The sequence below is a fragment of the Spermophilus citellus genome (assembly GCF_964194105.1).
Source record: "Spermophilus citellus genome assembly, chromosome: 5".
Lineage (NCBI taxonomy): Eukaryota > Metazoa > Chordata > Mammalia > Rodentia > Sciuridae > Spermophilus > Spermophilus citellus.
In genome coordinates, this window is record NC_138186.1 from 118,360,602 (window position 1) to 118,485,024 (window position 124,423).

At 36.8% G+C, this 124,423-nt stretch overlaps 1 protein-coding gene across 2 annotated transcripts; it reads left to right on the forward strand.

Annotated features, from left to right (window-relative positions):
* Positions 1 to 3,838: 3,838 nt before the first annotated feature.
* On the forward strand, positions 3,839 to 120,932 carry SLC16A10 (solute carrier family 16 member 10). Of its 2 annotated transcripts, XM_081293983.1 has the most exons (6): positions 3,839 to 4,422; positions 77,333 to 77,477; positions 81,392 to 81,845; positions 108,946 to 109,089; positions 116,034 to 116,262; positions 118,074 to 120,932. In XM_081293983.1, the coding sequence occupies exons 1-6, from the start codon at positions 4,104 to 4,106 to the stop codon at positions 118,304 to 118,306; spliced, it is 1,524 nt and encodes a 507-aa protein (XP_081150109.1). In that variant the 5' UTR covers positions 3,839 to 4,103; the 3' UTR covers positions 118,307 to 120,932. The 2 variants fall into 2 exon arrangements, with proteins under 2 accessions (XP_081150109.1, XP_081150110.1); XM_081293984.1 differs by lacking the exons at positions 116,034 to 116,262; positions 118,074 to 120,932 and adding an exon at positions 97,490 to 97,521 and having other exon boundaries at positions 108,946 to 109,049.
* The last annotated feature ends 3,491 nt before the right edge of the window (positions 120,933 to 124,423 follow it).

Genomic DNA, 124,423 nt, shown 5'->3' on the forward strand with positions numbered 1-124,423 from the left:
CACTAAGAAATGACAAAATCATAGAATTTGCAGGGAAATGGATGGCATTAGAGCAGATTATGCTAAGTGAAGCCCTAAAAAACAAATGCCAAATGTCTTCTTTGATATAAAGAGAGCAACTAAGAACAGAACAGGAAGGAAGAGCATGAGGAAAAGACTAACAGTAAACAAAGACGAATGGGGGGAGAGAAAGGGAGAGAGAAGGGAAAGCATATGGAAATGGTAGGAGACCTTCAATGATACACAAAATTATAAGAGGTTATGAGGGGCAAGGGGGAGGGGGGAAAAAGGGGAGAGAATTGAACAACAGCAGAGGAGGTAGAGAGGGAAGATGGGAAGGGAGGGGAGGGGAGGGGGGATAGTAGGGGATAGGAAAGGTAGCAGAATACAACAGTCACTAATATGCCATTATGTAATAATGTGAGTATGTAACAGCTGTGATTCTGCAATCTGTATTTGGGGTAAAAATGGGAGTTCAAAACCCAATTGAGTCTAATGTATGAAAGATGATATATCATGAGCTCTGTAATGTTTTGAACAATCAATAAAAAAAAGAAATAATGTTGACAAATAGAAAAAAATTTTGAGAATAAGCTATAAATAAAAACCATTTTCATAGTCTCAGTGTATAAATACTATATATAACAATTTTATATAAGGTGAAACTTTCAAAATAAACCATGTCATATTTCATACATTGTTATGTACACATAAATAAACATGTTTACAATAATAGAACTGTGCTCTGTATACTCTTTTAAAATAAGCTTTACTTTTTAGCCAGGTATGCCTGTAATACAATCTAGCTATTCAGGTGGTTGAGGCAGGAGGATCTCAAGTTCAAGGCTACCCTGGGCAATGTAGTGAAACTATATCTCAAAATAAAAAGGGCTGGGAATATAGCTCAGTGGTAGAACACCATTCCCTCCCTACCTCACCCAGTTTTAATCCCCAGTATTGTAAAACAACAACAAAAAAAACCCCAAATAAACAAAAAACTGACTTTACTTTTCAGAACAGTTTTATATTTATAGAAATATTGCAGAGTAAGTATTCATATTCCCTCATTCAGTTCCTCTTATTAATATCTTACATTAAAATGCTACATTTGTTATAATTAGTGAACCAGTATTGATACATTGTTAACTGAAGTCCATATTTAATTCAGATTTCCTTAGTTTTTGCATATTATTATTTTTTTTGTTCCAGGATTTTTCTGATCCAGGATATGTTATGTCTCCTTAGACTACTTTTAGTTGTTTTTGATGACTTTGGCAGTTTTGAAGAGTATTTATCAGGTGTTTTGTAGAATGTCACTCAGTTGGAATTTGTTGTTAAATTAGGTTAAATCAAACCTATGAAACCATAGGGGAAAGCCAAAAAAAGAAAGAAAAAATAAAAAAAGTAAAGTTCCATCTTCATATTGTATCACAGATCACACACAGATCCATACTTTATCACCTGGTTGAGGTAGTAGTGTCTGTCAGTTTCCACAGTCTAAAGGTACCGATTCCCCCCTCTTCATACTGCACTCTTTAAAAGGAAGTCATGAAGCATACCCACATCCTTTTTTTGGTACTGGGGATTGAACCCTGGGTGCTTTACCACTGAGCTACATCCTCAGTCCTTTTAATTTTTTATTTGAGACAAGGAAGGGTCTTGCTAAGTTGCTAAGATTTGTGCTAAATTGCTGAGGCTGGCCTTGAACTTGAGACCCTGTTGCCACAGCCTCCCAAATTGCTGGGATTATAGGTATACACCACCAAGCCCAGCTGTCATACATTTTTGGGAATTCTTCCACAGGAAAGATATGTCTGCCTTCCTTCACCCATTTATTTTATTATTATTAATTTTTTTTAGTTGTAGATGGACACAATACCTTTATGTTTAAAAAAACTTTTTAAAAAAAGTTTTTAGTTGTAGATGTACACATATCTTTATTTTATTTACTCATTTTTAATGTGGTGCTGAGGATAGAACCAAATGCCTTACATGGGCTAGGCAAGTGCCCTATCATTGAGCTACAACCTCAGCTCCCCTCCCCATTTATTTATTTAATAAATAAATTGACTCATGGGTATTTATTTGGGTTATGAAATATATATATGGGCTTTTTTGCACAATAATATGTTGTGAACAACTTTCAAAGTCAATAAATAGAGGTTAACATAAAAAATTTTAGAGTTTATATAGTTTATATTTGATTAAACCTCTACATTTTTGCTTTTGACTTTGCCTTATTTCTGACAAGGCTGGGATAACAGCTTTACTCATTTGTGCACTTGTGAGACTACTTCTTAGTTTACTATTTATGTTAGTTAGCTTTCCCTAACTGCAGCAAATATCTGAGGTGAGTTATAAAGAGGAAGGCCTACTTTGACTCATAGTTTTGGAGGTTTCAGTCCATGGTTGATTGGACTCATTGCTCATGGACCTGAAAGAAGAGACCAGGATCCCCCAATCTTCTTTGAGGTCATGATTTTTTTTTTTTTTTTTTTGGTGGTGCTGGGGATTGAACCCAGGGTCTTGTGCATGGGAGCCAAGCACTCTATCAACCAAGTTATGTCCCCACCTGAAGTCATGAATCTTATGACCTAAGAATCTCTAGTAGGCACCACCTCTTAAAGGTTTCACCACTTCCTAATAGTGCTGAAGGCTAGGGGACCAATCCTTTAATGCATGGGCCTTTGGGGGCCATTCCAGATTCAACCTATGGCTCTATTTTAACTTTATCTCTAAATCCAATCGTACTTGAGCTATGTTCCCTGTTTCTAAGGCATACCCTGCTTTCCTTGGTTTATACTGTTTTCTCTAGCAGAAATGCTCTTTGCTTATCTTGGTCTACTGAAGTCCTGTGTACCATTCAGGGTTCAGCTCAAAGACTACTTGCCAAAGCTCTTCTTTAGAGTTCTGAAGAATATTTAATAGTTTTATTATCATAGAATTTAATGGCTCACATCTTTGAGACTCCTGTTCTATCCCAGGACTCTGTTTTCTTCCTACTACTTTAGCTTCAAGAGGCAGATATGTGACTAATTGCAGTCATCTGTATACTCCTCCACAATGGTGGGCACATAAGCACATAAGTGGTTGGCATATTTTGACTTTGGTTGAAGTGAAGAATCTGAGTAAATGAGAAATTAAAAAACGTCCTCAATATTGCACACCAAGTTGGCTACTTTTTAGGCATGCACATTGACAATTCATGCTCAGGAAGACAAAGTTGAATAAAGATTTTAGTAAATGTTTAAAGTAAAAACAACTGTACATATTTGAAAATTAATGTTTTCTAGCTGTCTCAAAAATATTTTGTTGGTTGAAGTTTTTAGAATTTTAGTCTGTCTTCCAAAATGAGCATCTTCAATGTGCCAAGTATTCAAAGGAAACTGTACACGAATGCAGAAGGAATGAAGTATATAAGGCCTCTTTTTCTTCTGATTTCCTAAGTAGGCAAGTGGCATAATGTATTTTATAATTAGCATGAAGAAGTGAACGCCAAAAAATAAACAAAAAAACCCAAGAGATGTTAGTTTGGTTGTGACGCTGACAATGAGTTGGGGGTAAAGACCCAGTGCTACTGACCGGATGACCCAACCTGTACCTAGGAGTAGACGCACCCCTCTTGTTAACACTCCCGAGGAGGGGTGACCTGCACCTTTGTGACCCTGGCGCCCTCCAGTTAGCAGGCCCCAAGGCAGACGCGCGCACAGCCACAGACACCAGCGGGCTCCCGGGGCCCTGCGCCACGGGGCGTCCCGCCTCCGCCTTTCGAGGCCCAATCATCTGTGGGCTCTGGGGGCACGTCCCACTGCCGGCCACGCCCCCTGCCGGCCGGGCGGGGGGCGCCTTTAAGAACCGGCCGCTGGCCGCGGGCTCCGTCGGGAGTGCGGGGTTGTGGACTGTGAGGCTCGAGTCCTGAGTCCAGAGGCGCTCGCGCGCCGCTGCAGTCTTCGCGGCGGTCTCTGCGCCGCTGGCCGCCCGCCTGCTTCCCAGTCAAGGGCTCTACCGTCCTCGCCTCGGCCTCCTGATCCGCCCGCGCGGCTTTCCCTGTTCCTTCGAGAGCGGGCCGGGAACCCGCGCCTTCGCGCTCTCCGCCCCGGGCCATGGTGCCCTCCCAGGAGGAACCCGCCGCCGTGCGGGGGACGAGCGAGGAGCAGCCGCCCGGCCCCGCACCGGTGGGGGAAACTCCTCTGTCTGACGCGGGACCCTCGGAAGGCTCTGAGGCGGCCGCTGAGAAGGTGGAGGTGGAGCCCCGGGAGCCCCGGGAGCCCCCCGAGGGCGGCTGGGGCTGGCTAGTGATGCTGGCGGCTATGTGGTGCAATGGGTCGGTGTTCGGCATCCAGAATGCCTGTGGGGTGCTCTTCGTGTCCATGCTGAAGACTTTCGGGTCCAAGGACGGTGACAAGATGGTCTTTAAGACAGGTGAGGCGCAGCAACCAGCCCTGGGGGACGCGGGGTCCCCAAGCACATTTCATGTGTTGGGTGTATGTCCGTGCCCCAGTGTCAATCATGGTGGTTCCCCAGGTGCCAGCAGGGGAGAGCGCTGTGTCTCTCCTGTTACCTATGGAGCCTGCGGCTCGGTGTGCCAGTCTTTGTGTGGAAACAAGTTGCAGAACTTCTTGCAAATAAGCCCAGGTTTCCACTTCTCCCCTCCGCAGAGTGGGCGCTAAAAGTCCACATTACTTTCCCTCTTAGTGTTAGAAAACAAACAGAATCTTCCAACACCAACAACATCTCATTGTCATTTTTTACAGTCTCTTTCTTGTCCTGGACGATTGGGTTATTCAGCCTGCTCGGCTGCAGAGGGAGGGTGTATGTTGGGGCCGGGGTGGCTTGGTAGATGGCGAGATGAAAAATGTATCCCAAGGTCAGGAAAAGCCTGTGGAAAGCCAGTCTCACATCGCTCTTTCCCGTGCTAAATTTAGAAAGCATAGGAGGCATCTGCATCTGGGACTAGGAAGAGAAAGGTGAGGGCAATATTGCCCCTTCCTTCTGTGTTCTTGGACACTGTCTACAATATACTAAACGTGTAAAAGGCACACAGACTCAGCTGTTTTCGTTATTACCTTACCTCTTCACTGACCACAACAACAACAACAACCCCCCCCAAAACAACAACAAAAAACTAACGTCTAAAATCTTCAGTGAAACATTTCCCCATTAATTATTTTTCTCAGCTTGCAAGGCAAGAGTTATCAACCCATTTAGGTGAGGAAAACTGAAGCTCAGTGAAATAGAGTTTCTTGATGAGTAGCAGAATGCAGAGAACACATGTTACCTAATCTTAAGGGCTAAGAAATTTTCATTACTAAATCAGGATCCCTCTCTGCCATTTGGGGAACTTTATATGATTAGTAATCTTTAGTGTGCATACCTAGAATAAGCAGGACTATAGTAACAAATTCTAAGGCAAAGATAATGTTGAAGATTTAAAAATCTTATATAAATAGTATTATAATATTTGTATCACTCCACAACCTGATTTTCTTTTGTTTTGTATCATGTTTAGGATTTATCCATATAGTAACCTCAATTTCAGCTGGTAGCTCAAAGTTTTTCCCTTTTACCTTATGTGATTTTCATTATGGGTATATTGTACTTTATGCATTCTCCCTTTCTTCAATGGACATTTATATTGCTTCCCAAACTTATTATAAACAAAGCTGCAATAAATATTCTTGTACATTGTCTTCTTGTGCATGTGAATAATACTTAACCTGAAATTTCTGTTTCTTAAATAACTATTGAAGCAGCTGTGTTGTGCAGGTCAAAGAGATACAGAAGTGTTTGAAATATAATAATATGTTCTTACTATTTATGAAAAGCAATCTTTGTAAATTTCAGTAGAATACATGTGTGTATTTAATAGTTAACAAAATTTTGTATTTTCTATATGAGTATTTTGGAGTGAAAAGTTCAAAAGGAGAAAGAATTGAGGGAGTTAGCATTTTCAGACTGGTTCCTGCAGCATTTAGTATATTCTTGCCTTGGATTATAGATTTTTGATAGAGTAAAAACAACTGCAATCTTGTTTACCATTGTTTTTGCAACTCTGGTGAATAGATGCCATTGGTGTCTGAGTTTTCATCTTCCTTTTTTTTGAGAGAGGGAGGAAGAGAGAGACTGACTGTGACCCCAACTGATCACATGATTGACTGACAAATGGACAGACTGAGATGATAGCTTTTCTAGGGATTGAAATTTTACAGTGTGAAAGTTTCTACCTACTATGCATTCCCAAAGTACCAGTTGGCTACAATATCCCAGTACTGGGTAGCTCAAGGTTAGTGCATTAGCAGCTTTCTAATCTGTAACGGATACCTGAGATAATCAACTTATAAAGAAGAAAAGTTTGTTTTGGCTCACAGTTTTGGAGATTTCAGTCTATGATTGGTTGGCCCCATTGCTTTTTGGTTCTAGTGCTGTGGGGCAAAACCATTTATCTCATGACCAGAACTGAAAGAGAATGTTGAAGTGGTCAGGGTCCCACAGTCTCCTTCAAGGTTGTGCCCCCATGATCTTAGACCTCCCACTAGGCTTCTCTTAAAGGTTTCACTATCTCCCAGCAGTACCAAGTTGGAGACCAAGTCTTAATACAGGGTTTTTGGTAGACATTCTAGATCCAAGGGAAAGGAAGGAACCTGGTTTGCCTCTTGCACTCTCTTTGAAACTCTTGTAGGGTTTTTTTTTTTTTTTTTTTTTTTTTTTTGTGTGTGTGTGTGTGTGTGTGTGTGTGTGGTGTTGAGGATTGAATCCAGGGTCTGGCACATGCTAGATGTGAACTATACCTACAGCCCATAAGATAGTATTTAAGCCAATATTGTTAAGGTTCTCTACCCAGCCCCCACCAGTAGTTTCATAAAGTTCACCATCTATAGCAGCAGTGTATATTTGAGAATATCAGATATTAATTTATCTATCTATCTATCTATCTATCTATTTATTTATTTATAGATAGGGGCCTTGCTCATGGAGATAAGTGCTTGGCCTCTGAGCTATACCCCCAGCTGCTTTGAAATTTGGCTGTTTAAGCTTTTTCATTTTGATTATCTAATGCTGAGTCTTCAGTAATCAAACATATACAAACAAGCTTCAAGTACAATACAAATTATTTGGAATTTGTTTAAGGCTTTTCTTTGGTACTGAGGTGCTTTTTTGGTACAGGGGTGATTAACCACTGAGCCAGATCCCCAGCCCTTTTTTATATTTTATTTAGAGACAGAATCTCCCTAAGTTGCTTAGGGCCTTTCTAAGTTGCTGAGACTGGCTTTGAACTTGTGATCCTCCTGCTTCAGCCTCCTGAGCCACTGGGATTACAGGCGTGTGCTACTATGCCCGGCCTGTTTGAAGTTTTGGTGTGTTTTCCGGTTACCTTATTCATGATTGATAATGCTGGCCTTAGAGGGCAGTTAGTTCTGTCTCCTAGTTTTCATTAGCTTTACAATGAATGATTATCTTGAGGATACACAGGGAGGTGGTGATAGAATGGGTACCTAGGTCTCCAAGTGATGGTGCACATTTCTTTCTTTCTTTTAATATTTATTTTTTAGCTTTAGGTGGACACACTATCTTTATTTGATTTTTATGTGGTGCTGAGAATCGAACGCAGTGCTTCACGTATGCTAGGTGAGCACGCTACCACATCCTCAGCCCCACATTTCTTGAGTACTACCTAATGGTAAGCATTTTATATTGGGTCCTATTTAAACATTACTGTAACTCCATCAGATAGGCCTTGTTAATTCTTTTCAGATGTGAAAACTCAGGCCCACAGAGTTTTCAAGTAAGTAGTGGAAACAGATTTTAACCTCAAGTTTATCTGACTCCAGGAACTGGATTTTTAACCTTTGATCATATTGCACTGGCTTGATAAAATTCTGCAAATTTGACTTTTTTTTTAATGTTGACTAATGATTGCTTGAATACTGGAGAAGGCATTCAGGGGTTAGAAAAAAGTCTGAAAGATTAGAAGGTTAGGATCTCTGTAACTACTGCTTTTTTTTTTTTTTTTTTTTTTTTTGCTGTGTTAGGAATTGATCCTAGAGATGTTTTACCACTGTGATGCATTCCTAATCCATTTTACTTTTTGAGAAAGGGTCTCCCTAAATTGCTCACGCTGGCCCTCCAACTTGTAGCTGGGATTTATAGGTGTGGCTACCCTACCAGCGATTCTCTGCTTTTAAAATTACCTTACATTCAGCAACAATTGCCAATTATTCATATCTTGTTGAAATAGATTTTTGAAGTGTGGTGAGACTTCCACAGAAAAACATTGTACTTTTTATATGGCTTTCAAGCAAGAGTCTGGGGCTTTCTTTGGAGAACATGCTTCTTTAATTCAATCCAGGGCAATCCTTCATGGCAGAATGAAGAGGAGCTTCCCTTAGGCTTGCTTCTCTGCAGGGCTTTCTTAATTCTTCCTACATAATGGATGATACAGCCAAACTTTCTTAGGAAAGGGCCAGAAGAAATTCATATGCACTAAAGTTTAAGTGACTTTATGTATCTTCCTGTTTATCCTCCTTATTTTACAAATGCTTAACCACAGTGTAACCCTATTTTGGGCTCTGTGTTGGGGGCATTGGAGATAGTGACTGAGAGAGATATGTCTTTCCCAAGGAGTCTATAGAATCTGTTGAGATACAGATGAGGCTAGCAAAGATAGTGGAATATGATGGACATCATTATCCAACGTACATGTATGAAGACACGAATTGGTGTCAACATACTTTATATACAACCAGAGATATGAAAAACTGGGCTGTATATGTGTAATAAGAATTATAATGCATTCCACTGTCATTTATTTTTAAAAAATAAATTAAAAATTAAAAAAAGAAAGAGATTCAAATGAGTAACAGGAAGTGATAGAATACTTGAAAGGCATTTGCAATATAAGGACTCCCTCTTATTCTAAAAGGCAGAAATTCTGTGGATATTTCAGTAGGTAGTGTATGCTGGGAAAGGCATCTGATGGCTTCTTTCTCTGTGGTTATAAATCTTACTGTGAAATTCAGGGAAAGTCAGCTGAACTCCAAGTTGGGCAGTAGAACAAAAGAAAAATACTCATGGCAACACAGTCTCATTACGGGGCATAGCTGTGGGAACATGGAACTCTTTGTGCCTCACACATCTTGCTGTGTTGGTAGTAGTTGTAGATGAGAAGGGAGTAAGGTGAGCTTGAGTTGTTTCTTCAGTTTTTTCTTGTTCACATGTGAATGCTTCTTGTCAGAGTGAAAGGGTATCTATACTTTTTGAAAAACTAAAACAAATTCTACAATTAACTGGAACATTGTTTTCACATAGAAATTAGAACTTTGTTTAATTCTGTTATTGGAAAATCCGTGGACTGATGAAGTATATAGTTCCTGTTTATCTTCCTGATACAGTGTCATGGGACACATTCTGGGATCTTGCTAGGGCATTAATCTCATTTACTTACATACTACTTTCTTCCTAGAGAAAACAAATGTTGTAGTTGTGTATTTGAGTTTTTAAAAAATATCAGTGGTGAATGTCCCTAATTCCAGTGACTCAGGAGGCTGAGACAGGAGGATCACAAGTTCCAGTAGGTTTTGTGATATTACTGTACAGGGTTGAATTAATGATAGTGGGTAAAGAACCTCCCTTTCAGGACTTTGATAGTCAACTTTTAAAAACTATTTAACTTTTTTGGGGGGGGCGTGGTACTGGTAACACAGGGCTACTTTATCAATGATCTACATCCCTAACACTTTTTTTTTTAAAATTTTTAAATTTTGAGGTAGTGTTTCTAAGTTGCTTATGGCCTTACTAAGTTGCTGAAGCTGGCCTTAAATTTGTAATCCTCCTGCCTCAACCTTCCAGGTTGTTGGGATTACAGCTGTGCCCCACCTTACGGAGCATGAAGTAGGATTTTTGATACCATTCAGGAATGAAAGCATTTTGCAACACCTATCAATATCTCCCTCCCTCTCTCTTTCTCTCTTTTGTGCTGAGTATTGAACCCAGGGGTGCTATATCATTGAGCCACCCCAAGACCTTTTTATTTTTTATTTTGAGACAGCATTTTACTAAGTTGCTCAGGTTGGCCTTGAATTTGTGACAATTTTGCTTCAGTCTTCTGAGTGGCTGAGATTACAGATACAATAGGCATGTGCATCACTTCACCCAGCCAGCTTAGTTAGGATGTCATTTATAGATAAAGAAGTTGTAACTTTCACAGTTTAGGGTTGGGTTACAAAAATTAAATTGAATTTAAGAACATCTTTTTAACTGGGGGGAAATTTGTACTTATATAAAGAATTATCCTGAAAGTAGAACCCTTCTTTTTTTTTCTTTCCTTTGGAACAGTTTCCTGAATGTTTACTTGTATATTCTCCCGAACCTCAATGATGTTGTCTATACAAGTCATCAGAAAACTGTGAAATCATTTTTGGAAAAGAATTCCATTTAGAGCTGGGCTCAGTGGATTGTGCCTATAATATATTGAATCTGGAGGCTGAACAGGAGGATTGCAAATTTGAGTCCAGCCTGGGCAATTTAGCAAGACCCTGTCTCAAAATAAAAATAAAAAGGACTGTGGTTGTAGCTTAGTAGTAGAGTGTTCCTGGGTTCAACTTCCAGTACCTCGGTGTGGGGGGGAATTTTATTTAGGGTTGTCATTACCAAAAATCTGACCTCATATTCAAATTAAACAAACAAACCTCAAAATAAAACAAAACAGAACAAAACAAAAAACTTAACCCCAAACATAACTGGAATAATCTGCTCTCCACAGTTCTGACCACCTGCTTAGCCTGGTGCCACCCACTTAGGAACTGTGGGTGTTTTCATTGGCAGAGATTCAGAATGGGCAGCTCCAACTGCACAGACCCATCACACAAGATAGACTCTCAGAGTCCGCAGTGTTGGAGGAAAGCAGTGCTCTCAGATGTACCTGGACTCAATGTGTGTGCCATGCCTTCTTTGCTAAAGTGTCTTCATTAATGGCAAACTTACTTTCATACCTTTCAAATTGAAACTAGAATAAAGAGCTGAGAAGATGACTTGCTTATTCCCAAGTCAGAGTCATTTTTCATTTCTCTAATTTTTAATTAAAGGGCAAATGTGAAATATAGATTTGAAAATGTGTATGGATCAAACCATTGTTTCTAACTTTCTTATTCCCTCATGATAAACATAAAAATATCATGGTCTTTGAATAATTTGATACCTTCAAGGATAGTTTACCTTTTCTTGTAAGTAAGCATCCCTAATATTAAGAACATAAAGCCATGCTTCTGTTCTAATCCCTAGCCAAAGTTTTGTCAGGTTTACTTTTAGTTGTGTTACAGAAACAATTAGGACTCCTTTTTAAAAAAAATATAAAATTATAAAAAAGTATATATATACACACACGATTGACTTCATGTTGTAATTTCAAGTGACAGAATCCCAGAGGATTCACATTTGTTAATGGTTGTTTAAACAATGACATTCCATAAAGTTAATTGATGTTTTAGTGCAAATGGAGGCAGAAAGTGCAGATGTCCATATACAGGGATGTAACATTTGATATTTGATAGCAGTATTCCCATCCCTGTATTAATGACATAATAGTAAACTTGTCTCTTTAAACTTGTTTTATAGAAATGAATAAGTAAATACTAATTGTATGGAGTTTTAGTTGCAGCTGTTAATTTGTCTTTTTGTATTTGGAGAAAGTGTTCATTGTCTGAAACTGATAAGAGGATTTTTAAATAAGATCAAAGGATTTGGACATGTTTTAATTTTGGATCAAAAGAGAGATATTTAATATCAGGTGTACAGGTATTAAGAGCTAGATTGCAATTAGGTGTGGTGATGCATGCCTGTAATCCTAGCAGCTCAGGAGACTGAGACAGGAGGATTGTAAGTTCAATGCCAGCCTCAGCAATTTAGCAAGGCCCTAAGTAATTTAGCAAGACCCTGTCTCAAAATAAAAAATTGATTTATTTTGAGAAAGGCTGGGGATGTGTCCCTGGGTTCGATCCCTGGTACCAAAACAACAATAATAAAAACAAACTAGTAGATTGTTTTGGTGCTAACACATGACCCAGTCAGAGATTACACATTGAATTCTTTTTTTTTTTTTTTTTGGTACCAGGAATTGAACCCAGGAGTTCTTAACCACTGAGCCACATCCCCACCCCCTTTTTATATTTTATTTAGAGACAGGATCTCACTGAGTTGCTTAGGGCCTCACTAAATTAATTAGGCTGGCTTTGAACTTGTGATCCTTTTGTCTTAGCCTCCTGAACCACTGGGATTATAGACATGTGTTACCTTGCCCAGTTTACACATTACATTCTTGCTGATTTTTTTTTCCTTTTTGATGGAAGGGTGATGGTGGAAAAGGATAAGATAGAAGAGATAATAGTCCCATATTTGTGTTTTTATTCATGATTATGCAGGAAATATTAAACCCATGTTGATAAATAATTTACTTCATTCCTTTCTCTTTCCTTCTCATCACCCCCAACCACAAAGTTGAATCCAGGGGTGCTCAACCACTGAGTTATTTCTCCAGCCCCTCCTCTGTCCTTTAAAATTTTTTTTTTTTTTTTTTTGAGACAGGGTCTTACTAAGTTGCTGAGGCCTCGAACTATCAATCTTCCTGCCTCAGCCTCCTGAAGTACTGGGATTACAGGCGTGTGCCCAACCAGTGTTGATAAATAATTTCTAATCTAACATTTATTTGGCAGTTTTCATGTGTTTCTGCTACATAGGCTACTTAAATGGGGAGCAAAGGCAAATAAACTATTTTTCCCGTATTTTATTGTTGGCAAGCAGGAAAATATTGAAAGGGTCTTTGCCTGGATGTTAAAAAAAAAAGGTTTTAAATGTTTATTTAAACTAAAAGATTTAAAGTAATTTTAAAATTGAAATTTTTGATCAGACTAGTTATGAGTCACTTGGAAGATTCTTTATAAAACATGAGCATCTATCATTGTTTTTATATAAACTTGGGTCTATGAATGATGCTGGGTAGGACTGACAACTAAACCTGACCCAGAAATGTTGTGAAATCTTCTGTAGAAGTCTACTTGAATTTTAAAAGAAATTAGAATAAGTACCATTTTATTGGTTTGGAAACTAATTACTCAGAGAGGGATTTTGTTTATCTGCAGTTTTTTGTCTTTTTTACTCACCTGGAGCATTTTAAGGTTAGCCTCCTTGGAAGAATATACTCACTCTTTCCAAGCAGTAAAACCAGGGAACACTGAGGCTGGGCTGTGGTTCAGCGGTAGTGCACTTGCTTGGCATGTATGAGGCACTGGGTTTAATTCTCAGTACTGCATATAAATAAATAAAAAAAACTACCAACAACTAAAAGAAATATATTAAAACAAAGAGGGAACACTGAACCTGACTCCTACTTGAAATTTACAACTGATGCATGTGTTTATTTATATATATATAAGCATATGTATAAATATAAAATTCAGATTTTTTGAATTGTAAAACAGTGGTCTTGTACCTACACACATTTTTTTAACATCTCTAAACAAGTCTAAGATACCTTGTAAACCAATTACTTGGAGAGGGATTTGGTTTATCTGCAGTTTTTTTGTCTTTTTTACTCACCTGGAGAGTAGTAGCATTTTAAGGTGTAAGCATTCGGTGTAAGTGGGACAAAGACCATGAACAGCCTCATGTCAGTTCAAGTCCAGTTTTGTTTTAAGTGTTGATACCATCTTAAAAACCTTTTTTTTTCAGAATTGCAAATAAGGAATTGTATATTTATCTATATTTACTTTTGTATGCTGTTTCTCAGTGACACTTTTTAGGTATGTTTTTTCTCTATCCCATGGGGGCCCAACATAATAGTTTCACTAAGTGTTACATTTACCATACTGGTCTACCCTAAGTTACTCAGCCAGACCTCCTTTGTTGGCTGTTCGAGTAGCAGATAGTGTTATGAAATGGAAGTAGCATATCTGTATACATCTTTGGACAAATTATTTTCTTATCCTCTTGGATTGCTTCCTTGGGATATACGTTCAAAAGTGAGATTATTGGTTCAAAGGGTATGAATAATTTTATAACACTTGTTACACATTGCCAGATTATTCTTTAGAATACTGGAAAGTTTACAGTGTCACCAGCAATGTAATGGCTCCTTGAAAGCCCTACCATTGTTATGTTTTATTTATTTATTTTTAAATATTTGCTAATTTGGGAAGTTCCGGTAGCATTTAAAAAAACAATTTAGGTTATATTTTACTGCTTATAGACTATGTGCTTTCTCAGTTATTGTGTCCTTTAGGATCAACAAATGGCTTGGTAATTATTTATAAGAAGATCTAGAAATACAAGAGGATGTAAAACAGTGAATATATTATAATCAAACTTTGTTACTATAGGTAGGAATACTAGGAAGGCTTGAGATTATCCTAGGCCTTAGATTCTCACCTGACACACCTCAGCAAGTAGGGCACACCCTTGTTCCCTTTCTTTTGCTTTCTCAGCACAGGTGTTGGTCAAGGTCTTTCCTGTAGTTGAGGCTGAGGAGGGAAATTAACCATTATTTTTAAAAGAGGACATAGAAATCATTTAATTTGTTTTGTTTTGGCAGTACTAGGGATCAAACTCAGGGGTACTGTACCACTGAGCTATATCCCCAGCACTCCCGATTTTTTTTCAAATTAAAAAAAAATCATTTATTTATTTATTTGTTTTGTTTTGGTGGTGAGGCTCAAACCCAGGGCCTTGCACATGTGAGGTAGGTGCTCTACCACTGACCCATGTCCCTAGCCCATTAAAAAAAAATTTTTTTTTTGAGACAGGATCTTGCTAAGTTGTATAGACTGGCTTTGAATTTGAGATCCTCCTGCCTCAGCTTCCTAAGTGACTGGAATAATAGGTAGGTATAGGCCCCTGGCAGGAATCATTTGATTTTTTGATTACAAACTGTATATCAAGAGCCATTCAAGAAGCAGAAGTGAATTTGACTTACTCCATGCTCTTGAGAGGAGGCAAAATGGAGTGTACATAAATAAACCTAGGCAATATGCTATACATGCTAAATGCAGTGCAGACAAGATATAGTATTTTAGAGAAGATAAAAAGAAGACTGAGCTGATTAAGGAAGGTTTCATGAAGGTAACTTTTGTAAAAGGTGAATAATTTGTGTGATCTGAAGGGAAACATGAGTGTAAAAGTAGCTTTTGAGTTAGACATTAAAGGCATTCCAGGTGAAGGTGCAAGTTCTGGGAAAGGACCCAGGAGCAGTTCTAACACTGAATGTCTCTTTTGTGTTTTGCTGTATATTTTATGTTACCCTGTTTTATCTGCCTAGCAATGCTAGTGTGTAACTATTATGTCTCCGCTCTACTAAAGCCCATAAATAGCGGGGCTAGATTTGAACATAAGTCTGGCTTCAGGACCCAGGTTCTTTATTCTTAACTACTTACAGGTCTTATTCAAGTGGATGTCAAGGAGTTTGGTTTGGCTAGAACTCAGGGTATGTAGTGGAAAGTTGTAGAAGGTAAGGCTGGAAAATAACGGTAGAGCTGGGGTCTGAAGATCTGAATGCCAACTGAAGGAGTTTGGACATTATTTGATAGATAGGCCATGGGAAGAAATCGAGAGTTTCTGAAGAAGTGCTTTAAAAGGTTGACTGATTTGCAGAAGAAAGAAGTAGGATGGACACTAAGGTTACTAAGTCCCTGACTGAAAGCTGGATGAGATTTGAGGTACAACAAGGAAATGGGAATGATGGAATAGCGGTGAGGCATTACAAAGGATAGACTGAGGGCTTTTGGCTAATGATGGGTGTGGACACTGATGGAGAACACTGAAAGAGGGGATGACTACATATGGAGCCTGTGTCTGAGTAAGTTTTGATCAGAGAGCCCCACCTTTTTATTTTGTACTGGGCTCCCAAGATGATGTCAATAATCCTGAATGGAGCTGTCGACCAGACCAGGGGCATGAGGAGGAGTTGCCAGGGAAAGGCTGTCTTAGATTTTAGGCATGCAGAGTGTTCCAGGCCAGCAGGACCTCAAGGGGTAATGCCAAACAGATAACTAGAAATGCAACCTGGAAGCCCGAGAGTGAAGCTGTCAGAGGTAGAGCTTTGCAAAGAACATGTGTCTCTGAGGGGAATATGACATAATCATAAAAATCCAGACGTTCTGTCTTGAGCAGACCTCCAGGTGCTCCTGGGTAATTAAGTTTGTTTCAATTGATATCATCATTTTTCTTTTTTCTTTCTTTTTTAAATTTTGAGACAGGACCTCACTAGGTTACTGAGGCTGGTTTTGAACTTGAGATTCTCCTGCCTAAGCTTCCTGAGCTGCTGGGATTACAGGTGTGCATCACCATGCCTAGCAACCTCTTAGACTTTTTTTTTTTTTTTTTTTTAAAGAGAGAGTGATAGAGGGAGAGGGAGGGAGGGAGAGAGAGAGAGAGAGAGAGAGAGAGAGAGAGAGAATTTTTAATATTTATTTTTTAGTTATCGGTAGACACAACATCTTTGTTGGTATGTGGTGCTGAGGATCGAACCCGGGCCACACGCATGCAAGACGAGCGCGCTACTGCTTGAGCCACATCCCCAGCCCCCCTCTTAGACTTTTGACAGGCTGACTTTTCTTTTACTCATGATGTATTTAAGCCAGTCTGTAAGTCTTATTTTCAAGATATCCTAGACAGAGAAACTGTGAGAATAGCTTAGAATTATTTCAACTAATTTTTATATTTCAAATACAAATGTAATTTATTGACAGTGGTAGAAAACCCATTCAACAAGCAGATGATGTTATTTTGTAGATCAGCTTTCACAGAATTTAGAAACTAGGCCAGTTATTTGACTCAGTTCAAAATAAAAACGGTTCTTTCAAATACAGATTCTATTCGTGTGTGTGTGTGTGTGTGTGTGTGTGTGTGTGTGTTTGTGTGTGTGTGTGCCCGCGCGCGCTGGGGATTGAACCCAGGGGTGCTTTACCATTGAGCTATACGCCAGTTCTTTTTAATTTTGAGGCAGAGTCTTACAGAGTTGCTGAGGGTCTTGCCAAGATGCCTTGGCTGGCTTAGAATTTGTGATCCTCCTCCCTCCCTATTGGAATTTTAGGCGTTTGCCACTATGTCCTGACTAGGTTCTGCTCTTTAAAAAATTGTCTAGGAAAACTAGAAGAAATGAAATTAAGTTCTGTATGGACTAGGACTAGGTGAAATAGCTTATATCTTGTGAAAAACAGAATTTTTTTTTGTACACTCATCTTAGACATCTGAGATTTATAGGGAAGGTGGTGTCCTCATGAATCACACATTGACCAGGAACGGAGTCAGGAGTGTATTTTGCCTTAGTTTTCTGTCACTCAGTGAGTAGGGATATTTGAGTAAGAAAATAGAATATTAAAGCACTTTTAGATGTATGAAGCACCACAAATATGTTGAATGATATTATTATTAATCATGTTGGCCTGTGCCTGTTAGAGGGCATGTATGTTGACTCACTTGCTGATCTGTAAACTCTCAGGACTCAGGTCCTGAATTGCACTTTTGTGATTGAAGCTCTGCTGGAAGTGCTGGAAGTTCAGTGATCCTGGAAGAAAAACCAGTAAAAAGCAAGGGGTGGTGGGGTGTAGGGTGTCGGGGGGAAGCGATTGTTTCCTTTTTTTGTACATGAAGATACCTTTACCGTTCCAGTAACTGTGTCTTGGAGATTCTGGGGATTGAACCCAGGGCCTTGTGCCTGTGAGTCAAGCACTGTAGTACCAACTGAGCTGTATCCCCAGCCTAACTGTGTGTCTTTTAATACCATATTGCTTCATTTATAAGGTCTGTATTAAAATTAACATCAGGGCATAAGGCAATATTTTAACCATGCTTATTTGTTGTTTTGCTTGCTGGGAGGAACTGAAGTACTGGTTTGCTGACTAAAAAATTTGACTTCTAATGACTGTGGTCAAAGGAAGAAAAGGAAAGTTCATCTAAACCATTTTTCCTCTTTAAGAATTTGAGAAACAGAAGCCCTATGATTTTTTAAGTCCTATGCCAACATACCAGACATAGAGAAACTTGATAACAGCAAAGGTCAGGAATTGCAAAAGAGCAATGTAAGTTTTTGGTATTCACTTCAAAACACAGTTGTTTATATCTTAGTGTTCATTTGTTATGTGAATGCTTTTAAAATTAGTTTTATATGTGTGGTAGTTACTTTTTTGTATCTTTGATTAGGAAACAAATATCAAGCCACTTAAAAGGTAGACTCTTAGTGGAAAAAAAATCTGGTAAAAATAATACTTAATCCAATTAATCTGTCTTCTTCTAATTCGTCATGATGACTTTGGGTGTCTGGTGGCAACTGAGAATGGATAATGGAAAAATGTCAAGGCTATGTAATCCCCATAATTCATGGTCACTTAAGAGGATAAATTAATCATTGGTCACTAATCTTTGGATAATTACTCTATTGAGCTGGAAATATCCCTAGTTTTTTTGGGAAGCGAGTCAGTGAGTCAGTAGAACTGTCAAAATTGATCAGCTTTTCTAAGTCTAATAGTAAGTGAATGGAAACAAGTTTCCATTAACCTTTTCCTCCCTGCATTGTAGCATGGTCATTCTATAACTCTGGAAACTGTATGGAACAATAGGGAAAATACATTAATATACTATCTTGTGGTAGATTTTTAGGTTGGCCTTAGACACAATTCAGAGCCTTACCTCTAGCTAAGGATGAACACAGGGGAAGGCTCGCAAACTGTGTACGCATCTTTGATCAGAATTAGGCAAGTTAGCAATATTATAAAACTGGTTTGAATACAGATTGTTTAGGAAGTGAGTCTCATGTAGCTACAATTCTATTTATATATTAAAACCTGAGCTAATTTATACATCAAATTTTGAAGAAGTCCGTATTATTTAAGTACTGCTTTTTTGGTTTTTTTGGATGCTATGGGTGGGGTGGGAATAAAAAAAAGTATACATTTCAATACTAAGGGAATGAAAAAAGGAGAAAGTCTCTCCTTGCCCTAGATTTTCCACCTGGGTAGAGTATCTCCAAAGAAGATGAGTATTTACTTTTGGAGTTTGAGATATCCATTGTGGAAGTTTCCAAAGAATCTTAACATTTGAGAGTAAATGAGATTGCTATGTAGGACCATCAGAGATATACTGTTTATTTATTTATTTATTTTTAATAAAGCCATTTTTTTAATAACAAAATTTACCTGTCTACTTAAGTTGTAAATTGTTGCCTTGATAAGGTTTTTTAGAAATAAAACAGAATTCAGCCAAGTATTATTTATAATCAGTCAAGAAGTTTATGTATGATAAAATACTAGTATTATATGGTACTGACTTACCTTAGAATTGAAATATAAGTTAGGTTTTTAGAAAAGAAGTGTAAATTTAAAAATCTTAACTAAGATACATTTTAGAAGGCTCAATTCAATTATTTTTATTTTTTAGTTTAAGAAATTTTATCACTCAGCCCCCCCCCCCCACCCCGGCAATGGCAGAAATCAGCCTTGGGGGCAGAGATGAGGCACATTTTGGTCCATTTTCCTTCATGTAGCTGCAGAGGGAGTGAGGTGAAGGATGCAGGGCTTTCTAGGACAGATATGTGACCCTTTTAGGCAAAGCTCATGTGCCACAGCAAAGCAGATGAGGTCAGCCTGGCTTGGGTCAGGCCTCATTGCTCTTGCCCCTGGCTTCCTAGACCTCCCAGAAACTAAGAAACAACAGGCCAATGTTGGTAGTGTAGATGGTGCTACAAATAATGTACAAATTATAGAACATGAAGAACAGGAGCCAGGCCAAGTAGATAGAACCAGGGGGGGACACCCATCGGCTCGAGGCCCAGCATCCCTGCAGGTAACCTGGAGGAGAAGGCGCACAAACAGTGAATGGGGTGCCAACATTGTTACAGAGCTGCTGAGCAGGTAATCCCGGTCGTGGGCGTGCAGCACCTTCATGTGCAGCACCTAAAGAGAAAGCACTAAACCCAGGAGGCAGAGTGCAAACCACACCCATACAGGCTTCCTCCAAGTGACCTGTAGTCATGGGCCCCACCTAAAGTACGGGGTGGAAGAGAACCAGGTGCATTTAATTAATTTTTAAAAGCTAGCTTTTTTGAAGGATATTTTACATATAATAAAATTCACCAATTTTAAGTGTACAATTTGATGAGTCCTGACAACTGTATAAGTCATGTAGCTGTCATCACAATCATAATAAAGAACATTTTTTTTTTCACTCTAGAATGTTCACTTGGGCCCCTCTGCAGAAGATCTTCTTCCCTTATACTCTGGCTCATGGACAAAATTAATCTGCTTTCTGTCACTATAATTTAAATTATAAATTTTTATACATGTATAAGTGGAATCATACAGTGCATTCTCTTTTGTGTCTTGTTTGTATTCAGCATGACACTTTTGAGATTCATCCATGTTGTTGCATGTAGGTAGTTTCTTTTTATTACTGAGTAATATTCCATTGTATACCTATACCACAATTTTTTATGCATTCACACAATGATAAACAACTGAGTTGTTTCTGGTTTTTCCCATCTTGAAAAGTATTGCTACAAACATTGGTATGGAAGTGTTTGGACATATGTTTTCATTTCTCTTGTAAACCCTATTTTAATTTTATTCTATATTGTTTATCCACATTATAAATTTAGTAAGAGGATAACACTGTGTGTGTGTGTGTATTTATGCATGTTTATGAGTGTGTTTTAATTAAAAGAAATTGTATAGACTGGGGATGTAGCTCAGTAGTAGAGTGCTTGCTTTGGGAACACCTATTGAAGACCTGGAGAGAAAGGAGGAATGGGAGCAAAAGTAGCATTAGTGAGAACCAGAAAGCTAAGGGTAAGAGGTCTCTAAATGTGGCTGTGGGATTGAGTGCCAAATTTAAGAGAATGGCAAAGTTTTGGGAACTGATTAAGGACAAGGGTTGAAAATTCAACCAAGATTAGAAACTATGTATTTGTGGTGAAACCAGTTTCCAAGATTGTAGCCTCCCAAGCTGTGCTCTGATAGGTGAGCAAAGGATGTGGACTGTACAATTGATGGAAGGTTAGAATCAAAGCCAAACAGTTTTTGTCCATTTTTACCTCTGTACTGTATCGCTTCTTCTCTCTACCGGTATATTACCATTGGAGACTCAGAAGTACTCCTGGTTTAAGTATTTGTTGATTATACATGTAAAAACTTATTTTTTTATTGTGGAAAAAATAGCATAGAAATGTATTATTTTAACCATTTTAAGTGTACAGTTAAGTGGCATTAATTACATTCACAATGAGGTCCACCCACCACCACCACTATTTCGCAGTTTTAACTTTTGACCTGACTTTGTCACGCTCTTCCACATTTGGTATCACTCCTGATCTATGAACTCAACAAAGTTCTTTATTAAGTATAGTATTTATATTTTTAAAGCAGAGGTGTTGGTAATAGTAGGTACTAAGCTTAACTTTGTTAGGCTTTGTGCAAGGTACCAATTGTGGCATCGGTTTTTTACCTATTTATTGGTAATTATTTGTTAATGTTTGACTTCTTCCCTATTCAGGGAAGGTTTACAAGTGCAGGAGCTGTGTTGATCTTGTTTAGTTATGTCTGTATTGCCCAGCACAGTGCTGGGCACATGTAGACTTTTAGTGATGTTTTCAAACCAATGAAAGTCCTGAAAGAATTTATTTCAGTCTAACAAGTATTTTTTTGAATGCGTCTTATGAAGCAGGCAAACTTGTATTCACACATTAATACAGATTATAGGGTATGGCACATTCCAATGTTTAGTTAATTAATAGAAATTAAAAAGGGTTTTTATTTGTAATTTTTCCTAAGGTATTAGAGCAGACTGTGCATTAAACAAATGGCTGTACAGAATTGGCAGCAATAACCCCAAAATTTGAAGGCTGTAGGTTAATTAGGATAACTGGACAGAAAGTGAGTTAATCAAATTTGAGAGTTGAAAGAATGTTCCAATAATTTTATGTTCAAACACACTTCAAAAATGTCAGCAGGTAACAGGAACTTTAGTTGCAAAACAGCAGAACACAGTGAATTTTGTGGCTTACAGTAATATTTTGGAGGAAGAAAAACCGATAAAATGGTTTGGGTCATTTGATTGTATTTCTCTATATTAAATAAAATATATTAGAATTTGAAATATTAGTTTCATAAAAAAGACAGTTTATCTGTTACTAAATTAAATATTTTAGGAATTCTATATTTCTTTAGTTATCTTTATTAAAGAGGTTAGTAATACTTTTACTTGACAAATGTGAATAAATGTGGGCATTTCTCTATTAGCTGGTATTAAAGTATTACCATTTTTTTCCCTCAAAAAAGCTAGCTTTTTTGAAGGATATTTTACATATAATAAAATTCACCAATTTTAAGTGTACAATTTGATGAGTCCTGACAACTATATAAGTCATGTAGCTGTCATCACAATCATAATAAAGAACATTTTTTTTTTCACTCTAGAATGTTTACTTGGGCCCCTCTGCAGAAGATCTTCTTCCCTTATACTCTGGTTAAATGGAGACAAAGGGGAAAATACACAGTAAGAATTAAATAGGAATATATTGAATACCCTAAGAATTATCACAATATGTCCTCTGATCCTGAAAGCTAAGTACTCTGTGTATTTGTAGAAAAGCTTACTGAGGCTCTTAATCTGCCTCTAGTAAGGTGCTTTAAAATCAAATAGAAATATGAAAGAGGTTTTAGGATCTCTTGTTCCGTTTTCTTGTCCCTTTTAACACTCAATAGACTAAAACTTTGTGGTATGTGTGTAGCCCAGGCAGACAATGGGTCTTTGAATTGGATTTCTTTGAATTGGACTTCTTGACTAAAGTAATATCAAGACCAAGGAATATAAAAAAGGGAGAGGGGGGTGTGAAAGAGACAAGAAAGAACAGAGCTGGAGGGAACAATGAATGAGGTGCATCCTTGGTTGCAAAAATGCCTCTTCCTTGTACCTGCACTTTGTGGTCTGCCTTATCATGATGCTGGTGAGTTAGAGGAGTTAGAGGAGTCCATTGTTAAGGGCAGGGTCTGGGTCTTAGTGCTCTCCTGGCTGACATGGGCATTTGGGCTCTTAGTAACAATAGCTACTGGCCAGCAGCAATAGCACAGATTTCAGCAAACAGTTCCCTCTATTGTCATTGTAATTTCTCAGTTATCAAGTTTAGTTATTCTGATGTCTCCTGTGTTAGCTTTCTGGTACTATGATAGAATACCTATGGTATCAACTTAGAAAGAGGACATGTTTATTTTGGTTTACAGGTTTGGAGGTTTTAGTCCATGACCAATTGGCCCTGTAGGGGCAGCACATCATAGCAGGGAGTGGGTGGTAGAGCAAACCATTTCCTCATGGCCTGGATGTGAAAGAGAGAGGAAGAGACCACAATCCCCTCCTAGAACACAACCCCAGTACCTAAGACCTCCCACTAGGTCTCACTTCTTAGAGGTTCTACCACTTCCTAATAACACCACTTTAGGGATCAGGCCTTTTATACATTGGCCTTTGTGACATATTCCAGATCTAAACTATAACATCTTTGACCCTAGCTACTATCAAATCAAACACACAGGGAACCTCTGTTCTGTTTCTCTTCTCTCCTTCCTTATTTTTCTTCTATTTTGTTTGTTACATCTCTTCTTTTAGTCAAGCACACACATTTGACCCGTGAACAGTTACCATTTCCATCAACAAACATAGAACTTGGCCCTTACCTAGATGTCTCCTAATGCTTTGGTGTGTTTTGGTAAATTAAGACATTAAAGATGTTGCATATATGTTTTAGCTTTGGTAAATCTCAAAAACAATTCTGAGTGAAAATATGAAAGAATGTCTGATGATATTGTTTACATTTTCTAAAAAATCATGTTAAACTGTTTTGCCCCATTTCATTGACTCTAAAATGTGATGCTAATATTTTGTGCACACCAAAAAAGGAGAAAAACTGCCAATTAAACTATGATGTAGTGATTCATTATGGATTGTAAGATGCCTCAACATTTTAGAGATGTTTTAATGTGAAAAAATATGCATCTTAGTCATAGAAATAAATAATTAATTTTAAAAAAGAATATGGAAAAGAAAAAGAATATTGAAATGAACTTCAGTGAACTCTCTCTCCAGTTTGCAGGCTCTTTGCTGATCTTAACATCTGTAATTCTCTGAAAGTGTTACCTAATACTTGCTCCCATTTCTAAGAACCTCTAATCATATATTAGGATTTTATATTTTCCTTTTGTAAAAGATTAAGAATATAAACCAAATGGATGGGACAATAATTTAATGAGTAATGGAAAATTATACCATTTATTAAACTGATATGCAGCAGTATCATTAACTTTTAAATCTTATATATTATATTTTCCTGTATATGAACAATAAGTATAGAGTATTGTGTATGCACAGACACCCATAGAAACTTGGTGATGTTAAGATAAAAAAGACATACTCATTATAAAACAAAAACAAAAACAAAAAAACCCCGGCAATCTTCCATAACTTACATGTAGTGGGTTCTTTTCCTTTTTTGGCACTTGGGAATGAACTTGGGGACACTTTACTACTGAACTACATCCCTGGTATCCATTTTACTTTTTATTATGAAGCAGGATCTTGATAAATTGCCATGGTTGACCTGGAATTTGTCATCCTCTTGCCTCAGCCTCCCGAGTTATTGAGATTACAGGTATGTGCTACCATGCTTGGCTCTATTTTTTTTCCTAATGGTATTTTATTTTATGTTTTTCAAGACTTTTTCTTATGTCCATCATACCTCAGCAGTGGAATTTTTTTCTTTCTTCTTTTTTTTTTTTTGTGGAAGCATGGACAGATTGCTTTTACATCTCCATTTTGAAGTGTAAATTAAAAGATGTATCATGTATATAGTTTTGCAATGATTGACCAAGGGAAAAGTTTGATGATGAATATGGCATAGAATGAATAGGATTGCCTGCGCTTTTAATAACTAGTAAGAAATGTTTCTGTTTTTGTTTTTTTAAGTCAGTGTTCTGATTGCTCCCTTATTTTTCAGGCATTTTGGTGTCTAGAGAAGGTCAGATCATGGAGTACCTTGATAAAAAGCATTATTGTATAAGTTGAAGAAAACTCATAGTATCATCCCTAGAAATCTGATAAGACCCTTTAAAAATAGGGTTGTGAACGGGCTGGGGTTTTGGCTCAGCGGTGGAGCGTTCGCCTAGCACGTGCAAGGCCCTGAGTTCAATCCTCAGCACCACATAAAAATAAATAAAATAAAGGTATTGTATCCAACTACAACTGAAAAATAAATATTAAAAAAAATAGAGTCGTGAAGCTGACAAACCCTTTTTTTACCCCTTTGTTGAAATCTAAAAAGAGATTTGCAGTTTTGTCTTCCTATCTCCAGATCAAAGGGCTATATGGAGTGTTTATTTATTTCTCCAAGCAATGAGGAATCAAGGGACTGAAAGATGATGTTTTATCATACTATTTTAGGAACTTCTTACCTCCTACACCCATGACACAGGACAATTCCTCATATTTACATAATATATTTTTAGTATCACACATAGATGCTTAATATTTCTTATTGTCAAAATTATTTTGGAAAGAGCTATTTTAAAATACCAAATATTGTCAGATCACTTGACCCAGAATCTTTTCCCTAATATCTTGCCTAATGACTTGTAAGAAAGAAAAAACTTAACCGCATGAAGATGTTCACTGTATTATTACTATAAAAATCTAAACTCTGGATTCAACTTAAATGCCCCCAGATACAGAAATGGTTAAATAAATGATGATCATCTGCTTTGTGGACTATGTTGCTATGTAAATTATAATGGTTGCTATGTAGCACCATGGAAATGCCTGATAGGGAAAGAGCAGAATGGTTTACTTGATTTAAGCTTTCAAAGTGGTCATGCTTGTGAACAAAAAGGTACTATGGAAAAATGAAAAATAGTTGCATTGGGATGGAGGAATTTTAAATGGATTACTTTTCCTACTATTTGTAAAAAAGTTATGTTTGGGGCAGAGGATGTAACTTATTGGTAAAGCACTTGCTTAGCACGTATGAGGCCTTCCCTCCCCAGTATTTGCAGATTTCAATGTTTTTTTTTTTTTTTTTTTTTTTTTGAATCAGATCTTTTTAAGACAAGCTTGAATTTCTTTTTTAAGAAAATGATAGTTGGCCTGGGTATGGTGGCATATGCCTATAATCCCAGGGACTGGGGAGGCTGACAACAGGAGAATGGAAAGTTCAAGTTCAGCCTCAGTAATTTAGTGAGGGCCTAAGCAATTTAGCAAACCCCTGTCTCAAAATAAAAAATAAAAAGGGTTGGGGTTTTAGCTCCGTGATAAAGTGCTCCTGGGTAAATAAATCCCTTGTACAAAATAAAAATAAAAATAAAAAAGGTAGTTGAGTGTACTGGTGTACCCCTATAATCTCAGCTACTCTGGAGGCTGAGGAGGAAAGAAGAAGTACCCTAAAAAGGATAGGGCAGGAGAAGCAAGCATATATTGGTAGAATGGAAGATACTGTAAAACTAAAAGTATGGGTTCCCCTACTTTTTTTTTTTATTTTGTGGTATTAGAAATAGAACCTAGGGCCTCATACATGCTAGACAAGCACCCTACCACTGAGCTGCTTCCCAGTGATTTATTAGATTTTTTATTTTGAGGTCCTCAAAGTTGCTAGTCTCCTGCCTTAGCCTCCTGATTAGGTGTGATTACAGTTGTGAGACATCACACTGGACAAGTACTGGCCCTTTTTAGGATAAAACTGAAACATTTAAAATCAGGATTACTTTTTTTGCAGTACACACATTGACTTTTAAATTTTGTCCTTTAGAAGAAAAAGTTAACCTGGCACAGTTGCATGGAAGTTGGAATATTTAAGAGGATTGGTAAAAGAAGTGGGAGGATCAAAACAAATATGACCGGCTTATTCTTTTGTACTACCAAATAAGCCAACTTTTTGAACTGTATCTGTTTTAGTAAATATTTGATTATTTACTTTGAAGTTATTTATTTGTAATAATGCCATTAACATTCTCAACAGGGCTGGGTTTGTACCTTAGTGGTTGAGTGCTTGCCTAGCATGCATGGGGCACTGGGTTTGATCCTCAGCACCACATAAAATGGGTGAATAAAACAAGAATATTACGTCTACCTACAACTAAAAAAAAAAAAAAAAAAAATCTCAGCGGAACCAAAGTCTGACCCTGAGATGGTAGTATCTTAATTAACTTTGTCATTTATATAGAAACTGAACCCTTTCAGGACGTGAAGTCCTCCAACACTGACTTATGACTACTAACCCCCCACAAATTTTATACTTAACTCACAGTTACTATCTTCCCATCATTGATGCCCTAGATTCAATCCCATCATCGATAGTGGGAGGGAATAGGAAAAGACAAATAGACAAAAGAATTTTAGACCTTTGGGGCCTTGCTGAACAATTAATCCAGCTTCCTTGCTTTATGGTTAGTAAATAACTACCAGGGTCTCATCAGTGAACCTGTGTCATAGGACTCCAAATCTAGTGCCCTTTCTGTTGCATTATAAGAAGAGAAGGAAGAAAAAGGGAAACTGAACCAAATTATTGACACTTTAAAGGTCTCTCTCTCTTTCTCTTGCTCTCTCTTTTTGTTGTCCAGGAAGAATAGGGCGTTGGACTTGGTGCCATTGTCATGTTAAGTTGTGAAGAATTTTTACAAACACCATTATCCCCAAACAAGAATAGGTAAAAGACATGAACAGTTCACCAAAGAAGAAATCTAATAAACATGAAAGAGTAAAATTAATAAAATAATTGGTTATTGTAAGCTTTACTATTGCATGTAAGCTTTACTATTCAGACAATTGGCCTTATAAGGCTTCTTGTTGACAGTCTCGAAAATTGATGCAAAATGCAAATGGTAAGAAAAAATGGTAAAAGACAAAGTAAACCTGATCAATAAATTTCATGAACGTTGTGGTAGCTTTAAGCCTCTTTTTAATTCAGTTACTCTACTTTTACCTAGCAAGTTTAAGATGGATGATCTCAGGTGATATATGCAACAATAGACCACTGGGAAGGAAACTAGGAAGGGTGGTATTGAGAATAAGTATAAAAACCTAATTTTACTTCCCTTTTTTGCTTTACCCAACCAGAGAAGCTGGGTAAAGTCTAATGAAATGTCTTTACTCCTGTTCAGAATATACTGCAGGGTCCCCAGGAAGAAAAAGCCAAGGAATGAGCAAAATGAAAACAGGAGTAGGACCCAACTTGTATGCACAGCTGCTGGAGGGTGTCTTGCTGATGAAGACAGAATAGGACTTTTACATGAAGCCTTATGCAGTTCAGTGAAGCCAAGATTAAGGGGACTGAGTGGCCTATTTGTCTTTGGCAACTGCTATAGTTTGGATCTTAAGTGTCCCCAACAGTCCCATGTGGTCAAGGCTTGCTCCCCAGGGAGGTGCTACTGGGAGGTGGTGGCCTCATGAGAGGTCTTTAGATCATTGGGGGCATGCCCCGGAAGGGGATCCTGGCCACATCTTCTTCCTGTCTTTGTCACTTCCCTGCTATGAGTGTCGGTTTTGCTCTGCCAAATCCTTGTATCATCATGTGCTACCTTAGCACAGTCCCAAAAGCAGTGGGGCCAATTGACCATAGCTTGAAACCTCCAACAGCATGAACAAAAACTCCAACAGCATGAACAAAAGCAAACCTTTTCTCTTTGTAAGTTGGTTAGCTCAGATTTTTTTTTATAGTAATGACTAATACAGAAACCATGTACCTCATCTTCTGAATAGACCACATCACCTTCTGATGGGCTTAACAGTTCTGAGAATTTCTTTTTCTTTTTCATCTTGCTGGAGATTGAACATGGGACCTTACATATAGGCAGCAAGTACACTACCATCTACCACTGAGCTATATCCCCACCCTGATAATATTGCTGACACAGAAATAGGCTCGCTCAGCTCCTGTTTGGAAGTAAGTAGGGTGAAAATAGTAAATCTCCAATGTTCTTGTTAATGATGATTATGTATTTTAATTAAAAAAATATTTTTCACAGTGCTAGGAATTGAACCCAGGGCATCAGACATGCTAGGCAAGCATTCTATCACTGAACTATACCTGCTGGCCCTAAAAATTATATATTTTAGAAGTTGGCCCAGTGACAGTGGGTGTAGTGGTGAATGCTTTTCAATCTCAGCTACTTGGGAGGCTGAGGCAGAAGGATAGTGAGATCAAGGCCATCTGGGAAACATCGTAAGACCCTGTCTTAAAATAACAACAACAACAGCAACAAAAACCTGGGCCCTATCAGACCATATAGAGAAACCTCATTCTTTTTAATCCTGTGTAGTAAGAGTTGACAAATACACTGTCCTTTGATTTTTTTTTTTCAACCTTTTAAAAACGATAAAACTGTTTTTAGATTGTGGGTTGTACAAAATGGGCAGTAGGCCATATTTGGCTTGCAGGTTAATATTTTGATGACCCTCTGCTCTATAGCGGCATTGCCAAAAAATTTTTGATGCAACCTATATGTTATTTACTAAATGTTTGTGACTCCAAATTCATATCTTGAAGCTCTAGCTCCCAGAGTGGTTGTGTTTGGAGATGGGACTGCTAAAGAAGTAATTAAGGCTGAATGTGGTCAAAAGGGTGTAACTATATAAAAAGTTACTGAGATAGTTTGTATTATTCTTTTCTTTTTCTGTACTGTTTATTTTTTTTACATTATTTAATTTATTTCTTATTTTTTGGAGTGTTGGATTGAACCCAGGACCTTGCACACACTAGGCGAGCACTCTACCATTAAGCTACATATATTACCAGCCAGTTTAAATTTTATTTTAGGACAAAGTCTTGCTGACTTATTCAGCACAGTATCAACACTTTTTTTTGGGGGGGGGTGCTGGGTATTGAAACCAGGGTTGCTCAACCACTGAGCCACATCCCAGCCCTTTTTATATTTAGAGACAGGGTCTTGGAATTTTGGAATCTAAACAACAGTGCAGAAGAGCACTGTAACATCACTGTTTTGGGAATCATAGTAGTAGCAGGATTGCTGGTCTTTATATTTTGAATAACTTTCTTCAGGTATTTTTTTGTATTCAAACTCATAATTTTTATGATAAAAGAATTTTAAAATTGATTAAGTGCAGTCATTTTTTTTTTCTTTTGTTGCTAGGGTTATCACTGACCTCCATCCACAGCCCTTTTTATTTTTTATTTTGAGACAGGGTCTCACTAAGTAGCTTAGGGCCTTGGACTTTTGATCCTCCTGACTCAGCCTCCCAAGCTGTTGGGATTACAAGTGTATGCCACTATGCCCCACTAAGTTCAGTTTTTAATTAGGAAGTTTGCTTAAACTATTTAGTAGTACTCATGGGATGTTAGTCACAGAAATTAACATGACATGTATACCAGCAATATTGTGAGTTCAAAGCTAGCCTCAGCAACTTAATGAGGCCTTAACCAATTTAGGGGAGGCCCTGTCTTAAGATGAAATATAAAAAAGGATTGGGGATATGGCTCAGTGGTTAAAGTGCCCCTAGATTTGATCCCTGGTACCAAAAAGAAAAAAAGAAAACACACACACACACACACACACACACACACACACACAAATGGGTCTTGACTGTAGAGCCTGTACCATTTCCATAAAAAGTGATTTGCACTCGTTATCATAATCACACTGGTACTCAGGGAAATAAGTTGACATTCTTCCAACATCCCTATTTTGGGTCTCATAAAACCTTTTTTTTTTTTAATTTCCTGTGTGTAATACTTTCTCAAATTCTTGGAAAAATAATTAGACATTTTCCTCTGAGTATATTTATGATCATAGGCATATATCCCGTATGGAAGTGCTCATAAGTATTATTTTAAAATATATATAAGCAGGAAAAAATGAGCCCTCAAATCAGAGGTATGTGTTAAAGTTGATAAATGGCAGTTTTCCCACATCACTGTTTTAGAATTTTAGTTCATGGACAAGTTTAAGCTTAGATAGCTCTGGAAGTTCAATTTTCAAAATATTTTTTCTATAGTTAAGAGTTTCTTCAAAACATAAATTTTATACTTAAAAATATTTTTTGGGGGGTGCTCAGGATTGAATCCAGGGCATCAAACGTGCAAAGCATGTACTGTCCACTGAGATATATCCTTATCCCCCTAAATTTTATAGTTTAAATTGAAGTAAAGTACAGTGCCAGAATGCCTGTTGAATCTTTTATTGTTTACATACGTCTAGTCCAGAATTACTCTTAAAAAAGGTAGACAAAATTACTTTATGTGGATCTTATATTATTAGATTTGTCATATATAAAATTGCCCTTTCAAATTACTATTTCTAACCACTCTCAGTTTCTTTAGTTATCTTGTGCACTGGCAATAGTTAGCAGACTGCCATGCATCCAAGAACCATTAAGCATTGGTCTGGGTGACTTTAACTTATACCGTGAGCTGATAGATACTATGGATTATTTGGCAGTTTTTTCAAAAGAGGTTGAACATCATGTCATCATGTTGATTATTATATTTAAACAAGATACTGGGTTTGACTCAATCACTGCAGAGTACTTTGTATGTGTGTTCAAGAATTGATTTGAAAATATTTGTCTTAAGGTGCCAGGAAAAGTTTTACTATTCAATGCTTATTATAGTTTGGATTTTTAATTGTCCCCAGAGGCCATGTGTTGAAGGCTTGGTCACAAGGCCTCTGGCACTGCTGGGAAGTGGTAGAACTTGGTTTTGATCCTCAGCAATGCAAAACAAAAACAAAAACAAAATCCAAAGACAAAGGTAGAACTACTTTCTCCACAGTGGAGCGGGTTAGGAGAAATGCTGGTCTTTAAAGAACCCTGTGCTCTTTACTTTTATTTCATTTATTTATTTATTTATTTTTGTAGCTTATAGGAACTTTTTAAAAAAATTCTGATTTGTTATGTTTGACAGCAGAATGTATTACAATTCATATTACACATTAAGAGCACAATTTTTCACATCTCTGGTTGTACACAAAGTAGAGTCACACCATTCTTGTCTCCATACTTTTTAAAAATTTTTACCTGGTACTGGGGTTTGAACCCATGGGTACTCTTACCATTGAGCCACATCCCCAGCCCTTTTTATTTTGAGCCCAGGTTTCTCTAAGTTGCAGAGCCTGACTTTGAAGTTGTAGTCCTCTTTCCTCAGGCTTCTGAGTTGCTGGGATTAATTACAGATATGTGTCAGTGGGTCCAATTTCTTCTTCTTTGTTTAAAATATTTTTTGAGGGGGTGCTGGGAATTAAGTCCCAGGGCCTCACACATGCTAGGCAAGAGCTTTCCCAGTGAGCTATTTCCCCTGCCCACCCTTCCCTCTTTCAAACTCAGGGTACAATTGACATCTTTCAGGTGCAGCCCTTTCATGGAAATCAGCAGCTGGTTTAGGTAGGGACTCTTGTTACTGGGTTCTTATCAAGTTCTGTGCTCAGCACAGCTCCCACTTCCTGCTTCCCTAGAGAGAACTTCTGAGTTCTGTTTCAGACTGTTCTGCATGGTAGGAGTTCACCCTCAAATGCTAACACTCATCCATCTGCTGGGAAAGAGAAGTGCTGAGCATAGTTACTAGATACTGCTGTTAATATTTTATTTACTACCAGTTCTTTGTCATTACTGAGAATCATTCCATGTGGAGAATAAACATTGCCTCACCTGTTCACTCTATATTATTTTTACACTTGTCTATCATTCACATGTTGCATATTAACTTTCCTTCTGAAAAGATCAACATGATCTTGGAACCTAGTGCTGTCTGGATCTTATTACTCCCCACATATGTTTTTATCATCAGTCACTTCTTGTACTCCAGCCCATCCCTCCTACCTGTTATTATCCTGTCAGGTTTATCTCTGCCTAGTTCTGTCCTAACTATGCTTTTGGAGTTTTATTTCTTCTCCTTACATACTCCCGTTTCTCCTATCAAGTATGATTTTCTTCTCAGCAACTGAGTCTGATAATCCCAACATAAAGGCCACAGTGATGCTATTTTAATGCTTGCAAGGATGTTTCTTCAGATTACTACAGTGTAAAAGAATCCTTTCCTTTTCAACCTCTCATTGCTTACCGGATCAATTATTTATTTGTGTAATTCATGTCTATTCTCAAGTATGTGTGAGTGTAGCTCTGAGACTGTGGCTTCCTCTGGAGAAGAGACTTTGGTATTAGCTTCCTTTCTCAGTCTTAATTTATTGAGTGAGGACTGAAACTTCTGACTGGTACCTAAGTTATTTGGTTCACTTTTGAACCAGGAGGTGATAGTAATCTTTGTCCAATTCTGTTGGGTTCCATTTGTTTCTTAGTATTCTGATGTAGGCTGAAGGGATGTTAGGGGTCTGAATCTGAGCCCTGTGGCAGAAATAGTTTCCCTAGGGTGCTAGACTTGAACGAACTAACTTCTGTGACTCTCAGCTTGCAGAGAACTTCTTAATCTAGATATTCTCCTGAAGGAAATGCTGATATGCATCAAAAAAAGAAAGCAGTTTGTGTGATGATATTAACATTAGGGAGACATCGGCTTTAACACTCTGCCCCACTTTTTCTTGTTAAGAATCTTCAAGAAGTCCAGAGTGAAGGACTAGGAAAGCCAGCTGGTCAGAGGTAGGAAAGGGGATAGGGGTTCTGGTGCTGTATTTGGGGGTCTTGAGAGGCTACATTGAGAGCAAATCAAGCACTCTGAAGTCCTAAGAAAAAATGGCTCAGGATTCAGGATGATTCTCATATAAGATGAAGAGGTTCTTCTGGGCATGGTGGTACATACATGCCTGTAATCCCAGTGGCTCAGAGGGCTGACACAAGCAGATTTGCGAGTTCAAAGCCAGCCTCAGCAATGGTGAGGTGCTGAGCAACTCAGTGAGACCCTGTCTCTATGTAAAATACAAAAAATAGGGTTGGGGATATGGCTCAGTGGTTGAGTGCCCCTGAGTTCAGTCCTCAGTAACTGCCCCTCACAACTAAAAAAAAAAAAAAAAAAAAAAAAAAAGGATTCTTGATTAGTAGTAGGCTTTTTAGTTGGCAAAAAGTAACTAAACATTAAGTGATGGGATTGATTGGTCATAGAAATGTTGAGGACCCCATGCTTTTACCTCTTGTTAAATTGGGTCTGTTCATGGGCTTAATTTGAACCACATTATTTGGTTTTGGTTGGTGGCTGAAAAATGGATTTTTGTACCTTTTTTTTTTTTTTTTTGATACTGGGTATTGAACCCAAGGGCATTTAACTCCTGAGCAACATCCGTAGCCCTTTCTATTTTTTATTTTGAGACAGGGTCTTGCTAAGTTTCTTATAGCTTCTCTAAGTTACTGAGGCTGAATTCAAATCTGTGATCCTCCTGCCTTAGCCTCCCTAGCCACCGGGATTATAGATGTATGTATGCCACACAGTTGACTGGACTTTTGTACTTACAGCACCCAGTAAAGTGCCTTTTTTTGTTGTTGAATCTTACAAGTTTATTCTGGCTTAGTTTATTTACCGTGAGTAGCAGAAAATAGTGTAATCTGTAGTCTGATATAAAAATTCAAAGTAGAAAATGTTCTTTCAGGATTTTTCTATAGGAAAAACAAATGTTTATAAATTCTGCCTATCAACTGTTTGTTCTTCCCACATCCATTAATATCTGTCAGAGTTCAAGTTCTGTTCATTGCAGAGTATGGGAATTTTCCTCGCTGTTACGCCAAATGGCACAGTTGATTAAAGATAGTCATACCTCAACCTTAGCATAACTATAATGGGAAGGTGAAATACAAATAGGAACACATTTTAAATAAAGAGAGTCTCAGTGAGACCCTGTCTCTAAATAAAATACAAAAAATAGGGCTGGGGATATGGCTCAGTGGTTGAGTGTCCCTCAGTTCAATTCCCAGTACTTTACCCCCCCCAAAAAAAAAATCTTAAATTTTATTAATAAAATTCATTGTAACGCTAAGTTTTTAGATTACAAATTCCTCATGATATCTCAGAAGGTGAAATCTGCAAGGAGACTTCTTTAATCCTGAGATATTTCTGCTTCTGTAACTAAAAGCTCTCAAGCATTGTCAACTTTAAAAGCAGTGTTAACATTGAATTGTAGATAATTTATCTCCAGGACTAATGGGAGTGGTTTGTGGAAAAACTTTTTAGAAATGGTAGTATGTTTTGATAAATGTATGTTTGTGAAGTGATTAGCACTTACCTCTTGTGAAATTTCTGGAAGGCCAGGATACATTTATAGTAAGATGTTACGATTAAGACAAATTGAAAAACACATCTGATTTGATGAATTCACCAAAAAGCTACTCTAGCTATGTCTCATCAAACTGCCCTTAAATTCCCTTTGCCTTGTTAAGTTAATTAGGGAATGAATATAACTTCTTGGATATTTCTTTGGTTAAATAAGTGTATCTTATAACTTTTCTTTATATTTAAATATCAATAAAAATTTCAACTTATACTGAATATTTGCTTTTAGAATTGCTGTCACTTGCTATATAAAAAATGTAAAGTCTGTGTTGCTTTACACCTGCTGGTTTACTTTTATATAAATAAAGCTTTTAATCTTAATTTGGCTAACAGGTAGAATGATATTATAATTATTATAATTATACAGATGAGGAAACAGGCTCAGGTTGACTAGATCAAACAAGACTATCTGTAAAGTTTAGGATGTAAACCTAGGTCTTTGGATTCTACATGGTCCTTTTGTTTCTCTTTGCTGAATACTGTTATATACTGATTTACAGTATAAATAGAGAAGACAGAGCAATGAGTCCATTGAATCAGTAGTGGCTTTGCTCAGATGCAGGCACATTTTGTTTATTGTATGTGATATTTGTCATAAATGTCAAAATTATACTTAGTGCCTCATTTTTAGATTTACAGTTGAGAACTTTCTACTAGTTCACTATTTTAGTAGGAATTATCTTAAAGTCCTAGAATCAGAGATATTAACATTTTGAAGGCTGTTCAAAATAGCATTCCAAACTAGGTATTATCTCAGTTCTTTTTTTATGTGATGAATGAAGAACAAGTGGGCTGGTGTTTGGTTGTACAGGTGAAGTTAACTGAAGGAGTAGTTTCTTGGAATTTATGGGTCTTCTTTTTGGTGAATGCTAATTCTTCGGCTAGCTTCTTCTCATACTTCAGACTTTGGCAGTTGCAGCTCAAGGATAGGTGGGTAGAATGTGCATTGACTTCTGTTGAAATATATCTAGGAGTGTCAGATTCATGCTACTACTGACGGCTGTGCAAGAGATGAAGCATGAGATTAAATAATTTTATTGCTTACTGCGTTTCTTTTTGACCTAGTTAGATTCATGTTAGACAGATCATGGCTATTTTAAAATGTTGCAATACAGCTGCATAGAATATTATAATTTCCAATTTTGTTTTTACATATTTACTCTCTCAATAAACCTGTTGAAGTGAGGCTACATGGTCATTATCATAAGTGAAAAAATCTGACTTGGAGGTTGTATAGCATCACAGTTAATATATATTTGCTGGGTGCCATGGTACATGCCTGTAATTCCAGCAGTTTGGGAGGGTGAGGCAGGAGGATTGCAAGTTCAAAGCCAGCCTCAGCAACTTAGTGAGGCACCCTAAGCAACTCAGCAAGACCCTGTCTCTAAATAAAATATAAAAAAGAGCTGGGGAATGTGCTCAGTGGTCAAGTACCCCTGAGTTCTGTCCCTGGTACAAAAAAACAAAAACAAAAAAAAAAAAACCAAAAAAACCACTCCAATTGTTGTAGGATTGTTGCGCTGTTTTATATGAGATAATGAGTAGAATGTGTTTAGATTGGTGGGGGTCATACAGTAGGCACTCAATACATATTAGATTGATACTGTCATCTTCAGAGGCTATTACTCATTTCACTGATTTAACTCAACAAAAATTGAGAGTCTCTTCTATGTCACTGTGCTAGGCACCAGGAGCTCAGTGGTGAACAAGATGGGGTCCTTTACTCTAATGAAACTACACTTTAGTGGTAGAAATGGTAAATGAATTGATAAGATTTATGGATCTGGAAGATCCATGAGGAAAGTAAAATGGGACAATGCTCGAGAAGGGTATTGTTGTTTGGGAAGTTATATCACAAATGCTTTTGACCTGAGAACTGAGTGAACACAGCCATATGAAGATCTGGGGTAATAACCTCCCAGGAGGAAATAAACCCTGAGGCTGAGAGGTGGGATCTCAGTTTTATCAGTTCATCAATAGAAAGTTGTGCAGTGAGGAGAGGTGCAGGGGTAGGACTGGATGATGTAGGGCTTGCAGACCAGGGTGAAGAGCTTGGTTTCTTCTAAATTTTGAGCAGGGGACTGATGTGCCCTATTTTGGGCAGATACTAACTAGGCCAGGTGCTGTGAAGAAAGGTATAGAAGACATGTCTTTCTTGTAATTTAGACTCCTCTGTGTCATATAACTTGTTCATGGCAGGTCAGCAATTAAAACACTGTACAGTGTTCTTGCTTGTGTACTTCTGATCTGATAATGAATGATGTTTATCTAGCATTCTTGTAACAGTCATTTCTGAAATGACTTATGGTTCTTGTTATTTCTGGATGAATTTGTTTGCACGAACAGTGTAAAGGAGCATGGAGATGAGTGACCTCCATAGTGGGGGAAATGATGGAGGCTGTTTCTGAACACTGGCTAGAAAACAGGGATTAAGTAGTAGGTGTGTGAAGGGAAATGCAAAAGAGGGGCCCTGTTGAAACTATGGCGTGTGGTGAGCCTGCGTGGGCTTAGCCACGTCTCTCCCTGATTCACTGAACTGAATCCAGGCAGGACAACCCTGGTGCTGTCCCTCTTTTCTGAGGCCCTGTACTGTTAATAGCTTTTCTTATCTCCTTGAGTTACAGGGTTCTGGTTTCTTAGAAATTTGTTTATTTGGATCATTCTGTCAATTCAACTATTAGAATTGATCAGTTAACATTATAATCATATATATCAGTACTATAGAGCAAACATTTCTTTAGTCCTGAGAGCCAGTTTCAAGCTCCTTTACTCCCATTATTCTACTGCTATCTTACCTATTTTATCAGTGATAAAAAGGAGACACAGAGAGGTTAAATAATCTATTTGAGGTCCCACAGCAGGTTAGTCAGTGATACCAGGGTTCAAACCCACACCTAACTTTACATTATAGACTGTGCTATTAAATGCTATTTCACAATCACATGTTTAATAATTACTGATTGGTTATTTAGTGGTCTGATAAAAAGGAATATTGCTCTTCCTTGTGGAGAATGAAGCCTAGCTGATCAAGTCACATTGGTTGGTTTAAGGAAAAAATACAGAAGTGAATTCCATATGACGATACTATAAGCCTTTCTATTCTGAGGAGTTCCAGCTGTGTACCACTTGAAGTAAAATGCATTAAAGAAGGCTATTTATTGAGCAGACTACTAATACCTTTATGTTTCTTCAAAAGAGGTTTGTTGGCCAGGGGTGGTAGGGCATTACTGTTAATCTTAGAGACTGGGGAGGCTGAAGCAGGAGGATTACAAGTTTGAGGCCAGCTTCAGTAGTTTTGCAAGAACCTCAGCAACTTAGCGAGACCCTATCTCAAGATTAAAATAAGAAAGGACTGGGCTTGTTGTCTCTTATAGAATGGGACTTACCAGTAACATATTTTTATTATTACCTCTTTGGTAGATTTTTTAAAAATTACCAAACAATATGATGATTAAAAATTGTAAGAATTAGAAAAATCTTTGCCTTAATAATTAAAAAAAATTTAGCCACATTCACATGCAGTGCTTGTGTTTATGCACAAATCTGAGTATCTACTCATTTCTCATTTAACTTTTTGTTAATAACAGATTTTAGAGTTAAGAAATAAGTCTAGTGAAAAGGAAAAGATTGGAATATGAAAAGATTACAAGGCATTAAAAAATTGATTGATGCCTACCAGGCAGCCCATGTCAATTTTGGAGCTGGCCTTGGAAGGAGCAGCTGTGTGTTTGGACCTTGGAAAGTTCATCTTTCCAGACCGTCTGTCAGGCTTCCCAGAAAGCCGGAGGGGGAAATGGAAAAATACAGTGATTTGGAACCCAACTAACAAGCTGGTTGAGGTCAGCGTTAGAAAAGAGGAAAAACAGTCCCTACCTGAAACAGTACTTTAATTGAAGCAAAAGCTTTAGTGAACAGGCAGTGCATTAATTTGTAAGAATTATCAATATTTTGTTAGTTTTAGTTGTCTTTTATTTAATAGTTACTTATTGGTTACAAAACCAGTTTTATCAGAGTGGGAGAACAAAGTACTTAAAAATTCTTTTTGAGTGATAAAGCTGTTATTCCATATTTAAATTTAGTTTAACTCAAAGTGGTTTTTAAGCTGAAGATTTGTGTAAGTGTAGACTAGCCATCTGGCATGCAAAGGCTTCAGTGATGTTAACTCCCAGCACACCCATTCGGAATCCCTTTTTCAGGATCATAACGCTTAGCTCCCCTGTCCAAAATGTTGTTTTTTTTACTTTTTGGCCTCTGGATGTAACAAGAGATAACTTGTGAAAGGCAATAAGACAAAATAGAAATCCTGTTAAACCTTTATGGAGAAGACCTGAGACAACAGAGACAATTATTTCCTCTTTTCTCCTCTAAAATGTGAGTACAATCCAAAGTAATTTCCTCCATTTGACACATTGTATTTCATCTCATTGAGGTTATTGAGGTTACAACTAACCTTGAGAAAATAATTTATATAACTAGAAATACAAAATCTAGTCTTGTATTAAGTTAAAGCCGTTACACTTCTTTAAAATGAGAAAGCCTATAATGGAGTTATGAACTGTAACATTTAATTTTGAGGCACAACTCTTAAAATATGTGGTTTGCTCTCTTTATTTATTTATTTATTTGTTTAAGTATTGGGGATTGAACCCAGAGGTGCTGTACCCCTGAGCTATATCCCCAGTCCTTTTTATTTTTTGAGATAGGGTCTTGCTGTGTTGTTGAGGGTCTTGCTAAATTCCTAAGGCTGGCCTTGAACTTGTGATCCTCCTGGCTTAGTCTCCCCCATTACTGGGATTACAGGTGTGTGCCACCATGCCTGGCCATTGTAGTTCACTTTAAAACACTTCATATGCTCTAAAATTCCCTCGCCCTTTATCATAACAAGAATGTGAGCCAAATGTTAGTACTATAGCATATGACAGATCAGAGGGAATGTGTTCTAAATGAAATGCCACGACAGTGAAGTCACACAGAGAAAAGGTCTTCCTGTTAAATTCACATAAAGGCTTTCTTCTCTATGAGGGAACTTGTTTATGTGGCCTCTAGAAGACAGTTGAGACAGTCTTCAGTGAACTTGTTCACTGACATGTTGCCATTTCCTTTGGGTTTACACATAAAAGTGCTCAGAGGCATTTCCCCCCAGCTTTTCTCCTTTTTGCATAGCCTCTGCTCTCTTCCTTTTGGGAGCTCCAGTTGAATGACCACTGTTGTGCTCTCAGCACCTGACACATCCTGTTGTGCATATGTAGAGCTGCCTTGTGGTCCGGTAGGTATTAAATCTGCCCTCAGGGAGGCTGTGCCCTTACTAGGCAAAAAGGCCACTCACTTTGGCTGCTGATTACCAGGTACCTCTATCTATATCTTTGGGTGCATTCACCTCCACTCTAGGCCTGAGACCTGGGTTCCATTTAGCTGTCATCCAAGCTCCCACCTGCCCATTTTTGCTCAGATTCGTCTTTTTATGATGGTTGAGTAGCCTTTGCACATCAGGATTGTGTTTTTAATAGAAAGGCAGGAATGTAATCATGATTAACAGGGTTCAAATTGTGCCTACCTTTGAATTCTGGCTGTGTCATTTACTAGTTATGCTATCTAGCGCAAGTTACTTAATCTCTGTGTGTTTTGGTTTCCTCAGGTAAAAAGGAAATACTGATAGTGTCTCACAGGGTTGTTATGAGGATTAAATGAATTTATTTTTGTAAAACAAAATAGTGCTTGGCCTATGGTAAACATTGTATAAGTAAACCAAATATGTGGGTTGCAGTGGCACATGCCTATAATCCCAGTGGCTCAGGAGGCTGAGGCAGGAGGATCATGAGTTCAAAGCCAGCCTCAGCAACTTAGTGAGACCCTAAGCAACTCAATGAAACCCTGTCTCTAAATAAAATATAAAAAAGAGCTGGGGATGTGGCTTAGTTGTTAAGCATTTCTGAGTTCAAACCCCGGTTACCTCCCCCCAACTCCAAACGAAAAGGTAAACTAAATACTTTTTAATAATAAAAGTAATAAACTAACATTGTAGAATACTTGGAGAATGCAGAACATTTGCATTACTTAGTAAGAGCTGGGATACATAAATGGGGAAGTGAGGATGGCAGGAGTGTCATGCAAGGAGGTTTGTGATATCGAGGAACCGAGTGTAGCGTCTGTTCTTTGAACTCCTCACGTTTTTTGTTTTTTACTCATCGTGATAGTTTGCTTGATTTTCTTATTCCTAGATTATTCCTCTGCCATTGATAAATCAATAACTTTGATATATTTGATGAATGAATCTTCAGAGAATTGGGCTTGACCCAGCTCAACTATTAACCATCACTGTTAATAGTGGCCACTTGGAGAACTATTTAATCTTTGTGAATCTCAGCTTTCCTACCAGTGAATTGGAATTAGTGCTCCCTGTCTTTCAGGGTTTCTGCAAGAATATAATGATGCGTGCAAAGTACTTGGCCATGTGCCTGGCCCTTTTGGGGTGCTCTTTAGATGTTCTTTTCTCTTGGTTCATTTCCAGTTTATCTGACAGTTTTGGAATTTTGGAGAAGATCTCTAGTTGCCTCGGGGAGAGAGCATCTAGGAGAATCACTTATCTCCAAAAGCTGAATCCACATGTAAACAAAGCTCACTTTACACCAAGTTCAGATTTATGGTGTCCATCAGACTCACGTACTATGACATTCTGAGGTGCTTTTCCCTCTCCCCACTTTTTACTTTGAAATGTAATTTACATATAGAAAAGCACAAAACATCGGTTACACATCCACTGATTTACATATTGCCATACTAGTGTCTGTTGTATTCTGCTGCCTTTCCTATCCTCTACTATCCCCTCTCCCCTCCCCTCCCCTCCCCTCTTCTCTCTCTACCCCATCTACTGTAATTCATTTCTCCCTCTTGTTTTTTTTTCCCTTTCCCCTCACTTCCTCTTGTATGTAATTGTAACCGATGTGATTCTGCAATCTGTATATGGGGTAAAAATGGGAGTTCATAACCCACTTGAATCAAAATGTGAAATATGATATATCAAGAACTATGTAATGTTTTGAACAACCAACAATAAAAATTAAAAAAAAAGAAAAGCACAAAACATATAGTTGAAAGAATAATTATGAATTCCCTTATTAAGAAAAAGAACATTGACAGCTCAATCCACTTTTAAAGTACTCACATACCTTAGGTCTATGAAGGGACATCAGTGGAAACTAGGTCTGCCAATAGAGGCTTACATGCCTTATGTCTAAATATTTAAAATTATTAATCAAGCTGTAAAACTGTTAAAATATGCTTTCTACCTTGCAAATAAATTTCCTTAACAAATTGGAAAATATGTAACATTATTGTTTGAAATATTGAAAGCCAGTAAAATGTCAAAGAATTATTTTTTCATGTACTTTACTATTCTTTTGATAGGCCTGTGATGTTTGAATGAGTAATAAAGGTTTATTCATAAGTTTATTATGTAATTACCCTTTAACATATAATTTTTTCTTTCAGAAAAATCATTATTTTACTATAACTGAGGCATTTTGGTGTTCTTTTTTTATTTTATTATTTTTTATTTATTTTTTAATTTTATTTTTTTTATTGGTTGTTCACAACATTACAAAGCTCTTGACATATCATATTTCATACATTAGATTGAAGTGGGTTATGAACTCCCAATTTTACCTCAAATGCAGATTGCAGAATCACGTCGGTTACACATCCACATTTTTACATACTGCCATATTAGTGACTGTTGTATTCTGCTACCTTTCCTATCCCCTACTATCCCCCCTCCCCTTCCCTCACATCTTCTCTCTCTACCCCATCTACTGTAATTCATTTCTCTCTTTGTTAATTTTCCCATTCCCCTCACAACCTCTTATATGTAATTTTGTATAGCAATGAGGGTCTCCCTTCATTTCCATGCAATTTCCCTTTTCTCTCTCTTTCCCTCCCATCTCATGTCTCTGTTTAAAGTTAATCTTTTCTTCCTGCTCTTCCTCCCTACTCTGTTCATAGTTGCTCTCATTATATCAAAGAAGACATTTGGTATTTGTTTTTTAGGGATTGGCTAGCTTCACTAAGCATAATCTGCTCTAGTGCCATCCATTTCCCTCCAAATTCTATGATTTTGTCATTTTTTATTGCTGTATAGTACTCCATTGTGTATACATGCCACATTTTTTTATCCATTCATCTATTGAAGGGCATCTGGGTTGGTTCCACAGTCTAGCTATTGTGAATTGTGCTGCTATGAACATCAATGTGGCAGTGTCCCTGTAGCATGCTCTTTTAAGGTCTTCAGGGAATAGTCCAAGAAGGGCAATAGCAGGGTCAAATGGTGGTTCCATTTCCAGCTTTCCCAGGAATCTCCATACTGCTTTCCAAATTGGCCGCACCAATTTGCAGTCCCACCAACAATGTACAAGTGTACCCTTTTCTCCATATCCTCGCCAGCACTTGTTGTTGTTTGACTTCATAGTGGCTGCCAATCTTACTGGAGTGAGATGGTATCTTAGGGTAGTTTTGATTTGCATTTCTCTGACTGCTAGAGATGGAGAGCATTTTTTCATGTACTTGTTGATTGATTGTATATCCTCCTCTGAGAAGTGTCTGTTCAGGTCCTTGGCCCATTTGTTGATTGGGTTATTTGTTATCTTATTGTCTAATTTTTTGAGTTCTTTGTATACTCTGGATATTAGGGCTCTATCTGAAGTGTGAGGAGTAAAAATTTGTTCCCAGGATGTAGTCTCCCTATTTACCTCTCTTATTGTTTTTCTTGCTGAGAAAAAACTTTTTAGTTTAAGTAAGTCCCATTTGTTGATTCTTGTTATTAACTCTTGTGCTATGGGTGTCCTATTAAGGAATTTGGAGCCCGACCCCACAACATGTAGATCGGAGCCAACTTTTTCTTCTATCAGACGCAGAGTCTCTGATTTGATATCAAGCTCCTTGATCCATTTTGAGTTAACTTTTGTGCATGGCGAGAGAAAGGGATTCAGTTTCATTTTGTTGCATATGGATTTCCAGTTTTCCCAACACCATTTGTTGAAGATGCTATCCTTCCTCCATTGCATACTTTTAGCCCCTTTATCAAATATAAGATAGTTGTAACTTTGTGGATTAGTCTCTGTGTCCTCTATTCTATACCATTGGTCCACCCGCCTGTTTTGGTACCAGTACCATGCTGTTTTTGTCACTATTGCTCTGTAATATAGTTTGAAATCTGGTATCGCTATACCGCCTGATTCACACTTCCTGCTTAGAATTGCTTTTGCTATTCTGGGTCTTTTATTTTTCCATATGAATTTCATGATTGCTTTATCTATTTCTACAAGAAATGCCGTTGGGATTTTGATTGGCATTGCATTAAACCTATAGAGAACTTTTGGTAATATCGCCATTTTGATAATGTTAGTTCTGCCTATCCATGAACAGGGTATATTTTTCCATCTTCTAAGATCTTCTTCTACTTCTCTCTTTAGGGTTCTGTAGTTTTCATTGTATAAATCTTTCACCTCTTTTGTTAGGTTGATTCCCAAGTATTTTATTTGTTTTTGAGGATATTGTGAATGGAGTGTTTTTCCTCATTTCCGTTTCAGAAGTTTTGTCGCTGATATACAGAAAAGCCTTTGATTTATGCGTGTTGATTTTATATCCTGCCACTTTGCTGAATTCATTTATTAGTTCTAGTAGTTTCTTTGTAGATCCTTTTGGGTCTTCTAGGTATAGAATCATGTCGTCCGCAAATAGTGATAATTTAAGTTCTTCTTTTCGTATTTTTATGCCTTTAATTTCTTTTGTCTGTCTAATTGCTCTGGCTAGTATTTCAAGGACTAAATTAAATAGAAGTGGTGAGAGAGGGCATCCCTATCTTGTTCCAGATTTTAGAGGGAATGCCTTCAACTTTTGTCCATTCAGAATGATGCTAGCCTGAGGCTTAGCATAGATAGCTTTTACAATGTCAAGGTAAGTTCCTGTTATCCCTAGTTTTTCTAATATTTTGAACATAAAGGGATGCTGTACTTTGTCGAATGCTTTCTCTGTGTCTATCGAGATGATCATATGGTTCTTATCTTTAAGTCTATTGATGTGGTGAATAACATTTATTGATTTCCGTATATTGAACCATCCTTGCATCCCAGGGATGAATCCTACTTGATCATGGTGCACAATTTTTTTGATGTGTTTTTGTATTTGATTCGCCAGAATTTTATTGAGGATTTTTGCATCTAGGTTCATTAGAGATATTGGTCTGTAGTTTTCTTTCTTTGAGGTGTCTTTGTCTGGTTTCGGAATCCGGGTGATGTTGGCCTCATAGAATGAATTTGGTAGAGCTCCCTCTTTTTCTATTTCCTGAAATAACTTGAAAAGTATTGGTATTAATTCTTCTTTAAAGGTTTTGTAAAACTCTGCTGTATACCCATCCGGTCCTGGGCTTTTCTTGGTTGGTAGTCTTTTGATGGCTTCTTCAATTTCATCCATTGATATTGGTCTGTTCAAATTGTGTGTATCCTCCTGACCCAGTCTGGGCAAATCATATGACTTAAGAAATTTGTCGATGTCTTCACTATCTTCTATTTTATTGGAATATAGGTTTTCAAAATAATTTCTAATTGTCTTCTGTATTTCTGTAGCATCTGTTGTGATATTGCCTTTTTCATCCCGTATGTTAGTAATTTGAGTTCTCTCTCTCCTTCTTTTCGTTAGCATGGCTAAAGGTCTGTCGATCTTATTTATTTTTTCGAAGAACCAACTTTTAGTTTTGTTAATTTTTTCAATAGTTTCTTTTCTTTCAATTTCATTGATTTCTGCTCTGATTTTAATTATTTCTTGCCTTCTGCTACATTTGCTGTTGTTTTGCTCTTCCTTTTCTAGGGCTTTGAGATGAAGTGTGAGCTCATTTATTTGTTGGTTTTTTCTTTTTTTGAGGAATGACCACCAGGCGATGAATTTTCCTCTTAAAACTGCTTTCATTGTGTCCCATAGATTCCGATATGTTGTGTCTGTATTTTTGTTTATCTCTAAGAATTTTTTGATTTCCTCCTTTATGTCTTCTGTAACCCATTGATCATTCAGTAACATATTGTTCATTTTCCATGTGATGTAGGATTTTTCCTTCCTTCTTTTATCATTGATTTCCAGTTTCATTCCATTATGATCAGATAAAATGCATGGTATTATCTCCACCCCTTTATATTTACTGAGGGTTGCCCTATGGCATAATATATGGTCTATTTTTGAGAAGGATCCATGTGCTGCTGAGAAAAAGGTATATCCATTTGATGATGGTTGATATATTCTATATATGTCAGTTAAGTCTAGGTTGTTGAATGTGATATTGAGTTCTATAGTTTCTTTATTCAATTTTTGTTTGGAGGATCTGTCCAACGGTGAAAGAGGAGTGTTGAAGTCACCCATAATTATTGTGTTGTGGTCTATTTGATTCTTGAACTTGAGGAGAGTTTGTTTTATGAATGTCGCAGCACCATTGTTTGGTGCATAAATATTGATAATTGTTATGTCTTGTTGTTGAATGGATCTTTTTAACAGTATATAATGACCTTCTTTATCCCTTTTGATTAACTTCGTCTTGAAGTCGATTTTATTCGATATGAGGATGGCCACTCCTGCTTGCTTACGAGAACTGTGTGCGTGGTATATTTTTTCCCATCCTTTCACCTTCAGCCTGTGTATGTCTTTTCCAATCAGATGTGTCTCCTGGAGGCAGCATATTGTTGGATTTGTCTTTTTAATCCATGATACCAGCCTATGTCGCTTTATTGGAGAGTTTAGGCCGTTAACATTCAGAGTTACTATTGATATATGGTTTGAACTTCCATCCATGTTTGAATGCTTATCCTTTTTTTTTTTTTTTTTAAATATTTAGTTTGTTTCTCCGTGATTATCTTTCCCCTCGCCCTCTGTCTTTACCGAAGCACTTCCCACTGATGGTTTTGGTTATTATTTTTCATTTCTTCCTCCTGTAGTGTTTTGCTCACAATGCTTTGCAATGCTGGTTTTCTGGCTGCAAATTCTTTTAACTTTTGTTTATCATGAAAGATTTTTATTTCGTTGTCATACCTGAAGCTTAATTTTGCTGGATACAGAATTCTTGGTTGGCATCCATTGTCTTTCAGTGTTTGAAATATGTTGTTCCAGGATCTTCTCACTTTCAGCGTCTGTGATGAAAAATCCGTTGTTAACCTTATTGGTTTACTCCTGAATGTAATCTGCCTCCTTTCTCTTGTAGCTTTTAATATTTTCTCTTTGTTCTGTATGTTGGATATCTTCATAACAATGTGTCTTGGCGTTGGTCTACTGTGATTTTGTGTGCTCGGTGTCCTGTATGCATCTTCATTTTGTATATCTGTTTCCTTTTTTATTTCTGGAAAGTTTTCTGTAATTATTTCATTCAGCAGGTTACTCATTCCCTTGGTTTTAATCTCTGTACCTTCTTCTATCCCGATGACTCGTAAGTTTGTTTTTTTTATGTTATCCCATAACTCTTGGATGTTTTTCTCATGATTTTTTACCAGCCTTTCTGAGTTGGCTAGACTGTTTTCAAGATGATATATTTTGTCTTCATTATCTGACGTTCTGGCTTCTACTTGCTCCACTCTGTTAGTGATACTCTCAATTGAGTTTTTAATTTGGTTTATCATTTCCTTCATTTCTAGAATTATTGTTTGATTATTTTTTATAATCTCTATCTCCTGATAAAGATGCTTAACTTCTTATTTTATCTGTTTATGTAATTCATTCTCAATGTGTTCTTTCGCTGCTTGAATTTGCTGTCTTGTATCCTCTTTAAGGTTCCATTCCATCTGTCTAAGGTGTTCCTTGAGTTCTTTATATGACCATTTTTCTGATGACTCTAGGTCCTCCTGAATATTTAGGCTGTCCTGCATTGTTTGGACTCCTTTTCTTCCTTGCTTTTTCAAGTTGCTCATGTTACTTCTTATTCTGTTTGACTGCTGAGTTACTGTTTACTCCTGTAGCTGCAGGTTTCAATGAAGTTATCTCCTCCGCCGCAGTCTGGTGACGTCAGTTCTCTGCCATGGTGGTATCTCTTGCAAATGGCGACAGTTCGTTTCCCTTTGCCGGGTGACCAATGCAACAGGTGGGTCCTTACTGTCTCTCCCAAGCCCCGTTTCAAACCTGTGGCCACTACCTATGAAGGCTCGGTTGGCATTTACCTCCGTAGGAACAGAAGGGCTGACCAGTTGTTTCAGCCAGATGGATTAGTGCTGAGTCACAGCTGTTTGTCTGCGGGAAGCAGGTGAACGGGAGCTTGAATTCAGCCGATCTGGGCTCAGTGTCTTCTTTTTTTTTTTTAGAGAGAATTTTTTAATATTTGCTTTTTTTTTTAGTTTTCAGCAGACACAACATCTTTATTTTATTTGTATGTGGTGCTGAGGATCGAACCCAGTGTGGTGCGCATGCCAGGCAAGCGCGCTACTGCTTGAGCCACATCCCCAGCCCCATTTTGGTGTTCTAATAATAGAATGCAGTCATAGTAATGATCTATGTAATTGTAATCAACATAAAGAATGAAATTTGAAGTTAAAAGCATAAGACCATTTAAATTATTAGCAACCTCCCAAATGAAATAAGTATAAATATAAGAAAGTATAAAGTCTATGTGAGGGAAATTACAAAACTCTGAAGAAAGAAATCAAAGAAGAACCAGTTTGAGAGAGAGAGAGAGAGAGAGAGAGAGAGAGAGAGAGAGAGAGAGAGAGAGAGAGAGAGAGAGAGAGAGAGAGAGAGAGAGAGAGAGAGAGAGAGAAATACTGTATGTTCATGAATAGGAAGATTCAACATTGTCAAGATGTCAGTTCTCAGCTTGAGCTATAGGATCGATGAAATCCCAATCAAATTTCATCAAATTATTTTATCAGTATAGACAAACTGATTGTAAAATTGATGTGGCAAGGCAAAAGATCCAGAATAGGCAAAATAATATTGAAGGAAGAGAACAAAGAAGACTGAGACTGCCCTGCTTCAAGACTTAATATAAAGCTACAATAATGAAGACATGTGGTATTGGTGAAAGAACAACAACAACAACAACAAATAGATCAATGGAACAGATTAGAGCACCCAAAAAGGACCCAGGTAAATATATTCAACTGATTTTTGGCAAAGGAACAAAGGCAAGTACAAAGGAGCAAAGACAGTCCTTTCAACAAATGGTGCTGGAACACTTGAGTATGTGTCATTAGAAAAATGTATATCAAAATGAGATTCTACTACACACCTATTAGAATGGCCTAAATTCAAAACACCCACAGTGCCAAATACCAGTGAGGATGTTCAGCAAAGAACTCTCTCTTATTCATTGCTGGTGGGAATGCAAAGTGGTACAGCTACTTTGGAAGACATTTTTGTAGTTTCTCACAAAACTAAATATATTCTTATGATATAAGAGTTGTGCTCCTTGATATTTACCAAAAGAAGTTGAAAATTTACATCTGCACAAAAATATGTGCATTGATGTTTATAGCAGCTTAATTCAAAGTTGCCCAAACTTGGAAGCATCCTAGATGTTCTTCAGTAGGTGGATGGATAACTAAATTGAAGTCTATCCAGTTGGTAGAATATTATTCAACACCAAAACAGAAATGAGCTATCAAGTTCTGAAAGAACACAGAGGAACCTTGAATACCTATCCTAAGTTAATGAAGACAATGTAAAAAGGCTATATAGTGTTTAATTCCAATATATGACATTCTGGAAAAGGCAACACTTTGAAGACAGTAAAAAGATAAGTGTTCATCTCAGAGTGGGGAAGGGGGAGATGAATAGGCAGAGCACAAAGGACTTTCAGTGAAACTACTCTGTTTGTTACTATAACGGTAGACACATGTTATATATTTGTCCTCATCCATAGAACGTACCCCAAGGGTAAACCTTAATGTGAACTATAATCTTTGGGTGATTATGATGTCAGTTGTAAAGAATACACCACTCTGGTGGGTGGGAAGTTCATAATAGAGGAGGCAATGTATGTGTTGGGGCAGGAGGTATTTGGGAAATCTTTGTACTTTTTCTTAATTTTGTGAACTAAAAACTGCCTTGAAAAAATATAGTCTTTTTAAGTAACTGTATTTGAAGCTTAATATTTGAATGATTTTCATCAAAGATGTAAATCAAAGAAAATGTACAAATAACATACATGCTTTATGATTCTGTTTATATAAAAATCTAACAAATGCAAACTAAAGATCAGCAGCTGCCTAGGGAAGAACAGGAGGGAGGAATTACAGTGAGACATGAGAAGTCTTTTGAGGTGATAGACATGCTCATTATCTTGTGGCAATATTTGCACAGGTGCATACTTATATCAGAACTTCTCATTGAACACTTTGTGTGCAGCTTACAGTTTTATATATATAAAACAATAAAAATAAAAATTTTACTTTCAAAATATTATTTTTCTTCTGAATATTAAAAAATTGAGATTAAAAAATAAGCCAAGACAATTCAATGGGAAAAGAAAATATTTTCAACAAATGGTGCTGAGACAACTGGATAGCTACATGAAGAGGAATAATGTTGGATTCCCTACCTTACACCATTTAAAAAATTAACTCAAAATGGATTAAAGACAATGTAAGAGCTTTAATTAAAACTCTTAGAATAAAGCATACTCATAAATCCACTGGTGACTTTGGATTAGGCAACAGATTTTTACATATGACATCAAAAGTGCAGGCAACAATAGCAACAAATAGATAAATGTTGCCCCATCAAAATTAAAAATTGATGAGTTTTAAAGGGCATCATCAAGAAACTGAAAAGAGAATCAATAGAATGGAGAGGATTTTTTAACAAGTCATATATATTAAAGGACTAATATCCAGAATATGTAATGAACTTTCACAATTTAACAGTAGGAAGACAATACAGTTTAAAAATGAGCAAAGGATTTGAATAGGCATTTTCACCAAGAAGATATATGAATGGCAATGAGCATATGAAATAGTGCTCAACTTCATTAGTCATTAGGGAAATACAAATAGAAAGCATGAGATACTACTGTTTTATATCCACAAAATGGCTAAATTAAAAAAGACAATAACAAATGTTGGTGAGCATTTGGAAAAATTGGAGCCCTGATAAATTTCTTGTACAGCCATGGTCCATCTGTCAGTTCCTCAAAGAATTAACATATGACACAACAATTCTACTCTAAGGTGGATATTCAAGAGAACTGAAAAATAATGTGTACCTAAAACATATACTCAAAGCTGGGTGTGGTGGCACATGCCTGTAATCCCAGTGGCTCCAGAAGCTGAGACAGGAGAATCATGAGTTCAAAGCCAGTTTCAGCAACTTAGTGAGGTGCTAAGCAACTCAGTGAGACCCTGTCTCTAAATAAAATACAAAAAAAAAAAAAAAAGGCTGGGGATGTGGCTCCATGGTTGAGTGCTCCTGAGTTCAATCCTTGGTACCAAAAAAACCCCAAAAAAACAAACAAACAAAAAAAAAAACCAAAAACAAACAAACAAACAAACAAACAAAAACCCACCCAAAACCAAAAAAGCAAAACTTGTACTCAAATGGTCATATTTGCAGTATTCATAATAGCTGAAAAGTGGAAATAATTCTCAACCATCAGTGAATGAATTGATTTTTAAAAAGTATGGTGTGTCCACAAATGGAATGTTATTCAGCCACAGAAATGAATGAAATATATATGCTATAGTGTAGGTGGCCCTTGATTCCATTATACTAAATAGAAGAGGCTAGACACAAAAGCCACGCATCTTATGATTCCATTTGTATGAAATGTTCATGATAGGCAATTCCATAAAGACAGAAAATAGATTAGTAGTTGCCAGGGGCTGGAGGGAGGGAGGGAAGAATGAGAGTGGTTGCTAATGGGTACAGGGTGTCTGATTTTGGGGGTTCAAGTTGAGAAAATGTTCTGGAACTAGGTAATGATGATTGCCCAGCATTTTTTTCCTTTCTGTCAGTACTGGGGACCGAACCCAGGGCCTCACGCACTGTTTTTTAGTAAAAAGTATTTATAACAATATTTTTTAATATTAAGTAAAATTTTATTAAATAAATTTCATAAAATCAAAAATGTCATAGCATTTAATATCTATTAATAGGTAATATAAACAATCAGAACCATGATTTTGAGTAGAAAGCAAGGAAATGAACACTCATGCACTATTTGGAAATAAAACTTCATTATGCAAGAACCCATACCATACAGTGAACTATATCCCCAGCCCCACAACTTTTGAATATACTAACACTCACTAAGTTTTATACTTTAAAGGTTGAATTTTATGGCTTATGAATGATATCTTAGTAAAATAGTTACATGAGAAAAAATTAAAAGCCAAAATACAGAGTATGTGTATTTCAAGAATTTTACAATGAACCAAAATACATTCTGCTGTCATATATATACCTAATTAAAATAAATAAATAAAAAGAATTTTAAGTAAAAAGTATTTAGAACAATATTTTTATATTTTTTAATATATATATTTAGTTGTATTTGGACACAATACCTTTATTTTATTTATTTTTATGTTGTGCTGAGGATTGAACACAGCATCTCGCATGTGCTAGGCAAGCGCTCTACCACAGAGCCATAACCTCAGCCCCTTAAGTAAATTTTTTTAAAATAAGTTTTATAAAATCAAAACTTTTATAGCGTTTACTGTCTATTAATTGCTAATATAAACAATCAGTATCATATCTTACTCATGTTGTTCCACTAATATATGTATGTAAAAGTAATGTAAATTGTTTTATACACAAAATATTTCTCTTCATGTGCAGTGGCTATAAATTAGTGTAATCAGAGCCATGAATTTGAGCAGGAAGCAAGGAAATGAGCACTTAGCACTATTCGGAAATGAAACCTCATTATGCAAGAAACTATTGCATTCATGCTGTTAGAGGAAGGATTTCATAAAAAGGATTTTTTTTCCTGACCCGAATGCTTTCATTTAAGTCCTGTGTGATAAAGACAAAGTGTCATTCTCTAAAGTTTGTCAGTGGCATAGCCACAATGTTATGGCAGCTAAATGAAATCCTTATTTGAAATTTTTGTGGATGCAGAACAACAAATGTGCAGGTTTGCTGGTCTGGGACTGGCCCAAGAGCAAGTGCTTAGGGGTGTGAGTCCCTTGGTGTTAGTGCCAAGCATCCATGTGATGTATTCATCTTTTTTTTTTTTTTTTTTTTTTTTTGGTACCAGAGATTGAACTCAGGGACAGTGTATGGTTATGATCTGCAGAGTTTCTCTGTAGGACTCTGAGAGAGTACTGTTGACTGCATCACTCCTGTCCTTAGGCCTCACTTCATCATCAGTGTGCATGTTCACCGCTGGACTGAAAGTGTAGGTGCCTGTTATTTATATGGAGTTTTGAGATTAAACAGAATGGCAGAGATAATTTCTGATATAAATATTTTCTTTCCTTTAATGCTATGGCAAGAAGATCAAGATTTCTAGAACATAGGAAGAACAGAGCAAGGGATGAATGGTCTTGGTATTCTTTGTATCTTTTTTTTAAGCTATTTCCCCCCTTCAGTCATTCATCATCTAATTAAGAAATTAATTGCTTTATGTAAAAGATGATCTTGGGCTCATATCCACTGTCAAGGAGGAATGTGCAAGAGAGGTTTAGCCTGTCTATGCAGTTTATGATTTATCTTGGTGGTTTGAATAGTTTCCTGCTATTCAATAGTAACTCCCTGATAGTTACTTGTGGCTAGGAATGCTATTATGAGAGCATCTTTGTTTAGTTGGTACTTAGGACAGAAGTGTTATCTATTTGAGAGGCCAACAGTCATGAGCAAGGAGGCATTTGATTCACTGAGATAGAAATCTGTCTGTTAAGTAGAAACTTGTCTGTGTGGGCTGATGCTTTCTTAGTTGGTTAAGACTTGTTTGTGCATGACAGTTTTAGGAAGAAATACCCTAGACTGTCTCCAAAGGTTTGCTGTGACTCTGTGGAGGTTGGGCTGCTCCCTGTGGGTGGTGTGTAGTGGTTAAGAATACTGACTCCTTGCCTCCACCCTTTGTGGCCTTGGGCAAGTAGTTTAACCCATCTTCTGCTCCACCTTAGTTTCCTCAGCTGTACAAGGATAATAAAAATACTTGAATCAAGATTGTTTTGAGTAATGCATATAAAGCACTGAAACAGTTTCTGGCACATAGTGAGCTCTTAATAAATGTTATTTAGTATAAGACTTTAGGGAAAATGTGTACCGAACTCTGTGTTGATCTATGGAAGGGACAGTCAGTGGTTTGAGATTAATGGGAAATTGTACCTTGGGAGTTTGTTCTAGACCTACCTAAATGTCTTGTACTCACATAAGCCCATCTGAATGTCGTAAAGAGTGCTTTCTTCCCTCTTGAAGGAAAGGAGGATGTTGTAGCTGTCTAGATGATCTATATTACTCTGAACTCTGTGATGTATGATATTCCTTTTGAATTTATAAAATAGCATGTACTGCTATTAAGTAATAACAAGATAAAGCTTTATAATTTTTCTCTAAAATCTCATGAAGGACTTTTTGGAAATATGTCTCTATGCTGACCTGGCAGAATTAATACTGCTTAACAAGCAGTATTATAATCGGGACCTTTCATGTCTCGTTTCTCTGTAACTGCTACTGTACTCCTCCATTTCTCCTTTCACATTGCAAATACTCTCATTGCCAAAGGAATGATGTCTTTGGGCTTTCAAGGGTCTGACAAGCTAGAAATTAAACTGTGAAGCTACTTATGAACATCAAACTGGTTTTTGCACTACTATCTTCAACAGGAGAAGCTGTGCTCTGACTTGGCCTCGGGAGCCTGTCTCTATCTTTGGTACTTGATCCACAAATTCATTCTCTTCCTAGAAATTTTGATCAGAGATCTCAAATTTGGATTCAGGCCACACCAACATCATGACGCCTATTCTCAGCAGTATCATTCTTAGTATAGTCTATTTGCTGCATAGTTTTATTAAGTCATTTTATCATAAAGGGATCATGATTTTTGAAACCAGACTTGATCATTAACCTGATTAGTTTCAAAAAAGTTGGTATCAGTTTTCTTTCTAAAGTCAATTTTTATGATTGTCAAAATTATGTGTATAGATGAAATATTTATAAAACTTATAATAAAAAGTAGCATCCCCCTGTCCCATTCCCCTCTTTCTGGCAACCTTCCTCCAAAGACAACTGCTTTCAACTCTTATAAATATTTCTATGATTATCTCAATATTTCTAAACAGTATACTTACAGTTATATTTTGAATTTTCAAACTTAGATTTTTACCTACAGATGAAGATTTAATTCTTTTATATCCATCTCTTCTCATCATCTTGTATGTCATTACTTCTGGTTAAATGAATGAAAAGCATAGTGGCTAAGAGGGAGGGCTCTGGGCTCAAATTCCAGCCTTACCATCCTCTACATTTGTGTGATTTTGAGCAGTTTTAAAATCAGTGTCTCAATTTCCTCAATGGAGTAGGTATCTTGTAAAATTGCTGTTGTTATTAAGATAATTAATGGTTGAGTCTGTCTCCTCAAGTGTAGGTGCTGGAAACTTAATTCCAATGCAACAGTGTTGAGAAGTGGGACTTTAAGAAGCAATGAGGCCATGAGGACTATGTCCCTTCAGTGGATTAATACTGTTATCAAGGAAGTGGATTCCTTATAAAAGGAGGACTTTGGGCCCCTTCTCTCTTCTTCCGTTTCCCCCCCATCCCCCTCCCCCCCGCCATGTGATTCCTTCTGCCATGTTATGACACAGTCAGAAGGCCTTCCCAAGATGCAACCCCTTGATCTAGGACTTCCTAGCTTTCTGGAACTGAGAAATAAGTTACTTTTCTTTACCCACTCTCAGGAATTCTGTTTTTGCAGCACGATACAAATTAGGATACTTAATAAAATGCATCTAGAGTTGTGTCTGGAACAGTACAATTTAAATAAATTCCAGCTGTCTTCACCATCAATGTCTATATCATCTGTGGATCTGTGGACATCTAATACTTTTCTCTACATTTAAAGAATGAGACTGGTATGGCAGTTAGGGATTAGCTGGTCAGTTGTAAATCTCTCCTGCAAGATTTGCCCTGTAAGCTTATGTCATGGATAATCAGAGAATTTGGACCTTCTGAGTACAGGCCCCACTAAAGACAAGAGAAACCTGAAGGAGCAGACTGAGCATGTTCACTTTCTTCTACCAAAAGTACAAATCAGATGGGTCCTCTTCTCTAGAAGCAGTCACTGAGGAGTGGAGACAATCCTGAGTGGCTTCCCCTGGGAAGTCCTTGAATGGGTCAGAGGCTAAAGAAGGAGGGTAGTCCCCTATGACTTGTCTCTACTTGCACAATATTAAGAGAGTTGTTTTAAAATTTGTTCTGGGATGTGTATTTGTAATTTCCAGAATGTAACTACTTACTGTATTTTTAAAATTTTAACATCCAATTTGCAAATATGAAGTATGTTTTCAGGAAAATTCTAAATTATGTTCAATTTCTTTATTCCTTTTAAACCAATTCCTTCCACCTGGTGACTTTTAGTAGCACCCAAACTCAGCAATAGTGTGAGGTAGTTTCTGGTTTACTTGTCTTTCCCAAACAATTTTTTTCAAAATATGGAAATTCAGAAAAATTTATGAAAAAATATGAAAAAATGAAATAATTTTGAGAATTTAATATAAACTGACTTGTCTGAGGAATAATTTTGGAAAGAGAAATTTGCTTTATATTCAGGCATATTGAGTAAGTTTCATTCATTTTCAAATGAATTCATCATTTTCCCCTTTTCCCGTTTCCCAAAACTGTTCCTTTACTTTATTCTTGGTCTTCCCTTTACTTTGTCACCTTGCCAGATCTCTTACTGTGATGGCCTTCATCTTTTAGATTTGTGAGTTGATTCTGTCACTTACATCCCTCAAATCTGTTCCCTTGGATGCCCCTCTGCTTCTAAGCTCAGATTGTTGTCATTTGTCACTTGCAGCAGCCAGTTTCCCTTATGAGTAGTCTTTTCTCCAAACTGCTGCCAGAGGGGTTTCCAAAATACCATTTGATCATGTCACTTCTTGTGTAAAACCTATGGGTGACTCCCTAACAGATAAGGTGTGAAGTTTGTATTTTTAGAATGATAAACATAGTTTTCCTATGATTTGGGCTGTTCCCTTAGGAAGCCACTTACATATTAATTTTGCATGTGCTGTTCCTTTTATATGGCATGTCTCCCCTTACCTCATTCCTTGCCTGAATGAAGCCTTTCATCCTTCAAGATGAAGGATGTTATCAGGAGGAAAGAATATCTGACTACCCCTTCCCTCCTGCATCTGGGCTGGGTACACCAACTAAGGGGTTCCATAATACATGGTATAAATTTTGGTCAGTTATCACACTGTGTTTACTGCTCTGGCCTTGTCTGTCTGTCATGAATTTGAGCTTCTGGAGAGTAGGGACTTCAGATTCCCACTGCCCAACAGTCTCTATGATTTGTATACAGTGCCTGCATATTGCCTGATTAATGTTGTATACCTCCTCCTCATTCATAACTATTAATTTAATTTACTGAACTCCAAGTGTAAAACGCTGTACTTTTTCTGTATTAAATATTATTTTGTTGCTTTCAGTCTCCTCTTTATATGGAGGATTTTGCCAACCAACATAGGAGGCTATTCTTCCTAGCTTTATTCCCTCAGTATGATGACACCATAATGAGGACAGAGATTCACATCTGCTTTATTCACTGTTATGTCCTCAACACCTAAATAGGGCTGGAACATACATTATGAGCACCTAATAGATATATTGTGTTGGGATACAAATCTGATAAATGGACCTTTCATTTTCATCCATTCCATTACTCCTTATAAACAATGATGCTTTTTTTTTATAACTTCTATTAGCACACCTAACCTGGGAAACCTTGTAAAGTGGGAGAACAATTTAATAACTCTTTCAACTAGAAGATAAAGACCTTTCAATTGGACAGCATGTCTTTTTTTTATTTGTTTATTTTTATGTGGTACTGAGGATCAAATCCAGTGCCTCACACATGCTAGGCAAGTGCTCTACCACTGAGCCACAACTGCAGCTTCAGGACCTTTTAATTCTTTGTCCTTAGTTCCATTCTGCTCAAAATTTTTATTAGAAATAACTTTTCAAGGGCTGGGGATTTGGCTCAGTTGGTAGACTGCTTGCCTGGCATGGGTGAGGGCCTGGGTTGGATCCCCATCAACCCACTGCCCCCCAAATCCTCAATGTTGCATAAGATTTGGTTCTGTGACTCTTATAGCAGAATAAGGATATACTGGGAAATTCCAGGACAAATATCAGTTGACTCAGGGCTGTTTAATTGTGGGAGAGTTTAGAAATGGTTGATACCTTGCTTATGTAAGTAATTTTAGTTTTATGTGTAAGACCTTTTCTTTTTTGGTTTTTCAGAGAATATGCTATGGGAGGGAGTTCTTCCTGTGGGCAAAAGAGAAAGACTTGGATTCAGTCTTTTGAGAAAGAAAGTTTAGGTATTATATATCTAGTAGTAACCCCCCTTTTAAGATTGAATGTTCCCATTCATTTGATACTTTTGTATGTCTGTGTGAAGAATAGAAGAGAGAGATGGTGGTATTTAATAAACTTTGATTTGGAGAGACAAGATATGCACCAAGTGCTGGGGAAGCTCAGATGAAGAAAACATCGAGGGATAGCGCAATGAAATAGTTTTGGAAGAACAACTGAGTTTTGATTATTTCTCCACAGAAAGGCATTTTAAGTAGCTTCCTTGGGGGCCTTATCTTCTTAGTTGAGAGGGTTATTTAATTGTTTTCCCACTTTACAAGGTGCCCCAGCTTACGTGTGCTGATAAGAAGTTATAAAAACAGCATGGTTATTTATAAGGAGTGATGGAATGGACAGAGCAGGGCTTTGGGCCAGACTGCCTGCAGTGTAAATTTAGAGGCTTCCACTTAAATATCTGAGCATTCTTAGACAAGTCATTTAATCTCTGAGCTTTGGTTATTTCACCCTGGGTTGCTTTGAAGATTGAATGAAGTGGTGTATATGAAGTACCCCACACATCATCTGCCACATGGTAGGTGTTCAGTAAATGTTAGTTTTCTTCTCGCCTTGCCAAGACAGGATGTTTGCTCCAAGTATGTTTTTAGTGTCTCTGATTATTATAGGTTATGATTTTTACTCTTGGTCTAACCACCACCTATGTGGTTCCTGCAGTTAAGAAAAGAGGTAAAAGGTTTACCATGAGGGAAGAAGGTGCATAGAAATGAGTCTAGAGAAAATGGATGTTTGAAAGGGATCTAATTATTGGTGGTTGAGAATTAAAATATGTCAATCTTATGATGAAATGATATGCAGGTAAAGAACATCTATTGTTTCTTCTCTATTTTGGAGAATGTGTTTCAATGCTGTATATAAGAATCTAGTAAAGAAAATTCTGTTAACTTATTTCCTACTAGGGGTCATTATTTGTGTTATTACCTCAAAGATTGAACAACTATATTAACAATAGGATTATATGTGTATTAACTACACTAACTTATTCTAACAAGGATTGAGGTAGTTTTCAGAATAAAATGCTATACAAGTAAAATGGTAAGGTAGGAATAGAAAACAAATCAACAATCGAAAATATGACACGATATGTGATATTAAGATCAGGTGAAAAATGATACCTAATACACAAACTACCAGAGCTACATTGTTATAGTGCAATAATCAGTTTTACTCTGAGCTACCTGGCAGCAAAAATGAAAAAGGGAGCATGGTGGATATGGTTAAAGAAAACAAAATTTACCTATTTCTCAAAGGAAGTGAAGTATTTTTTGCCTTAGCAGAAAACTTCTTTTAGGGAATACTGAATAATGAATAAACATAGGCCTTGTCCTTGTGGTAGAATTAACGATAGGTTTCATCAGGCAGTTTTCCTAAAAGTGTGTCTCAATGAAAGCTGAGGCTGTGAAAAAAGAGGCAGTTCTGAAAGCCATTCCACCAGAGGCCAGAATGATCTGATTTGAGTTCACAGATTCTGGGTCTGGCGAAATCTAAGGGTAACATTGAGATTGTGCTATACCAGTTTCCTATCATTCTTAAATATCATTGTTTTCAATAGGGCTTCCTTATTATTTCTTTGAAATCAGCTACATAAATTTATTCTCTATTTGGGGAAAAGTCATAGCACAGGAGTCACACAAATTATGAACCTCTTAACAAGACTTTTGAGAAGAACTTTCTAGGAATTCAGAACCTGTATTGTGGATATTTTGTTGTTGAATTACACTGGATTCATCCCCGTTAGAAATCATACTAGCAGGTTATAAGGTTGGCATCCTCTAATGGGAATCGAGAGAGATTACATTTACCTGTATGATTAGCACACTGCTTTGTGGAAGGGGCTGGGGAGTTTTATCTTTTGCTTTGAACAGTGGTAAGGTTAGAAAATAATCATTATTCTTAGAGTCTTAGTAAATAAGGGTCAAGGAGGTTTGCATTAAATGTCTCAACTATGAGTCCAGGTTAGGAGTGGGAAAAAAAATCCCCAAATTTAAGACTGTGTACTGCTGTGAATTTCCAATGAATGTAAAGGAGAACCCTGGAGACTCAGCAGTTGATATGGGCTTGATGTATTGTGTTTTTTTCTTTTTTTTTTTAAACCTCAGATTTTACTTTTCACATTCTAGGAGTAGTGATTTATTTATAATTTCAGAAATTTCTGTAGTTGTTAGTTACTTGAGTCCAGCACTTTCCAGGTGATATGAATGGGTGTCAGGTTAACAGAGATGTTGGTCCCTCAGCCTTCCCAAATACCTGAGCCATGGCCTCCCACCTTGAGTAACTCTGTTCATTTTATGTCAGTGGGCTGTGTAAGAGCCATTTTCTGTGTAAGCCATGATCTGAAAAATTTTGCAAAGAATAGCTGTAGGTCATTTTAGATATGAGTGAATTTAGTATAACTTTAAAGTTCTTTAATCATAGAGTCTTGGTGTTATGAGCAAATAGAATAATATGGTTATTTGAAGAAGTGGGTGTCTCTCAGAACATAGATTCACTTATTTTTGTACTTTTCACTATTGGAAGGGGAGGATACAAAAAAAGTAAGGGAGAAGACTAGCATCACCCATGTGATAATGGATTAGAGTTGGAGGTGTCAGTACTAATTCATGTTTAGCTTGATGTAGAACCCAGATACCAATGGGTTCGTGTAGATAATATTTGTAGGTATATACACTTGTGTAAGATGGTAAATATGCATGTATTTCTTAGCCCTGCCAACTGAGACTACTTGGAAACAATAAAAGCCTTGTAGCAACAAACACACCTAGCACTTAAGTAACCAGGGATCTTTGAAGATAGGGTTGATTGTAAGACTGGGGCAGAAAAAATACAAAAAGGAGCCTGCAGCAAATATATACCAGAAGCCAGGGAGTGCTTAAAAACAAACAAAAATATCCCCTAAATCACCCCTCCACCATAAATGGAGGTGAGCTAAAGAGTCACAGGAGCCAAGTGAAAGAGCTCTCAGGGAGCTTTCAGTGGCCAAAAAGATAAAAAAGTATTTGAATATAACCTAAAGTATACGATAACTGTGTATGAGTCCACACTAATATTAATAAATGATTGAATGAGTAAATGTGGGAGAATAGACAAATCTCCCATGCAGAAGAATTCCAGTATGTAGGTAAATACATCAGTCTCAAGGAGATGGATCATAATTTCCTACTCCTTAAGTAGGCTGTGCTTAGTGACTTCCTTCTAAGACTGTAGTACAAAAAGAGAAAAGTCTACTTTGTAGTGGAGGAACTTGATAAACACAGCCTCAGCTAGGTTATCAAAGTTTACATTGACAGTGATATATCATGTTGGTAATATGTACCCTTGATATAAAGTGGAACTTTATTTTTATGGTCTTCTTTTCAAAGTACTCATAGCTCTAGGCTATTATGAGAACATCATGTAAATCCTACTGAGGGACATCTTAAAATATCTTGATAAATGCTCCTCAATTCTGTCAAGGTCTTCATAAATGAGGCAAGTTGGCAAACTGTTAAAGTCTAAAGGAGCCTGAGGAGATATGCTGACTGAATATAATATGGTTTCCTGGATGGGATTCTGGAACAGAAAAAGGACATTAGGTAAAAACTAAGGAAATTTGAAGGAACTTAAGTTAGTGTAGTAATAATTGGTTCAGTAATTGTGATGAAAGGACCATACTATAAAATGTTAATACTAGGAGAAACTGGGTATGATCATTCTCTGTACTTTTCTCAGTATTTATATAAATTTTAAACTATTAAATGATAGTTTTTAAAAATTTACTTATCAATACTGTAAAAGATATTAAAGCATTCCCCCCTTCCCCCCAAACATGTAGGATTCACTTGCATTCACATGGAGTGACCTAGAGGACAATTTCCTGCATGGCTTGTTTCCTCAGTCATTGTCCACAGACTCTTGAGTAGTTGTAGGAATTTTCAGGCCCAGACTTGAGGCCCATATTCTCCAAAGTTGTGGAAAGGAACTGTATATTATGTGGCCCCTATACTTCCCTATGCCACTTGAAGGAAGAGTGACCTCTTGGGGGTTATCCATGCTGAATGAAAGCTTATTAAAAACAACAACAACAACAACAACATAGGTAAGTTTCAAATTATGACCATACTGTTGAGATAAAACTTGGTGTTATGATTTCAGTGTGTCCCCCAAAAGCTCATGTGTGAGACAATGTGAGAAGGTTTAGAGGTGAAATGAATTGGGCTATGAGAGCCTTACTCCAGTCAGTGAATTAACAGGAATTAACTGAGTGGTCACTGTATGCTAGTAGGATGTGGATGGAGGAGGTGGGTCATTGGGGCATGTCTTTGGGATATATATTTGGTGAGTTGAGTGTAGTCTATTTCTGATTCCTGGTGCCATGTTTTGAGCTGCTTCTCTCCACCACATTCTACTACCATGATGTTCTGCCTTACCTCAAGCCCCAAGGAATAGAGCCGGTTGTCTCTGAAACTATGTGCCCCCAAATAAACTTTTCCTCCTCTAATTGTTCTTGTCAGGTCTTTTGGTCTCAGAATGAAAAAGCTGACTAAAACACTTGGCTTTTTTTAAAATCTGAGAATGAAGTTTCCAAGAATTATAGATACTTGTTATTTAGGCAGTCAGAATTGGTAAAACCATAGAGCATAATCTTAGACTACTTGTAGTTTTAAGATGATCCATGTCCCACAGCAAATGTCAGAGTTGTGATCCTACTTGCCAGCATCTGTGGACTTGTAGCCAAAAATATGACTTCCTTGGGCTTAGGATGTGCCTGAATGGCACAGAGCTTGCCTAGCATGTGTGAGGCCCTGGCTTCCATCTCCAAGTTGACTAACTCATCTCAAGCACAAAGTGCTGTCAGTGTAAAGAAATGGTGGGCGTGGGTGATAATAGAGAACCCTTCTATTGTGTTTTTATAAGAAATATTAATGATATAATATGGAAAGAAGCTGTAGTTATGGAGTTCCAAGTCAGTGGAGTATATGGACTTTTAAGACTTTGGATTTGTACAATATTCTCCCATTTTGAAAGCAAGCTTTATAATAAAGGAGTTTGAAATTGTTTTTCCTATTTTTATCCTTTGTTTTGGTGGAGTCTAGGGTAACCTTTTGAGGATATGAAAACTAACATTAAAAAAATTTAATGTTTCAAGCAAACAGAAAAATCTAGGGAGTAACAATGCATATAGACTATACTTAAAACCGACTACTCTAATCCTAATTTTTTTCCTATTTTATAAAAGATATGTTACCAACTCAACTGTGGTCCTCTGTGTGCCCCTCTCCATTCTGATTCCCTTCATCCATTACTTCCCAGAGGTAATCACTATCCTGAATCTGTTTTTATTTTTCCTATCATGTCTTATACTGCAATTACATGTATAAATCTATATTCCATTGTATGTTAATACCAATGTTCTTTCTTTATTCTGTTGCTGCTGAGCATTTAGGCTTTTTTCCACTTTTTTGCTTTTACAGATGATGCTTCAGTGAACATTATTTTTCATATCTACTTGGGCACATGTGCAAAACTTCTTTGAAGTATATGCCTGAGAATGGAATTGCTAGCATGTGGGGTATGCACATCTTCAGCTTTTCTAGATGTTGCCAAATTACTCTTGCAATTTATGTTGTAAGGTGTAAGACAGTTCCTTCTCCCTATTGTCTAACTAAAACTCAGTATGGTTAAGCTTTTTAATTTTTGCCAATTTGAGATTTATTATTTTTATTTTGTATTTTTCTGATTACTCATGAGCATCTTTGTAAATGTTAGTCATTAGTTTTCCCTTCTGAATATTTTATCGCAGCCCTCCTGCCTGTTTTTCTCTTAGCTTTTTTCTTATTAATTTATAGACTTTAAGATGAAAATAATTTGTATGTTAGCTTTTCATCACTGTGACAAATACCTGAGAAAAAACACTTGGAGGGAGAACAATTTATTGTGGCTCATGGTTTCAGTCCATGGTCAGTTCGCTCCCTTTCTTTGGGCCTGAGATGAGGCAGAACATAATGGTAGAAGGGCATAGAAGAGGAAATCTCAACTCAGGGCAGCCAGAGAGTAGAGAGAAAAAGGGACCAAAGACAAAGTGTAGTTCCCAAGGGCACTACATACTTCCTTCAACCAGGTCTCACCTCCTATAGTTCCCACTTCCTCCCAGTAGTCCATTCAGCTCTCAGTGGATTAATCCACTGATGAAGCCAGGGCCCTCATGATCCAATCACTTCCCCAGAGTTTTACCTCTGAACACTGCTGTGTTGGTGTGTGAGCCTCCAACACATGAGTCTTTAGGGTTGGGGAGATATTTTATATCCAAACCACAACAACTTGTTGTTTATACACTGCAATGACCTTTTCTTCTGTGGTTGATTTCTTACTTTATTTCTACTAGCTTTTCTATAGAAGTTGTAGGTTTGAAGGGCTCAGATTCTATTCATATTTTCTGTCATGGTTTGCACTTGAAGAAATATCTTTTCTCTCCTGAGGAAAGAGCCCTTAAGTTCCTTAAATTTTCCTTGAAGGTCCTTATATCTTTCCCCATATTTATTTTTTAAAATCTGGAATAAAAAGTTTCTCCACTGACTAGATTTGTGTTTGTTTGCTTTTTGAGATGCTGGGAATCAAACTCAGGTTCTTGCAAAGGCTGGACACATGCTGTACCACTGAGCTACATTCCCAACCTTATTGAATTTTTTATACTTCAATGCCTACATTTTCTCATACCCAAGATTTCTAATTAATATTCTTTTTAATGTACTTTCATTTTTGATCATTTGTTTAATAATTTATTGTTCTTTTAAGATGAAATTATTCCTTATTTTATTGAAAGTCTAAACATATACATTTTGGAGTATATGTATATTATATATATTTTGGAGTATAGTCTGGTCTACAGAATTAATTTCATCTTTAATGACTGTATTTTTTTTACTAATTGGTAGTTTGTTGGTTGAGTTTCTTATCATTAGATTGGCTTCAGGTTTTTGACATTTGAGTTTCAGAATCATTTTGGATGGGAGTTAATATATTGTTTGTTTGATTTTCACTTTTCTTAGTTTCTCTACCCAATAGTTTAAATTTTCTTCCACCTGTTCTCAGAGTTCCAAATTTAAAACAGGGTCTTACGAAAAAGTTTCTTTCTCCATAATAACATTGAAAAACTCATAGACCCAGCCAGAAAAGTAGTGTGGAGACCTTATTTCATGATTTGGTGTGTCTACTAGAGGCTAGTAAATGTCTGTCAAATATTTTAATCAAAATTAAAAACTCCTACTCTATAGAAGATATTCTTTTTAAAAAATTTTAATTATTGACACAATTAATGGGTTTTCAATGTGTCATTTCCATACCTGTATATATTGTGCATTGATCACATCTGTCCTTTCTACTATTCTCTCTTGCTTCTCTCCTGTTCTCCACCTCCCCTCTCTCTTTCCTTTCTGTAATAGTCCCTCTTCTACTTTCAGATATTTTTTTTAAAGTTTCCACATGTGAAAGAAAACATGTGATATGTGTCTTTCTATATCTGGCTTATTTTGCTTAGTATGAAGTATTCTGGTACCATCTATTCCTGTAAATAACATGTTTGTTTCCTCTTTATGGGGAATAATATTCCTCTGTGTGTGTGTGGATGCATGCATGCATGCATGCATAATCTTTATTTATTTTTTAAAATATATTTATTTTTAAAATTTGTTTTACTTGGTTGTACATGACAGCAAAATGCATTTCAATTCATAATACATAAATGGAGCGCAACATTTCAATTGTACACGGTGTAGAGACACACAATTCATGCAATCATACATGTATCTAGGGTAACCATGTCCATCTCATTCCACCATCTTTCCTATCCTCATAACCCATCCTTACCCTCCCCTTTCCCTGATCCAGAGATCCTCCATTCTTCCCATGTCTCAGTCCCCCATCATAGATCAGCATCCACTAATCACAGAAAACATTCGGCCTTTAGTTTTTTGGGGATTGGCTTCGCTTAGCATAAGATTCTCCAACTTCATCCATTTACCTGCAAATGTCACAGTTTTATTTTCTTTTAATGCTGAATAGTATTCCATTGTATATATATACCACAGTTTCTTTATCCATTCAGCTATAAAAATTCATTCATTTGTTGATAGGCACCTAGCTGATTCCATATCTTGACTATTATGAATAGTGCTGCAATAAACATGGGAATGTGGGTATCTCTTTTTGTTTGCTGACTTTATTTCCTTCGGGTATATACATACCCAGGAGTAGTATAGCTGTATTATAGGGTAGTTCTGTTTTTTGTTTTTTGAGGAACCTCCATACTGTTTTTCATATTGGCTATACTAATCTAAATTTATACTCCTATCATCAGTATATAAGGTTTTTTTTTCTCCATATCATCATCAGTATTTGTTGTTGTTGTTTTGATAATAACCTTTCTGACTGGGGTAGTGATATGGAATCTCAATGTAGTTTTTTTTCTTAAATTTTTTTCCTGATGGCTAAAGATGAAGATGTTGAGCATATTTTCATATATTTATTGGCCATTTGTACTTCTCTTTTTGTTTTTGAACCCAGAGGTACTTAACCACTGAGCCACATCCACAGTTCTGTTTTGTGTTTTATTTAGAGACAGAATCTCACTGAGTTGCTTAGTGCCTAACTTTTGTTGAGGCTGGCTTTGAACTTGTGATCCTCCTGCCTCAGCCTCCCAAATTGCTGGGATTATAGGCATGCATCACCATGCCCAGCTATAGTACTTCTTTTGAGAAGTATCTGTTCAGATCATTTGCCCATTTGTTGATTGGATTATTTGTTCTTTTATTGTTAAATTTCTTGAGTTCTTTATACATTCTGAATACTAATCCTGTCAGATAAACATCTGGCAAAGATTTTCTTTCATTCTGTAGGTTGTCTTGTTTCCTTTGTTATGCAGAACCTTAATTTGATATAATTTGATGTAATCCCATTTGTAAATTCTTATTTTTATTTCCTGAGCTGTTTGAGTCCTATCAAGAAATTTGTAGCCTTGGCTAATCTTGCAGTGTTTCCTATAGTAGTTTCATAGGTTCAGGTCATTTGAGTTGATTTTTGTATATGCAGAGAGGAATCTAGGGTCAATCTTGTACAGTTTCCTCAGTACCATTTGTTGTAAAGGCTTTGTTTTCTCCAGTGTTTGTTTTTGGCATCTTTGTTAAGAATCAGATAACTGTAGATGCATGGATTTATTTCTGGGTCCTCTATTCTATTCTATTGGTAGAATATATATCTATTTTTATGTTAATACTATGCTGTTTTTGTTACATGGCTCTGTAGTATATTTTGAAATCTGGTATTTGTGATGCCTTCAGCATTGTTCTTTTTGCTCAGGATTGCTTTGGATATTTGGGGTCTTTTGTGCTTCTATATGAATTTTAAGATGGTCTTTTCTAGAATGACATAGGTATTTTGATGGGATTGTATTCATTTTATAAATTATCTTCAGCAATATGGCTATTTTAACATTAATTCTCCCAACCCTTGAACATGGGAAGTCCTTCTACCTTCTAGTGTTTTTCTTCAATTTTTTTCTTCTGTGTTTTATAATTTCTATTGTAGAGGCCTTGCATCTCATTACTTAGGTTTAATTTTCATTGTTTCTTTCTTTCCTTTTGCTTTAAAAAAGCTATTGTTTTGAGCAAGTTCATTAATGGTGTGAAGAAAAACTGCTGGATTTTGTATGTTGATTTTGTACAGGAACATGTACAGGTACATGCCTGTAATCCCAGCTACTTGGGAAGCTGAGGCAGGAGGATTGCAAGTTCAAAACCAGCCTCAGCAACTTTGTGAGGCCCTAAGGAACTTAGTGAGACTCTGCCTCAAAATAAAGCATAAAAAAAGGGGCTAGGGATGTGGCTCAGCGCTCCTGGTACCAAAACAAAACACCAAATAAATAAATAAATAAAATAAAAGAACAAAACTTCTGGTACTGTCCTAGAGGTCTGAATTCCTTCCTGTGGTGGGTGGGTGCTCAAGGACAGATAACTCTACCTAGGATGGGGAAGATTTCCTTGAGATTAGGGAGGGAGAGGGAGGGAGGAAGAGAAAGAAACATGTTAGTTTTAAAAATAAGTTGCAGGGGCTGGGGTTGTGGCTCAGCAGTAGAATACTCGCCTAGCATGTGCGAGGTGCTGGGTTCATCCTTAGCACCACATAAAAATAAGTGAATAAAATAAAGGTATTGTGTTAAGAGAAAAAAAAAAGTAAGTTGCAGTAGCAGAGCAGCAAGGGCTACATTCAAAGCATAAAGTGGATCACTGTCACATTTCCCCACTGTCAATTTCTATATTTGGTTTCTTTTTTAAAAAAATTTTATTTGTAGATGGACACAGTATCTTTATTTTATTTGTTTATTTTTTTTTTTTTTATGTGGTGCTGAGGATCAAACCCAGGGCCCCACGAATGCGAGGCAAGTGCTCAGCCACTGAACTACAACCCCAGCCCTTCTACATTTCATTTCTATGGAAAAATGGGTGACAACATCTCGAAGCTGCTTCCTGCTAAGAGAGGGTGAAGTTGGGGGGAAGTGACCCAAAGTCCTTATTCTCTAACAGGTGGGACATGACAGTTAATGGTATTGAGCATCAGGGCAGTCCAGAAGTCCATGGTGGCAATTCTCAGTTGGCTAGACAAGGCATACATAGGGCATGGATCATACAGAGTTGTACGGCCTTTAGAGGGGTCCCATCTTTCCCTGGGTCCTAGCTGACCTTAGAGGGAAAGGCCAAAATGTTGGTTGCTTTTTCCTTGTCCAAATGCTTCCTTGATGATGGTCTCCAAGTTTTTGGTTTTAAACATCTAGCAGGCCTGTTTCACTAGTCAGATGGCCAAGGGTGTTGTGTTACTGTGTTCGGTTTTCTTTTTCTCAAAGTGGACAAAGATGGAGCAATCCTTACTCTACTGTTCAGGGAGAGAAGGCAGGAGTTCCCTGAAGCAAAAGAAGCTTTGGCAGCTGCTGGGATGCTCCCTCAATCCTTCTTTTTACTTACAGGAGTAGCTTCTTTACCCGAGGCAAACTCACTGTCTCCTAACCCTCCAGGAGTCAGCTCTCAACAACTTCATCAGCCACCTTGTTTTTTCAGCATGGAAGTAGGGTCGCAGGCCTGCCCAAGAGAGCTGGAGTTGGGGCTGTTCTTGGGTTCCATCTGGGTCACCAGTTTGTTACCAAAAGCTCAATCCTTGTCCCCATGCCAATCTAATAATGAAGACAAGGTTTTGAGGAAAAAAAAAAAAAAGAAGTTTTATTGCTTTGCTAGCAAAGGAGAAACACAGGAAACTCTTGTTCTAGAAGCTGTGATTCTCCTGAATTTATCAGTTTTAAGAGTGTTTCGATGGAGTCTTTATGGTTTTCTTTTTTAAAAAAAATTTAAAATATTTTTTAGTTGTAGATGGACACAATATCTTGATATTTATTTATTTATTTTATGTGGTGCTTTAGGACCAAGTCCAGTGCCTCACACATGCTAGGTGAGCACTCTACCATTGAGCCACAAACCCCAGCCCTCTTAATGGTTTTCTAAGTATAAAATAACAACATATGCAAACTGAAATAATTTGACTTCTTCCTATCCTTTTATATCCCTTTTATTTCTTTCTCATGCCTGATTGCTTTGGCTAAAATTTCAAGTATTATATTGAATAAAAGTGATGAGAGTATGCACTCTTGTCACATTTATTTTAGAAGAAATGCTTTCAGGTTTTCATCATAACAAATGCAGTATGATGTTGACTATGGGATTGTCATATACAGCTTTTATTATGTTGAGGTATGATCCTCCTGTATACATAGTGTGTTCAGGATTTTTATTATGAAGGGATATTGGATTGCTTCAAATGTATTTTCTTCACTTATTGAGATGATTATGTGATTTGTATCCTTGACTGTATTTATGTATTGTATTAGGTTTGATTTGCATGTGTTGAGCCATCCTTAAATCCTTGGGATGAAACCAATTTGATCATGTGTATGGTCTTTTTAATGTGCTGTTGCAGTCAATTTGCTAGTATTTTATTGTGAATTTTTGCATTCATATTTTTCAAGGATATTGGATACTGGGCTACAATTGTTGTGTGTGTGTGTCCTCAGATTTTGGTAGCGGGTAATGCCTTTATAGATTGAATTTGGAAGGGTTCCTTCTTTTTCTTATGGTGTAGTTTGGTATTAGTGTTTTTTAAAATTTTGTTAAGTTTGGTAAGATTCAGCTGTGAATCTGGTCAGTCTTGGGTTTTTCTCTGTTGGGAGATTTTTAATTATTGTTTCAATTCATTACTTATTTCTAGTCTACTTAATTTTTAAAATGTCCTCTTGGGGCTGGGGTTGTAGCTCAGTGATAGAGTCTCACACACGTGAGACCCTGGGTTCATTCCCTAACACCCATAAAAATAAACAAATAAAAATAAAGATATTGTATCCACTTACAACTAAAAAAATATTTTAAAAAAATGTTCTCTTGATTTAGTTTTGGTAAGTTTATGTGTCTAGAAATTTGTCCATTGTTTCTGCAGTTTTGAATTTATTTTCATCTAATTAATTGATTTCTGTGGTTATCAGTGATATCTGCTATAATATCTCCCATTTCACCTCGAATTTTATTTTATTTTGTCTTATTTCTCTTTAGGTTAGTTTGGCTAAGGGATTTTCAATCTTTTTCATCTTTTTAAAGAATCAGGTTTTTGTTTTATTGATCTTTTCTATTTTTTTTGAAGAGTCTGTTTCATTTATTTCTGTTCTAATCATTATTATTTCTTTCCTTATACTGATTTTGGGTTTGTTTCTAATTTTTCCAAGACATTGAGATACATTATTAGGTTACTTGAAATCTCTGTTTTTGTAATGTATGTACTCATATCTATATACTTCACTCTTAACTGCTGCTTTTATTGTGTCACATAGGTTTTGGTAGGTGTTTTCTTTTTCATTTCTCCTGATTTCTTATTGACCCACTGTTGTTAAAGAGTATATTATTTGGGAAGGAGGAGTAGAGGGAAAAGGAAGATACTGGGAAATGAGACTGATCAAAATATATACATGTACGAATGTGGCACAATCAATCCCTCTATTTTGTATAATTATAATGTACCAATAAAAAATTTAGAAAGTGTATTGTTCAGTCTCCAGGTGTGTAAGTTCTATTGCTGTTGCATCCTAATTTTCTCTATTATGATCTGATTAGATGCAAGAATTGTATTTGTTAAGACTTGCTTTGCATGATCTATTTTGGAAAAGTTCCATGTGCTGATGAAAAAAATATGTGTTCTGCAGCTGTTGGATGGAATATTCTTACATGTCTGTTAAGTCCATTTGATCTATTGCTTAATTTAACTCTGATGATCTTTCTTGATTTTTTTAATATGGATGATCTATTGGCAAGGTGTGATACTTGAAGTCACTCACAATTATTGCTGTCCCTTTGTGAGCAGTAATGTTTGTTTAATCAGGTACTCTGATATTTGGTGCACATATATTTGCTGTTATTATGTCTTTTTGATGGATTATTCCCTTTATCATTATGAAATTACCTTCTTTGTTTCTTCTGACTGATTTTTGACTTTCTGTTTTGTTGGATATAAATATAGCTTCTCTTATTTACTTTTGGATTCCATATGCTTGAAATATTGTTTTTAATCCTTCTACTTTCAGTCTATGTATATTTTTTGCCAGTGAAATGAGTTTCTTGCAGGTGGCATATGTTGGGTCTTGTTTTTTAATCCAGTCAGCCAGTCTGTATGTGTGTGTGTGTGTGTGTGTGTGTGTGTGTGTGTGTGTGTGTATGTATATGTGTGTGTGTGTGTGTGTGTGTGTGTGTGTGTGTATATATATATATATATATATATATATATATTTTAACAGTTCTGAGGATTGAAACAGGGTTTCATGCATACTAGGCAAGAACTAGTATGCTGAGGATATGTACTATATCCTCAGCAGTCTGCATCTTTTAATTGAAGAATCAAGACCACTTATGTTCAGGGTGATTATTGAAATGCATGTACTTGTTCCTGACATTTTTTTTATAATCTATTTTTTTTCTCCCTTAGGTGTTTGATGATTTGCTATATGATTCTTTCCTAATTCTCACTTGCTGATCTACCCTGAGGTTAATTTTGTCCTATGCTCTGATGATTGTGTTTATCTTGCTTCTTCTTTGGGTGTCAGATTTCTTTAAGTGTCTTCCATAATGCTGATTTAATGGTGATGAATTCCTTTAGGTGATGCTTACCTTGGGAATGTCTTGTTCTGAAGGATATAGTAATCTAGATTTAAAAATCTTTTCTTTTAGAAATACAACATTCTATGCCCCCCCTTCAGAATTTGTTACAAATTTTGTTGTTTTTTCTAATGAGTTTTCCTTTATGTATGACTTGACACTTGGTCTCCTGCAGCTTTTAATATTTTTTTCTTTATTCTGTACTTTTGGCAGTTTAACATGTTGAAGAGAGGTTCTTTTCTGGTCTTGTCTATTTGGGGTTCTAAATTCCTCCTACACTTGGATGTCCATGTCTTTTCTGAGACTTGGAAAATTTTCTGCTATTGTTTCACTGAATAAGTTTTCTGTCCGTTTAGCCTGTAGTTCTTCTCCCTCTTCTACTCCAATTATCTGAAAGTTTGGTCTTCTGATAGTGTCCCATAGATCTTTTATGTTCTATACATTCTTTCCCAGTTTTTTTTTTTATTTCTGCCTGATGTGATAGTTATCAGACTTGTCTTCAAGTCCTTATATTTTTCTTTTTGCTTGATCTAGTCTATTGATGAGGCTTTCAACTCAGCTTTTTATTTGACTTTTTGAGCTTTTCAATTTCAATATTTCTGTTTGTTTCTTTTTTAAAATCTTTTTTTCCTATTGAATTGCTTTCCCATATCCTGCATTGTCTTCCTTAATTCATCCAGCTATATATTTTTGTATAATCTTTGAATTCATTTATTATTTTAAAAATCATTGTTTTGAATTCTATGGAATTTCATCCCCTCATTTGAAATCAGTTACTAGAGAGTTATCCACTTTTTGAGAAGTCATATTAACTTGTTTTCTCATACTTCTTGCATTTCTGTGTTGAGATTTGCACATCTTTTAGAATGAATAGCTCTTTCATTTTTATGTGAGGGCTTTCTGAGTGAACCCTCTTGATGATGGGCCCTGGGATATCAGTTTGCTTTATAATATTGAGTTTAATTCCAAATGGACTTTGAGGTATAGTTTCACTGTGGCTTCTTCACTTGTGATTAGTGGGTTGTGACCCAGTGTGTATTGTGTCAGAGCCTGAGGTATCATCTTTCTCTGTAGGTCTTGAAAGAGTCGGTCCTTTTAGTAGTGAAGGTGGGTGTGTTGTAGATAGCGGGCATCCTCTGTGGTTACTTCTCTAGTCTTGTTAGCAATATGCAGTTTGAAGGGGTGTAGGAGTGGCCAGCACTAAGGTCCCTTAAAGATCTGATTCCACACTGAGTTATTTCTCTCTGCTATTGCTACAGGAGTCAGAGTCCAAGTGGGGCTTCAGGCTCTCCCTAGCTGTGTCTTTTTGGGCCCAGGTCATCATCAAGGGGCTTTTATCTTCCTTATCTATCTTTTAAATTCAACTATCTACCAAGGCTTGAGTAGGACTAGGGTATGTTTGTAATAAGGCACAATTTCTCTCAACTGGACCCAGGGGTGTAGCTCAGCAGTTAAACCCACCAAAAATGTTCCAGGTACTAAACTTTCTCAGCACTGCTGCTTAGAAAGCAGAAAAGAAATGGCATTAACAACAATAACATAAAATCAAACCAATTATAGAAATACAGTAAAAATAAAATAACAACTGCAACACTGATAGGAAAAAAGGAACAAAAATAATATCAAATAGATAAAAAAGTTAAAAATTAATAAAAATAGCCAGGCATAGTGAAACATGCCTGTAATCCCAGTACTTTATGTACTTTTTCATTTAATTATTTTTTAAATAATTTTATGAAAAGTTATCTATTTTTTCATTTAATTTCATTTAAAGCTGTTAGAATGATGTTGTGTTACTACAGAGCAAAGGAATCTTAAAAGAGGCAAGACTGAGTGGAAATGCAAGTTGGGACCATCAAAAAAGCCAAAAGAATATTGATAAATATATCTTTAACTACAGTAAATCTTCCCTTTTAGTTGTACACTTTGTTACTTTTGCATAATTACAACCCTTTTGTTTTAGTAGTATGCAAGAAAAATCTCCTTAAATAGGAAACCTAATCTTACTTTGAATGATTTGCATCCTCCCTCAGCCATACAGTGAGAATGGAGCAGAAAAAAAGATGGTCTGTGCTTTAGTCAGCTTTTTCACTGTTGTGACCAAAGGCCCTGGCAAGAATAATTTTAGGGAGGAGGACGGGATTAGGAAAAGACCGTAGAATGAATCAAACATTACTTTCCTATGTTCATACATGAATACAATGAAACTCTACATCATGTACAATCACAAAAATGGGAAGTTATATTCCACGTATGTACTATATGTCAAAATACATACTTCTGTCATGTACAACTAAAAAGAACAAGTTAAAAAATTTTTTTAAAAAGTGCTTATATCTAGGGCTAGGATGGTGGCTCAGCGGTACAGTGCTCACCTAGCATGTGCGAGGCCTTGGGTTTGATCCTCAGCACCACATAAAAATAAATAAATAAAGGTATTGTGTCCAACTATAACTAAAAAATAATTTTTTTTAAAAGTGCTTATATCTAAAAGTAGATGTTAGGATTTTTTCCCTAAATCTACCTAGTCTTAATATTAGATTGTTTCTTAAACATAAATTACTAAACTTTCTGAATAGGATTAAATTATTTCAGATTAAAGAGATTAGACTTAAAAAATAATACGTCTTCTCAAGGAGATCCATACTGGGAGGCTCTGCAAGTGTGGGGTTGGGTTATGCCAACTTATTTGGTCAATTAACCTTCCTCTGTTGAATCCCCAATACCAACATCTAAATCAAGATGGCACTGTTTGCCCCGCCTCTTCATTGCATTTTTAGAATGAACTCTTCTTTCTTGTAAGGGAATAAAAGAAATAGAAATATAGATGATTAAAATACTGTTTATATAATTAAAAATAATTTAAAATGCAAGAAGGCAAAGAAGCAAATGAAATTATTACTATGGTAAAGCCAGGATTTAAACCTTGCCTCACATGCAAAAGACCCTGGGTTCAATCCCCAGCACCACCAAAAATAAATAAATAAATAAAATAAAAAATAAAGCTTATTAGATAGGTTTGGGCTTTCTTTATCTGTTATGAAAATAGAGAAATATATGAGGAAAATTTTAGAACTGGGTACATCAGTAGAGATCATCTACTTCATTTTATAGGAAATTTGTTGTTATTAAAATTTTAAATTATTAAGCGCTAATGTGGACTGGCGGTATATTTAAGTGGTGGTGTGCTTGCCCAGTGTGTGAAGTTTCTGAGTTCAATCCCCAGCACCTCAAGGGGAGAAAATATATATATATATTGCTCATATGCCAGATACTGAGGTTTAGGTATACTTTTTCTTATCCTTAATAATTCTGGAGAGGTATGTATTTGATCCATTTTAAGATAAGAAAACAGAATCAGAGGAGAAGTGGCTTGCCCAAGGACATGTTATAGTTTCAGAGTTGGAGATTTGACTTAGGACTGATTATTCTGCGAGATCACTGATTTCTTTGGCACAAAATTATAATTATTATTATTTTTTTTGGAGTGAGAATTATATTATTTAATATTTATTTATTTTTTTAGTTTTCGTTGTACACAGCATCTTTGTTTGTATGTGGTGCTGAGGATTGAACCTGGGCTGCACGCATGCCAGGCGAGTGCGCTACCGCTTGAGCCACATCCCCAGCCCAAAATTATAATTATTTGTACTTAATATTTATTTTTCTTCCTTTTTGGTTTTCTTGTTTTGGATTTTCATAAATCAGAACCAGAAGCTATGACTTCGGATTCTTCTTTTTTATTGTAAAAGATAACATACTTTCAGAAAAGAAGATAAATCATATGCTTAGTTTTATAAATGAAGTGAATACCCAGTAACTATTATTCAAATAAAAAGCCATCTACTAGTGTATCAGTTTCCTTAGTAAACGAACTAAGCCCAGGCCCTATGCAAATGATCTCCCCTTAATAGCTGGGTTCAAATGAGTGGATCCTTTAAATAGTTATGAAATTTAACCACTGTCCTGATTTCAGTAGTCATTTCTTTGCAATTTGACCACTTAGGAACACATTCCTAAACATATCACTTTATTTTCTTTAGATAAATATCTTTCCATAGATTAAAGTCACAGAGAGATATTAAGATAGATTGGATCTTAGGGGAATGTTTAAATTTACTTACAAGTACAAACTTTTCAAGTATTCAATTAAACATAATTGCTAGACTAATTATAATATTGCTTTGAGCTATAGTTATTAATTTATTCTATCTTTACCCCTATTCATCAGTGTGAACAATAACTTTTTGCATGAATATTTTTCTAAATGTGTATTATATTCTGAGGAATAAGTACAAATATAATTTACCATGTCATAATGTCTTTCTCTTTCCATCTTTTACAGCATGGGTAAGTTCCCTCTCCATGGGAATGATTTTCTTTTGCTGCCCCATAGCCAGTGTCTTCACAGACATATTTGGCTGTCGGAAAACAGCTGTCATGGGTGCTGCTGTTGGATTTGTTGGACTCATGTCCAGTTCTTTTGTAAGGTAAGGACTTGATTTCTTCATGCTGCTTTTGAAAAACTGTTAAATACCTGAAGTTTTCTTTTAGGAACTTTACAAGGAGTGATCCCTTTTTCTTTGCTTAAAATATTAAGCAGTAGGACTTACAAATTGAAATTTTGCTCATATCAGCAAATCAGATCTTGAGAATTTGAATGCTTTTGTTTTCGATGCCTAAATAAGATGTCTATGTCAGTCAGGATATAGGTGTTCTTTGGAGCCAAGAAAAATATTTCTCCTTTTTTTTTTTCCCTATTCACATAGAAATTCTAAAGCAAATAAGTTGTAGTTGTTAGTTATCTGAAACAATGGCCCAAGTTTAAGGTCATCCCCATCTGAGGCCTGAGGGGTACAATAAGTGGTATTTTAAAGAGGTTGTTCATCAGCCCGATAGGAAAATATGTTTATTAATATGAATAAGACTTTTCCCCACATTTTTTAAAGATTAAATTTTAAAAATTAAATTTAAAGATTAATTCCAACCTGGGTAGAGAATCCTGCCTGTAAGAATATGTTAAAATGTTTGAATATCATGACAAAATGAAGTAGTTAAGTACACCTTAGAATGAACCTTAATGTCAAAGTACTTTCCCTGTGTCTATTAGAAAAAAGATGGAGGGTACTGAAAAGATACTAAGCTCGTAGAGCCAATGGGTTTAGCCAAAACTCCAGTTGTCCTAGTAATTCCCTTGCACGGTTAGAATAATCCTCAGAAAAACTCTGGCTTAATTTGTAGCTCTGGCTAACAGGAACTGATTAACAAGAAAACTTCTTAAGATTATTTCCATTCTCTGTACTTTAGTGGTTTATCTTTACTTTTATTTTCACTTCCTGCCTCTTTCTCTTCCCTACCTATCTTCAGGCTGCTTTAGTTGAAAAACATGATTGTGGTCATTAAGGGGAAAAAGTCAAACTTGCATTTCTTGCCATGTTTATTTAAAAGTATTTAGTATTCAGCCAACTGAATTCTCATTTTATCCTCAACCACACATACCTGTCCCTCAAATTTAAAAATGAGCCTCTTTTATACTTCTTTTACCTAACTTAAAATTTTATTTAGATTTTAAAAAATTATATTGGGTAGAAAATAGATATTGTATCTCTAAATTGCTTTTATGATTTCTTTCTCCTAAACTTCATTTTAAAGAAAAAAAAAAGTTTTGTCTAAAATAAGATATTGTTTAGGCAATTCTGTGAGATCATTTATTTTTAGTTCTTTTTTGACAACAATATAACATGTGTTAGTAGGCCTTATCAGATCACTTCTTTGATCTGAAACCTCCAGTTACCCATCTATCACTGTGGCTCTACCACCTGCTGAGTGTATCAATACTCAGGCTTTGAGGGAGAGAGGATTGAGAGGTAGAAACCTGTATAACCTGTTACTTTCCCATTTTGATAGACAAAACACAAACAAGCATTATTTTTCAAAATTGTTTTTTTTTTTTTTTAAAGTTTGGGAAATACAAATTCTGAAATATATTTTATGTTGTCACCCAGTTCATCTCTTCTCTTCTCCTACTTTCCTCCCTGTCCAAGAGAAGCAAAATTTTTAAATCAGATTGACCCATGTAATGTCCTCACATTTTATTTAATTTTGTTATTTAACCTGCTGGTTAAAGGCTACCAAATTTTAGAGCAAAATATAGGAACAAGGGAAACATGTATAAATTCTGAGTATCAGACAGTAGAAGCACTCTTCCTCTGGTTTCAGTTCTGCCTTCTCAGGAAAGCCTCCAGCATCTTGGATCTCATCAGAGGCCCCTTTTCTGAATCCGTTTGCACATAGCTGTAATTTATATTGTACTTACTCAGTTGTTAAACTTCAACAACTTGAATTATTTATTATTAAGATTAATATCTAGAAATAAAGTTTAAAAAAGGCTCAGCATCAGTGAAAGTGCCATCACAAGGGCTCATGTACTTCATTTTGAAGGAAAGAGATGAGACTAATTTTATAAGTGCTTAGTATTTAGTGTTGTAGGGCTGGAGATACAGCTTCATGGTAGAGTACTTGCCTAGTACATATGAGGCCCTGCGTTCAACCCCCAGCACTGCAAAAAATAAAAATAAATAAAATAAATAATGCTTAAAAGAATGTTTCTGATTTATATACTTGGCTATCTGGTTTTACAACTGATAGCAATATAATACTGTATAACTGCAATACAATATGTACAATACAATATGTATAACTGCATAATAGTTGATGTTCATAATGATACTATTTCCTTTTTTTGGTACTGAGGATTGGACCTAGGAGTGCCTTACCATTGAGTTCCATCCCCAGCCCTTTAGTTTTTTTGTTTTTGTTTTTGTTTTAATTTGAGACATGGTTTTGCTAAATTTCTGAGACTGACCTCCAACTTGTGACCCTACTGCCTCTCAGCCTCCTGAGTCGCTTCTCTTCTCTTCTCTTCTCTTCTCTTCTCTTGTAATGTGCTACCACACCTAGCAATACTATTTTTAATATATACTTTGAAGGAAGCAGAAAAAATGTTTAATAGTAGTTTTAGGTTATTTGCTTAAAAAATGCTTTTAAAATTTGACAATTTAAGAAGTTACAATGATCTAAAAAACTGCGTCTGTGGAAAATTTGATGCAGAATAAAGTATTGTTTGATATTTTGTTCTGTATTCTTAGGGTAGATGTATTTTTTATTATTTATTTATTTATTTTTTAACTTAGCCTACTATGAGTAGCTTGAAGGCAGAACCAAATGTTTAATATATTTTTCCACCAGGTGCCTGGTACCTAGTAGCTGCGTAATATTTGTTGAACGTAGAATAGAGATTGAGTAGAAGGTGATGAGAGTGAGGAGAGATAAATGTAGGAAAGCCATTAGTGACTCCAGAGCCTGGTTTGAAGATAGTGCTTAGCTGCAGTTTAATTGAGGGAGAAGGGCATCTCAGAGAGAATTGCTAACAGGCCTTAATTTTATTAGATTCTAGAGCTCCTTGTGATTACCTCAGCATATTGGTAGACTAGCATTATTGTCCAAAATTTAATTATTAACCAACTTTATCTATCTTAGCTTCTAATAAATTGTTTGTCTTTACTACTGATAGCCTTTTGAATTAGACTTTAAAAAAAACAACCTAGTTTTCTTTTACTACTTATCTTAATTGTTCCAAAACATGTAATTATATGATCCTTTGTCTTTCTAAGAAATGTATAATTATTTGGTTAAACTATAAAGTTCTTTAATCATTTATTTTTCTTTTGAGATGTCCATGGCCTTAAGGCTCACAAACCAGGATCACTAATGGACACATTTATTCAGCCTTCCTGAAATCAGAATATGATTTCTTGTTATCTTGCACAATGTTGGGAACAGTGCAACACAGGGCGAAGGTTGTTCTACAGCCCTTAGGCCAGCAAAAATGAGACACAACTGTTCTTCTGTGCAAATGTTCTTGACATAACCTTGGGAAGACAATATCAAATGCAGCCTTTTCTTTTACTAGATTTCTTAGCAAATACCTGGGAAAACTCCATGAAATAATGAGTTTTCACAATTAAAAATGCTAATTTAAAAGTTTTATTGAGATAAGATTTTTTTTAAATTTTAATTACTGTCAATTTTACAAGACCTTTCCTGTCACCAACCTTTATTTTTGAGCTGTAGGGAACACAATTCCAGAAATCCATGGAAAAGGAAGAGGGACCAAAGTTACTGATGACCTTAACCGTCATTTTTCACATATTCAGATTAACTTAAAATATTTTTAGCTACATTCTGGATTTATTAAGGTTTTCCTTCCCTTTTTTTTGGTCAATTTTTATTTGTAGAAAATATGTTGGTTAAATAAAACCTACTTTTACTATAAGGTTTTATTCTACCAAGCACATGATAAAATTAATTAAAGCTGCTTTCCATCTTTTTCGTCTTTATACAGTTCCATCGAGCCTCTGTACCTTACCTATGGAATCATATTTGCCTGCGGCTGCTCCTTTGCATACCAGCCTTCATTGGTCATTTTGGGACACTATTTCAAGAAGCGTCTTGGACTGGTGAATGGCATTGTCACTGCCGGCAGCAGTGTCTTCACAATTTTGCTGCCTTTGCTTTTAAGGGTTTTGATTGGCAGCGTGGGCCTCTCTAACACACTGAGGGTCCTCTGCATCTTCATGTTTGTTCTCTTTCTGGCTGGCTTTACTTACCGACCTCTTGCCTCCAGTGCCAAAGATAAAGAGAGTGAAAGCAGCAGATTCTCCCTCTTTTCCAGGAGAAAGTTCAGTCCTCCAAAAAAATTTTTCAATTTTGGAATCTTCAAGGTGACTGCTTACGCAGTGTGGGCAGTTGGAATACCACTTGCACTTTTTGGATATTTTGTGCCTTATGTTCACTTGGTGAGTATACATCTTTGGCTCTGCTGTTAACAGCTATTATCATTTCACACAGGAAAACTTCTTAAAAGAGCAAGATAGATCAGGTTGAAGTTGTCCTGGTTCTAATTCAGGGACTCTTGAAAGTAGGGTCTCTCAAGACAGGGTCAGCTCATCCATTGGACCATTAAACCAAGTTTGTTTCATGGTGTGCTTTGGTATATTAAAAAATTCCAAACCCAAACAAACAAAAACAAAAAAGAAGACTAAAATTTTACAGCAATTATATAATCAATATAAAACACATTTGGTAGATCACTTTTTCTAGAGGTAGCTTGCTAATCGTAATGGGGGACATAGCTCATGTAATGATTTTGCCAACATTAATAAATTATTTTTACCAGAAGAGTGTAGAAATTAGAAGATGTGCAAAAAAGCCAATGAATTTGACATGAAGCATTATATTCACTTGTGGGACACTTGGAAAATGGGAATTCTATTCAGAGGAGTATTTGAAACATTAAGCAAGTTGTAAATGAGGGAAGAGAGCTAGAGTTTCGTTGGAAATTAGAGTTTCAAGTGCTCAAGCAGATTATAATGTTTATGTTTATTTCAAAGCAAAATTTAGCCTTTTAATACTAAAACAAGAATAAGCAGTGTTGAAAATATTTTCCCTTGGCAAAATTTGCTTGAAAGTGCTTAGTATGTTTCTTTCTTTTTTTCTTTCTGTTTGTGGTTGAAAGGTATTTGCAGATCTACATAGACGATAAATGATAAACAAATTGACACTAGCTTCAAATTTTTTATTCTGTGTATATACTACATTTGTGAACTTGGGTATTTTCTAGCTTGTATTCTACTACATAGTGGATGATGATTTACACTATGTTAGAGATACTATTTGAATCAGGATGTGGTAAATCAGATGGTGTGTGGAACACAAAGGGTTGTTAACTCTGTTAATAAACTTTGCCTTTTCCCCTTGTTCTTCTCTTTCCCGGCATGATTTCTTAAAAAACACTGACATTTGTCATTTGGAATTTTCTCTTTGTTACACTGTTTTGTCATTGAAACCCACTTTATAGTGGAAATACCAGACTACTAAATAAATGCCTTGCAGGCTATTTAAATCTTGTCTTTAAAAAGAAGGGGGGAACCCAACATGGCGGCCGGCGAAGAAGCAGTATTTTCAGTATCTCCACAGTAACGCGTTCAGAAAGACCCATTAATACACCTAGAATCTACCTACGGAGGGACTTCTAGCAAAATTCCGTGGAAAGGAGACCTGCCGGGAATCAGTAAGTTTATCAGAGGTGACAGTTTGTCCTAGACGAGTGAATCTTGGCCACGCGGTGCAGGGGTTCAGTCTCACTGCCAGCCGCCGCCAAACGGTGCCTCCGGCGCCGCCTGCCCGGTTCTGCAAACAGCCCCAGGCGGCCGGGCCCAGCAGGGCGATAAGGGTCCCCGCCCGCACGCCAAACAGCCCCCCACCCACCCAGCGCAGGAGGCGACCTGAAGGGAATCTAACCAAGCCTTTATGAAATAGCGAACTGGGCTGCATACGGGGGTTGCTGAAGTGCTGAAACTGGTGCTCAGAGTAGCGGCTTTAATAGAGACTTTGCACAGCTTGTTAGAGCTCCTTTCACCATTAGTCTGTAGTGAACCACCCGAACAAGCAGCAGAAAAAACAAAGAGATTGAAAAAGAGACGCTTGGCTCCCGGACGCTGTTCAGAGCCACGGGCGCTTTGAGCCCATATGCTTCCTCTTTCACTTCGCCCCCTGCGGAGAAGCTGAATGGGTAATCAGCAGTGGATCTTAAGTACCTGAGGCAAAGAAAGCTCAGTACACCCCGCCCTTTTTTTTTTTTTTTTTTTTTTTTAATAATGTCTATACAGGGAGAGTTAGTGGACTGAAATTGTTGGCTGGGCTGGGGTTTCGGGGCCGAAAACCCACTCCGCGGGAGCCGCCATTTGCTTTCGGCATGCTGCCTTGATGGCCTTGTCTACACGGTCCAGCAGCCACATCTAGAGACTGGAATTGGGCTGCGTGCCGAGCCCTGTCCTCTGAAGGCTGGACCACGGCCTCAAGCGCCTCGGTCGCCTGTTCCCTGCTGCACCTTGGGGCAGAGCCTGCTCTTGGGTCATTGGGCATCCCCCTGCGAGGGGACCCGTGCTCCGGAGGAGGGGGTTGGAGAGCCGCAGCGGCAGCCGCTTGGGCCCCAGGAGCTAGGCACCGGGCCGAGGAGCAGCGGAGGCCGCGGCGGCGCTGCTAAGGTCGTGGACCAGCGCGGTGCCCAAAAACGCGGTTATCGCTCCCACCAGGACTGACAACAGAGGTCCCTTGCACCAGCTACCAGGGGAGTTGCTACCTGAGGGCAAACAAACTCGCTGGGGGTCCTCAGCCCCAAGCCCTACAAACGTAGGGTCCGAGGGAGGAAAACAGAAAGGGTGTGCCCAGGCATCCTGGAAAACAGGGCTCCCAGGAGCAGCAGACCCGGCGTGTGGCCAGTAATGTGGTAAGCATCACAGGCGAGTGGGGCCTGGATTGAAGAACCACAAGAGAAGGACCTAAGCACTCAGGACTGGAGACTCGCACAGTATGGGAAGAAGAGCTGAGGCACAGTGATCGGTTTCCACCTATCAAGAGGAGAAGCCTGGCCCAGCGGGCATAGCTCCACCTACTGGAAGAGAAGTTAATCGAGCTCTATGACTGCATTTATTATTATTATTATTATTTTTTTTTTTTTAATGATTATTATTAGTATTTTTTTTTATTTTCACTTTTTGTAGTTGACGTTGTTGTTGTTCTTTAACTTTCTTATCAATGGTTTCAATTTTTTTTAATTCTTTTTATTCTATTATTATTACTATTCTTTTTTTAAACTTCAATTTCCATTTTTTAATACCATTATAATTTTTTGTTTGTTTGTTTTAAATTTTTATTTTTTCGTTTTTTCTCTCTTTCATCTCACTTTTCTCTTTTGTCTATTCATTTCTTTTCAACTTTCTTATTCCCCCTCTCTTGAACCCCACCTGCCTACACTCACTCTCTTTAGTGACTTCTTCCCTTCCCCTCTAATACCTCTTCTCCCAAGCATCAAATAAATTTATAAGAGTAAACAGTAACTCAGCAGTCAAACAGAACAAGAAGTATCATGAGCATAAAAAAGCAAGGAAGAAAAGGAGTACAAACAATGCAGGACAGCCTAAATATTCAGGAGGACGTGGAGTCATCAGAAAAATGGCCATATAAAGAACTCAAGGAACACCTTAGACAGATGGAATGGAACCTTAAAGATCACATTGAAAAGGAATTACAAAAACAGATAAAAGAAGAAGTTAAGAATCTTTATCAGGAGATAGAGATTATTAAAAAAAATCAAACAATAATTCTAGAAATGAAGGAAACGATAAACCAAATTAAAAACTCAATCGAGACTATCACTAACAGAGTGGAGCAAGTAGAAGCCAGAACGTCAGATAATGAAGACAAAATATATCAACTTGAAAAGAGTCTAGCCAACTCAGATAGGCTGGTAAAAAATCACGAGAAAAACATCCAAGAGATTTTGGATAACTTAAAAAAACCAAACTTACGAGTCATTGGGGTAGAGGAAGGCACAGAGATTCATGCCAAGGGAATGAATAACCTGCTGAATGAGATAATTACAGAAAACTTTCCAGAAATAAAAAAGGAAACAGATATACAAATTGTAGATGCATACAGGACACCGAGCACACAAAATCACAGTAGACCAACGCCAAGACACATTGTTATGAAGCTATCCAATATACAGAACAAGGAGAAAATATTAAAAGCTACAAGAGAAAAGAGACAGATTACATTTAGGGGTAAACCAATAAGGTTGACAACGGATTTTTCATCACAGACGCTGAAAGCGAGAAGATCCTGGAACAACGTATTTCAAACACTGAAAGACAATGGATGCCAACCAAGAATTCTGTATCCAGCAAAATTAAGCTTCAGATACAACGAAATAAAAATCTTTCATGATAAACAAAAGCTAAAAGAATTTGTAGCCAGAAAACCAGCATTGCAAAGCGTCTTGAGCAAAACTCTACACGAGGAAGAAATGGAAAACAATAACCAAAACCATCAGCGGGAAGTGCCTCGGTAAAGACAGAGGAAGGGGGGAAAGCTAATCATGGAGAAACAAACTAAATTAGGGTGAAAAAAAAAAAAAGATAAATAATCAAACATGGCAGGAAGTACAAACCATATATCAATAGTAACTCTAAACGTTAATGGCTTAAACTCTCCAATAAAGCGACATAGGCTGGTAACATGGATTAAAAAAACAAACCCAACAATATGTTGCATCCAGGAGACACATCTGATTGGAAAAGACATACACAGACTCAAGGTAAAAGGTTGGGAAAAAATATACCAAGCACACGGTCCTCGTAAGCAAGCAGGCGTGGCCATTCTCATATCGAATAAAATCGACTTCAAGACTAAGTTAATCAAAAGGGATAAGGAAGGACATTATATACTGTTAAAAGGAACCATTCACCAACAAGACATAACAATTATCAATATTTATGCACCAAATAATGGCGCTGCGACGTTCATAAAACAAACTCTCCTCAAGTTCAAGAATCAAATAGACCACAACACAATAATCATGGGTGACTTCAACACACCTCTCTCACCATTGGACAGATCCTCCAAACAAAAGTTGAATAAAGAAACTATTGACCTCAATATCACTATCAATAACCTAGACTTAACTGACATATATAGAATATATCAACCATCATCAAGTGGTTATACTTTTTTCTCAGCAGCACATGGAACCTTCTCAAAAATAGACCATATATTATGCCATAGGGCAACCCTCGGTAAATACAAAGGGGTTGAGATAATACCATGCACTCTATCAGATCATAATAGAATGAAACTGGAAATCAATGATAAAAGAAGGAAGGAAAAATCCTACTTCACATGGACAATGAACAATATGTTACTGAATGATCAATGGGTTACAGAAGACATAAAGGAGGAAATCAAAAAATTCTTAGAGATAAATGAAAATACAGAAACAGCATATCGGAATCTATGGGACACAATGAAAGCAGTTTTAAGAGGGAAATTCATTGCCTGGAGGTCATTCCTCAAAAAAAGGAAAAACCAACAAATAAATGAGCTCACACTTCATCTCAAAGCCCTAGAAAAGGAAGAGCAAAACAATAGCAAATGTAGCAGAAGGCAAGAGCTAATTAAAATCAGAGCAGAAATCAATGAAATTGAAACAAAAGAAACTATTGAAAAAATTAACAAAACAAAAAGTTGGTTCTTTGAAAAAATAAATAAGATCGACAGACCCCTAGCCATACTAACGAAGAGAAGAAGAGAGAGAACTCAAATCACTAACATACGGGATGAAAAAGGCAATATTACAACAGACGCTTCAGAAATACAGAAAACAATTAGAAATTATTTTGAAAACCTATATTCCAATAAGATAGAAGAAAGTGAAGACATCGATAAATTCCTTAAGTCATATGATTTGCCCAGACTGAGTCAGGAGGAAACTCACAACTTAAACAGACCAATATCAATAGATGAAATAGAAGAAGCAATCAAAAAACTTCCAACCAAGAAAAGTCCAGGACCGGATGGGTATACAGCGGAGTTCTACAAAACCTTTAAAGAAGAATTAATACCAATACTTTTCAAGTTATTTCAGGAAATAGAAAAAGAGGGAGCTCTTCCAAACTCATTCTATGAGGCCAACATCACCCTGATTCCGAAACCAGACAAAGACACCTCAAAGAAAGAAAACTACAGACCAATATCTCTAATGAACCTAGATGCAAAAATCCTCAATAAAATTCTGGCGAATCGGATACAAAGACATATCAAAAAAATTGTGCACCATGATCAAGTAGGATTCATCCCTGGGATGCAAGGATGGTTCAATATACGGAAATCAATAAATGTTATTCACCACATCAATAGGCTTAAAGATAAGAACCATATGATCATCTCGATAGACGCAGAGAAAGCATTTGACAAAGTACAGCATCCCTTTATGTTCAAAACATTAGAAAAAATAGGGATAACAGGAACTTACCTCGACATTGTAAAAGCTATCTATGCTAAGCCTCAGGCTAGCATCATTCTGAATGGAGAAAAATTGAAGGCATTCCCTCTAAAATCTGGAACAAGACAGGGATGCCCCCTATCACCACTTCTATTCAATATAGTTCTCGAAACACTGGCCAGAGCAATTAGACAGACGAAAGAAATTAAAGGCATAAAAATAGGAAAAGAAGAACTTAAATTATCACTATTTGCGGATGACATGATTCTATACCTAGAAGACCCAAAACGGTCTACCAAAAAACTACTAGAACTAATTAATGAATTCAGCAAAGTGGCAGGATATAAAATTAACACACATAAATCAAAGGCATTTCTGTATATCAGTGACAAAACTTCTGAAACGGAAATGAGGAAAAACACTCCATTCACAATAACCTCAAGAAAAATAAAATACTTGGGAATCAACCTAACAAAAGAGGTGAAAGACCTATACAATGAAAACTACAGAACCCTAAAGAAAGAAATAGAAGAGGATCTTAGAAGATGGAAAAATATACCCTGTTCATGGATAGGCAGAACTAACATCATCAAAATGGCGATTTTACCGAAAGTTCTCTATAGGTTCAATGCAATGCCAATCAAAATCCCAATGGCATTTCTTGTAGAAATAGATAAAGCAATCATGAAATTCATATGGAAAAATAAAAGACCCAGAATAGCAAAAACAATTCTAAGTAGGAAGTGTGAATCAGGTGGTATAGCGATACCAGATTTCAAACTTTATTACAGAGCAATAGTAATAAAAACAGCATGGTACTTCCCAAAATGAGTAGATCATGTTCAATTCATATTAAGTCCTTTATTGACCTTTGAAGGTGACACACATGAACATATATGAACTTGTTCCGAAGGAGCATAAAACCTAGTAAATATAATAACAATAACTGTAATGGTTTATAGAACACTTTTACATACATCCTCTTCTTCAGTCTTCACAGCAAGGCAATGTATGTATCCTCATTTCATGGATGGGGAGACTAAGGTGCTAAAAGATTAAATATACTCAACGTCACAGAAACAGTGACTGATGGTTATTAGTGTGGTACTTTTAGATAAAAGGCAGTATTATAGAGTGGTCTAAAAGTGAAGATTCTGAAGTAAGACAGATCTGGACTTAAATATTGGTTTTTGTCCCTAATTAGTTGTATAATTTTTGGCATCCTCTCTAAGCATATTTCCTCATCTACAAAATAGAGATAAACTCAGTTTTACAGAGTTGCTATGAGGATTAGAAAAAATATATGTGAAATATCTATCCTAGTTTTGGCATAAAAATGGGAGTTTTTAAAATGTATGACAATATGATTTTATTTTGTGGTTTTAAAGGAAGGTATAGAAGATTCAGAGGAGAAAGATGATTGCCATTTGGAAAAGTAGTTAGAAAAGCTTCATAGCATTGGAATTGGACTATGAGCATGAGGTCTTATGTTACAACTGGATCTTTTATCTATTAGGGACTTAATTTTTCAATTTAGGTCTTTGAAGTGCTCTCATGCTTTGTTATAAATTCTGTGATTTTTACCTGCTAGGCTGTATATGATGATTTGAGAGAGACTGTACATGCTTGTTCTCAAAGTACTGTTGCATATTTTGTCTTTTTGTAGTTGACTTTTAAAAACGAAGACTCATTGATTCCTGGAAGCTGTCAAATGACCTCTCTTTTAGGCTTACCCACTCATAATCTCATTGTAAGGGTATGGTTCAGTTTCGGTAAGGTCTAACTTTCTAAACAACCATTCCTATTAGCATTTGCTTCCAATTTTTTTTTTTTGTGAGTTGCCCATTTGCTTGAGTGTTGTGTCTTCTGGGCTAACTTCTTATAGCTCCTATTTATCCTTCATTTCACTTCCAGGAACGTGAGAGTCTCATGGTTTTTCTCCTATCTCCCCATCACTCCTTCTCAGTTTCTTTGCTGGCTCCTTCTTTTTCCCCCACCCACTGAATATCAGCATGTCTTAGGATTGCTCCTTGTTCTTTGTTTTTTGTTATGCCACTGGTAGCTTTATTCGAGTCTCTTGAGTTCAAACATCATATATAATATATATATATATATATATATATATATATATATATATATATATATATATATATCAGAGACTCCAGACTTATATTTCTAGCCTAAACCTCTCCTGATTTTTTTCACTAGAGTTGTATATCCAACGGCTTACCTAATATCTCCACTTGGATGACTGCTAGGTGTTTCAGACTTAACATATCCAACCCTAAAATCCTGAATATACCATCAGAAACTTCATCTCCCCCAGCCATCTTCCTCTCAGAAGACGGTATTCCATTCTTCTAGTTGACCAGACCCCAAACCTTGGAGTCATCCTTAGCTCCTCTTTCTTGCATTCCATAACCCTGAACCAGTCAGAAAGTCTTGGTGACCTTCCTTTCAGATCCATATCCAGGATTTGGCCACCTCTCACTATTCTAACTACCAATGCCTTGGTCCAGGCCACTATCCCCTATCCTGGGGATCCTCCTCTTTCTTTCTTTCTTTCTTTCTTTCTTTCTTTCTTTCTTTCTTTCTTTCTTTCTTTCTTTCCCCCCTCCCTCCCTTCCTTCCTTCCTTCCTTCCTTCCTTCCTTCCTTCCTTCCTTCCTTCCTTCCTTCAGGATCAAACCTAGGGCACTGTGGAAACAAGGCAAGCACTTTACCAACTGAGCTATATCCCCAGCCTGATGGAAACCCTCAGTTTTAGAGTAAAAACTAATGTCCTTAGAGTGATCCACAAGGTCCTCCATGATCTGGCTTCTCCTACCTCTCTGATTTCCTATCTTATCCAGGTCTCTCTTGCTCACTGAGCTCCTGCTCCTCATCCTGCTCTTCTAATTAGGCTCTCCCTGACCATCTCATTAAAACTCCTTCTTCTCTCTTCCTCTCAGCATTCCCAAACCCCTTCACATATCTTTTTTTCTTTCATAGCACTTCTAACATTTATAATTTATTTATAATGACTATTGATTTCTATCTTCGTGTGTGTGTGTGTGTGTGTGTGTGTGTGTGTGTGTGTGTGTAAAATCTACAATGAGGGGAAGAAGCTCTATTTTGTTCAGTGATAGACCTAGCACACAGAAGGTGCTCAAATATTTGTTCAATGACTAAATATATTATAAATAAGCCTAAAATAACAAATATAGGTGGTATTTATTTTCTCACCATTTTATTTTATTTTAATTAAAATTTTGTTTTTGAGACATGGTCTTGCTAAGTTGTTTAGGGCTTTGTTAAGTTGCTGAGGCTGGCCTCAAACTTGTGATCTTCCTGCCTCAGCTTTCAAGTCACTGGGATGACAGGTGTGCACTACCATGCCCAGCTGTATCTCAGCATTTTAATCTTTGAACTCATGGTGTAATTATTTTTTTTTTACATTTTTTTCTTACAGGACATGATAGTGTATTCATGTTCATGCAACATTTAACAATTAAGCTCAAATCAGCAAACCTCAGAATAATGAAGTAACCACTATTGCTGTCTGTTGATGGGAAGGGACAGTTGATGTGTTTTGCATTGACCCACAGCTTTATATGCCAATGCTGAAATTATAATATAAATAGAAAGTTACTATTTCTTTGAAGCAACCGTGTCTTTGGTGGTGTGTATGAGAAGAACAGGATGCAGGACTTAAAGCAACAGTCTGACCTCAGGCCTGCATGTCTTGGTGAAGTACTGAACAGAGGGTCACATCAGGCAGATGGTGATAAGTGCCTAAGAATGACAATGGTGATGTGACTTTTCTCAGTGACACCAAATGCTCCATCCTCGAATGAGAATGATGATTTAGTTTTAGTTGTCTTCACATCTCTGAAGTGCTGCTCACCTTGAAAATCAGCTATTTACTACCTGTGTTCTTTGACTCTATAACATATCATTGGGCTGAATTTTAATTGTTAAGCTTTAAACCTGCATAATTCTCTATCAAGTAGATCATAGAATAATATGTTGAAATCTGTGATATAGTGTTAATTAGCTTGTTTTTTTAATGGCTTCATATTATCTTTAATGAGGACCTTAATGCAAATTATTCATGAGGAAGTACATTATTACTGGGTTTTTAATTTATTTTACATATATTTATTTCATAAATATATATTGTTTTTTTGTTATTTTTTATTTAATTTTTTTATTAGTTGCTCAAAACATTACAATGATCTTGACATATCATACATTTGATTCAAATGGGGTACGTAATCTTATTTTTCCACATGTATAGATTGCAGGATCACATTGGTTATACAGCCACGTTTATACGTAGGGCCATACTAGTGTCTATTGTATTCTGCTGCCCTTCCTTCCCCTCCCTCCCCTCCCCACTCCTCCCATCACCTCTTTCTACCCAATCTACTGTGACACGTTTCTCTCTTTTTTCTTCCCCCTCACACCATCTTATATGTAATTTTGCATAACAATGAGAGTCTCCTACCATCTTCCATGCAATTCCCCTTCTCTCTCCCACACACCTCTTGATTAATGGTAATCTTCTTCTCATGCTCTTCCTTCCTGCTCTGTTTTGATTTACCCCCCTTATATCAAAGAAGACATTCTGCATTTGTTTTTTAGGGATTGGCTAGCTTCACTTAGCATAATCTGCTCTAATGCCATCCATTTTCCTGCAAATGCCATGATTTTGTTATTTTTTAGTGCTGAGTAATATTCCATTGTGTATAAATGCCACATTTTTTTATCCATTCATGTATTGAAGGGCATCTGGGTTGGTTCCACAGTCTAGCTATTGTGAATTGTGCTGAATTAGCTTGTTTTTTAAAGGAAAAAAAATCTGATAAAATATAAGTGGGTTGGCTTTGTGACAGTTCTCAAAAGAAACTTTGATAGCTAAACTGTGGAACCAACCTAGATGCCCTTCAACAGAAGGATGGATAAAGAAAATGTGGTACATATAAATAATGGAATATTACTCAGCCTTAAAGAAGGATGAAATTATGGCATTTGCAGGTAAATGAATGGAACTAGAGAATATCATGCTAAGTGAAAGAAGCCAATCCCCAAAATCCAAAGTCTGAATGATTTCTTTGATAAGCAGATGCTGATCCATAGTGGGGACAGGGGTAAGGAAGAATGAAGAAACTTGGATTCTTTAGAAGGGAGTGAGGGGAGAGGTGGGGCTGTGATGATGGGAAGGACAGTAGAATGAGACAGACATTATTATTCATGTATGATTACACTACTGGTGTGACTCTGTACCATGTACAGCCAGAGGAATGAGAAGTTGTGCTCCATTTGTGTACAATATGTCAAAATGCATTCTACTGTCATATATAACTCATTAAAACAAATTTTTAAAAAATTTTTAAAAATTAGTTCAATACTCTTAGAGAAAATACATTTCCCTTTGTAATATATTCCTTATGTAATAAAACTGGAGAGGGTGGGGGAAGAAATAGAGAGATCCTATTTACCTGTGTAAGATTCATGGCAAATCACTTGCTTGCTATACCATGGCAATTAAGTGGACTCCAAGTTCACTTGTTACTGAAAAGTTGCATTTTAAACTAGAAATGAACTTTTGAGGCAGACACACCAATAAATAGGGGCATGTAGTACCTTAAAAGATATTTTTTAGCTTTGCATAATGCCAAATGCTGTTAGTGGTCAACACTGCAAATGTAGCCTAGAAACTCCCCAAGCCAGAGTCCCTGTGTTCACTCTGTGGTCTCAGCAGAAATACTGCTTCAGCCCATGCTCAGGTGCTAAGCCATGCAAATAAGAATAGCAAACAAATGTTCCTCCCTTCATGGCTTTGTTAGAGGGAGATTCAGGTAACATTTGCCAAGAATGGATTATGTATTAAGCATTTTCACAAAATCTCACAAACCATCACAAAGATGAATATAATAAGTATAATAAATAACAGAGTTAAGGAAGTGATTCTCTGAAACTGTGCTTGTTCACGTTCACTCATTGACTTATGCTGAGAGCTAGATTTTCACATGTCTCAGACACATGGTAAATCCCATGTTCTTTTTATGAAGGAGTCTGCTGATGCTTCAGCAGACTAATTGTATAACTAATTGGAACCAATTGCTTCATCTAGTCAACTCAGAGATGGAGGGGGATGCTGCTATTTTCAGCCATAGTGGCCCTAGCAAATTTGCCTTGCAAATTTCTCTTCAGTTCTTTCAAAACTAAGAACAGAGGCAATGCTGAGCTGTCCCAGCACTCAGCATACTTTACAGCTAGGAAAACCAGCTCTTGTTCTGCTGTAATGGGAATAAGAGGATATCATGTGACCTTATTTCCAGTCTCCATATGTTCTCTTTTGATCTCTAGTGCATTGTTCCTAAGAAAATTGTGGCCATAGAAAGTTAGTTTTCATAGTCTGTGGCAAGTGGAACATAGGCCATATAGAGTTTTACGTTCAATTATGTTTTCTATAATAAATGTTGAGCATAGTCGAATAAAATATACAGATTTATAGCAAATACATACTGTATATGATTAACATAAAGACCATGATAGAAAAATGGAAAAAAGTAAATTGCTTAAATTTTTAGAGTCACATGGAAACTCTGAGGCCACTGATGAATCATTAGTCTCCCAAGAGGGCCCTAAGGAGTTGGAACATAGGAAACTATTTCTTCCCTCTTGTTAATGCAGAAGTCTCTCGGTTTTGTTTTGTATTTAAATATCTCAGGCTTTGTTTGATAAAATATAGCATGTTTTTGAATGATACCTAATTTCATTTATAATATGGATACTTACTTATTCCTCAAATCCTTATAGTAGTATTAAAGTTTGTTCAAGTTTGAGGAACCTAAATTATACTAATGAGTAGAGGTCCTTTTATGATTTTTATATCAAGTAAAAATGAATTGTGCAATGGAGGAACAGAAATAGAAATCTTAATTTGAAGCAGCTTACCTTGTAAAACTATACTTGGACATTGGCTTTTGCCTGACTTACCAGGTAGCTCTGTGACATAGAGTTGTCTGATCCATCAGGAGTACATTTGTGCTGGTTTAACCTCATCTCCAATTTCAGGGCATCTTTTGGAGAAGCTCTGATAATCACTCTGAGGATTATGGGACATCAGGGAAACCGGCCTTGCCATGTAGTTGTGCTGTCGGGAAGAGTCAAATACCCAAAGAAAATGCAAGGGTTGCATATCCCTGGCTGCCCATGTTGCAGTCTATTTTCCCTTATGCCCTTCTCCCTTGTCCTCCCTGTTGTGCCATCTGCCTTCCCACCCATCTCTAACCACTGGCAGCTCTTTTGTAACCACAAAGTCTATATTCCCCCATAACACATTGGAAAAAAGTATGATTTGGAGGTGCAAAATTGTAAACATGGACAGTTAGGCAATCTAGCTGTCTTTGTAGCCATGCCAGATTGAACTGATTCTTGGCATAGCATGGCAAGAACAGCTGCAGCAGCCAGGTTTTGGAATACAGTTTAAGATTCTGCATGTCCAATTGTCAGTGCCATGGAGCAAGGGTTTACTTCAAAACACAAGTTTATTTTAAACAGAAGTTTTTTGTGTTCCCGCATTTTTATTAACATTTGGCTCACAAGAAGCTGCCACAAACAGTCTTTCTCATTGAAGTCTCAGGACTACTGTGAAATAGGCAGCGTTATTGCTTCCTTTTCTCAGGAGAGGAACCAGGGGTGGTAAGACTAGCTCAGTGTTGCAAGGCTGATACAAGGGTTTAAGCGGGGTCTTCTTAAGAGAGTGATTTTTAAGTAAAATATTTAAATGCTAGGAATGTGTTATAGTAAAAAGATGAAAAAGATCATACAGGTCATTTAATTAATTTAATTATTATATATAATTTTCCCCCTTAATCTTTATTTATTTATTTATGTTGTGCTGAGGATCGAACCCAGTGCCTCAGGGCATGCGAGGCAAGTGCTCAACTACTGAGCTACAACCCCAGCCCATATATATATATTTTATTTTATTTTATTTTATTTTTTTTTAAAGAGAGAGTGAGAGAGGAGAGAGAGTGAGAGAGAATTTTTTAATATTTATTTTTTAGTTCTCAGCGGACACAAAGTCTTTGTTGGTATGTGGTGCTGAGGATCGAACCCGGGCCGCACGCATGCCAGGCGAGCGCGCTACCGCTTGAGCCACATCCCCAGCCCTTGGGTACATTTTTTATTGATTGAAAATTGAGTTATATATTAGAAGAATTGCCATATTAGTCTTCTCTGCATTGCAACCAGATTAAAAGAGCTAAACTTAAAATTTTAATTTTGTTTTTGGCCTGGTGGCTAAATACTAGAGGTAAAGCTTACATTTGCTTTTTCCTCCTCCTCCTCCCTTTCTTTTTGCTTTTCTTTTTTCCCTTCTTTGTATTCTTGGTTTTAGTTTATTCTTCTATTATCAATTAACTCTACAGAATGTTTTGGTATTCTGAATAAAAGCTAATACATTGCTTTTTAATTAATATTTTCTATTTTTCATTCAAAAGTAGGCTTATAAGAGTATTTATAGTTTTCTAATCTAACTATTTACCCATTGTGATTCACTGTGTGTGAAGTATTTCACACACACATGAACAGTGTACTCTCATACCCTTTATATACATGCCTTTAATTTTTTTATCATGTCGTCTAGAAACATTTCATTTCATTCGTTCATTACCTTTCCAATAAACTTTCCCAAAAGACATAAGGGTTATTTACTTCACACATACTTTTCCTGATTGAACTCTCACTGTACCTTTTATGAGAGAAGCAGTGCTAATACTGGTTCTTCCATTAATAGATAAGAACCTTGAGGTCCAAAGAGGTTTAACTTTGCTATGGAGGTGGAAGTACTATTAGAATAGACTTAGAGTAGATTTAGATTTTCAGTTCTGTCACTTTTTATGTTCTTGCCTATGTGTTTCTTCCTCTATTATAACTTAGTTGAGCAGATTCAAGATCTGTTCACTTGACATATACTCACTGAGGACCTGTAGTATGCCATGAACATTCTAGGTATGGGGATGCACTGGTGAGGACAAGTGTGGTTTCTCTCACGGAAATCAGTAAGTAAACAAGGTCATTTTCAAATAGTGATATTTTCTCTGAAAACAAAATGGGTTAGAAGGTGACAATGATAGTCAACTTTAGTTTGGGCAGTCAGGGACAGCCTCTGAGGAGGTGACTGTAAACATATTCTGTGTGCTAAGGGCTAATTTAATTAGGTACTTAGAAGACAAAAAAGATAGCTTCCTATTGTCCTTGGGAAGCTTATAGCAGAATTTCTCTGGTCTATCTTTAAGGCCAGTCAACAGTTGACTTTTTTTATCCAACTTATTTTTATCTGATTTATTATATTAAAATCTGCATGTTGAGAATGAAAAATTCTTGCATACTTTGCTGTAGGACCCAAGCATTGTTTGTTTTTTTTTGTTTTCCCACATACTTTAACTACTTAACTTTTCTAAAAATATACTGGTATTGCTCAGTTCTCATGTGGTTAAGTGAATGATTGGACATCTCTCTTTCACTTCGTCTCCGCTTCCAGATTTTTTTTCAATGGTGTCTATGCTTTTCTTGCTTTTCTAACCTTGCATTTATTTCCCTTCAGATCTCAACATCTGCTGCAAATTGACTATTCAGGTTAGTGAACATTTGCCCATTTTTCAGTTTTACACCATAGGCAGTATTCACCAGCATTCCCCTACTGAAATGAATAAGGATTTTTACTTCTCTGGCCACTTGTGACTCATTAATGGTGAAGTTAAATATTTACAGAACACTCTCATCAAAACAAGCTGTTATTTTTTAAAAAAGAATTTTTAAAAAATAATATGCTAGCATAGGAACATTGCAGGAAGAGAAAACATAATTGATAAATGAGAAAGCTAGAAAACCGATCCCTTACAAATAAATTAAAGCAGAGCTGCTGATTTTAGTGAGGAAGCAAGTTTGTCATGTGTTCCAAATTATAATTAGCCAAAAACAAGTATTTATAGATCACTCAACAGTTTTTAGAAATGATGCACGTTTTGCTCAGGCATGAAAATTATCCCTAGAAGGTAGGCCCCAATCTCTAAAAAATTTAAAATTGGTGGAGGAGAAAGAAATCAATAAAAACTTTTAAATACCCAATTTTAACTTAAATCAAGAAACTGCAGTAATGTTTTTTTGTTAGGCCCTTTATACTGTGTAATATATTCAGTGGAAGTATGGGAAAGGCTGGTGAAAACTGTGGATTTATTTACAAAATACTTTGGAGATTTTTTGTGGAAGTGTCTGTACATCTCAGGAAATACTAAAGAAGGAACAGGTAAGGGAGAGTGGACCTCCACACGATTAGGGGCAGCATCTCTTCTTCGTTATTTCAGACCCAGTACCAAACGTGCCTGGTGCTCAATGTATATATATATGTATGTACGTATGTATATGTATTATTTATTTATTTATTTAGTACTGAGGATTGAACCAGGGGTACTTAGCCACTGAACCACATCCCCAGCCCTTTTTTATATTTTATTTTGAGACAGGGTCTCACTAAGTTGCTTAGGGTCTCACCAAGTTGCTGCTTTAGCCTCCCAAGTTGCTAGGATTACAAACATGCGCCACCATGCCCAGCTCTGCATATTTTTTGACTGATTTCAGATTGAGCTTTTAGGCTGCTTAAGCTGCTAAAGTACAAGTTCTACTAATTGCTCTACTCGTGACTACTTTTACATTTTAACAGTACTTTTAAGTTCTTCAAGTACTTTTTTCTTTGCTCTTCAACATATAAAACCCTGAAGGCAACAAAAATTTTATCTCCATTTACAGAGAAAGGAGTCATGCAAATATAGTTAGGATAGGGTAAGGTTTAAAAAGTTATCAGAAATAACTGGGTCAAATGGTGGTTCCATTCCCAGCTTTCCAAGAAATCTCCATACTGCTTTCCAAATTGGCTGCACCATTTTGCAGTCCCACCAACAATGAACAAGTGTACCCATTTCCCCGCATCCTCGCCAGCACTTGTTGTTGTTGGACTTCTTAATGGCTGCCAATCTTACTGGAGTGAGATGGTATCTTAGGGTGGTTTTGATTTGCATTTCTCTGACTGCTAGCGATGTTGAGCATTTTTTCATGTACTTGTTGATTGATTGTATGTCCTCCTCTGAGAAGTGTCTGTTCAGGTCCTTGGCCCATTTGTTGATTGGGTTATTTGTTATCTTATTATCTAATTTTTTGAGTTCTTTGTATACTCTGGATATTAGGGCTCTATCTGAAGTGTGTGGGGTAAAGATTTGTTCCCAGGATGTAGGCTCCCTGTTTATCTCTCTTATTGTTTCTTTTGTTGAGAGAAAACTTTTTAGTTTGAGTAAGTCCCATTTGTTGATTCTGGTTGTTAACTCTTGCGCTATGGGTGTCCTATTGAGGAATTTGGGGCCTGACCCCACAGTATGTAGATCATAGCCGACTTTTTCTTCTATCAGACGCCGTGTCTCTGATTTAATATCGAGCTCCTTGATCCATTTTGAGTTAACTTTTGTGCATGGCGAGAGAAAGGGATTCAGTTTCATTTTGATGCAAATGGATTTCCAGTTTTCCCAGCACCATTTGTTGAAGATGCTATCCTTCCTCCATTGCATGCTTTTAGCCCCTTTATCAAATATAAGATAGTTGTAGTTTTGCGGATTGGTTACTGTGTCTTCTATTCTGTACCATTGGTCCACTCGCCTGTTTTGGTACCAGTACCATGCTGTTTTTGTTACTATTGCTCTGTAGTATAGTTTGAAGTCTGGTATCGCTATACCGCCTGATTCACACTTCCTGCTTAGCATTGTTTTTGCTATTCTGGGTCTTTTATTATTCCATATGAATTTCCTGATTGTTTTATCTATTTCTACAAGAAATGCTGTTGGGATTTTGATTGGGATAGCATTGAACTTATAGAGAACTTTTGGTAATATCGCCATTTTGATGATGTTAGTTCTGCCTATCCATGAGCAGGGTATATTTTTCCATCTTCTGAGGTCTTCTTCTATGTCTCTTTTTAGGGTTCTGTAGTTTTCATTGTATAGGTCTTTCACCTCTTTTGTTAGGTTGATTCCCAGGTATTTTATTTTTTGGGGGGATATTGTGAATGGAGTAGTTGTCCTCATTTCCATTTCAGAGGATTTGTCGCTGATATACAGGAATGCATTTGATTTATGCGTGTTGATTTTATATCCCGCCACTTTGCTGAATTCATTTATTAACTCTAATAGTTTCTTTGTAGACCCTTTTGGGTCTGTTAGGTATAGAATCATATCGTCTGCAAATAGTGATAATTTAAGTTCTTCTTTTCCTATTTTTATGCCTTTAATTTCTTTCATCTGTCTAATTGCTCTGGCCAGTGTTTCGAGGACTATGTTGAACAGAAGTAGTGAGAGAGGGCATCCCTGTCTTGTACCAGATCTTAGAGGGAATGCCTTCAATTTTTCTCCATTCAGAATGATGCTGGCCTGTGGCTTATCATAGATTGCTTTTACAATGTTGAGGTATGATCCTGTTATCCCTAATTTTTCTAGAGTTTTGAACATAAAGGGATGCTGTACTTTGTCGAATGCCTTTTCTGCATCTATCGAGATGATCATATGGTTCTTATTTTTAAGTCTATTGATGTGGTGAATAACATTTATTGATTTCCGTATATTGAATCAGCCTTGCATCCCAGGGATGAATCCTACTTGATCATGGTGTATAATTTTTTTGATATGTTTTTGAATCCGATTCGCCAGAATTTTATTGAGGATTTTTGCATCTAGGTTCATTAGAGATATTGGTCTGTAGTTTTCTTTCTTTGAGGTATCTTTGTCTGGTTTAGGAATCAGGGTGATGTTGGCCTCGTAGAATGTATTTGGAAGTTCTCCCTCTTTTTCTATTTCCTGAAATAACTTGAAAAGTATTGGTGTTAGTTCCTCTTTAAAGGTTTTGTAAAATTCTGCTGTATACCCATCCGGTCCTGGGCTTTTCTTAGTTGGTAGTCTTTTGATGGTTTCTTCTATTTCCTCTATTGTTATTGGTCTGTTTAGGTTGTCTATATCTTCCTATAATCCCAGGGGTTTGGGAGGCAGAGGTAGGAGGATCACAAGTTCTAAGCCAGCCTCAGCAAAAGTGAGGCGCTAAGCAACTCAGTGAGACCCTGTCCTTAAATAAAATACAAAATATGGCTGGGGATGTGGCTCAGTGATTGAGTACCTCTGAGTTCAATCCCCAGTACCCCCACCCACTATCCAAAAAGATTTTCAGAAAAATCAACTGTGCATGTTGGTGCACTTCTATAATCCCAGCTGCTTAGGAGACTAAGACAAGAATACTACAAGTTTAAGGCCAGCCTCAGTAACAATGAGACCCTGTCTCAAAAAATAAAAAGGGCTGAGTATGTGGCTCAGTGTGTTAAGCACCCCCGGTTCAATCCCTAGTACCAAAAAAAAAAAAAAAAAAAAAAAAAAAAGAAGTCAAGAGTAAGTTTAAAGAGCATACTCCTCTCCTCCTTTCCTTTAAAATAAATGCAAAACATGGAAACCCCTGTTGCCTCAAAAGAGCATCAATCAATCACAAACAGAAGTCATGTCTTCTAAGACTTTACAACCACTTTGTATTTTCGAAGTGCCCTACTGATGTTTTGATGCTAGTTGCTTATGCAGGGAGGCTGCAGACCAAGGCTGAACCCTGGTGCCATCCTTAGGATCACTGAAGCAGCAGTCCTGTCCCACTTCTTCACAGACAGGCTCTGTTTTCATTCAAATCCATTGTGTTCATGTAAATTATCCAGGAACTGGGGACCTGAGAGTGGTGGATCTGGTGTGCCAGGAGTGAGATTCCAAGAAAAAACATTTTAGAATCAAATCCAGATTTAGGTGGAATGAATAAAATTTAAGCTGAATTTAAGGCGTTTAACAGGTTAAATACCTTTAATCACTCAGGAAGAAACAATATTCTTTTGGTAACTTTAAAAATATGTGCACAGAAATTGACAGGGTCACTAAGTGATTTCAAGTTGCCTAAAAATTCTAGAGGTTTGTTTTCTTTATTTTTTATTTGTTCTTTTTAGTTATACATGACAGTAGGATACGAATTTATTTTCTATTTTAAGATAAATTCTACCCTAAAATTTTAACAGTCAGGGTTATTGAAACTGGCATCTGAATCAAGTAGAGTATGGTTGATAATTCCTCTAGAACATTTTGCTAAATTTGATCTTATCTAAAAGATGCAGTGTCAAGGATGTTTTACTTATTTATCTTAATCCATGGAAATTTATTTTTAAGAAACCAGAAAGGGGGAAAAATAACAAAGGCTTTTAAAGACTTTAGTATTAGAAAATATTTTCAAAATTTTATCAAGGCTTTTCAAATCATCCGTCATCTTTTCTGCACTCTTCTTTCTCTACTCCTTCTTGGCTGTTAAAATAATCTTTATTCCAGAAACTTTTTATTTCTCAGTCCCGAACTTTTCATGTCTTAACAGTACCATTGTGATTTTCAACACCGTGGAAACCCATTTTAATGAGATGGAAAGTCTGGCTGTTTAAAAAAACAAACAGAACCAGCTACTGCTGCCTCCTAGAGTCCTGTTAGACCAAAGTTCTGCTCTCCACCATTTGCCATTGAGAAGGTAGTGCACACCTCTGCCTCAACTTCAATTACAAGAAATATGTCATGTGAAAACAGACACTGGGCTGCCTAGAGATGTTGGTCCTTACAGATGTTGTCAAGCAAAGAAATTTCTCCTTCAAGTGCATCTTAGAGATGTTTTAGTCTCAAGGCACAGTTGACCAGATTTAACTAACTAAAATGACATTTTAGGTTTATCTGATCCATGATTATCTATCAATGGTCACTGAAACATTTCAGTGTTTTGGTGTAAATGGTTTAATTTTATGTACCCAAATTTCTGGAGTCAGTTTTCATTGTCTCACTTGGCTTCCTGATACACAGTGCTTGTGCAAAACTTCTAAGGAGCTGGGCGTGGTGGCACACACCTGTAATCCCAGCAACTCTGGAGGCTGAGACAGGAAGATTGCAAGTTTGAGGCCAGCCTCAGCAACTTAGTGAGGCTTAAGCATCTTAGTAAGATCCAGTCTCAAGAAATAAAAAGGGCCAGAGATGTGGCTCTGTTGACACAGTATCCCTGAGTTCAATCCCCAGTACCAAAACAAAAAACAAAAACACAATAACAAAAAAGAAAACCCTTCCTGATTAATGACCCACTGGTTTTAATTTACTTTCTTTTTTTTTCTTTTTTTTAAAGCAAAAATAGAGAAAACAATAGTTGTTTTAAAAAGAAAGAAAAAGCAAACCAGCCTCTCTCATTCCATTGGGAAGATCTGTTAGTCCAAATTTGAAGTCAAAGGGTAGTGTTGAGTTTTTATTTGTAACAAATTCTGAGATTATCCATTAACCACTCCAGCAGACTTTCTACTCCCTTTCAAACATATATCTTTCTTTCTTTTTTTCTCTTTAAAGAGGACAGGTTCTTTTCTTCTTTGAGTTTACCTTTTTTAAAAAAGTGTACCTAAGGAAAGAGGTATACCACCATTTTCGTGAGTTGGAGATAGAGTTATGGAATAGCTTTTCAAATGTTAGATGACTGTATTCTCAGAAATTACTCTATGCTACACGCAAATGAGATGCAACAAGCTGAAGTTGATAATCTCTGATGTGAACAACAATGAGTAGAAGTGCCGTGAACTTAATGTCCCTATTGGAAAGTAAGAAGTTGAAATCAGTTTGAATACCTTAATCACAGGGCATATTATATGGTACTTACTAGCACATTTTGAGTGTACCTTGTAAACCTAAAAGATACAAATCTCCTCCTTCTCCCAAAGAGTGTATTCTCCTAGACACAAAGCCAGTGCACATGCCTACCCATCCTCCACCCCTGGGTACTGTGAGGATATCTACCTGAACAGGAAGGGCAGACAGATAATCAGGGAATTAAAATCATCACAAAAAGGACAAATGGGTGATTAAAATCTTTTTATCTTTCAAAGAGAATAGTTAACAGCAGCAACAGTGAATGGGAAAATTTCTCGCTCTCAGTCTATTGTAATGCTCCATTTCACTTGTCTTTGCTGGAATTTCCTGGTCACCTAACACTTCCTTTGTTAACCCTTTGTACTAAGTCAGTCAGCTGTCACTTCACGTCCACTGTCAGAAATCAAGTTATTTTTGTTGTAAGAGTCTCCAGGATTTCTTCCCTTTTCTTCTTTAACTATATTTTCCTCAAGATGTGTAGTCTAACTTATATATACTGAAGTTTTGTCATATTGCTTATGCAATATATCACGTTAAGTATTACATAAAAGAGATACAGCAAAAAAGTACGCATTCCCTTAAGTGAGAGTTGGAGGAATAATGTGGCTAGTGACCATGATGTATGGCCAAATAATCTTAGAAAACAGTACAGCAGATAATACTGGACCTTTTGGATCAGTGATATCTTTGCTTTGCAAATGTGTACTGCCACTGGGTTTTACTTCATAGGTTGTACTATGGGCATTCCTTTAACCTCTCTCATGGTCTTGAGTTCCAGACGATCTCGCCTTGGATTCCCAGTGGAAGAACACTATCTGATGTCTTCAACTGTTTTGTCTATGGCTGCTTTATAGGAGAGTGGTGGAAAAGAGAGAAGCTAGGGCAGAGGCCATTCCAGTGAGATGGTTGCTTTTATAGGTTGCTGCCTCTGACCTCTCAAAAATGGGATCTAGCTCAGGGCTATAGTGAAGGAAGAGAAACTTAGCTTTTATTGCCTTGTCAGAAACACGTCATTTATACAGAGAGGTGTACCACCATTTATTTGAGTTGAAGATATTAAATGAGATGCAAATATATGTAACTAGTTTGTCTTTTCTTCTTTCCTGCATGGATATAGGATGATTATTTATTCTCGATATGAGTTCTTGGTTATCTTTGGATAGCAAAAACCAAATAGGGTTTCATTCAATCTGTAAATGGTTTCTATGGTCAGCAAAAGCTGTTGTTGCTTGAATGATGGAAGAATATTTCAGGAGCAGGCAGGTTGTCAGTCAGCTAGACTTTCTTCATCCCTTAAGAGGTGTGCCACCCAGGATTAAACAAATGTTTAAGAACATAAATAAAAGACTAATTCCTGCCCTGAAGACACCCTCACATTCAAATAAAGTTAACTTTTTTTGTTTACTTTTTGGTGTTGGGGATTGAACCCAGGGCCTAGTGGATGCTAAGGATAACCTCTCCCCTGAATTATACCCCCACCCTCCAAAGTTAACTTTAAACAACTTCTCTAAAAAATATTATCCCTTGCACAGAAAGTAGACTCTAATGTAAGTTTGGATTCATTTAAAATGTTAGGTTAAACAACCAAAAGTTAGATTAAATATAAAAATAAGCTGTCCAATATTTTCATGTCTACCCACATGACTCTGTTGGAAATACCAGTTGGGCCTAGTGTCATGTGTTCTGCTAAACATCATGCATGCCAGTGTCCAGAGGATGAAAGACAGGTAGAAACTCTTAGAACAGACAACAGCAGCCATGAGAAGCCCAGGCCCAAGTGGAACGAACACACCAGGCCTTGGTACAGCTGCCTTGGGAGAAAGGATCTCTAGGACCCTGAGATCCAGCACTAAGAGAGTCTGCTCCTCCATGCCCCCCAGATTGCCTCACTTATTGACCAAAGAAAATTAGTACAGATTTTGATAGGGGGTAGGGAGGGAGTATAAGTAGTTGAAGTTCTTGCTTGATTTAAATGACAATGACAAGAGCAACACAGTTTAATGAAGTAAGGCCCTTTGTAGTTGAAAAGCTAAATTCCCACTTAAGCATAATTTGAATTTACCTCATTTACCCTTTTTCAAAAGATCCCAAAAATTCCACCTTATTTATTTATTTATTTATTTATTTATTTATTTATTTATTTAGATTACAACATAGACTATAGGGTAAGGGTGGAAAAAAAATTCACTAACAAAGAAGAATAGCAATTTGGTAAACACAAGTTCTTAGTTTCATCAAAAGGATGACTGGTAATTTTGGTCTATTGTGAATACTAAAAGATGTCTCTTTAAAAGTTAAAAATATGAAAAGTACTTAAAGATAGGAAAGCCAGGCACAGTGGTACCTGCCTATAATCCCAACCACTTGAGGATCACAAGTTCAAGGCCAGTGTGGGCAACTTAGGGAGACAACTTAGGGAGAAATAAAAAGGACTGGGGATGTAGTGCCATAGTAGAGCACTTGTTTGGCATGTACAAGGTCCTATGTTTGATCCCCACAATCACACACACATACACACACACACACACACACACACACATACAAAAAGTTACAATATATTTTAGTGCTACCTGACTTGAAGTAATACACTAGAGTCTGGATTCAAATTCCAAGTAAAGCCAATTAATACACAATAATGCATGATCAGGTCATTCATTTTCCCTCAGAACTCAGTGGAAATCTGATCTCCTTCAACTTGTCTAAAAGTTTGAAGTCACCTTAGTCAGCAGCTCTTATCTTCTCAGCCACAAGTGGATTTCTTTAAAAACCAATGCAAGTCATATTGTACTTTTAAGTTTTCTAGTAGCCACATTAAAAAAAAAACCCATGAAATTAATGTTTATAACATATTTCACTTAACCATATGACCAAAACATTACTTTAACAGGAAATCATTATTAAAATTTTTTGAGATTATGCATTTTTTCCCCTACTGATGTCTAATTCCTCCATGTGTTTTTCACTTTAACAGAGGAATTGAGAACAATTAAGGATGGTTGTCAGGTTTCTACCATGGTGACGGGAGCCAATAATAGTCAAGTTAAATACAGGGTTGGGGGCAGTGAGCAGCATGACTCCAGGTGCCTTTGATACAAGCTGTTAGATGTCTGTTAGTCTACTTTGACATGGAAGAGTTGTATTGAGTGAAAAGCTACAAGGCTGGGTAGGAACACAGAATACTTATGGTACCAAATGATAACTTTAAGCAATAGTGATGTTAGAAAGTCTTTTTTTTTTCTCTCTCTCTTTTTAAATCTCACGAATGATGTGACTGATTGGTTGTGTGATGGTACTCAAACCCGGGGAATCATGCATGTTAGGTAAGCACTTTACCACTGAGCTAGGGTAGAGAATTAAGAACATATTAGCATGTTTAAGGGACATTGTGAATAAACCTGTCCTGGGCCTGATGGGATTAGTGCTGGGATCAAAGCTGGCCTCATGCAGTCTGCAGACATGTTTTGTTTGGTTTTTATAGGGTTGGATCACACAATGTTCTAAATTTTAGTTAGGTGCCAACATTTCCACAGAAAATCCAGATTTCTGACTTTTTAATAAAAGGGGGTTGGGAGGTAGACTTGGCAACATTGCTGGTAATAATCCACTGAAGCATATGCCTTTCCTCTCCAATGAATCTGTTTTACTTCTTTATGTTTGTCTGGGACTTCTAGGCCAAGTATCAGTAGGTAATAAAGGTACAAAGATAAATTAGTGGCAGATTATAGAGGGCTTTGAATACCAAACCAAGAAGTATAAATTGTAGGCAGCAGGCAGCCTTTGAATAAGGGATTGATGAGATTAAACCTGTATTTAGAAGGATTTTTCTGGACCAGTGTGAAAATTGAGAAGTTAGAGAACCGTTACCAATTTTGAAAGGGGACAAAAAAAAAATGAGATGGTGTGGGAATACACAAATGAACTTTTAAAACATGCAAAGTGGGGTGGGAGGGGGATAAAAATCAAAATAGAAGCATCTCAAGGAGAGAGACATCATCTAGAAAGGCTGCATTGGAGCTACCTGGGCCATTGAGGTGGGTGGAATATTTGCTTGCAGAGTTCCCAAACTTAGGCCAGTGTTTGGTGTAAGGCACAGTGAATGTAAGGACATTCCAAATAGTCTTGCTGTCTGTGGCACCGAGATCACTGTAGTCACACTGTTCTAAGTGGACTGTGATTAAGGGAAAATATCTTCCCCTCACCCCCCTTTTCCACTTTTAGACCACCTGGCCCCCAAAAGATCCTTTTATCAAAAATGGGCTAAAATTAGAGCTGGGGTTGTAACTCAGTGGTAGAAGGCTTACCCTAGCATGCACTATGTTCAATCCCCAGTACTCCAAAATAAGAAAAGACTAAAGTTAATAATCTGATAACTATTAACCATGTGCCAGAGAGGTTCTAAGTTGTTTGTTTACAGTACCAGGATTCAAACCAGGGCTTCATGAATGCTAGGTAAGTACCCTGCCACTGAACTAAACCCCTAGTGCTCTAAGTTCTTTTATTTAATCCTCATAAACACCCTTCAAATAGGTACTATTGCTATCTCCATTTAATACACTTAGGAAACTGGAAACTGAGACCCTAAAAGTTAAGAACTTACCTCAAATCACTCTGAAGGATGGGACCAGGACTTGAACCCAGACTTGAACTCTGACTTTCCAGAGGCTTAAATGTTTTAACCACTCTATGAAACTGTTCTTGTATCTGTTTTAGTGCTATACAAACAGACAACTAGGGAAACTTATGCTTTCATCCAGGAAGCTCTGTTGTAACTAATTTCAGGTGTATCAGTTTGATTCATGTCCCCTATAAAAAATAAAATTCCAGAATTGACTCTCTTTCAGGGGGGCAGATAATATGCTGAGTCCTTGGGTAACCTTGAAAAAACAAGAGTATGTAGTACATTCAAAGATCTGTTCTCTTCTTTGAATGGCTCAATATTAGCTTATAAAGTATGTGCTGGTAACCCTCAACAGGAACAAAAAAAATTCTTACAAGAACTCATTTCTTTTTTGTGTAGGTGTTGTGGTGCTGGGGATTGAAGCCAGGATTTTGTGTACATTAGGCAAGCATTTTGTACTGAACTACATCCCCAGCTCTATTTTTTTTTTAATCAAGCCAAATCATACTAGATTTTCTTCATTGTTTTTATGAAAATTTATCACAGAATAAATATTTTAATTGGGAAGAGAGTGAGAATCCATAACAGAGAAGGCACATGTTTGATGAAGCCTCAATCCTTGTTAACTTTTTCTACCATATTTAGTGTGGTTTCTTTTTCATTGGTCTACAGCTGAAACATGTGAATGAAAGATTTCAAGATGAAAAACATAAAGAGGTGGTACTCATGTGCATTGGCATCACTTCTGGAGTTGGGCGACTTCTCTTTGGCCGGATTGCAGATTATGTACCTGGTGTGAAGAAGGTTTATCTACAGGTACTTTCTTTTCTTTCACCCCTAATTTATTCCTATTGCCTGGTAGCTCATTAAATGAATGTAAATTTTAAAATTCTATAAAAAGAAAAAAAAAAACTTTCTAGACATAACTTCCACAGGCAGTTTTTCAAGGACAATACCAGTCAAGATTGAGTTTGGACAACATGAGAAGTTGGCAATCAAACAATTTTCTTTGTTTTGTTAGGGAGTTCTACCAAAATGTTTTTGCCCATGGCTTCTTCTAAGAAAAATTCTTTATTTTTGGCACAGTTCTCATAATCATGAATAGATCCAGTGCATTTTATAATATCTTATGAAATTTGGGGTGTGTACGACTTTTTGCCTGCTGGGTGTTGTGGGTGGGCATAAACAAATGCTAATTTCAGGATCATTCATGACACTTAGGCAACAGATATTTAAGTGACTCCTTCAAGCCAGAAAGTGTGCTACATGCTGCAGATGAAATGTCGTCTGTGATACTTAGCTGAAGGTCCCATGGGAAGACAGATAAGACAGTGTTACAGTACAGTGGAATAATGAGTATGTTATGTAGGTCTCCTGGGAAAATCTGAATCACTAGTTAAGAAATGAGTAGTAGTTAAAGGACTGGGGGTGAAGTTCAATGGTAGAGCACTTGCCTAGCATGCATGAGGCCTTTGGTTCAATTCCCAGCACCATACACACATAGCAGAGGTGAGTGGTTGTTATATATGGATGGGAGGCTTGCTGGCTGGCTGAGTTACACAGTTAAGGAAGATAGGGAGGTGTATTCCAAACAAAGAAAACACGGGGTAAAGATGTGGAGATGTGTCTGGGAAACTGAATGTTTGAATGGAATAAAGAGAATAGTTGATGTTTGGGCTAGGTTGGGAAGGAACTTAATGTGCATGAGAATGGATGAACTTAATTCTGCAATCAGGAGTTGTTCACGTTTAAGGATTTTAAGCAAGGGAGTGACATGAGTTGTGTTTTATAAAGATTAATTGGATAGAATGGAGTGGAGGAAGAGGGGCAAGAGTTGAGGAAGTCAGAAAAGGCCACATATTGAATGATTCCATGTATATAAAATGTCCATAGTTGGAAGATCCATAGAGATAGAAAGTATATTGGGTGGTTGTCAGGGGCTGGAGGGAAGGGGGAATTGGTAATTGATACTGTGTGGGGGATTTCTTTTCGAGTGATGAAAATGTTCTAAAATTAAATGATTTTGGTGGTTCTATGATGTTGTGAATATACTAAAAGGCATTGAATAGTACCCAGTAAATGGGTGAGTTTTATATGTAAATTACACACACACACACACACACACACACACACACACACACACGAGTGGAAGCATGGGAACTAGTTGGAGATTATTGAAGTAGTTTTAGCAGGAGAAGCCAAGGCAGAGATGCCAGGAGTAAATCAGGAATATGAGAGTGAGTGTTTGGTGGAGCCACTTAAACTGGGTTTGAGATTTGTGACCTGGGTAACAGAGTAGATGAATTTCCACTCTTATCAGTGAAGGAGGATGATGAATTCAATTTTGCTGGGTCAAATGTCTGGTGCCTGTGAAGAAGCCAAGTTGAGCTTGGAGCTCCTGGAGGAGTATGGATAAGAGACTGCAGGACTTTGGTATTCATGGGCTTATGGAGTGAGTGGAGGACTAGGGACCTGCAAGGAGACCAACAGGGAGTGGCCAGCTTGGAGAGAAAAATCCAAGAATAGAGTGTTTCTAAGGGCAGGAGGCCAGCACTACGTCAGTAGCTAGTGAGAAGGAGACTAATAGATCTTCACTGATTTAGCAACAGAGAGGCCATTAGTGACCTTATAGAGAGCAGTTTCAATAGAGTGGCAAATACAGAAGATTGGACATGATTAATTGAATAAATGAAAATATAGACAACTATACCCAAAAAACTTGGCTGCAGAAGGAAGGGAAAGGAGAACCAAGAGGGAATTTATGATTTTGGGGAATAAGTATTTTGACTCGTGCTAGTGATCAGAGGCAGTATTTGAGCAGTGCCTTGAAGAAAAAGTGAAATTTGGAAATACGAAATTAAATGATAAAAGCATTTATTACAGATAAAGTAACTTGCATTAATTGACTGTAAGTAATAACAACCCCCATTCATTGAGCACTTTCACATTCAGATGATGAAGTAAGTGCTCTTCTTGCATTATCTCATTATCCTTGCCCATCCCTGTAAGGGTGGGACTGTCCTTATTTCTTTTTACAGATATGTCCACTGAGGAACAGAGAGGCTGCCTCACCATGGGTGTTTGTGTGCATGTAGGTCCAGAAGGAAGTACAGACAGAGGTGGTGTGCAGTGCTGGGAATTAAACCCAAGCCCTCATGCATATTTATGCACTACTTTTAAAAATGTATTTATTGAACAATGATTGTGCCCCTCTTTATCAATACCTTACTATGGACATCCTCACTTATGGTTGTGTAGTGAACACATAGCTGAATGTTCAGACTAGTTCCCAAGTGTCAAGAGAGCCTTCTAATGGGCATTTATTGTACTACAGAGCTTCATTTTATTTTTCAAAAAATTCTGAGTGCCTTCTGTGCCCCAGACACCAATCCAGATATAAAAAAGAGAGACATAGTCTCTGAGTTCTTGGAGCAGGACTTAGGCAGGAAAATGCTGGGTGTGTTTGGGATTCAGAAAACAGGGAGCCTCACAGAAGAGGTTGGAAAGCTGGGAAGGCCAGTGATCCAGGCCTTGAAAACCAAGACAAGGACATTTTACTGTAAGTAAAGTGGGCCCTTGTTGGAGAGTGTTGGTCTGGTTTTACATTCTAAAACTACTGTACACGCGCTGTGTGTAAAGGGTGGATTAGAGGAAGCGAAGCAAGAGTGCGGGAGGGGAGGAAGAGCAGGTAGGAATGAGAAGTGGTCCAGGTGAGGGATTCTGGAGCCTATTCTAAGGCTCAGAGGATAGAGTCATGCTATATTTTATACATAAACATTCTCCAGAATAATTTCTGAAAGTTCTTTCCCCCTACACATGGGACAGGCAGGTCTTTTGCAACACTTTTGTGTGGACATTTTAATACTTAGGTATTTTGAGTAATTTACAAAAGAAAATAGAACTTTCCTAACTTTCCCATATTTGGTCTGTTAGATGGCAGTGAGTTAAAAGTCAATATTGTGGATCAGATATTTTATTTTCAATGGAAAAGTTAGCCACAGACTGGCTTCTTTAAGCCCTTATGTAAATTTTTTTTCATCCAAATGTAGGGCAGTAGTATGTGCTTGGGACACCCAGTAGTTTGCGCTGAGTCACGGGGGGATGACTGGATTTTAAAGAGGCTGGTGGAGGAGCTGGAAAGTCCTTAGATGTGTCCTGGGACTGCTGGGAGCCACTGATGGGCTTCATTTGTAAGCACAGCAGCCCAAGAGACAACACAGCCCACCAACACAGAGCCCAAGGGTGCTCTACCACTGAGCTACACGCCCAGTCCTTTATTATTATTTTTTATTTTGAGAAGACAGAATCTCACTAGGTTGACTAGGTTAACCTCAAACTTGCCAACCTCCCACCTCAGCCTCCTGAGTCACTGGGATTATACTTTCTTCTGTTTTTCTTGGCCCAAGATTTTTGATTCTTTGCTTCTTCTTGGCTACAGCAGAGTCCAGCTTTGCTGGTATATACATTCCTTTTTCTTCCTCCCTCCTTCCCTGGCTGCCTGCCTTTTGACCCAGTCTTTCTGGGCTGGAATGCCCTTCTGCTTATCTCCTTTTCATTCCTTCGTTGGTGGTGGGTTTTCTCAGACATACGTGCTCCAGACTTTTGTCTCTTCAGGGGGCTGTGGCAGTTCATTCTTCCTTATTCCCTTGGAGCCACTTCTGAGTAGCTGCTAGTCCTAGAACACTGGGTGACATAAACACACTTCACAGCTCTCCCACATTTCAGGACACAGTCATCTCAGGTTTGGGAGGCTGCAGAGCAGAGGAGGATAGGTTCTGAAGTGAGTGTCTCACTAGCAATTTGTCTTTAGAACCACAGAGGACAGTGCTGAAGATACTTGGTGACTGCTTATGTAAAGTACTAGCTCAGAGAAGATGGTGAAAAAATCCTTGCTTTTATCATATTTTAATAATCATATTAAATACAGAAGGAAGATCCCAATTTGGAACAGTTCTCAAGAAAGGAGACCTTGGTTTCCCTGAATTAGAGGTCTTTGCTTATAGATAATCTTTTGTTTAGGAATATACCTGGTACTTTTTGCTTAAAAGTTCTGAATTTGAACTTTCATCAAGATCCAAGTTCCAGCTATTTTTAACCTAGTAATTCTAAAGGCTGAACAAAGTCCACTGCTCCTGGTAGAAGGATACAACTGAATTGCATTATATAGAATGATAATAGTTAAAGGAAATCTTGCAAAGTTCTGGAGTATATCCTTCATTGGAGGGGAAAGGCTGTGTTTACCCTGCTTTCTTCCTACCACTTTTCTTAACCTCACAGGTCTGTCTTTCTAGTCATGATTAAATGACTACAGATCTATCTGTCTTAAAGGTGTAATTTTGGAAGGATGAAAGGTTTGAAGGTTATAATTGTGTATGAAAGGATTGAGCGTGGTGGCACACCTCTAATCCCAGCTACTTGGGAGGCAGAGGAAAGCAGATGAGAAATTTGGAACCAACCTGGGAAACTTAGTAGGACCCTGTTTCATAGGACTGGGGATGTAGCTCTATGGTAGAGGCTTGATTTGGAGCACTTCCATTGTGTCATTTCTGTATGACATGGACATACTGAACGTGGACATCATGTCCATGTGTGTGTGTGCATAGGAATGGGAGGGTTGCAAATCATTGTCAGGAGGTTATTCCTGAGGAGGAGAGAACATGGGTTGAGTCCAGAAGCAGGGAGGGAAGCCTTTCGTATATTACAGTGTACGTTTTTCTAAGGTTTGAATTGTTTAAAGAATATATTCATGAGTTACATTTGTAATTTATAAAGGATCATGGATTTCATATCCATCTTCCTGTATCAATTTCTTCTTCCACTTCAGATGCAGTGGAGTGGCCAGTGTTGTCCAATTTTGTTTTTTATTCCACATTAGCATTTTACATTTTTCTAAACCTTGGAATGAGAGTATAGACTTTACCAAATGGAAGCTAATTCTAAATAATATCTAAACACTTAACTATTCCCCAGTCAGAATACAAGTCAGAGGCTCCATCGTCTTATCTAGGCTGTGGCACTGGTGTGAAGGGTCAGATGCACAGTAGTACTCGTGTGCTATAGAGCACAGGTGAGTGGGCTCCTGGCAAAGCACTTGGAAAGTGTGGTGGCCACTGTTTGCTTCCAAAACAGTTAGCCACCTGGCTATGTGACCTGAACAGTTCCCTTTAGTTTGTGAGTGACCAACAGGACTTTTGCCAGCTGCTTTTCTGCCCTGGGTGTCTAGCTAGAGGATATGAAAGTCTGGAAACTTTATATTGAATAAACCTATTAGAAACAACACTTGAATCTAACTGCGCCAATCATGTGTCTGCACAAATGCCTTCTGCTTATTCAGGTGTAGCTCATTTTTCCTCTTGAGTTATACTTAGATTCCTGAGCCAAACTTAAACTGACATGTCTCCAAGACTCCAAGAATGGCTATCTTTGGATAGAAATGGGGAAGGTGGGCTGGGGATGCAGCTCAGTGGTAGAACGCTAGCCTAATCATGTACCAGGCCCTGGGTTCAATCCCCTAAATCACCATCCCAAAATAAATAAATAAATAAGAAAGCATTAAAAAAAACCTTTTCTCTCATGTACATAAATTAAACTCAAGTTGCACTTATTCTTCTAGAGCCTATGATATTATGACAAAAAAAGCTTCCTTGGATGCTTTTAAGAAAACAAAAGCAATATACACATCTAAACAGTCCTTTTTTTATTAAGGCAGTACAAACCTAGAAGAGAATTAAGGACCTCTGAATCCCCTATTTAAATTTAACCCGAACTGCTGTGTTTAAGAGAAAGAACAAAGATTGAATGTTAATGCTAAATTTATTCATCTTTCAAATTGTGTCCCAGTATATACAGATCAGTATTTGAGTGTGAACCAATATTTATTTTGGGAGACAATAAAGAGAGACTGGAGGCTCCTAGGGACACACCTGTAATTCCAACTATTTGTGAGGCTGAGCCAGGAGGATTGCAAGTTCAAGGCCAGCCTGGGTAACTTAGTGAGGCCCTGTCTTAAAATAAACTTGTTTATAAAAAGAGCTGGGGATGTTGCTTAGTGTTAGAGTGCTTGCCTAACATTTGCAAGATCCTAGATTCAATCCCCAGTATCTCTAAAACAGCATTTCTTCTGCTGATTAGTAAATTGTCCAGTTTTAATTAGTTTTTGCCCAGAAAATTTAGTGTCTATTCCCTTCCATTTTTGTACTTACTATACTTTGAACTCTAGAATAATTTATTTGCACTTACTTATTTAAATGTCCATTGCTTTATAACCCAAGGGTAAAAATCATCTCTTATTCATTATTGAAATGTCTGCATATAACACAGTGCCTACCAAATAGCAGGCAAAATCAGGAGTTTGATTCTATTAGCTAACGCTAGTTGGAAGGTGTTTGGTGGTTCCAAATAAATATTCTGAACCTTATCTCTGGGATGATTCACATATCTTTGCAAGTAAAGTAGATGATAGTTTTGAAGGATAAAAAATATCAAGTGCTTGATGAATGAATTTGAGCCGATTGAGCACTGACTAGGTGCAAGATCCTTAAACCTCATAATCTCTAGTCCAAGGATAAATTTCTTATAGATTCTGACTTCAAAGAGTTTGCAGTAAATATATAAATAGTTTATCCTTGTCTCTAATGGATATTTTAAGAAAATTTGAATGGAACTCAGGGATCTGGATATGTATTTAAGATTGAGGGGATGGGAAATAAGTAGGGTCACTTTTTCCAAAAACAGAGTTGACATACGGTCATCTATCCTAGGTACTTTCCTTTTTCTTCATTGGTCTGATGTCCATGATGATTCCCCTGTGCAGTGTCTTTGGGGCCCTCATTGCTGTCTGTCTCATCATGGGTCTCTTCGACGGATGCTTCATTTCTATCATGGCCCCCATTGCCTTTGAGTTAGTTGGTGCACAGGATGTATCCCAAGCAATTGGATTTCTGCTCGGATTCATGTCTATACCCATGACTGTGGGCCCACCCATTGCAGGTAAATATAATGATTCTCCTGTAGTATATTAATTCAATAGCATTTTCTATTTTAGGTCCTAAGCCTCACTAATGTAAAATACATTGTAATTTATCAATTATGGTCCTTTTATAACTATACTGAGAAAGTATGCTGGAGAATTTCTCTTATCATTTCTAGCATCTAAAACAATAAAATGTATAAGAGTAGGCTTCTAGGCTTTAAATTTCCATAATTTCTAGGGGCTGGGGTTGTAGCTCGGTGGTGGTAGAGCGCATGTGTGAGGCACTGGGTTTGATCCCCAGTACCACATAAAAATAAAAACAAATAAAATGAAGGTTTAAAAAAATTTCCACAATTTCTATATTTCACTTAGAGTATGCTTTGGAGTAATTGGGAACATGATATTTTAAAAGATGAAGATTCTGAAAGATTTCTAAATGTACATGCTTTGTGTAAGGGATTGATTATACATATACCCCTGAGGAATAGTTCATAAAATAATATTTAGTGTAAACAACTCTTCATCGACAGTAAATGGGAAAAATGCAGCATATCCATACAATGGAATATCACTAAGCAACTTTTCACTCTTTTATATCATATAAGCTTATCCACTGCAGATCACAAGTAGTGCTTTAGTAGGAATGGTGTTTGCTATCAGAAGTGACTGCTAACAGACCAAGAATAAGGGATCTAACTGGAACCTTCCAAAGTGAACAGAATAATTATACACTGAAACTGGAAGCAAAAAGTCCTTAACCAACTAGAGGTTCTGAGGACATCATACTCTTAAGGCAAAATCTGATTCAGAGGATAAGGAGGTTGTGTATTTAGAGATATTATATATTTTTTATTTATATCCAGAATGAATATACACATTCATTTCTCTGTGGTAGTAACTAACTAGATAAATCCTCAGCTATTTATTTAACAAAGTCAGAGAAATATTCTGTGTAATATATTCCCTGGACATTTTAGATAACTGTGGTTATATAATAGAAGCTTTAAAAAATTAAGAAAACTTTTAAAATCCTGAGTCCTAGGTTTTGTTAGGGAAATTGGAAGTAAGGAGTACTGTAAATAACAGTCTCCAGAAGCAGAGCCCAAAGATCTATTAGAGTGTCAAATACACATTCTTATATTTTCTCCCCAAGAGCCGACAAGCCTTAGTATCTTCCAATGTATGTTTAACCACCTAATTTTTTAATCTTGACTTTTAGATTTACAATTTCTCATGCTTTTGGATTATAATTTAAAAGCGTTTCATGTTATTTATTATAGGGAAAAAACAGGCTCAATATTGGTTTGAAATATAGATATTTGAGTAAAGTTTCATCTGGATACTCTGTCCACCTTCAGCTAAGTGTTTTTTTTTTTTTTTTCAGTTGTAGTTAGACACAATACCTGAGGATCGAACCCAGGGCCTTGCATGTGCTAGGCGAGTCTTTACCGCTGAGCACCAGCCCCAGCCCCAGCCCCAGCCCCAGCTAAGTGTTTATATCGTGTGTTTGAATACCTCAAGAGGTCTCTAAGGGGCATTCAGAAAGCTGAAGCTTAGTTGCAAATATTTCTCCCAATTAATATCTTGGTGTGAGAATTCAGAAGCCTGTACTCAGTGATAAGATTAAAGATAGGAGGTCTTTCCTTCTTCATATCAGAAAAGGTTTATATTTCAGATCTGTTTCTTAAAAATGTCTGATATCTGATGTTTGAGTCAGTCCTACTGAGGTGAAGTTATGAGGCTGGGGCTAGGTCATCATTTTGAGTGATCTGAGGACTACTAAGAGCCACACTTGTTCTTTCTTGATGACAGTTTTTTCCCTTCACAGGGTTACTTCGTGACAAACTGGACTCCTATGATGTGGCATTCTACCTGGCTGGAATTCCTCCTCTTATTGGAGGTACTGTGCTTTGTTTTATCCCATGGATCCATAGTAAGAAGCAAAGAGAGATCAGCAAAACTACTGGAGGAGAAAAGATGGAGAAAATGTTGGACAACCAGAACTCTCTGCTGTCAAGCTCATCTGGAATCTTCAAAAAAGAATCTGACTCTATTATTTAATGTCTTATATACCTCCACCAGACTGGACTTGCTTTTGAATTTTAAGCAAGGTTTCCTTTTATATGAATTGCAAATTTCTTATTTTTTTAATCATATCATCAGAATAGCACAATAATTGGGAAATAGAAACCTTATTACTACAAGGACCATTTTCTGCCACTGGATAGCTGTCTGATATTTCCAGGAGTCTGAGGAAAGACTCAGTTGCAGGAAAATATGTCTAAAAGTTAAATATTGTGAACCTTTGAAGTTATCTCAGTCCAAAGCAACTTTGGAAACTGTGAATGCTATTAGCTTGTACAATTATTTTAAAATACCTCAGGCTATACTGAAAGGGTTGTGGTTTTGTTAGGTCTGGAAATATTTTGTCTGTTGTCTCACATGGTGTCTTCAGTTCTGGTACTCTTAATTTCTTCTGCTCTTTGGAAACTTTTTGCAAAATTTAAGCCTGTCTTCTAGATAATACCAGATCTACCTAAACCTCAAGTCTACGTTAAAGTTGCTTGCCTGAGAGGTAGCTGTGTGATTAGAACATACTGACTTGCTCCTGCATTGAGGGACCTTCTGGAAGCAGATGCTAACAATGTATTCAGTATTGATATGTGAGATGAAAAGCATCTGCTTCAGAAAGCAGAGCAGTTCAGGAGTAAGGCATTTCTTCTCATTACCTTTGTCCCCTTTGGGTTTGCAGTGAGTTTTATTCAAGTAGCCAGAAGCATCCCAGATTTCTGATTTTTTTTGACAATAAAGTAAAATAGAATATTTTTACCTTAGATTTATGGATTTTTCTGACTTTTGGATTCTTTAGCACTGGTATTTAAACCAATTCTTACTGAGCAGGTTATCAAGTTGGAGTTACCCACACAACGGGGAAGGACAAAATCCTTTATATTCATGAAGAAAATATCTTTCTGATAGAAACAATTGCTTAAATAGGTTTAATGAAATTAACCTATTTTATCCCATTGCCCTCAATAGAACACCTATAAAAATTAAATATAGTGTATTACTTATAGTATAAGTATATAACATATAAGATCCATTAACCCATTAAGTCCCAAGTTTTTAATTATGTGACTATTTCAACAACATTGACACAGGTGTATTAAAATAGGCTGGAAATAATAACCTATTTAAATTATATGTTATGTTAATTATATATTATTATATTAGTTATACATAATATATTAATAATATATAAGCTCTAGGTTATGATTTTCAACCCACTTTTTTTTAAAAGAGAGAGAGAGAGAGAATTTATATATATATATATATATATATATATATATATATATATATATATATATATATATTTTTTTTTTTTTTTTTAGTTTTCGGTGGACACAACATCTTTGTTTGTATGTGGTGCTTGGAATCGAACCTGGGCCGCACGCATGCCAGGCGAGCACACTACCGCTTGAGCCACATCCCCAGCCCCTCAACCCACTTTAATGTACCTGTGTCAATTTCATTGAACTCTTTGCAGAATTGAAAACTTGGGACTTAAGAGGTCAATGGGGGAGCTGAGGATGTGGCTCAAGCAGAAGCTCACTCGCCTAGCATGCACCACATACAAACAAAGATGTTGTGTCTGCTGAAAACTAAAATAAATAAATAAACAAATAAATATTAAAATTCTCTCTCTTTAAAAAAAGAGGTCAATAGGCCTTAAAAAGTTAAAGTACTAATAACAGAGAATTCCTACATTTCCAAAATTTTCTCGTAAAAATTTACATTCATATATGCAGTCATACATAACTTAATGACCTGGGACAAATTTTAAGAAATGCATCATTAGCTGGTTGTAGTGGCACATGTCTGTAATCCCAGCAACTTGTGAGATTGAGGGAAAAGGATCATAAATTTGAAGCCAGACTCAGCAACTTAGTGAGACCCAATTTCAAGAAATGCATCTGTAGACAGTTTCATTGGGCAAACACAGATTGAATTTACACCAAGATAGTTACAATTTTACTAAGCAATATAATCTTATGGGACCATCATTATATATATAGCCCAGCATTAACCAAAAAGTTGTTAATGTGGTGCTGTGTTTATCCTAGTATGATCTCCATTAATATTTGTTACTTTTTATTTATAAATATTGTTATAAGAAAACTATTAGTTTTGAGTACCCAAAATTAAAAAACCAGCTATGTTGTGACACATTATCCACTTATAAAAACTGGAACACTTCCTTATATGTTTAAAATTATACTTCAATACTTTAGACTTTTAAAAATCAATAATATGCAAAGTATATTTCAATCTTAAGTATAGATGAATATTAGATCTTTATTCATCTATTTCTAAATTATCTATAAGGTAAGAAAATTTTATTAGCTCACTATTTTTCTTTTCATCTTCTATTATCTTTAAAAGGCAAAGTCCTACTCTTCAGCTAAGAATGGAACTATCTGGAGAGCATTTGGATTTGTAGTTGTTGGCTTGGGAGGGACGGGTGGGGGGGCTTGAAGGATGTGAGGCTGTTAATTGAACAGCTGGAAAATCCATTGACTTTTCAGTATAAGCTTTCTCACTTGCCACTTTGAAAGTTCATAGTGTAAATGCTAAATATGGAATTTATTTTTAATAGGATCTTAAATAATTTTGATTGTGAAGATATTCAGCAACTTACCAGCCCACACAAATAGTTGCAATTTACTACTACCCCCCACCCCAACCCCTGTACTAGGAATGGAACCCAAGACACTCTACCACTGAGCTACATTCCTAGCCCTTTTTGTTTTATTTTGAAACAAAGTCTTGCTTAGTTGCTGAGGCTGGCCTTGAACTTGCAATCCTGCTTCAGCCACCTGAGTAGCTGGGATTATAGGTATGTGCCACCATGCCCGGCTGCAACTTACTACTTCTAATAGTTTCATATTCAGTGGTCTTTGATAATTTGTTTGCAAAAGATTCTGTGGCAGGAATTTTAAAACTACATTTTGATTACACTGCCCTTTCATGTTTGTGTTTTATGATAGTATAGTATATTAAATCCTTCATTTATTCACTCCCAGTTATCCAAGATATTACTTTCATTCCACAACATTATCACATTTTTGAAAAGTTCAGTAAAAACATACAATTAAAACCAGTCATCAAATTTGCCATTATAAAAATCTTCCTTCCTTCCTTCCTTCCTTCCTTAGCAGAGATTTCAAAAGAACACCCCTCTACACACACACACACACACACACACACACACACACACACACACTTTACAGAAAGACTTAATTCTAAAATGGAAAAGACCTATAAAGACCTCCAAATTGCTTTTTCTTTCAAAATCTGGCTAATTTTTGAGATGGCAAAAGATAATATGAAATCTGAAGACTTGGTCTTGCTTGGTTAGTGACTTAAGTATTTAAATAAAAACTTAGATCTCGGCATATTGTGTTTGTGTATGATAATACATATAAGAATAGTATATAAGTAGTTTTCAGTTTAATGAAATGAATCAAACTATCTGTAACACTGAAAGGGTTCACTTGTAATAGAATTTCATAGAGAATACCCTGAAGTCAGAATAAAGGGTAAGATGCTAAATTCCACTAAATAAACATTTTGGAATGTGTTATTTGGTAAGAAATTTATAAAAGCCTAAAATATACAAACCAAGAAAGATGAAAAATAAAGATTGGTGTTTTAGATTTAAAAAAAAATACTTCGTTAGTCAAAGTACATCTAATTTCAGAACCTGCCTAAGGAACCCGCCTAAGGTCACTGTTGTATCATGTGACCTGGTGAGGTCTTCTTGTTCATTCCCAGATACTTCTCTGAGAGGAAGAGAGTACAGTGTCAGAATTCATTTTGATAACACTTAGCATATTCTCAAAGTCAAGAGTAAAATGAGAAAGGGAACAGTCATTTTTCTTTATAGAAATTTTGAGTCAGACTATTGTAACAGATGCTTAAGGAGCTCCCAGAAAGGTTTTGGTTAAATTTTACTGTAGTGGAAGTTTAATAATACATCACCCAGATTACTGATACTTCATTCGAAATTTGTAGATCTCTTTGATCATTGTCTCAATGTTTACTCTATAACCCTGTTACAAAATCTGTGATTTCCACTGAAAATTGCATAGTGCTTGTGGTAAGCTTCAAATTCTATTTATAAATAAAAATGAGGCTTCGTTTACATTTCATGATCATCAGTGTATCCATATCCATGATTGCAGATGATCCCATAGGCTTGCCCAAGTATACAGAAATTTTTTATGCTATTAGCTTCAACTTTCCACACTTTTAAAGTAAATGTACAACTTTGTTATAAAAAGTGTGTTTTCTTTTGATAACTGTTATCCTTTTAACTGCATTTGTTTTCTTTTATAGAGTGTTATTTGTAAATGGTCTTATGTCCAGATGGAGTTTAATGTTTAGTCAATAAAACTGCATAGAAAGTGTGATATAAGGTTAAGGGTAGGCAGTCTATAACATGGGTGGCCCTGAAGAGTTCCTACCAGTGAACCTGTTCATCTGTACCTTATTTCTTACTGTTTTCCTCATCATTCTTTCCCTTTTCTTTACTTCCCACCATCCTTCAAAAACCTCCTGAGGAGGGCTGGGGATGTGGCTCAAGCGGTAGCGCGCTCGCCTGGCATGCGTGCGGCCCGGGTTCGATCCTCAGCACCACATACCAACAAAGATGTTGTGTCCGCCGAGAACTAAAAAATAGATATTAAAAATTCTCTTCTCTCTCTCTCTCTCTCTCTCTCTCTCTCTCTCTCTCTCTCTCTCACTCTCTCTTAAAAAAAAAAAAAAACCTCCTGAGGAGCCCACCAATGTCCTCATTTAGTTGCTTAGCTGCACTACTTATTGCCCTGTAGTTCACAAAATGGATCCCAGCCCAGTTTTGTATAAATTGGAGAATGGCTTGTTCATAGTGTTGAGCTTATAATTTTAATGGTCTACAATGATTTTTAAAATTACACGATTTAAATATTTAAGGATACTGCTGTTTCATGTAATTGTCAACTTTTGAGCTAACTTCTAAAGCTTTAAACATTGAAAGTAAATGCTTTGAAGAAAAAATTGCTAGTTTTTAGCATAAATATTTCGAGAGCATAATTGCTTAATTTGTTTTTCATATTCCATTAAGGTTTTATTGAATCTTAGTCTTGAAAGCAAACTATGGTGGATGACTTGGAATGTAGTGAGCCTCCAGAACCTGCCTAAGGAACCTGCCTAAGGTCGGATTAATTACATTTTATGCTGACTGGTCTCAAAGAAAAATCCCAGATTTTACAGATACAAATGGAAATGCATGAACTCATTAGCTTCAATTTTAAAATATGTAAACAAGTACTTAAAACGCTTCAGGAAATTTCTAATACTGAAAACTGGCAAAACATTCCTGGCAAAACATTAAGGAACAATTTTTGTATTAGGTCAAAGATTGTTGCTTTTCCAGTGTGTTGCCTTCAAAGGAGGAAATAAAATGTTATTACTTTGTTTTTACATCTACTTTCCTTTTCTTATTTGAAAAATAAGTACTACCTTTGCAAATAGGGGTGGGGGGAAGCATTTCAAAAAATTTAACTCTTCAAAAGACAAATTTTTTGTCACTTGTAAAACAAAAGAACAATTTTTCAGTCATACTAGTAGTGTGGTAGCATGGGATAAGAACGCATTACAGAGCTGGGTGCAGTGGTGCACACCTGTGATCCCAACAACTCAGGAGCCTGAGGCAGGAGAATTACAAGTTCTAGGCCAGCCTCTGCACTTAGCAAGACCAAAAATAAAAAAGGTTGGGGTTATAGCTAAGTGGTAAAGCACCTGTGGGTTCAGTCCCCAGTACACACACCATAGAGGAAAAACCTGCTACTTTACTGACTTATCGGTTCGCTTTATGATATTCACTGATTTTTGCTGATTGTTGAGATAAAAAAGAGTACCTGGAGCTGAGTTTGAGAATGTTCCAGGGGCAAATAAAAACAAGGTGGACAGATATTCCTGGCCCATTATAATTTTATAGTCACAGCCACGTTTATTATTTATTGGCAAAGAATAATACTTTGTGTTATAAATAATCTCCAGCACCACAAATAATAATAATATGGAATTTGTCCCTGTTCCATGCTTCCTTCCCATTTAGTGTATAGAATGATAGGG

What these genes read in the sequence shown, in the direction of transcription:
- SLC16A10 (XM_081293983.1), top strand. Translation starts at nt 4,104, where the DNA reads ATGGTGCCCTCCCAGGAGGAACCCGCCGCCGTGCGGGGGACGAGCGAG. An exon ending in TTGTGCCTTATGTTCACTTG is followed by an intron (nt 81,846 to 108,945) that starts GTGAGTATACAT and finishes ATTGGTCTACAG; the next exon opens with CTGAAACATGTGAATGAAAG. An exon ending in TGAAGAAGGTTTATCTACAG is followed by an intron (nt 109,090 to 116,033) that starts GTACTTTCTTTT and finishes CATCTATCCTAG; the next exon opens with GTACTTTCCTTTTTCTTCAT.